At 48.9% G+C, this 137,310-nt stretch overlaps 11 protein-coding genes across 11 annotated transcripts; all 11 read left to right on the top strand.

Annotated features, from left to right (window-relative positions):
* The first annotated feature begins 5,497 nt into the window (after positions 1-5,497).
* KRT36 (keratin 36) lies at positions 5,498-8,926 on the top strand. Its single transcript, XM_041000983.1, has 7 exons — positions 5,498-5,935; positions 6,558-6,640; positions 6,879-7,035; positions 7,516-7,677; positions 7,781-7,906; positions 8,044-8,264; positions 8,580-8,926. The coding sequence occupies exons 1-7, from the start codon at positions 5,498-5,500 to the stop codon at positions 8,752-8,754; spliced, it is 1,362 nt and encodes a 453-aa protein (XP_040856917.1). The 3' UTR covers positions 8,755-8,926.
* Positions 8,927-13,842: 4,916 nt separating this feature from the next.
* On the top strand, positions 13,843-16,918 carry LOC121170083 (keratin, type I cuticular Ha5). The gene is made up of 7 exons (XM_041000982.1): positions 13,843-14,329; positions 14,770-14,852; positions 15,026-15,182; positions 15,264-15,425; positions 15,674-15,799; positions 16,259-16,479; positions 16,758-16,918. Exons 1-7 carry the CDS (start codon positions 13,859-13,861, stop codon positions 16,903-16,905), a joined length of 1,368 nt encoding a protein of 455 aa, XP_040856916.1. The 5' UTR covers positions 13,843-13,858; the 3' UTR covers positions 16,906-16,918.
* Positions 16,919-22,626: 5,708 nt separating this feature from the next.
* LOC121170382 (keratin, type I cuticular Ha2-like) lies at positions 22,627-27,492 on the top strand. The gene is made up of 6 exons (XM_041001522.1): positions 22,627-23,097; positions 24,047-24,129; positions 24,279-24,435; positions 25,962-26,123; positions 26,202-26,327; positions 27,274-27,492. The coding sequence occupies exons 1-6, from the start codon at positions 22,627-22,629 to the stop codon at positions 27,490-27,492; spliced, it is 1,218 nt and encodes a 405-aa protein (XP_040857456.1).
* Positions 27,493-41,469: 13,977 nt separating this feature from the next.
* On the top strand, positions 41,470-45,179 carry LOC121170381 (keratin, type I cuticular Ha8-like). The gene is made up of 7 exons (XM_041001521.1): positions 41,470-41,958; positions 42,193-42,275; positions 43,020-43,176; positions 43,478-43,639; positions 43,717-43,842; positions 44,325-44,545; positions 45,047-45,179. Exons 1-7 carry the CDS (start codon positions 41,470-41,472, stop codon positions 45,177-45,179), a joined length of 1,371 nt encoding a protein of 456 aa, XP_040857455.1.
* A 7,144-nt stretch (positions 45,180-52,323) lies between these two features.
* LOC121170380 (keratin, type I cuticular Ha8-like) lies at positions 52,324-55,971 on the top strand. The gene is made up of 7 exons (XM_041001520.1): positions 52,324-52,812; positions 53,044-53,126; positions 53,940-54,096; positions 54,402-54,563; positions 54,652-54,777; positions 55,261-55,481; positions 55,857-55,971. The coding sequence occupies exons 1-7, from the start codon at positions 52,324-52,326 to the stop codon at positions 55,969-55,971; spliced, it is 1,353 nt and encodes a 450-aa protein (XP_040857454.1).
* An 8,052-nt stretch (positions 55,972-64,023) lies between these two features.
* LOC121170379 (keratin, type I cuticular Ha8-like) lies at positions 64,024-68,846 on the top strand. The gene is made up of 7 exons (XM_041001518.1): positions 64,024-64,452; positions 65,544-65,626; positions 66,581-66,737; positions 67,049-67,210; positions 67,288-67,413; positions 67,776-67,996; positions 68,720-68,846. Exons 1-7 carry the CDS (start codon positions 64,024-64,026, stop codon positions 68,844-68,846), a joined length of 1,305 nt encoding a protein of 434 aa, XP_040857452.1.
* Positions 68,847-79,949: 11,103 nt separating this feature from the next.
* LOC121169761 (keratin, type I cuticular Ha1) lies at positions 79,950-83,362 on the top strand. Its single transcript, XM_041000440.1, has 7 exons — positions 79,950-80,309; positions 80,493-80,575; positions 80,900-81,056; positions 81,838-81,999; positions 82,087-82,212; positions 82,350-82,570; positions 83,209-83,362. The coding sequence occupies exons 1-7, from the start codon at positions 79,962-79,964 to the stop codon at positions 83,360-83,362; spliced, it is 1,251 nt and encodes a 416-aa protein (XP_040856374.1). The 5' UTR covers positions 79,950-79,961.
* Positions 83,363-91,366: 8,004 nt separating this feature from the next.
* On the top strand, positions 91,367-94,905 carry LOC121169779 (keratin, type I cuticular Ha4). Its single transcript, XM_041000475.1, has 7 exons — positions 91,367-91,813; positions 91,904-91,986; positions 92,801-92,957; positions 93,671-93,832; positions 93,920-94,045; positions 94,183-94,403; positions 94,821-94,905. Exons 1-7 carry the CDS (start codon positions 91,466-91,468, stop codon positions 94,903-94,905), a joined length of 1,182 nt encoding a protein of 393 aa, XP_040856409.1. The 5' UTR covers positions 91,367-91,465.
* Positions 94,906-103,107: 8,202 nt separating this feature from the next.
* On the top strand, positions 103,108-108,371 carry LOC121169678 (keratin, type I cuticular Ha3-I). The gene is made up of 7 exons (XM_041000281.1): positions 103,108-103,499; positions 104,835-104,917; positions 105,812-105,968; positions 106,839-107,000; positions 107,088-107,213; positions 107,351-107,571; positions 108,254-108,371. Exons 1-7 carry the CDS (start codon positions 103,152-103,154, stop codon positions 108,369-108,371), a joined length of 1,215 nt encoding a protein of 404 aa, XP_040856215.1. The 5' UTR covers positions 103,108-103,151.
* Positions 108,372-115,694: 7,323 nt separating this feature from the next.
* On the top strand, positions 115,695-120,139 carry LOC121169679 (keratin, type I cuticular Ha3-I-like). Its single transcript, XM_041000282.1, has 7 exons — positions 115,695-116,066; positions 117,010-117,092; positions 117,531-117,687; positions 118,851-119,012; positions 119,100-119,225; positions 119,363-119,583; positions 119,784-120,139. The coding sequence occupies exons 1-7, from the start codon at positions 115,719-115,721 to the stop codon at positions 119,899-119,901; spliced, it is 1,215 nt and encodes a 404-aa protein (XP_040856216.1). The 5' UTR covers positions 115,695-115,718; the 3' UTR covers positions 119,902-120,139.
* A 14,870-nt stretch (positions 120,140-135,009) lies between these two features.
* Positions 135,010-135,342, top strand: LOC121169877 (keratin-associated protein 17-1). The gene has a single exon (XM_041000672.1). It carries the CDS (start codon positions 135,010-135,012, stop codon positions 135,340-135,342), a length of 333 nt encoding a protein of 110 aa, XP_040856606.1.
* Positions 135,343-137,310: the final 1,968 nt, after the last annotated feature.

Here is a 137,310-nt window from a genome sequence, read left to right as displayed (position 1 = left end):
CCAGAGGGACGCTGTTGTTCAGTGCAGGAGGAGCTGGCCCCTGGGTGAGAAGCTGGTGGCCCAGCATGGGGATGTGGAGGCAGAGCTGGGCAGCAAAATTGGAGAGGTATGGCTTCTGGGTGGGGGCTGGGGACTGGGGGTTTGCTGGGCATCTCCTGTGGTGATAACTGTTGGTGGTAGATGCCCAATGCTTGTGGGCAGCTGCCACGACTGCACCTTGTCAGGGAGAGAGAAGACTTTGCTGTTTTGGGGAGATGAGCTTTTTGGCAAGTTCTGGGCCTGGTCAGGTGGGAGTTTCTGGCCTAATCAGGATAAGCTCTAGGTCAGATGGGGTTGCAGGACCCATGGCAAGGCACAGTGTGCCAGGGAGCTGGCCACCCCTGAGCCTTGTGGGCCCTCAAGGAAAGAGCTGCTATTCAGGGGGTTTTGGTCTGACTCATGACTCTCCAGCAGTCCCCTGGAAGACTTCCTTGGTTGTCCCTAGCCTGGTGAGGCACACAGGAGGAAGTTTGGGGCTTAGGCTGGGGTGTTGGGAAGTAGAACAGGAAGAGACTTGCCCAGTCTCACCTAAGGAGGTCTGAGTCACTCTGCGGAAGTCCGCTGTGATAGGGGAAAATGGAGGTGGCTGTCACCAAGGGCCAGGACGGGAGGGAGGGCACTTCAGTCCCTGCCTCTTTCCCTGATCACTGATCCTGTGAGAGTGAACTTGGCACAGCTTCTGAGAGCAGGGTCTAAAGGGACTGAAAGGCACAGCATTCAAAGGACAAATGAGGTTCCTGTCCTGTCCTCATGACAGCTAATCATGGTGACAAGGCACAGGGGGACTGGAGTTGGAACAGCATCTGGCTTGGCTGAGGCTCTTAGCCTGACTATAATGCTAAGGCTCTCCAGAGTCTAGCATAGGGAAGCCACCAGCTGGCAATGTAGAGAACTGGTGGATGTTATAGTTAGAAGCTAGGTCTTAGACTGTGCGTGGAGTGTTTTGTTTGTGAATTCTGGCAACTCTGTCCTTATCAGGTCTGTGAACTTGAGTCTGTCACCATCAAAACCCCATCAGTGAGACCCATCATGGATTCTTGGAAAACAGTAAATTGATGATTGGCAATGTCTTACTTGTAAGTCTTTCTCTGCTTCCCTAATGCTTTCTCTCCCCCTGCCCTTCCCTGCCAGATGAACCTGTTACTGTGCATTTTGTACTAGAATCAGATAGAAATTGGAGTTGATTTGGCTCAGGCAATGGCTGTGGTTTCTGGCACTGATTTTATGGTGACAAGGCTTTGCAGGGGAACAGCCAGGAATTTTATAAATTCTGAGGGAAAAGAGGTTGATCAGATGTGAGGTCCCTGGCATTGTGGGTGGGTGCTGAGTGGGGCCTGAAGAGGCTAAGGCAAGTCAATGCAACAAGGCTGGAGCCTGTTGTGTGTGGAGTTTCAGGGTGGAAGAGTAGAGAACAAAATCAGAATGAGGAAGGCTAGGCCAGGAGGCTGCTGCTCTAAGGGACTTGATGATCTTACTCCTGTTGGTGTTCCTTGGTGAGTGGCCTGGATGCCCCACATGCTATGGTCAGGTCTGCTTTGTCCATTGCCTTTGGACTCAATGGTGTTCTCACCAAAGCCCAGAGAAGCATGGGAAGGAGATCCTCCTTGGAGAACTCATTCCTTACTTGGATACATGGCCACAGGCTGTGTCTCTGCCCCCTTCAAGCAAGAGGCTGCTCAGAGCTGGGTGGGGAGAGACGCAGGCTTGGCAGCTTGGGTCTATTTCCACAGGGATCAGGGTTTCTGGATGGAAGCTCTTCTGAGAGTGCAAACTTCTTCTTTTGACCAGCGAAGGAACCACAAGCATGCTGCTTGACCTTGAAGTGGGTGGCGGGCTTGGGAAAAGCCCAGGGGATTATTCTGTTCCTAGAGCAGCATCTCTCATTCTCTTGCCAAGGCTGGTTGCAGGTAAAGCATCCTGTTAGCACTGCAGGTGGGCTGGGGACTTCTGGGAATGGGAGCTTCTAGAATATGGGACAGAGGGCAGACAGGGAACCCTGGTGGAGGGGACCATTGTAGCCCTGGGCAGTCCTATCTTGGTCATTGCCTTTTAGAGCAATATTCCAATAGGTTCAGCCTCCTTATTAGTAATGCATAAATAGCAGGACAGGTGGTTCATACCCCAGAAGTGGTATTTGATTTCAGCACACTTTATGAGCTCTCAGAGCAAATTTGATGTCTTGAACCTGAAACGATTGTCCATTTAGCAAGCATGTGGCCATGGCGTGCTGGCCTTTGTTCTCCTAGGGGGGAAGACTGTGGTAATGTGGGGCTGAGCGCTTTGAACCCAGCTCTGGTTGAGTGTAGGTTCAGAGTCCCTGCCCTGTGGTTTCTATGTCCTGATTTCTGCAAGGCCAAATCTCTTCTGAGTATCCCTGTGCCACTGCACCTTGGGTGGGCCCTGCTGGCAGGGAGGGCTCTGGCTGGAGGAATCTTGCACTCTTGATCGTGTGATGTGTGGGTGCTGTGGGTGAAGGGGCTGCTGGGGAACATGTGTGTCTGGAGAGAACAGAAACCCCCCTCAGTCACGTGCCCGAAACTCCTGCACTCTTTTATTTCATAGATCAGTGAACACTAAGGGACGGGGGCTGTGGGAGGTGGTGGATGAGTCACTTGTACATCCGGGCTCCATGGGGCATGTTTGGGTACCTGATCCTACCATGACTGAGCTGGATGGGATTGCAGGACCCTGTCCAAGCCCTTTCTTATTCAGATGGCAGCTCAGAGGCTCAGGATGGACTGAGTTCTGCTGGGATTTGGGGTTGAGCTGGGTCTGGAGTTTGGATGCCCGGCTGGTAGCCCTGTACACTTAGGATTGCTGTCAGGGAGAAGCCTGGCGAATGGTGCCCTGGTCTGCCAGTTCTGAGTGCTGGGTGGCCCCCAGAGAGGAACTGCTGTGGGGCTGGGTTCTCATCTCTGAGATAGGCTGGTGTTTGTCCTGGTGGTATGCACTCAACCCTGTGATGCCAGGATGGGAGAGGGAAGTGAATTCCTTCCCTTGATCTCTTCCATACTTCCCTCAGCGGTAGCTGTGCCATCTACAATATAGGCTAAGGCAAGGGACTGAGGGCTGCTGGGAAAGCTTCTCCCTTGGCCAGCTTGGCACCTGTTCTATGAGAGCTCCCCTCCCTCCCCCTGGAACCACCTTCTGGCCCTCCTGATGCCAGGTGACAGTGACAAGAACATGATGGGCACAGCAGACACCTGCTGACTTGGGAGTCCTGGGAAACCTAGGAATTGGCTCCTCTGAACCCTAGTGCGGATCTTACAGTGCAAGAATAAAAAACAAACAAGCCTGGGATATGAAAACTTCCGAGGCCCACAAGCCAGAGACCCCAAGCAAAGGCAGGCTATGCAGAGGGCTTGGAAAAGGCTGCCTGGGAGGTCCGTTTGGCACTCAGTATTCCCAAGAGGGTAAGCTGAGACCTGGGTGGGTGACAGATTTGCCCTAGTGGAGAAACAAAGTGGGGGCTGCTTATGGGAAGGAGTTGTCTCTTTCCTGCATTGGTTCTCAGTGGGGGAGCGGTGGTCCTGCCCCTGGCCCCCACTGCACCCTCCCGCAGGGACATTTGGCCATGTCTGTACACATTTTTGGTTGTCACAACTGAGCCATTGCTGTGGCATTGGGTGACAGAGACTGGGGTCATCGCCGAGTGGTTCACAAGTGCATAGGACAGTCCCTCCCTTGGCCAAAGAATGCCTTGGCCCTCTGCGTCCCCAGTGCCAAGGACCGTGTGATGGCCTCATCCTAGCTCCTGCCGGGAGAATGGAGGGGAAGGATGGGATAGCTGGAGATGTGAAGGGCAGATGCCCCCACTGCCTCTCCCAGGAGGGTCTCCACGGGGTTGGGTTCCTAGGAAGACCATCACCCCTTGTTCTTGGGCATATTATTGAGATGTCTGCTGCCTGGAGCCAGGTGTGTTCACTGCCATCACTCTTGCATGAGTAATTCTGGGGAGAAGCTTATAAAGTGTTTTAAGAGGTGGGTAAATTGCGACTCAAGAGGCACATAAAAACTTCCATAAATACCAGCCTTGCAGACCAAAGCCATGTGGGAGAGGGGCGAGTGGGGTTTTCTATCCTGGAGAAAGTCTTCTTTTCCAGGCAGTAGGTCCTGGCTTGTCTTTGGTCCTGAATTTTCAGCTTTTTCTGTATGTGGCATTGTTCAGTTTTGTCCCATTCGTTCCTTCTGTGTCCAAGGAACCTGCCATTGTCTACGCCTCTGAGTTACTCAGGGGTGAAGATGGTCTGAGTGGGTTGGCTCAGGGCCCTGATCTCACCTCCTGGTATCAAAAAGCAGAAACCATCAAGGAAGTGTCTGACCCCACTCAGGGATCCAAATATGTGGATTCCATGTGGCAGGAGATTCGTGCTGTTGCTGCTGATGGGGGTCAGTGACCTTCTGAGGGTTGATGATTGGTACCCTCTTATCCTCCAGGGCCAGAGTGCCATGCTGGGACAAACCTCATCTCCAGCAATCACACCTGAGTGTTCAGAGCTGGGAAAGTTTGCTGGCCACAGCTGTGAACCATCACCATAGGGTGTCCTCTTAGTTGACCAGCTTCTCCAGTTTTCAGAACACGTTGACTTCTGCTCTCATCTGCATCCCTGGAGCTGGTAGCACAGGGTGGTGATCCACATGGCTATACCGAGGATTCAGGGGATCCCAGGGAGAAAGGGATTCAGTCAGCCTCACAGGAACCAACAGCAAATCCAGTTCCCTCCTGGTCTCTTACATGGGTACAGGGTCCTAAGGCTTTGGGCCATCCTCTGCTGCTTTCCCAGGTCATAATCAGGGAGCTGGATGGAAAGTGGAGCAGCTGGGACATGAACCAGCACCCATGTAGGATCCCAGCCCTTGCAAGGTATCAATTTAGCCATTAAGCCATCGTGCTGGGTCCATTTTTGCTTTTTTCTTTTTAGAACTCATTCTGAGTCTCAGTTTCCACACTATTGAAACAGCAACTTCAGCCATATCCAAGGATTGTTGTGAAGTACAGCAGCTGCCAGCTGGGCACAGAACAGATGCTCCACAGTGGCCATGAGGAGTAGGGAGTGGCACTGGAGGACATATCAGGCTCCCTGGGGGAGGGCAGAGAGGCAGGACCTAGATGTCATCTGTAGGGCCACTCCTAACTTTTGGGATCTGGCGCACGGATGCTTTGAAGTGGCAATAAAATGCAATGTACTGCTACATGTGACAGCAGCTGACAGTACTGACTTAGCAAACTAAATTCAACATTTTTTTTTTTTTTTTAACAAGGCCAAGCTTTCTGGATGGGTAGGAAAAATCCCATTCTAAGGAGATTAACTCTCTGGGATAGCAACAGGCTTTCTCAAGAGCCAAAGACGCAAGATGTGACAACACCCCACGGAGTGTGTATATAAACACCCGGGGAGGCCTTGAGAAGCTAGAGTTTGAGCTCCTGGCTAAGCTGTAAGCCTCCTCTACTAGTGTCATGGCCACCCAGTGCTGCGCCTCAGCCTTCTCCACTGGCTCCATGACGGGCCTCTCTCAGGTGTCCCCCATGCGATCTGTGGGCTCCTGTAGGGTCTCATGTCTGGCTGGTGCCTCCGGGTCCCCGACTCCCTCTCGGATAGGCCTCTCTGGCTTAGGGAATTGCTTTCCTGACTCCTGCCTGGCTGCTGGGCACCAGTCCTCAGGCTTTGCTGGGTCAGGAGGCTGGTTCTGCGAGGGCTCCTTCACTGGCAATGAGAAGGAGACCATGCAGTCCCTGAACAACCGCCTGGCCAACTACCTGCAGAAGGTGCGGCAACTGGAATGCGACAACGCGGAGCTGGAGAGCCGCATCCGCGAGTGGTGTGAGACTCAGATCCCTTACACCTGCCCTGACTACCAGTCGTACTTCAAGACAGTTGAGGAGCTCCAGCAGAAGGTGATGGGGACCCAGCTTCTCTCCAGAGGGGCAGCCCAGAGTCTGAGGGGTGGGGATGGGGGTGCACCTGTCTTATCCCAAGCCCTTCCCAGAAGGAACTATGGCTTTAGGGCATTCCCCTGGCAGGACAAGCTTCTCTCTCTAGGCCTTGATTTTCCCCAGTCCTGGGCTATTCTTCACTTCCTCTTGTTGTCTCAGTTCTAGAAAGGGAAGGGGCATTGGGGCAAGACCTTGCTGCATATAGCACTGTGCCCAGTGCTCTCCTACCTACTGGCTTATTTATTCTTCATCTTGGGGAGATGGGTAGTACTGTACTGGTTTCGTTGAACAGATGGGTAAGCTGACTTCTCAGCAGCTTGTCAGTGATCACATAGGCAGACTGAGGAATTCAGCCTTTCCAGGGCCACCGTGCAGGCTCTGGATACCAGCACAGTTGGCTGTGGGTGGCGTCCTTGGGGTGCTCCCGCCATACCTCCTGCGGGGAGAGTCTTTGTTATGGGCTGGAAACTTAGCTGCTATTCTGTCTTAGAAATGTGGCCTCTGTGATCTGGGCGTCCCTACCCACTGACCCCCTGCACTCTTAGAGCCTTCCCCAGCTCACACAAGGCCTCTTTTTCCTTAGATCTTGCTGGCCAAGTCCGAGAATGCCAGGCTGGTCCTACAAATTGACAATGCCAAGCTGGCAACTGATGACTTCCGGACCAAGTGAGTGGGCTTGCCCAGAGATGGGTCCTTGCCTTGGGTACAGGGGAGGTGAGCATAAGGCCAGAGAGTGGCTGTCAGTGCAAAAAAGGGGCCCAGACTCGGGATCCCTCTAGGATCACAGCGGAGACCTACCTTGCCTTGGATCATGGGTCAGCTCCTGTCACTACCTGTGGGGTGAGGAGCCCTGTCTGTGCCTGGCTTTCTTTGTGGCAGACTTGGCAGTGTTATGTACCTGCAGGTATGAGACGGAGTTGTCGCTGCGGCAGCTGGTGGAGGCCGACATCAACGGGCTGCGCAGGATCTTGGATGAGCTGACCCTGTGCAAGGCTGACCTGGAGGGGCAGGTGGAGTCGCTGAAGGAGGAGCTGCTTTGCCTCAAGAAGAACCACGAGGAGGTGAGACTGGTTGATCAGTGGCTGGTTGAACTCTCTACGCGGCTTAGGAAGCCACTGCTGGACCTTGAGCTCCCTGTGTACTGGAAACTCTGGAGACATTTGCGTCTCATGTTCCCTTTATTCCATCCTCCCCAAACCCCAGGCCATATAGTCTACTGTAAACTCCATTCTACAGATGAGAAAACTGAAGTAGAAAAAGAGTCCACCTTCCAGCCATTGAAGCCACATTTCCTTTTGGGCTGGAGAGCATGGATTATCATAGCTCTATTTACCTGGTGTTCATAGATCTCGCTTAAGTCTCCCCAGTTCCTGAGAGATGGTTGGTAAATGCTCATGAGCAGTTTGAGGCTTGGAGAGGTCACACATCCTAAATTGTGTTGCTCAGCTGGCAACTGGGGGAGGAGGCTCACATGCAGGGCAGCTAGACCCTAGTCCAACATCCTTTTCCCAGTCTTATGGCATTTGGCATCTTCATTGCAGGATGTCAGTGTGCTCCGCAGCCAACTTGGGGACCGACTGAATGTGGAGGTGAACGCTGCACCTCCTGTGGACCTCAATAGGGTCCTAGAAGAGATGCGATGCCAGTATGAGGCCCTGGTGGAGAACAACTGCAGAGACTTGGAGACCTGGTTCAACACCCAGGTGGGGCTAGGACAGCCCAAGCCTCTGGGCTCCTGGAGAGGGGCTGCCCTTCACAGTGCCTTCCCTGGCTCTGACTATGCTCTGCATGTACTCCATGTTGCAGACGAAGGAGCTGAACCAGCAGGTGGTGTCCAGCTCGGAGCAGCTGCAATCTTGCCAGACAGAAATCACTGAGCTGAGACGCACAGTCAGTGCCCTGGAGATCGAGCTGCAGACCCAGCACAGCACGGTGTGTGGCTCCCTGAGCTGCCAGTCTCAGCACACAGCTCTCACGAGGCCCCTTCACAAGTGATGCTCAAGGCTGTGGGTGTCTAGGGAGAATTGAAATTGCTTCCCGTCGGCAGCTCCTCCTTTTTCCCCTTGCAGCGAAGTTCTCTGGAGTCTACTTTGGAGGAGACTAAGGCCTGCTACAGTGGCCAGCTGACCCAGATGCAATGCATGATCGGCAATGTGGAGTCCCAGCTGGCTGAGATCCGCTGTGATCTGGAGCGGCAGAACCAGGAGTACCAGGTGCTGCTGGATGTCAAGGCCCGGCTGGAGTGTGAGATTAACACATACCGTGGCCTGCTGGAGAGCGAGGACTGCAAGTGAGTGGGGGATCCTGGGATCTGATTGCTGTCCAGGTGAAGTGGCGGGGGTGGGGGGGGAACCAAAGCCACTTGGAGGACTCCTATCTGCTGGCTTTGGTTAGAGCTAGATGCAAGCTCCTCCCACATCCAGCTGGGTGGGGAGTTCCTGGTCTCCATGTACATCCAGTGGCTCCACCCTCCCCACCTTGGCATGGACCAAGGCTACTTGTTGCCGGCCTCCAGCTGCCTTGCTTGCCCTGCTCAATCAATTCAGTATGTCTCAGCCAAATGCCCAGGTGCCCATGGCAATCTGTGTGATGTCATGTTCTCCAGGCTTCCTGCCCATCCTTGTGCCACAGAATGCAAGCCTGCCATCAAAGCCCCTCATGTCTCCTCTGCACCATGCACCCCGAGTGCCCAGGTCAGCACCCAGGTCTGCAGCATCACCGAGCAGATGCAAGATGCCAAAGCCATTTCTAGGGAGCAGCTGCCGTACCGCCCATCGTGACCTATGACCTGTGACCTATGAACTCCTGTGGCTCCTTTCTCTGGAGAGACCCTGTGTCTTCCCCAACTTCATTTCCTCTCCTCTCCTCCTCCCTTATGCTTGGTTGTCTTTGCTGATAAAAATCCTCATGTCATGTTTCTGGACCTGGGAGTGCCTTCCTGCCATGCAAACCAGACTTACCCAATAAAGTGCATTCTCTTGGCATAGCAACCTCCACTTTGGCTGGCTGTTGATTTTCATATGATGTGTTAGTGGGGGCATCTGGTCAGCAGTTGCTGTACATAGTAGGGTTTGGTTTCTGAGAAAATCTGGACCCTGCCCCATGTACCAGGTACTTGACACTACTCATGAATATTCAACTACCTGCCTGACAAGCCAGAGAATCAGCAAGCACACCTCAGAACTTGAGGGGAAGACACACGCAGGCAGAACTGAAATGTCTTGCTGTGTGTCCAGTCACATGGTATGACCTCTCTGATCTCAGCAGGCTCTTCTATGAAATCGGGCTATCATAAAGCTCTGAATGGAACATGCACATTCAGTACCCCAAGAATGGCAGTTGCCTGGAGTTAGAAGCGAGGACTGAGCTCTTGGCTCAGCACAGGGCAGGATGCTGGTGTGGGGGTGTGAAGTGCACCTCTCTTGAAGCATCCTGAGACCTGGGTGATGGACCCGCAAGCCTCAACTTGAGAGTCCACTCAGCCCTGGACAGGAGCATCAATGTGCTTGGTTCTCACCCCTGCCTTGCTCTGGGGGCCCTTTCCACTCCCCTCCTTCTCTAGAGTCTATGACTTTGGCCTGGGGCTCAGGATTGGGATGGGTGGTGCGGGGCATGCATGGAGAGTGTCATGCTCCTGCGAGGGCACAGGCAGGGTTCAGGGACTGGCTCGAGTCTTCTGTCAACTTGAGCTGCCTAGCTGCTGCATCAGGTCATAAGAGGACAGCTTGAGGAAGCCCCTCTTGTTCAAGACAGCGTCCTCTGTAGGGTCCATGGACTCTCAAGTACTCTTTGCACAATATGGTATCCCTGAGTGCTGGCGATTTTGCATCTGCATTAGGTGAGGAGCCCATTGTGCCCCCATTTGTTCCCTGAACCATGTCCCGGCAGACAGCTGTAACTGAGGGGCAGACTGAGGTCAACCATGTCATGGAATCATCATGGACTGACTAGCCAGGGACATCTTCCCATGTCTTTTGACCTCTGCTTTGTCGCTCTTTCCATGATATTGAGACAGATGATGTAAGACAGGCCATTTGGTAAAGTGCCCTTACTACTGGCTGTCAGGGTTGTGCCTTCTTGTGTTTTCCAGATGTGAGAACAGGCTGTCTTCCCTTTTACATTTGTGCACATATCACAGAATCAGTTAAGGGGCAGTGTACTACACACACTATACCCAGCAAACCAAGACCTAACTATCTGACAACTACTAACTGACACCCCTCACCCAGCAAACCCAGCACTAATGCTGGGGCTCAGTGTGCTGGGCAAGAGCAAGTGTGGAGGATATGGCTAGAGGCAAAGTGGGTGACAGGCACAGTTCCCCAAGCAGCTGCTGTCTTGGTGTGGAGACCCTTCCCCTTGCCTTCCCCTATCTCCCAGCAGGAGCTGCACCAGGGAGGCTGGAGTGGGGCTAGGGACAGGGGTTCAGGCTCAGGGGAAGGCAGGGAGGTCATGTGGGGCACTGTGAAGTGTGTCTACATTGTGCTCTGGGGTCAGCACATGCTGCGTCCGAACAGAGTGCAAAGATCCTGGGAGAAAGGTTATTGGGAGGTCCCGCAAACAGCATTAGCTGAGGCCCATCAGGGAGTTCCAGGAAATTATTTTACTCTTTTAAAAAGAAAGCTGAGAAAGAACGGAGACAGACCATGGCAATGTACAGGATGTTTGCATGTTCTAAAAGCTTCACTTTTACCAAATTATCTAACAAAATCTTGCCCAGAGGCGTTCATCTGCACCCCTGGCACTGGATTGGACCCGTCTCATGGGGCAGGTGGCTTTGGACCAGGGCCCACTCTGTTCTCTGCTTAGGGGTTTGGCTTGGGTATGGCTGTTCACCTGCACAGGACCCTGGGCCCATCTCCATCACTGAGTCCTGAGGGTAGGGAAAGGAGGTGGGGCTGACATTGCAGGGGGTTTCCCTCTCCTTCCATCCTTCTTTCCTATCCTTTTGCATTGTCTCTCCCCTCCATGGGCAATTACTTCATCCGTTCACTTATTCAAAAACTTCCAGATGTCCAGCACTCTGATTGACACTATGCAAGTTTCCAAAGAAGGGTGAAGTCAATTCCTGACCTCATGTTTATTGGGGGAAATAGGGCTTGGAGCTTTATCCAGGTCTCCCATACAGGTAGCAGGGGTCTGAGCACTGGGCCATCTTCTGCTGCTTTTTCAGCTCTATTAGTAGAAAGCTGGAGTGCAAATGGAGCAGCCAGGACTTGACCTGGTATGCCATTCAGGATGCTGGCTCACAGGGGCTGCATCACAACACAGGACCCACAGGTCTGGTCTTCGGTTTCCTTGTGAAGGTCAGGTGGGACCATAGGTTAGGAGTTTACCAGTCTGACTGTGGGAACCTCCTGTGGGAGTGGATGCCTATCTGCGTGGGCTGATAGGGCTGTACAAACACTAGTTTTGCACTCTCTGTGTGAGTAAGGTTCTTGGTAGGTTTCCAAAACTTTGCAAACCTCAGTTCACCCACCTATTAAATGGAACTATAAGAGACACTTGCCTTGTGAGGTTGTGGGGAGGACTGATAGGAGAGTGCTTGGAGAGAGATCAGCAAGGTGCTGAAAGCTCAGTTTCTCTCTGGTCACAAGGCTGAGGGAGGAGAGCATTCAAGGTTGAGCAGCACTGGGATCCCCTCTGGCTAGCCCAGGTGCAGGGGTCTTGCCAGGAGACCAACCCACTCCATCTCTGGAGCTCTGCAAGCAGCATGACACTTTTCCAGCTTTTGAGCTGTGTTTTCTCTGGGTTCCCGTGGCTCCAGGTGACCCTTGCTGAGCTCAGAGCACAGCCTGCAGCTTGCAGCCAGGTTCTCAGCTTGGCTGGGTCCTTGGCCCTGAGGCTCAGCTGTCCAAGAAGCAGAGGCAGAGGCAGTTATGGGGACCCTAGGTTAGTGCTTGGCAGGTGTGGGTCATCCTAGGTCCCTGAGCATGGGAAAGGCACAGTGTGACTCATGAAGTTGTATCTGTGAGGGCCCCAAACATGCCCACCTGGCCCTGGGGGGATGGTAGCCTGCATACTCAGAGCCCGTCCATACTCCGCAGTGACAGCTGCTCAGCACTGCCAGTTTCAGCACAGCAAACAAGACTCCACTTGTGTGAGACTGACAGTCACAACAGTTGCTGTTCTGAATGCTTCAAACGCATATCACGCTCCCTACAGCCTCAGGCAATGAGTATCTGATGTTCTTTCCATTTATAGAAAAGGAGAGAGAGAGAGGGAGGGAAGAAGAGAGGGAAAGAATATGAGGTTAAGTCACAATGGTTGGAGTGGCAGAGCTAGGGTCTGAACTCCCAAGTTTACGTGTGCTGCTTCTGTGTTGTCCCACACACCAGGGACTGTGGATCCCTACACCCCAACCTTGTACCCTGGTGACAGTGAGCAGTTCAGGACCAGCTTCCAGAGCATGGTGGAAGACAGGATTGTTTTGTTACTAGGTGGGTGTTGAGCCAGCTCTTGCCATCTCTGAGTCCCGTCAGTGTCAGCTTCTGGGAGACACTGAGCCTCTCAGGCTCACAGAGGCATGCTGTGGCTTAGTGGGACCTGGCATGGGAGGACATGAGCACTGTGACTGGTTCTCCACTTGGGCCCAGCCTGGGGTCACTCTCCTCATAAAAGGACGTAGGAACCTAAGCGATGGGACAGACAGGAAGTCCCCCGATGCTCACCTGCGACTCTCTTCCCACTCAGCTCCCTGCCTCTCTCCTCCAGCCCTCCCTGGTTTGCCAGATGAGACTTGCCTTGTGTCTTGATAAGCTTTTAGGCATCGTCTTTGCTGTTGGCTTCAGCAGAGATCAATCTGTGAAGGTCTGGCTCTCATGCTCCCAGGGACATCCGTGAATTAAGAACTCAAGGCAAGAGTGACAAAAGAAGTGTGTGTGAGATATTCCTTAAATGGCTGCAGTGGCTAGGTGGGCACCAGGCTGAAGCCAGGAGGCTGAAACTTCACCCAGGTCTTCCCAGTGGGTGCAGGGGTTCGTCTTCTGTTGTTTCCCTAGGTGTTAGATTGGAAGAGGAGTAGCTGGGACTCGGTCCAGTGCTCTGACGTGGGCCAGTTTAACCAACTGTAGCACAACATTGGTTGTCTCCCCACTTCACCATCTGTGTAGCTAGAAGGAAAGCTTTCTCCATCTTTTACCCAGGACTGGAAGACAAGCCTATCTAGACACAGGGAGCTTGGGTCTGCCGCAGGAAGGTTCCCGACAAATAAGCCTCACACCTAGCTAGATTTCATGGCAAGGAGGGAGAAGGCCAGGTTGTATCTAAGGGGACCAGCTGTCACAGCCTTTCCAGGACGGAGGGTTCTCCAGCCAATGGAACTTCTGGCTCTGGAACCGGAACAAGCCTGGGGAAAGCAGGAGAGCTGGTCACCCGGCCATAGTCAGAGCCTTCTGTGTTTCCTCTGTCACAGGAACCTCTTCACTCTACATCAGACCTTGCTCCCCATCCTCTGGCAGACAACCTAGCAGTCTTGTCTGCTCCTACAAGAGAGGATTGTGATGCAGAGAGTTAAGGGCTTGGGGTTTGGGGACTGGGCTCCCATGCCTGCTTCCCAAGGCGGTTGAAACCAGGCCCTTGTGACAGGCTCCTTTGAAGGGCTCACGGACATATGATCTGTTCCCAGTTGCATGTGGTCCATGCTGGGAGTTGCCACTCGGCCTCCCAACCAGCGGGGCTCCTGTTTTTATGAGGCCGGGAAATGTTCACGGGAAAACTAAACCACAGCTTAATGAGGGGTTCTGATGGAAAGTGGTATTAGCTTTTAACGAGGAGAAAGCTCCTTGTGAAGGTCAGCCCACGCCCACTGGGGCAGAATATAAATCCTGCTGTGTGGGCCACTGCCCTCCGAGATCAGTCTCTTGTGTCTGGGTGGCGGTGGCCATGGCTTCCAAGTGCCTCAAAGCCAGCTTCTCAGCGGGGTCTCTTAAGAGCCCGGGCAGGCCCAGCGGGGGCTCTCCTCGCATGTCCACGATGTACTCCAGCAGCTCCTGCAAGCTCCCCAGCCTCTCCCGGGGCACACGAAGCTTCTCAGCATTTTCTGCAGGGCTGGGTAGAAACAGTTACAGGGTGGCTAGCTGCCTCCCTGCCCTCTGCCTGCCCGCTGGAGGCTTCGCCATCAGCTATGGCGGGGGTGGAGGCTGGTTTGGGGAGGGCATGCTCACGGGCAGTGAGAAGGAGACCATGCAGTCCTTGAATGACCGCTTGGCCAGCTACCTGGAGAAGGTGCGTCAGCTGGAGCGGGACAATGCCAGCCTGGAGAGCCGTATCCGTGAGTGGTGCGAGCAGCAGGTGCCTTACATGTGCCCTGACTACCAGTCCTATTTCCAGACCATCGAGGAGCTCCAGAAGAAGGTAAGGGGGGCAGGGTGGCTTTGGCTGCCTGGGAACCTGGTGTCATTGGCCTTGAAGTCAGAACATGGGACCCTTTGGAAGCCACAAAGCATAACTATTTGCATGTGTGGCCTCATGTGTTCCTTCCGAGAATCTAGTAGGGAGATGTCACAGCCCATTGTGCAGATGGGAACACCAGGGCTCAGGCTGGTGCTATGACCCTGATGGCGGTTAGTGGAGCCTGACCCTGAATGCTGGTTTACAGGGTGACTAGTTGGGTGACCTTTGGCGCTACGGTCCCCTTCTCTAGGTTTTAATTCCATCACTGTTTGAAGGTAAGGAGACTGGAATGTAGGTGCAAAGCAGGTTTCTAGAAGCTTCCTCCTACATGCTCATGTGCGGAAACTTTCACCCCCTTCCCCCACCTGGCTTGCCCTGAAGTCCTTTCTCTATGTTCCCAGACCTTGTGCAGCAAGGCAGAGAATGCCAGGCTGGTGGTGCAGATCGACAATGCCAAGCTGGCTGCCGATGACTTCCGGACCAAGTGAGTGGCCTGACTCACCACTTGTGAGTCGCTGGGGAGAGCTGGATGCTGGGGGAGGCTGGGACTCAGGGTTTGAAGGCCAGGGTCAGAACCCCTGGCCAAGTCTGGAGTGGAACCAGACTTAGATGCAAGAGGAGACAGGCAGCTGCAGGTGTCCTGCTCTGTCCCTGCAGGTACGAGACAGAGGTGTCACTGCGGCAGCTGGTGGAGGCCGACATTAATGGGCTGCGCAGGATCCTGGATGATCTGACCCTGTGCAAGGCCGACCTGGAGGCACAGGTGGAGTCGCTGAAGGAGGAGCTGCTTTGTCTCAAGAAGAACCATGAAGAAGTGGGTATGGGGGCGGAGGGGGTAATGGGCATGGGGGAGCAGCCAGCTGGGATGGTCAGTGCTGACCCCATCTGTGCACAGGAGGTGAACTCATTGCGCTGTCAGCTGGGTGACCGGCTCAATGTCGAGGTGGATGCTGCCCCTCCTGTGGACCTGAACCGGGTTCTGGATGAGATGAGGTGCCAGTATGAAACCCTGGTGGAGAACAACCGGCGTGATGCTGAAGATTGGTTCGATACTCAGGTAGATGTGCAAACAGCTTGTGTGACCACAGCACCTAGAAGGTGGCACAGCCATTGTCCTTGGAGCCCTGATTTGGAACTTTGTGTCCCTGTTTGCTTTTGGCCTCACTGTGCAATTGCGGACCAATGGCCATCCTCTGGGGTGCAATGCATGGGTTGGATGTGTACATGTGTGTTGTGGGGAGTGATCTGGAAAGTTCTTCTTGGCAGTGTTCGGACTGGGTTTTGTATGTGTGTTCTGCATTGCAGACGGAGGAGCTCAATCAGCAGGTGGTGTCCAGCTCGGAGCAGCTGCAGTCCTGCCAGGCTGAGCTCATTGAGCTGAGACGCACGGTCAATGCCCTGGAGATTGAGCTGCAGGCCCAGCACAGCATGGTAAGGCCAGAGGAGCTGCTGAACCAGGGCCCGAGGCACAAGGTCCCAGCTCCCATGCGCTGACCATATGTGGGCAGGAGTTAGGGGTCACACTGCTGAACATCAGGGCTTGTCTGTGCAGAGAAGGAAAAAGGGGTGAGCCTTCCCCTACATGCCCCCCTCAAAATTTGGAGCAGCCAACAATCTGGGTGGCAGCTCCTCTGTGTGTGTAGGCAGATGACTCTCCAGTGCTTAGAGATGTCCTTGGTGGGTGGGTATTCTCAGGATCAAGGGCGGCTGCAGGTGTAGCCGGCTCCTCTTCATGGAGATGTCTGATGGTAGCTGTCCTGGCTCCGGGAGGGTCCCCAAGTGACCGTTTTGGATTTTTAGGCCACACTGGGATAGGAGCCCTGTGTTTCTTCCGTTCTCCTTCTCTGACCTCTAACCCTCCTCCTCCTTATGCCATCCCTGCCCACATAGAGGGATGCGCTAGAGTCTACCCTGGCTGAGAGCGAGGCTCGTTATAGCTCCCAGCTGGTCCAGATGCAGTGCATGATCGGCAACGTGGAGTCGCAGCTGGGTGAGATCCGGGCTGACCTCGAGCGGCAGAACCAGGAGTACCAGGTGCTGCTGGATGTGCGGGCTCGACTGGAGTGCGAGATCAACACGTACCGTGGCCTGCTGGAGAGTGAGGACTGCAAGTGAGTTTATGGCTGTCTGCGCCAATCTGACCTTTTCAATGTCATGTGCAAAGTTACAGAAAGAGTCGTGGCCCTGGATTGTACTTCCTGTCTTGTTACAAATGGTGGGGGGGCTCCCTGTTTCCCTGTTTCCTCCCTGGGAAAGTGAGGGCAGGGTGAGTTTGTGTTTTAAAGTCCCTTGATTTCTGCCTTGTCCTGGGAGTTGCACTGAGTTCTTAAAAACAGCAAACAGCATCTGGAAACGCAGTTGACTTTTTTTTTTTTTTGGTTCCTTCCAGGCTCCCCAGCAACCCGTGTGCCCCTGACTACTCTCCCTCCAAGTCCTGCCTCCCCTGTCTTCCTGCGGCCTTGTGTAGTCCAGGGGCCATTCGCGCCACCAGCAGCCCCCGCCCCATTTGTGTGCCCTGTCCAGGGGGCCGGTTCTGAGAGTGGCTGATCCTGTCTCAGTTCCTCCCTAACCCGCTCTACTCTGACCCCTTTCTCTGTGCACAGCCCCTGCCGTGGGTGGGCTGAGCGGGCTCCCGACGAATGTTTGCCCCTTGGTTTCTCTGAACCTCAAGCTCCTCATCATTTCTGTGGGTGCCAGGGTCTCTGCTCTCAGGCTTGCCTCTGGGTGTGTTCCAGCTGGTCCTGAAATGCAATAGTGGGCTTGATTGGCAGGACAATAAAGTGCACCACTCTCGCTTCCCGTGTCTGATGTGTCTGATTGTGGTTTTTCTCTCTGGGGGGCTCAGGGACAGGGGAGGCTCTTGGGCTTGACCTTGTGTGACTCTGGGGATGACAGAGTGACTGTGCTCTTGTCTGGGCATGAACAGAGGCAAGCAGTGAGAGCTCATGCTTGGCTTGCCCCATGAAGATCTTTCTCCACCATTCCAATGTGGTGGCAAGTGTCCCAGCCCTCTCCTACTGCCCCTCTTGGGATGCATAGGAACCTGGACAAGGGGTATAAATCTGAGATGGGTACAATGTGAAGCACAATAGCCACTTAATTAACCCATGTCACTGTCAGAGCAGAACATGGTGCCCCCCCCCACGGGCACTCTCACAGGTGTGTTGGCACCATGAACTCCCCTCCCTTACTATAGCCCTTCTAGTTCAATGTGCCCCTTGACACGATATATCCCACCCCAAGTGGGAGATGAGATGAGATGAGATGAGGAACTTCCACCCATGGTTCAGAGATTTATACGTGTCCTTGTGTGCTCCTGGCACCTGAAGGCTATGGGATCTCCCAGCATCTTGGCCTGAAGTTCTCATTGGGGTCCAGAGTAACTTCTCCTCAACAGATCCAGCAAATATCAAGGTTATCAGTCCCAGTGGGAAAGGGGGAAGGTGAAAGTCAGTTGTCCCTAGATGGTGTTGAGTCACTTACCGGGATGCCAATGCACCTGCTGAGGAGCTAAGAGTGGCCAAGGTGGAGACCACATTGGTGACCAATCCTGGCCAAGGCAGGCCTCATGTGGTCCCTGTAAGTGTGCCTGATGGAGTTCGTTCTGATGTAGTCTGGCCTCTGGATCCCTGTGGCCTGGGCCCTCGGGTTCTCCCAATCCCTGTCCCTGGCTTCCGGCACCATCTCAGTGCATCGTTTCCAGGATGTGCCTTCCAGCTTCAGTGATGGGAGGAATCACGGCATTGGCACAGGGATTACAGAGTGTGGAAGCAGAGTGATGAGGGCCTGAGTATCACCACCCCCCTCTGTGCATGAATGCATCAGCAGTCCGCAGGCCTTTCCCGAGTCCCACTTTCCTTCTGGGTAAAACAGAAAATGTATCACTCATACTGCTAAATTCCCAGTGCTCTGCCAGGCGTATGTTGGGTGCTTGCAAACTGAGCAGTGTGACTTCTGGCTGGGTGCCTGAATTGCCATGAGGGTGAGCGGCTACCTTTTCCTGCCCATGGCTTCATTTCTGAGGTCTCCCTCCAGGCAGAGGAGGCCAGGGTGAATCAGGCCAGTAAGAGGGAATGTGCAGGCACGCGGTTCATGATACGACTTGGACTCTGACTATAGTTGGTGAGGAGGTCACGGTCAGCCGTGGATGTTGCCTTCCCCAAGCACATGGGCTGCAGAAACCTGCTCGGTGCAACTCGTTCTCATCTTCCTTACCATAGTCTTTGTATCTCAAGGCCCTTCCAGACCCATCCTAGTTCCCTCCAAGATGGCACCTCCAGGTGGCGTGTAACCCTGCCTCTCCTGGTAATGGCTTCCTGTATGTGTGCCCTTTCATTATGACAGTGTTACCATGTAGCCAGGGATCCTGGTCTTGCCTGCATGTTGGAACTAGCTGGAGAGCTTTACAGAAACACTCACTTCCGGGGGTAGTGGCACCGATGGGGTACTATGGGCTAAACTACTTGCCAGTTTGAGTCTCAGTGGCTCTGTTTCTGACCCAGCTCCATGCTAACGTGCTTGGGAAAGCAGGAGGAGATATCCTAGGTGTTGGTGTTCCTGCTGACTCTGTGGGAGACCTGGATGGAGCTCCTGGCTCTTGGCTTAGGCCTGGCCCAACTCTGGCTGTTAATGGCATTTGGGAAGTGAACCAGCCAAGTGGAAGGTCACTTTCTCTCTCTGCCATTCTGCCTTTCAAGCATATAAAATAAATCTCTTTTTTTTCAGTAACATACTTTTTTCCTTTAAAGATTTACTTGTTTTTATTGGGAAGTCAGATTTACAAAGACAAGAAGAGACAGAAAAATCTTCCATCTTCTGGTTTACTCCCGAAGTGGCCGCAATGGCCAGAGTGGAGCCAATCTGAAGCCAGGAGCCAGGAGCTTCTCCTGGGTTTCCCACACTGGTACAGGGTCCCAAGGCTTCTGGCTGTCCTCCATTGCTCTCTGAGGCTACAACGAGGGAGATGGATGGGAAGCGGAGCAGCTGGGACATGAACCAGTGCCCATATGGGATCCCTGTGCTTTCAAGACATGGATTTAGCCACTAGGTTTTCACGCCAGGCCTAAATAAAATAAATCTTAAAAAAATTATTTAAGAGAGAGAAAAAGAGAGAACCACTTGCTGGTTCATCCCCTCACTCTCCAAATGCCAACAACAGCTAAGGTTGGGCCAGACTGAGACCAGGAGCTGGGAACTCCATTAAGGTCTCCAAAACAGGTGGCAAGAGCCCAACCTCTTGGATCACCTTCCCCTGCTTTCCTAGATGCATTAGTAGGGAGCTGCGATGCGGGTACCAGAGACCTAGCCACTGAGCCATCACCTGCTTCCTCCAGAGGTCTGCAGTAGCAGTAAATCAAAGTAAGAATGAGCCAGGACGCAAACCCAGATGTTCTGGAACATGGGCATCTCAAACGACCAGCCAAATGCCCACCACTGTCCCTCAGTCTTTTCTCTGGACTTCTTCTGTTTTTCTCCAAGGAGACAGCTCTAATTTTCTGCAGGGAGGGGGAGGAGGAGGAGCTGGACTGGGCCCTAATGTGCACCCCCCACCACCCCTGTGTAACTGGCTCCTTTTTGCTGGATCTGTTTCTTCCTTGTATCCTCTACTTCTCTGTATCATTTCCCCATTTCCCTCTAAATGGATCTACCCCACAGTTTGTTTTGGCATCAGTGGTCACCCATGCCATGTCCCCCCTGTCTCCAAGGCCAGGACCATGGTATTCCATGGACTTGAACATAACTCATACAGCCCTTCCCCTGTGACACTGAATCTATCCCCCAGGAGGGGAGATCCTGCCCCATGCTTGCTTTGAGTGTACTTTACAGACCGTTTGCAGGGGCTCACAAGGCCACATAGTGATGGCCTTCCACTCGCTTCCCAGCTTCGTCTAGTTGCTGCCTCTCTCTCCTCTCCTCCCCACCTTCTGTGACTGCCCCGTGAACTCTGGCATCTCCCCTTCCTCTCTGTGCTGTCCTGCCAGCCAAATTAAAGCACCTAGGATCCTACTGCTTATTCCAGGAGTTTATTTCAAGTATGGATATTCCCCTCCCCTCTTTCCTCACCTCATAACAGCTGGTAGCAGCTATTAAAATGCATGCTCTTTTCTATCTCACAGATTTGCAAAACCACCCAGAGGGCTGAGTCCCTCTCTTGCAGTTTTGGGCTCTGCATGTCTAGGTTGAGTCTGAAAAGAGACCTTTCTTGAACATTCCCAAGAAATGTCAGTGCTGTTAGTTGGGGACTCCACCTGGAGAGCCACAGTCATGCCTGGTTACAGGGACAAAGATCTTACAGCTTTCTGGGCAGAGCCTGGACTGGCTAGACCAATGCGAAGTGCACAGCATTGCATCCGTTCATCAAAAGCTGGCTGTGGTTTGGAGGAATCTTGCCCTGTGTGGAGGTAATGCCATCATTCTTCCCCAACTCTGGCACCACTGTCTACTCTAATCCCCTGGGCCAGGCAGAAGTGCTGGAGCTCACAGCCATGGTGGAGAGTCAAAGGGAGAGATGATTTTCTCTGCTTATTTCTATGCACAAAAGGAAGCCAAGGCCCAGAGAGGCAAAGTGACTTTCTCATAGTCACAGATGACTTAGAACACAGTGTTTCTGGAAGGTGACCTTTTCCCTTTTTGATCCTTTTATCACCAGGTCTGGGAATACAGTAGGTCAATTAGTGTGTGATGATGCTTTGCTGACTGACTGCCCATATAACAAAGGTCCTGTGAGATGACCTTTTTTGGTGACATTTCAGCCAGCTTGGTTTGTGTTAGCATGTGCAATGACAAAGTGGTAGAGTGATATGTTTCTCAGAACTCATCCCTGTGGCTCAGTGAGACTTAGCTGCAGAGAAAAACAAGAATGTATCCCCATAGAAGTCATTTTGGGGAAACGAGGGAATGAGCATATGGCCTCCTAACATAAAGAGTGTGAGCTCCCAGCTTCACAGCCAGGACTGAGCACCCCTGCTCTGCCAGAGCGCTGTTCTTCTTCTTCTTTTTTTTTTTCTCAAATATTTATTTATTTAAAAGTCACAGTTGGGCGCAGAGAGAGAGAGAGAGGATCTTTCACTTTTCAACTTGCTGGTTCACCTCAAATGGCAGCAATGGCTAGAACTGGGTTGGTCCAAAGCTAGGAGCCAGGAACTTCTTCCATGTCTTCTATGTGGGTACAAGGACCCAAGCACCTGGGTCATCCTCTGCTGCTTTCCCTGGGCACATTAACAGGGAGAAGGATTGAAAGTGGAGCAGCCAGGACACAAACTGGTGCATATTTGGGATGCCAGCATCACGAGTACTCTTATGATGTACTCTCTGATTCTGCTGGTCCCTAGCATGTGGCTTTAAGGGAATGCCTGAGCTTCTAGAGCCAGAGGCATCTGCTCCTGGTTTCCTAGCTTAGCTCAATCAATGGCTGCAGGGCATGGCTTCTTGAGGTAATTGACTCCCTACTTCCATTCTCTGAGATCCTGGAGCTAGGCTGCCTGTCCATCACCACAGAGAGCAAGTTAGAGCCTTTTCCAGCTTGTTCGATCTCCATCTATTCACAAGCCAACATCCGACACTTGACATCTCTGGGCAGGATGCAAGGATGATGCCTGAGATGGCGAGGAGAGGGCTGCAATGCTGATCTGCTTCTCCTGGAGCAGGGTCTGCATTTGCTTCCCCACCTTTAGGTGTTCTGTATGGGTCTTGGACAGGAAGGCAATGTGTATCAGGAAACCTTGGAGGTTTCCCCGCCCCCTGGATAATACACGGCTAGTATCAGGGTAGCTCCCATCACCCCCACGCGTCCTTGTTATGGGGCCAAGCCTCTTCCCACAGGGCAGGTTTCATTACAAGGAGCAGTTGCTGCCCTACAGACTTGTGGAGCAGTGGGCAAGGTCTATGGTGGCACAGGGCCAGGCCAATAAGGGTCCTCTGGCTGCCCTACCTTGGTAATGAGTGCCCAGACCTGGAGCTGTCCTTTGAAGCTGTGTCCCCAAGCTCTTCCCTGCTTATCAATGACAGGGGCCCCCGAGTCCTGCTTTAGCTAAATGACAAGTTTGGCCTCTTTTACAAGGGAGGGCACTCCTTATTGGGGAAATGAAATGACAAATTAATTATCAGCTTCCTCCAGGAAGGAGTGTCAACACCTACAGCCCCACTTCCCCTGTGACGACTTTCAAGCATGAGCCCCCTCACTTCAAGGCTATAAAAGAGGCAGGATGACATTGATAGATGTCCGGGCAGCTGCAACACAGGAGAAGTGCCTTGCCAACATGACCACCAGCTGTGTCACCAACAGCTCTGCCAAGAGCTGCCCCAGGCCTGCTTCTGTCTGCTCCAGCAGCATGAGCTGTCGGCCTGATCTGTGCCTGGGTTATGTCTGCCAGCCCATGACCTGCATGTCTTCCATCTGCTTGCCCACCACCTACCAGTCAGCCAGCCGCTTCCCTAAGACCTACTTGCCCAGCTCGTGCCGACCCAGCAGCTGCCGGCCAGCCAGTGGCATCTTTAGCTCTGTGGGCACCTACTGCCGCTATGGCGAGGGCTTCTTCAATGGCAATGAGAGGGAGACCATGCAGTTCCTGAACGACCGCCTGGCCAGCTACCTGGAGAAAGTGCGTCAGCTGGAGCGGGACAATGCGTGGCTGGAGAGCAGGATCCAGGAGACCTTGCAGTCCCAGGCAGTCACCACAGGGCCTGACTACCAGTCATATTTCAGGACCATTGAGGAGCTCCAGCAGAAGGTGAGAATGAATGGTGATTGGATGGGCTGTCATGAATTTCCTAAGCCATGTGAAGGGGGTAAAGAGGTCTTCCCACGGCAATAGAATTGTCTCCCAGCTGGAGCCACAGTTGTTTGTGTGGGAGGAGGTTGGGGAGCTGGCTCCAGGTCTGTGTGGACCCTCGGCACCATCCAGGGAAGTCCCTTCCCCTCCTACAGGCCTCAGTCTTCTCTTCTATAATGTGTTAAGGGTAATGATGGTGCTTAGCCAATCGTCCCGAAAGTAGAGGAAGACTCTACGGGGGATGAGCTTGGAGCAGTGCCTGGTGAATTTTGGGGGAAGTGGGTGACTGTAAGTGTAGGAGACTCCTCCCCTTCCACTCCACTCACTGCATCCAAGATGAGGCATTTGTAAATACTAATGTATACATTTAATTGTTTTTGTTGTTGTTGTTAGAGATAAATGCGGGGGAGGGGAGCGGGGGGAGAGCCAGAGCAAGAGAGAATTCTTATCTGTTGGTTAACTTTAAGTGGCCTCAACAGCCAGGGCTGGGCCAAGATGAAGCCAGGAGCCTGGAACTCCATCCAGGTCTCCCACGTGGATAGCAGGGGTCCAGATACTTGGGCCATCTTCTGCTGCTTTCCCAGGCACATTAGCAGGGAGCTAGATCAGAAATGGGAGCAGCCAGGGTTTGAACAAGTGACCATAGGGGATGCCTGTGTCACAGGCCATTGCTTAACCCACTGCACCACAATGCTGGCCCCAAGATATTTGTATTCAGGAGGGGCTAAATGGTGAGAAAGCAAATCTCCTGCTCTCCAGGGGCTGGCAGTTCCTTCAACATTGCCCAGAGCTCCAGGGAGAGGGGCTCCCCAGTGACAGTGGCTGGGCTCCTGGGCTTGGCTGTCTTTACATCATTTGTTTTCTTTTCCTTTCTTCCCTCCCTTTCCTTGCAAACCTGGGTCCCTAGGTTCTGTACACCAAGGCTGAGAATGCTAGGATGATTGTGCACATTGACAATGCCAAGCTGGCTGCCGACGACTTCAGGACCAAGTGCGTTTAGCCAAGGGAAGGGATTGGGCGTGGGGAGGCACACCCTTGCATTAGCTTTCTAGAGGATTGGAAGGTTCTGGCCATTTAAAGTTTGCCTCGAGTCCTGTGCTTGGTTCCTCCTTCCAAGTGTGGACCTTGTCCTCTCACAGGTATGAGACAGAGGTGTCACTGCGGCAGCTGGTGGAGGCTGACATCAACGGGCTGCGCAGGATCCTGGATGAGCTGACCCTGTGCAAGTCCGACCTGGAAGCACAGGTGGAGTCACTGAAGGAGGAGCTACTTTGCCTCAAGAAGAGCCATGAGGAGGTGAGGCCAGGAATCAGGCCGAGGATGCCCTGGGAAGCAGAGGGGGCAGAATATGGCATTTGGAGCTGAATGCTATGGGTGGAAATTCCCAAGTCTGATGCATATTGCCTTGGTGACTTTGCCTAATTTAGCTTCCTGAGCAAGACAGGGATAACACTTCATTACTATCTTAAAAAAATAATTTATTTGGAAGTCCAACTGACAGAGAGAAAGAGAGAGAGAATTCATTGATTCATTCTCTGAATTCCTGAACAGCCAGGGCTGGGCCAGGCCAAAGCCAGAAGCCAGAAACTCCATCTAGGCCTCCCACATGGGTGGGTTTAACACTCAGGCCATCAGTTATGGCTTTCCCAGATATATCAGTAGGAAGTGGATTGGAAGCAGAGCAGCCAAGTCTTGAACTGTCAGATATCTCAGGAGGCATGTTGATCATCTCCACCCTGACACTAGCCTCAGAGATAACATTTTCCGGTAGGATCATTGTGACGATTGGATGGGGAGGCACAAGTCATGGCTATGGTCCATGTGACGGGGTTGAATCCGCCACCTGCTTGTCAGTGCTTCACGACGTTTGCTGAGCTGATGTTCAGTGCAACATGCTCATCGGTGGTGACTGTATTGGTTTCAGCCATGTCCAGTGGGGCCAAGAGTGGGTTGTAGTCTGGAGCACACATCAAATGCCTCTCTGCTCCCCTCCTGCCTCCGCTGCCGTCTGCCAAGGCAGACTGCTGGATCTCAGCTCCTGTGAAGGAGAGGTGAATGTCTGCCCATGCAGAATGCAATCAGGCTGCAGCGTAGGCAGCCCCCTTCTGTGTGAATGCTCCCCATCTCCCACAGCTGGGCCCCAGAAACTCCCCTGGGCTTGGTGGTTTTCTTCCTTCCCTGGGTTGACTGTCAGCCTGTTGCTTTGGGATCTGGGGGATGAGAGGATCCTGGCTGGTTCTCTGCAGGCTCCAGCGGAAAGCGTGCTTAGTTTCCCCGGAGCACCCTGGGGCGACTGACTAATCCTTGGGATTGGCCCCAAGAAGCTGCTAATGAGGTATCATTATTGCACCCTCCGCCAGCCTCAATGACAACTTTCTCTCATTGGCAGCCAACCCTGGGGAGGTGCCTGCTCCGACTTGGGCCTTGAACCAAGTCAAGCCAGGTTGCTGCACCCCCTCCTTCCCAGATAAACACAAGCTGGGAGGGTGACTGGGAAACTGGGAGGTATGGGTTTCCCGCTGGGACCTGAATAGATCAAACCAATCCTGACACAGCTCCTGGCTTCTGCCGGAAGTGGCGGCAGACGCTGTGAAGGAGGGATGCTGTCGCAGTTGCATCCTGGCATTGGGATGTTTAGATGGAGCCAGGAGGCCTTGAGATACTGCAGGTGCATTGCTTACAGCCCTCCCAGGGCCCCTCTGGCCTGGAGCTCGTTAGCATCTTTTGTTGGCTCTGTTCATGTTTCACCTGAGGAGGTGAGCTAGGATTTGGGTGGTTTTCACACTTGCTTGGTGTGGGCTGGGGCTCTTGTGCCTTTTCAGGAAGTCAGTACCCTCCGAGGCCAGCTTGGGGATCGCCTTAACATCGAGGTGGATGCTGCGCCCCCTGTGGACCTGACCAGGATGCTGGAGGAGATGCGGTGTCAGTACGAGACGGTGGTGCAGACCAACCTCAGGGACGTGGAGGATTGGTTCAACACGCAGGTGGGCCTCTTTCAGGGGATCTTGTGTCTCTGTGTCCCTGGGAGGACACTCCTAACCTTCTCCTTGTCCCCAGTGCAGATGGAAGAGCTTAACCAGCAGGTGACCACCAGCTCCGGGCAGCTTCAGAGCTATCAGTCAGACATCATTGATCTGCGGCGAACAGTTAACACACTGGAGATTGAGCTGCAGGCCCAGCACAGCTTGGTGAGTGCTGCTGGTGAGGGGTGTGGGCAGTGCCTCCACTGCTAATGGTCTGAGTGCGCACCAAGCGAAGAGGAGGCCCAGACGTCAGGTTCCAAGATGCTGAATCAGCTGCCTGTCCTGGAGGAAGGGTCCTCACAGAGTCAGCTCAGCGCCAACAAGGACAGGTGTCATATCAGAGGTGGCTCAGGTGTTGGCTGTGAAGCAGGAGACCCAGGAGGGCTCACTCTGTGGAGCCTGTCCTTAATCCTGTGGTTTTCAATGTCACCCACAGAGATTAGACACCAAGGTGATTCTCTGGACCACTTGAGCCAGAGTCTCCCAAGGTGGAAGTTGGAAGTGGCTCCCATGTGACCCAGGTGCAAACAGTGTTACACATTTTCTTTTTACTTTTTTATTTGAGAGGAAAAGAGAGAGAGAGAGAGAGAGAGAGAGAGAGAGAGAGAGAGAGAGAGAGAGAGAGAATCTCCTTTTTGCCTGGTCACGCCCCAAATGCCCTCAATAGCTGAGATTGGGTTAAGCTGGAGGCAGCAATTTGCAGCTCAGTCCTTGTCTCTGATGTGGGCATGAGGAACTCAACTCCTTGAACCATCACCTGCTGCCTCCTGATTGTACACTGGCAGGCAACTGGACTCAAGCAAGGCTGGCATCTGGCCCCTCTGATACAGGATTTGGATCCCCGAAATGGCATTTAAACCGTGTCAATGCTCTCGCCTGGGCCACTCTTTTAAATGATGCCAGGGGAGGTAGTTGGTGAACCTCAGAGCTGAACAAATCAGAATTAGCAGAAGGAATGTAAAGGATTCATGACTTGGGTTCCAGTCACAGTTTTATCAGGAACCTTGAATGAGTCGCCCTGTTAGTGAGGGAGGGGTTGTTTCCAACACCAAAGAGAGACCTGGTTCTTCTCAGCTTTGCTTCTCATGGTTATGTCTTTCCTCGATGTTAGAGAGACTCCCTGGAAAACACCCTGGCCGAGAGCGAGGCCCGCTACAGCTCCCAGCTGTCACAGATGCAGTGCATGATCAACAATGTGGAGTCCCAGCTGGCTGAGATCCGCTGTGACCTGGAGCGGCAGAACCAGGAGTACCAGATGCTGCTGGATATGCGGGCGCGGCTGGAGTGCGAGATCAACACGTACCGGGGCCTGTTGGAGAGCGAGGCCTGAATGTGAGTGCCCAGCTGAGGCTCTGCAGAGAGGACGACAGGGGCTGCATTTCAGGGGCTGTCAGCTTAGAACCCTGTCAAGATGAAGAAGCCGTTGCTGGGTGGGGGGCAGGCGATGCTGTGGTACAGCACATCAAGCAGGTACCTGTAATGTAGACAGCTCATGAGGGCACCAGTTTGAGCCCTGGCTGCTCTACTTATGATCCAGTTCCCTGCTAATGTGTCTGGGAAAGCAGCAGAAGATGGTCCCAGTGTTTGGGCCCCTGCCAACCCTTGGGTGGAATTCCCAGGCTCTTGATATTATGGTAACCATTTAGGGAATAAACCAGATCTCTTCCAAATACATTAAAAATAGAAGCTGTTGGAAGCAAGCCTGACAGAAGAGACAAGGCCTCCACTGTCAGATTGGTTCTACCTGCTTAAGGGGAGAGAGGCAGGTTGACCTCTGGGGAGAAGTTCTGCAGAGAAGACAGCAGGCAGCTTCACACAACTGAGCCGTGGCGGGCGGGCAGGAAAGGTCATTGGGGGGGGCCCCTTCAGGGAGAACCACAGAGGTCACAGTGGGAGGGCTTCTGATGCCCAGCGGGGGTAGGGGCAGGGGTAGAGGGAAGGCCTTACTCTCATGGGAACAAACAGTGGAATTTGTGTGGCTGCTGGATGGTAGCCACGTGAACAGGCAGCAGCAACAGCATACATTGCCACCCTGTGCACTTAGCACCTAACAGACACACAGGGAACATTCTAGGCCAAGTCAACGAGAGCTTGAAGCCGCTCTGTAGGGAGAAGCAAGTTGAGGGAGGACCAGATGGGGAACATACGGAGGAGGCACTTACCATGCCCGAGGTGAGCCAAGGGGAAGGCCTGCCTACATGTGGGTGCTGGAGGCATCGGCCTCCATCGCTGTGCAGGCAGAGTCAGCAGGACTGGGAGTGGCAGCGGCTGTCTGGAGGAGGTAGGATGCTTCCTGGCGGTGTGCATCTGGGGGACTGATGAGAGCCATGGTGGTTTTTACTCTACACCTAACCTTGCTTCTCTGTCCAGGACAAGCATTTCCAGGTCAAGTGTCAGTGACAGTGGCCAGGTGGGGAAAGCAGGGAGCTGCAGCCTCTTTGCCCTGGAACCGTGTCTACCCTGTGGACCGCAGGGCAGATGGTGCTGGATGTTCTGATGGTGGAAGGGAGGTTGGGAATCTGGGCATTTTTAGATGCTGCATCCTCTTAGTTTTTCAATATTAAAAAAATACATAAAAGTACAATATAATAGAAATTTAGAAATACATCCAAGACTAGCCAAATTGAGCCCAAGTCAGGTGGTTTGGAGGGTTTGGGTGCATGTCTGAGCTATATTTGTTGTCTGACTAATGTCTGGTGTATCTTTGTCAGCCTTCAGCCCATACCTGGCAGTCTATAACAACATCCCCTTTTCCCTTTACTATGTACTTACTCAACAGTCATCTGTTATTTCAGCTAATGAGCACATTCCTTATCAAGTGCCAGCTATGCAGTGTGGGCTTGGCCGCTGACCTAACAGCAGAGAGAGACCCTCCCTCATGGCCACTGTGGAAGGGCACTCACCATACTGCAGAGGGTCCTGACATATAGCAGCGTTCCGATACACAGCAGGGGCTTTCAGGAGGTGGTGGCAGTTGAACTGGGCTTGAGAAGATACCTTTGCTAAAACCCCTAAGGCTGACAGTTTGTAGAGAAGGGGTTTACTCGGGCTTGCAGAGACTGCTAGGTCTTGGTATCTGGCTTTAGGTGAGGGCCAGTTGCTGCTTGTTCCCTTCAGGGTGGAAATGCAGGTGTGTATGGAAAAGGAGGGCAAGGAAAGAGAGGAAATGAGAGCGAGCAGAGGAGAATGGAGCGTGCTTTGGGACCTTCTGCTTTTGCAGTAGCCAACCCACTCTTCCGGGGTCAGTGTGCAAGTGTTTCTCAGGGTGGAGCCTGCTGGAGCTCACGTCTGAATGATCCCATCAGCTCCCATCACTGGGGATCACATTTTGACTTGAGGTTTTGGGTGGGAGGTGGTGGTGGGGAGGGCTGTTCAACTCATATTCAAGCCATAGGAGAGGAAATTGACTCAGGGAGGGAAGAATGTTCCAGAAACAGGAACTGGGGCTGAAGACATGTGGCTTGAGCAGCATGTTCCATGGAGATCTGAGTACCTGGAGCTCAGGGAACCAAGGGCCTGGGGCAAGGCTGGGCTGAGAGGTGGAGTCAGAGCCTGCAGGTCCTGCCCAGGGAGCTGTCCTCTTGCTTAGCACAGTGGGGCATCTACTACACTTTAGGTAGGGGGAGTGGCATGGTGAGTTTGGTGTGTGCAAGAGAGGACACTGGCCTCTAAGTGACTGCCGGTTAGGAGGAGCTGAGGAGGAGACCCAGGCAAGGATGATGGAGGCTGGGATGGGGGACGGTAGGATGGAGAAGACCTAATGGGTGTGTTTGAGGGCATGCTGGGGGCATCTCAGCAGGATTTGCTGCCAAGCTGGGCTCCTCTGCTGATGCCGGCTGCTGTGGCTCTTTCCTACAGAATGTCCTGCAAACCTGCACTGCTTTCTCCAGGCTCCCTGTGTGCATCTCTTCATGTGCCCCTGTGTCATCTGTGTCCCCAGGGTTAGATCCAAAGTCCCTCTGCACTGTGGATCCTGGATGTACCCGCAACCCAGCAGCCTGGTGTCTCTTTAGGCCAAACTTGACCCCATTTTGGTGGTCACTTAAAAGAGCAGGGCCAGCCTGGCCTGGCAACGGAGACCTTAAGTAGGACTGGGAAATGGACTGTCTGCACCATCTTCTGATCCTAAGGGGATGCCTGCGCCTTCCGTGCTTCAAGACTTCCTGGGTCATTTCCATGGGTGATATTTCTGGCTGTCTGTGTGTGTCCGAAGTGTGATGTGTTCTTCGCCAGCTGGCAAATAAAGCTTCATCCTTGCAAACACATCGTTCTGTAGTTCTTACTTGTGCCGCTGTAGCCATGAGCCAGTTCTCCACTGAACTCGCACTTGTGCCCTGACCACTTACCTAGAAACTTGACAGGCGCTTGCCAAAAATTAACTAGTTGGGAGCAAGCAATCAGTCCAGAGCCAGGCAATGAAAGAACAAAGGGGAAAGGAAGATAAGAAAGCCAGGATCTTAGACTGAACTACTGTAATTGAGAATAAAATGGTGATAAGTCCATCCGTACATCTCACTGCAGCTGGCATCATGGGATCATAACTTCGTAACTTCTAAAAGTCTTTGCTGAGTGCCTACTGGGCCAGATGAGCATCCAAGATGCCTTGTTCATAATGCTTTATTTGATCCTTGCAACAGCTTATGGGAAAGGCACTGTGATCTTCTCCACTTTATGAGCAAACAGAGGCCAAATGAGCTTAAGAAAGTTGCCAGGAGTCATGCAGCTAGGAAGTGGTAGACACAGGATTCAAATTTCAGCCTTCTGATTCCATGCTGTTCCATTTGCTCCTGGGCAGCATTTTTAACATTTGCCAATCACAACTGTGTACATTGATCCGTATTAAGGGGGAGCTTGGACTTGAGCATGTATGGTTCCACGCCCTCCTCAACTGGGGCTTTACAGCAGCAGTACTGTGTAGTAACACCATCACCAAGCCTTCAAGTGATGAGTTGAATGTGTCATTGAAATGAACAGAGGCACTTTCCACCAACTCATTGTGTGGCACCGTGTCCATTGCATGCAAGGGAAACAACCACAGGTGGTTGAATCCATGCAAGGGTGAGGATCTGAAAACCAGTCTAGCTACCCAACAGTGCTAGCCATTCTGCTTGCCTGCTGAAGCCCTGCCCAGGGAGCCTGTACTCTAGCAAAGACTGGGATAGTGTATTAGCCTAGGTGATCTCAAGAGGAATCTTGTAGCGAGAGGCCTTGAGTGGGGCTGTGAAGACAGAACAGATGGGCACTGCACAGGACAGGCAGGTGTGGCAGTGTGTGCAGATCTTGAGCGGGTTCCTGCTGGCTGAAGCAGCAGGTTCCTGTGAGAGACTGATGGGAAAAGAGTTTTTTCAAAGGAGAGGAGGGCACTGATCTGTGGGTGGTCTAGGGTGCCCATTCAAGGGCCTGGACTCCGTCTTGCAGGCAATGGGAGGGCGGCTGCAGGAATGCAGCCAAGGATGACGTGACTAGAATGCTGTTTTGGGAGGCTTCCTCACCGAGCACAGATGGGAAACTTGCAGGCAGGGAGAAAGCTGATGGAGAGTCCTTGCAAAAGGCTAGCAGGGTCTTCATGAGGGCAATGCCCATGGCCACGGAAAAGTAAAGGACCCCTCCAGGAGAGGCAGTGGTGAAGGATCAGTCCAGGGAATGGAGAACAACAAGCAGGGAGCATCTTTCTCACCCTCATTCTCCAAACACCTACTTCCTCCTGCTTAACGAGCTGAGAGGAAGTTTCTGTTAAGCATCTGCCCTCTGGCTTGGCCAAGAGATGATAAGAGGGTTGGCTCCTGAAGCTGCCTGCCAGCTCCCTGGACCAACAGGATTCTGCATGCCCTGCTGCTGGGCATGCTGTGGCTCCTGATGGTGGTGGTGGTGGTGGTGTGTGTGTGTATGCATTGAAATGCCAAGGGACAGGGCTTCTGCCTGGTGGGCTGTCCTCATAACTGAGGCAGAGCATGATTCTAGAATAGGCTCAACTTGATTGATACAACAGACTGGACAGCTCAGATCTTTGGCTTGGAGAATCCTAGATCCATCCCATCCAATATGGCGGCCACTCGCTCACTGCCTGATTGTTCCTTCATAAGGTAAAGGCAACTCAGCACAGTTGTGAAAGTCGGTTCCCCAGTTGCGCAAGTGATGCCAGCGGCTGAGTGATGCCAGACAGGACAAGGCGGATTCCAAGTACTTCTAACAGTGCAGGGAACTGCCGAAGGCGCCTTCCGGCCGGTGGGGCCCAGCCCTCACGTGAGCACAGACCTGGAGTCCTAGAGCCCGAGGGGTGGAAAGACGCGCTCACAGGCCCGCAGCCCGCCGACAGGTGGGAACTGGAGCCAAGTGCCTGACGCCAGGCCTCGCAGGGCTCCCAAACTGCTCTCCCAAGCTCCCGAGGTTTATTATTGTTTCAGGCTCATAAATACTTCCCCAGGAGTAGAGACATTGTCTCAGAGAGGCTGAACGTCTTCGCTAGGAAACCTGGGAATCTGCTTAAGTTTCCAGTGTGGGCAGCAGCTAAGAGCTGCTACAGCAGGAACAAACGTCCATGCTCCGTCTCCCTCAGCACGGAGTGTCCTGAGAGCCACACCCGTGGGTCACCCCAACTCGTCAAGACCTGTGTGACCACCGAAAGCCTGTGAAAGCTTTTTATGTGAAACCAAGGCCCCAGAGCCCAGGGCTGGGAGTGCCGCCCCCTGCTGGTGATGGGCAGCTGGCACGTGGTGGAGACCCCTCCTGGCCAGCCCAGCCTTCTTGTGGATGCTGGGGAAGCTGGGAGCACCCACTTTGGGGAGCTCCACTGACTTTTTCTGGAAACTGCAATGTTTGCTCTGTGCACAGGGGTTCTCAGAAGAATGCTCAGAGCGTCGAGGTCTCATTCCCCCTGGTTAACAGGGAAACATGGCAGGCCCACGCCCAGGCAATGAAAGTTTTGCATACTTGATGTTTGGGGGCGGAACAGGGAGGAGGGAAGACGCCCACAGGAGCCCACAGGAACCGCAAGTCTCCCATAGTGGCATCGGGAGAGAAAGCAAGTGCTTCTCAAAGCCACAACTTTCCCCAGGGTCAGGAAGGTGTCTGGGCCTGGCGCTGGCCCTCACTGACTTAGCACAAAGCCTCTCTCTCTCTCTCATTGAGGGTCTGTGGAACAGGACTGCTCTTTGGGGAGACCTGGCTGGAGGGAGCTGAGTTTCGACAGAAAGATCTAGTTGTCAGGTGCAGGGGCTGTGGGATGGGTCAGTTTGTGAGTTAGATGGCACGGAGTGGATCTTCTCTTCCCACTCACTGCATTAGGAAAGCTTGTTATAATACTTGTAAGTGCAAAACAGGAACATGTCTCTTCCAGACTGTAGCCAGGAAAATCACTAATAAGAAAACAATTCTTTCTCTGTGTTGTAATGTTTAATATTTACTTATTTTTACAACAAGTATTTATTTTTGTCTACCTGAAAGGTAGAGCAGTATGGAGGGGAAGTGGTGGGGGGGGGGCGGTCCCTGTGTCTGTCCTTTTGAGCAATTCATCAAAATAATTTTATCTCCAAGTAGCAGCTTCCCTTAGCTGTCACTAGTAAAGCAATACACTAGTGAACATTGGGGATGATGATGAAGAACAGTGGGGATGTAGAGATCAGAGGCTTTGGTGGCAGGAAAGCTGAGCCAGAACCCAGTGTGGGACACACACACTGTGCAATTGCTGCTGATCTCTGGCTCTGCGCACCCCGGCCTCCTGCTTCTGCCACAGGATCCTGCTACCTGCCACACGGGGATGTTACCTTCTGACATCTGTCACCATGCCTGGGTGCTTAAGTGCTGGATACCTTTGGGTCAAAGAGAATCTCCTTGGCAACAGACCTCCCTCTCAATGATGATGGCAGCTGGCTCAGCTTCCTGAGTTCTTCTGGAGCCAGAGGTTGAGTAGCAGCAGGAACAGAGAGCTTGTGGGCAGCTGTGTGCTGGTATCCTTCCAGCGCTGGTTTCAATGGGCTGGTAGTGTGGATTCTGGGGATCCTTCTCCAACCCCAGCTGTCTAACTTCAGAGCAAACTGAAGACTTTCATGGGCTCCAAGTTGGAGGCCCCATGCATTGTGCTTGTAGAGCTGGGGGTTGGCAAATGGCTGCTGTCGGGACCTGTCCAGCTGCTGCAGTGAAGTTTTGATGAGAACATGGCCGTACCTGTTTTGTTCCGTATTGTTTGTGCTTATGGGGCAGAGTTGAGTTGTTGCAGGGTAAGGAGACTGTGGGCTTGGGCATCATGGTGTGGAGGAAGCAGAAAGTGCTGGAGTCACTGACTTGTTTTGTGCCCTTGGAGATGTCATGGCCTCCTCTGGTCTGCGAGGCAAGAGGACAGAGAAGGGGATGGGAATAAGCTGGCCAAGGCCAAGGGACCTTTGGTGTTGACCACTGAGTGCCCTTGTTCTGTTGTGCAGTCATTCCAGGAAGTCCTTCCTGAGACCAGAGACAGCCTGTGCCCAGGGAGCTCGCTCTCTCTTTGTGCACAGAGGGGAAGTGGAGAGGACTGAGGCACCTGACAGCCAATGCCACCCTTACAGAAGTGGGCACACAGAGAACAGAGTGGGACTTCATGGTGGTGTAATTTAGACATTCACAGGATGGGACAGGGTATGGGGAGAGGGAGAGAAAATAGAGAAGGGAAGCATTTGCATGTGGCAGTCATGTGTGTGCGTGCGTGTGCGCGTGTGTGTTCTGGCTGAGTTCAAGAACATGGTCTGTGCTAGAGTTTGTATTTTCTCAGTTGAGGAATCAGTGCAGAGAGCAGCCTGATTGTAATGGACCTCATGACTACTGAGAGGCCCTGCCAGCCTCATCCTTCCTTCCTCTCCCTGAAGGAGACACACAGTGTTAGGAGACTCTCCTGGTTGGGGTGGAGGGTGTGGGATTGGGGAGAAATATTGCCTTCCTGGGTCACTTGCTCTTGAGGGCTGTCCTTAAGTTCCTTGGCTAAGACTGGGGAGTCTTTTCTGATGGTCAAAGGTAGATAAAAAGGACTCCCATTGTTGGGTAGAAAGTTTTGAGGGAACCCAACTCCAGATTAAGAATTCATGGAGGGGACCCCTGGATTGTGAATCTATGGTCTGAGCTAATCTCTTGGTTCTAGGAGCACACAGACTTCACCTGAGATGTTCTCCTTCTATCCCACCTTCCCCTCTGAATGCTAGGCTCCATATCCAGCCCCTGTGCTCCCAGAAGTCCCCTCCCAGACACTGGACTTGTGGGCACCAGGACCCAGGGGAAGCTGAGCCCTCTATATGTTCTTTCCCTCCGAGAAAGGCTGCCCCAGCAGCTGATGAACATGTTAGATGGGCCCTCACCTACCCTGGGGGCGTGGCTCTCCCCTCACATATCCACATTCAGCAGCCAGAGAGATGACCCGTTATGGAGCCCCCATGTTCGGGCTCCCATCCAACCTTCCCGGTAGCTTTGGAGAAGACCTTGTAAGCAAACCTAGGACTCATTCTGTCATGGAGTGTGTGGATTTTCCTGCTAAATGGGACCAAGAAAGACTGCAGAGAAACAGATGAATTATGAGGAAATTGGCTTTCAGAAGCTTTTAATTGAAGAAGTGCAGGTAAGGTCTTAAAGCCTTACCCTGGTTTATTTTATTTTTCAGATTTTTAAAAGATTTATTTATTTTTATTGGGAAGATAGATTTACACAGGGAAAGAGATAAGAGAGAAAGATCTTCCATTTGTCCACAACAGCCGGAGCTGAGCTGATCTGAAGCCAGGAGGCAGGAGCTTCTTTTGAGTTTACTATGTAGCTGCAGAATCCCAAGGCAACAAGCAGGGAGCTGGATGGGAAGCAGGACAGCTGGGACACGAACCAGTGTCCGTATGGGTTCCCAGCATGTACAAGGTGAGGATTTAGCTGCTGAGCTGCTGTGCCGGGCCCCTTACCCTAAAGTGACAACGCTGCTTTGTGGGATGTGAATCAAAGCAAATAACATAAATGAACATGTAAAAAACATGCTCACAAACAGAGTTGGGAAGCGGAGGGGAGCTGGCTCAGACTGGCTCACTAGGGCCAACTTTGTGTGTCTGTTCTCAGCTCCATGTTGGTAACTTGGCTAGTGTGTGCCTATTTGTATTATGGAAACTGGCACCTGCTTCAAACCGGTGTATTTTTGAGACAGAATCGGCCAGCCCTGGTTGTGGTTTATTTTTCCTCATTGCTTAGGAATCTTTGATATTCCTCCAGGAGCTTGATGGATACGGATCTTGGCTTGGTTGTACTGTGCTTCTCAGACCTGCTTCATTAAGCACATGCTGAGCGATTGCTTACTCTGCAACCAGGCCGTGTGCTAGGCCCTCGGGATGTGGAGATAACCAGACCAGTGGTGGGGAGAAGGTGCCAGGCTCCAAGGATGGGCAAAGGAGGGAGGGTCACAATTCTTTGCTTTCCTCTTTTGATTGACTTGGCTATCAAAGACCTTCCAAGTCTCACAGTCCATTTCCTGGGGCCTTTGCCCTTGACTATCTCCCACCAGGGAAGGCCGAGCCTTTTGAGTGAACGTCCCAGCGGATAAGGTTGAGATACCCGGAGCCGCAAATGATGCCACCAGAGGCAAATCGGAGGCTCCCAGGCACCATGCATGTGCCCTATGCCCATGTGCAGAGGTAGAAGTTGACCGCTGTTCTCTCATCAGCAGGAGAATGTGGGGCCTGCTTCCCCAGTTCCATGCCAATACTGTGTGCTTTCATTCAACTTAAAACATCAGATAAAGAGAAAAAGGCATCTTGCCATGCTTACATGTATTGATCACAAATAAACATACATCGATATAGAGATAGAAACTGGCTCAAGTTCAACAAGTCTCAAGAATTGAATGCTTCTAATAAAATGATAAACTCAAATGATAAACTCTCTTCTCTCAAGAGTCCTTTTTTAAAAAAAGATTTAGTTTATTTTTATTGCAAAATCAGATATACAGAGAGGAGGAGAGACAGAGAGGAAGATCTTCCATCCCATGATCCACTCCCCAAGTGACTGCAACGGCTGGTGCTGGCTGATCTGAAGCCAGAAGCCAGGAGCTTCTTCCAGGTCTCCCACACAGGTGCAGGATCCCAAAGCTTTGGGCCGTCCTTGTGGCTTTCCCAGGCCACAAGCATGGAGTTGGATGGGAAGTGGGGCCACCGGGATTAGAACTGGATCCCACATGGGATTCTGGTGTGCTCAAGGTGAGGATTTTAGCTGCTAGGCCACCACGCCAGGCTCCTCTCAAGCATCTTCATGGTTTCCTTGACTTATGGATTTTTGGGGCACCATTTTCAAACACCTGGGAGAGACATGGTAGTACCAAGAGCTACACAAAATTGTCTTTTAAATCTTGGCACCCTCCTTGCCCCTGTGATGTGTCATGGGTACAGTTCCTGGGTGCTCCCACATATCTTCCTGCAGTAGGAGTACTTGGAAGGGGTGAGGCAGGGTTACGGTCTAGGTGCTGGCCTGCAGTCCCACGCCTTCCTCTGCCTCTGGTTGCCAAACACCAATACGCATCAACATTGCATTTGAAAACAGGGTTTCCCCACTCTGGCTGCAGTGGACTAGCTGCCTCTAGCTGTAGACATATGGAGAGTCAGAATCTACACAGAGAACCTGGCATGCACAGGTGAATCAAGGAGGGTTGTAGGCCCCCTTGCACTTCTTGTCCTGGGATTTGTCCAAATTTGGCCACTGGAGGCAATGGGGTTCTTTCTAAAGGATTGGGAAGGAAGGCAGGGCTCTCCAACCCATGTTCACTCCCATTGAGAAAAACACAAATGAGTGGACCCCATCAATTTACAAAGGGACGCGGGAAGCATCAGGATCATTATGCAAAACAGCAGCATAAGCAGAAGCCCAAGCTGGGAACTTTAGCCTAGAGGAGCGTCCCTGGGAAGGACACTGTCTTCAGCCATGAGGCTATAAAGTAATGAGCGTCAGGTGTTCGGAGAGAAATCACGCTTCCAGGCCACGAAGGAGTCCTGCAGGGGTCAGCTGGGAAGATGGGTCCTGATTAGCAAATCAAAAAAGTCTGGTTCGCTGGTTTATGGAGCTTCGTGTTGCTCTGGGATGAGGTGGGAGAGAATCACAAAGGGATGTTTGAAGATGTAACACATGCAAATGTACCCAGGGGCCTCTGAAAGCTGGCACAGGCTGGTGGGAGCTGGCTCCCCGTTGGTCAGCTCTGAGTAAGCCTTCTGTCAGAGCTGACTACTTACCTTTCCTAGGATACCTACGCTGCCCAGAACTCCCTAGTTTTCGCTCTCCTGCTAGAACTTTCATGGATGCAAAATGCTCCCTGGAGAAACATCTGTTCAGCTTCTGTCCAGTGCTCGGAATGCTGGCAGATACACATTGGCTCAGACATCTTGTGATAACCACCTGGGAGGTCTTGTGCCACATCATCCTTTTCTCTGTCTTCAATCTCAACTGAGAGAAAGCTTCCAGGCCCCCAGCTGTGTGAGCTGCCTTGGAGGTGCCAGAGCGACCTGCAGGTGGGATGGACCAGGGTGGTGTAAGCATTTTGGAGACCAGGCTTCCCCTGGGCAGCTCCCACTTAGTCTTTGGAGAAACCTGACCTTTTTACACTTGGTACCTCACACCGAGATAGTAATATAGAACATCTGACTTTTTTTTTAAAGATATATTATTTATTTTTATTGGAAAGTCAGATTAACAGAGAGAAGGAGAGATGGGGATTAAGATCTTTTGCCCACTGACTCTCCCCAAGTGTCTGCAACAATCAGAGCTGAGCTGATCTGAAGCCAGGAGCCAAGAGCTTCTTTCAGGTCTCCCACGTCGATGCAGCATCCCAAGGCTTTGGACTGTCCTCCCCTGCTTTCCCAGGCCACAAGCAGGGAGCTGGACAGAAACTGGAGCAGACGGGACATGAACTGGCACTCATACGGGATACTGGTGTGTTTGCAGGCAGAGGATTAGTGAATTGAGCCATTGCGCCGGCCCCAAGAATGTCAACTTCTTTGCTCTTTAATTTTAACTTCTTGCCTGGTTTTCAGGCCTTTTAATTCTTCCTGGTCCTAAACATGACTCAGCTGTCCTTTTTTAGGGGCAGGGGACATTGTGGGGTCAAGGTAAAGAAGAGACCAAGAACAAGCCTCTGGAGTGGGAAGAAGTTAATACTAAGACTTTGGCATTTGAGGATGAGTTTGAGCTTAGAAAAATGACTGATTGTCATTGACTTGCAATGATGCCTTATTTAATTTTGTAAAATCAGGATAAGAACGCACTCACCACATAGGATGGTATAAGAATTAAACAACAGGCCTAGTGCTGTAGTCTAGTGGTTAAAGTCCTCCCTTGCATGTTCTGGCATCCCATATGGGTGCCAGTTTGTATCCTGGCTGCTTCATTTCCCATCCCGCTCCCTGCTTGTGGCCCAGGAAAGCAGTAGAAGATGGCCCAAAGCCTTGGGACCCTGTACCTCTGCAGGAGACCTGGAAGAAGCTCCTGGTTTCAGATTGGCTTAGCTCTGGTCATTGTGGCCTCTTACGAAGTGAATCAGTGGATGGGAAGATCTTGCTCTCTGTCTCTCCTCTCTGTAAATCTGATTTTCCAATAAAAATAAATAGATCTTAAAAAAAAAAAGAATTAAACAACGCCATCAGTACTCTTAGTGGGTACTCAGCAGCTGAATTCAGAATCAAGGAGGCAAGACTCAAAAAGGATCTACAGCAATGCAAGTCAGTCAGTACCATCTAGGCTCCATGTCTCCTTTCTGTTTTGGGAGTAAAAAATATTTGTTTGGGGCTGGTGTGGTGGCTAATTAACACGCTAATCCTCCAGCTGCTAGCACCAGCATCCCACATGGGTGCTGGTTCATGTCTCAGTTGCCCTACTTCCAATCCAGCTTCCTGCTTGTGGCCTGGGAAAGTGGCAGAGGAGAAGCCCACAGTCTTGGAACCCTGGAGCGATGTGGGAGATCTGGAAGAAGCTCCTGATTTCTGGCTTCAGATTGGCTTAGCTCTGGCTGTTGCAGCCATTTGGGGAATGGACCAATGGATGGAAGATCTTTCTCTCTGTTTCTCCTTCTCTGTAAATCTGCCTTTGCGATGAAAACAAAAACAAACAACAACAAAAAACAAACTTTAAACAATTGGCTGTTCTTTAGGTTTGTTTCAGATTTTTTGAATTCACTCTTATTTTTCTGGATCAATTCTGGTTTTCTTTCTCTTTTTAAAGATTTATTTGCATAAAAGTCAGAAATGTGGATGGACACACACACACACACACACACACAGTGAAGGCAAGAGTGAGAAAAAGAAATATCTCCCAACTTCTGCTTTGCTCCCCAGTTGGCTGCAGTAACCCAAGGCAGGGCCAGGTCAAACTCTGCAACCAGCAGCTTCTTCCAGGTTTCCCAGGTAGGTGGCAGAGGCCTAAGAACTTGGGTCTTCGTTTGTTGTTTTTCCTAGGTCATTAGCAGGGAGCTGGATTAGAAGCAGAACTGTAAACTGATGCCCAAGTGAAGGCTGTTCTTGCAGGCAGAAGATTCACCCACTTCACCATCACACTAGCCTTTTACCTTCGACTCTCCAGCTATAGTTTTTGAACTCAACCTCACACAGATGAGCTCTCAGGTACTCTGTTGGAAACCCCCATGGCTGCCCAGTGTGGTTATTTTCTGTTGGTAGGAATGGATCATGCTTGGTCATCTGTCAGTGAAAAAACAGTGCAGTGCCTGCCCCAGAGGAAGCTATCAGAAATGTGTGGTGAATAAACACAGTTCACTATATCCGATGGATCGGCAAAGTGAGGCAAAAAGGCCAACACGCATGGAGAGAAGCAATGTAGAACTTCTTGGTTAGCAAAGACCATAATACCTACTGATACAAATACTCAGTACCTTCTCTGGGTAGGGAAGGTTAGTGGAGTCTTACCACAAGACAGCACCATGGTCCCAAAAGGGTCTGTCTCTACTGCTCTACCCAAGAGAGCATCCATGTGGGCATGCCAACCAAGAGGCCTACCCCAGGTCAGGGCACAGGCAAGAGGACTGGAATGACTTTGTTCTTAGAAAATAATAAAAAAACCCTTTTGGACCGCCCCCAAAGCTAACTTGATATCAAAGAGGAGGAGGCAGTTCTCATCAGCATGCCTTTCATGACATGAGGTTCCTTTAATGGCAACTCCACAGCTGAGTAACAAGGTGATGCTCATAGTGGCAGATAATCAGGGCCATGAGGCCAACACCCATCTGGGGTGGGTATAAAAGGGCTAGGAGGGGATGAGGTTCTCAGACTCGGTGGCTTGGCCTCCCCAGCTGGTCGGAAAACCCGCGCAGCCTCAGCTCAGCAGCATGACTTCCTGCACCACTCCATCTTACCCTCTGGGCAGCATCAGGTGCCTTGGAGCCAGGAATGTGCCTCCCTCCTGCTCAGACGTCGGGGTCCATTATGGGCCAGAGGGTGACACTGCCCCACTGTGCCTCTCTGCCACTGTGGCCCATGCCAACCGTGTCCGTGTGGGCTCCACACCCCTGGGCCGACCCAGCCTCTGTCTGCCCCAGAGCTGCCGCACGGCCTGTGCCTTGCCAGGGACCTGCCACATTCCTGGCAATGTGGGAATCTGTGGGGCCTATGGTGAGGTGACTCTGAATGGCCACGAGAAGGAGACCATGCAGTTCCTGAATGACCGCTTGGCCAACTACCTGGAGAAGGTGCGTCAGCTGGAGCGGGAGAATGCGGAGCTGGAGACCACCATCCGGGAGACGAGCAAGTGCCATGAGACCAGTGTGTGCCCAGACTACCAGTCGTACTTCCGGACCATTGAGGAGCTCCAGCAGAAGGTGAGGGGTGCCTAGGATGCCTGGGGTGCCTGGGGTGCCTGGGGTGCCTGGGGTGCTTGGGGTGTGTGGGGCAGAGACAACAGCAGGCTTGACAGGCAGAAAACCGCAGAAGGTCCAGATGGCCTTGCGTTTTGGGTTCTCTTGGCATGAATGTGGTTGAGTGTAGACACCACGCATCAATGCAGAGTCCAGAACCTGATGGTCCATGTGAGCTGTCTTGTTGGTTTTTTCCAGATTCTGTGCACCAAGGCTGAGAATGCCAGAATAGTTATCCAGATTGACAATGCCAAGCTGGCTGCTGATGATTTCCGTATCAAGTAAGTGGGGTTGGAGGGCTCTGAGTGACTTCTTCCTTCATCCTCCAGCAAGATATTTGTTGAATGGGAGGCATGCTGTTCTGTTTCTTCCTTCCTAAAATCCAAAAACATTTCAATTGTAAACAAAAGCAATAGGAGGTAAAAAGGAAAACCAAGCTCGTATGTTGGTTGTGTCTCATTTATTCCTCCCGCTGAAAGCAAAGGCAGCTAGAGTTTTATTGAGCAGGAGCAAAATAAGGTGACTTTGAGGATAAACTAGGCAAGTTTCATATGTAAGCTTCATTTGTAAGTTAGGGGAGGCACTTAGACATGTGTCAATTTCCAGATTCACCTGTGGTACCCAAGGCACCAGGAGTTAGCGCTAAACAGAATTGAAGGTTAGATAATCAAACAATGAAGGAGCAGCTACTCAGTGACAAGGCAGCTGGCCACTACTTATTCTTGGCATCAGCCTCAGCCTACACCATGGGCATTTGCACTTTGTGGGCCTCAAGCCACAAGATCCTAGGCAAGGCAGTTTGTCCATCTGAACTCCAGTGGCCTCACATGCATATGGCAAAGATGTACACAGTGCAATGTTCTTTTGTGAAGACATCAGTAGAAAACGGGCTCTTTGAGCAGAGGAACTGTGTGTCTAACTTTACTGTGAGGCCAGAGGCCTTGGAGGGGGTACCTGCTCCAAAGGAGGCAACTGGGAAGGGCTTTCCTTGGCATCTTTGTTGATTTCAATCTCTCCGGGGGAAGGCACGAGAGTGAGCGCTCCCTGCGCCAGCTGGTGGAGGCAGACATGTGTGGGATGCACAAGCTCATGGATGACCTGAGCCTGGCCAAGGCTGACCTGGAAGCCCAGCAGGAGTCCCTGAAGGAGGAGCAGCTCAGCCTCAAGACCAACCATGAGCAGGTGCAGCCCTGGTGCTCAGACTCCCATGGGAGTGGCGGGGTGGGGGAGCTGGGCAGGTGAGGGAGCACCCTGAGCCAAGGCTCAGAGTAGAGCCAGGCTCAGCTGGCATCAGGATGAAGGGGATCCAGATGGTGTGGAAAGTGGCAGCCCTGGCTTGTGAATTGGGAGAGTATGAAGGGACTTTTGCCACTGGGCCCTGGACAAGTTGGCTGTGAGCATGTTTGTGTGACTCCACTTTTGTTCTCTGCATGGTCAGCGGCCCTCTCTCATTCAGGGTGTGTGTCCCCTTCTATCCCTGCAGGAAGTGAACACGCTGCGGTGTCAGCTCGGGGACAAGCTCCGCATTGAGCTGGACACTCAGCCCACCATAGACCTGAGCAGGGTGCTGGAGGAGATGCGGTGCCAGTATGAGGCCATGGTGGAGACCAACCGGCAGGATGTGGAGCAGTGGTTCCAAGCACAGGTGAGGGCATGGCTGCAAGGTGGGCGCTGGGGTGGAGCCTGGGTCTGCTGAGGGGCTATTTAATTGTGTGCTTTCAGTCGGAAGGCATCAACCTGCAGGCCATGTCATGCTCTGAGGAGCTGCAGTGCTGCCAGTCGGAGATCCTGGAGCTGAGGTGCAAGGTGAACGCCCTGGAGGTGGAGCGTGAAGCCCAGCACAACCTGGTAAGTGTCCTCTTTCCCCTTCCCACTCTGTGAATGCCATATGCCATAGCTTGTTGGGAATTTTTTTTGGAGACATTATAACCTTGATTCTAGTGCCTGCATATCTATTAATGGTCTAGTTTCTTTTTGTGACTACTGCCAAAGTTGGATCAGACTGAGAAACAAATTTGAAAATGTCAACCTTTCTTTTTTTAAGAAAAAAAATTAAGGATAGGCATGCATTGCACACGAGCAAACTAAGTTTCAAAATGTTTTAAGCGTTGGATGTGCAGGGATGGATGGTATTCATCTCATTATGCCTTGGAGGCAGCAGCAATTTTGGGAAACTTTGGAGAGCTTGAGGAGGGTCCCCGGATTTGGTTATTTACTGTAAGCAAGCATGTGGCAGTCATTTCAGCCACTGTGATCACACCTGAGATCTGGCACCTGTAGCTGGGTCTCAGAGGGTATGGAGTCTCTGAGCCTCTTATTTCCCACTGCAGAAGGACTGCTTGCAGAACTCCCTGTGCGAGGCTGAGGCTCGCTTTGGCACGGAGCTGGCCCAGATGCAGATCCTCATTAGCAACGTGGAGGAGCAGCTGTCTGAGATCCGGGCTGACCTGGAGCGGCAGAACCAAGAGTACCAGGTGCTGCTGGATGTCAAGGCCCGGCTGGAGTCGGAGATTAACACCTACCGGAGACTTCTGGAGAGTGAGGACTGCAAGTACGTGGATTCAGGGCACTTTCTAGTGAAATCAGTTCCCCATTTTCCCATGAGGTTGGTAGGGTGTCTGAGGGGCTGCCTTGACCCACAAGCTCTCCTCAGCTCCTTCTGGAGGGTTCCGGCCCCGACCTTCACTGCACCTTCTGTGTGGCTGTCAGAGTGTGGAGGGACTGTCTATGTGCTTTATGGAAACTCATTTGCCAGGGCTGTCCTGGGGCTGCTTGCACAGGTCTTGACACATAGGTGCTTCTTGAACAAGGGATGTGCCTGCACCCACAGCAGGTTTTTGGAGTCGCTTTTCCTCAACTTGATTTTCATCTGGAAAACTTTCATTATGGAAGGGATTTGAGAGACCACCTAGTAGAAATCTTGGGTTGGGGATGGCGAGGTACAGCAGGGGTGAATGGCCCATGGTGTTGGATGGGGGACCCTATCCTTGCTCACCAGGCTGCCTGCCATTCCCCTCTCCTAACCGAGCTCCCCTTGTTTTTCTCTCTGCAGACTCCCCTGCAATCCATGCTCCACTCCTCCCACCTACGTGGCTCCTGCCTCTACCCCTCGTCCAAGCTGTGTCCCCCGTGTCCCCTGTGGGTCTGGTTCTGTCTGTGGAGTCAGCACCAGCGGCAGATTCTGAAGACATACAGACCAGCAGGGGCTGGTTAAAGCTAGGGGCTGCTTAAAGCAAAGCACTTGTTACGCATTTAGAAAATCTGGCTTCTAACTCTCGCTGAATTTCTGGACATACCTGCCTATCTGGAAGGATACCAGGGAGATGTGATCTTGAAGCAGAGCCTTCCTTTCCAGTTCCTGCTTTTGCCCAGATGAGCTCCATGCCCCTGTGTGACTTAAGACATGTGTGTAGCATGGGACTTGGCATGAAGAAGTGTCCTGGGCCGTGACTTGATGTTGTACTTGCATTTCAAGGGCATCTATTTCAATTAGAACTGTTTATAGTTTGTGACACATGAAAGGGGGAGTGAATGTCACTGCCTGGAATTATTTACCCTCATTGACTGATGTCTGACACCCGTAGGCCTGGATGAGAACCCCTGGGACGGGGAGACAGAACCTGGCTGTCTAACCATTCCTCTTCCAGTTTCTTTCTGCTTTCTTCCTGTCTTGGAGATCAGCTAAGTGGGAACTGCTCTTATATTCTGCTTTCTCTCCATTCACAGGCCTCTTTTCTTTGGGAAAACCCCAGGCAGGTCTCCTCTAGGGCAGCATAGCTGTTAGTATGGAAAGGGAACTTGCAGGTGCAAAATCATCTTTTTTCCTTTTTCTGTAACCCCTGACTCTCCAGCTATGATCCCTCCTTTCATCTAATCTTACTGTAAAATCTGAATGATGACTTCCACTGTTTCCTAACAGTTTTTCCCTGAACATGGGACTCTGCTGATCTCCTGAGCTGAGAGCCTGGCTGGGCATGACAGTCTAAGGGAATTGGAAAACACCCTCCTGCAGTAGCTTTGGCACCTTTACACTTGCCCTGATCATCTATATCTCTGCTTTCCACACTCTGCCTTCCTCACCACCATCCAGACACACAGGCTTCCTGTTCCTTGGACTCCTCCAGGAGGCCTGTTCTTCCTTCTCCCTGGAATGCCTTCCCAGCTCCTTCCTCTTGCTCAGGTTTCAGCTGCAATGCCAATGCCCCTACAAGCCCCTGATGGACTGTCCACCTGAAGTGCTTAGCCCTGACACCCTCTGTTCCTTTTCTTAGCATCTCTCAACAGCTGAAGTCATGCATTTCCCCTTCGCCTTTGCCACTGAAATGCATCCTTAAGATGAACAATTATTTATTGCTGCATCCCCAGAGTCTAACCTGTTGCTTAGTACACAGTAGATGCTTAATAAATGCTTGTTGTTGAAAAAATGAATCTTCTAGTCCTGATTTTATCTCTGGTTTGTTGTTGGTGGGTGGGTCTTGATGCAAAAGTCTATGAGTTCAGGCCTCGACTTCTTTGTCTTCTAAGACATGATGAGCATGGTGTCATTTTCCAGCTTTTTTCAGGAGTTGACACAGTTCCAAAGTGAGGTAATAGAAATGAAAATGGTCTGAAAAGAAGAAGGCATTCCTCAGTTCCCTCTTCAATCTGGAGGCAAAATACGGAATAGTGATTAGGAGGGCAGGTGCTGAGCCACACTGGCCAGGTTCAATGTCTGCCCATGTCCATGTCTTCCCCTGGGCAGTTACATTGATTTCCTCTAGCAACTCAATCCAATGAGAAACCAACTGGCACACTTGCTTCCCACGACAGACTACATGCTGGTTCCGTCCTTAATCCAAAGAATGAGAAAACTCAACCGAAGAGCACGGTCTTCTTAGCAACTTCCTCCTGTTGAATCTGGCCAAGGAGAGGGGTCCCAGTTTCAGGGTGCCTCATTTTCTTTAGCCCTCTCTGGCAGCTCACTCTGGCAAGGGCCACTACAATGCCTGAGGATCTTCAGACTGGCCACTTCCCTCTGTGGTTCTGATGTTCAACTGTGGCTGTGTGCTCACTGCAGAAGAACTCGTGTTAACCTCACTGCTGGTCCCACCTGTGACTTTGTGAAAGAAAAAGCAGCAATGCGAAATGGACATGTGACCACTGAAGTTGCAGCAGGGCTACAGGGCTGCAGAGCTCTAGCCAATCTTGTCTTCCGACGGAAGGGATGGTGTGGCTGCATTGGGGGTCTTTAGCTCCTGGTGCCAGGCAAGGATTTATAGAGTGGGGAGTCCTGGAAGAGCCTTTTGTGACATCAGGTTGTCATTTTGACTTTGATGGAATTTGGGGTCCCTTCCCCACCCTGCCCATGATCTGAGCCATTGTGATTTGTTTTTTTCTGAGAAAAGAAACAAATGAATGAGGGACCTGCTTTCTGGTGCCTACTCTGAGGATGCTGCCCTTTATCAAAGATGCTGTCTCCTGCTCCAGCCCAGCTCTGTTTCCTGACTCTGTGCTTGGTGTACTTCTTTCCTTATGGCAGACAACAGCATCCAGCCTGCTTCTTCTTTCTCTATCTTTGTTAAAACAAACATGAAATAGAGTTTTGTGTATTAGCAATTTCCTGTTGTTCTGTGTCAGATGTAGTCTCTTATTAAATAATGTGGTCAAGGATAAATATTTAGCAAGCGTGTGAGCTAGGTTTGCAAATCAACTCTCCTTGTTATCATATAATCTGTATAATTTTATTCCTGGTTCCTTAGAGTGAATCTGAGATAAATACATATATATACACACACACATATATACATGTATGTGTGTGTGTGTGTTTTAACTGGGGAGAAAGAAAGAAAGAAACTCCCACTTCCCTCACCTGCTGCTTCACTCCTTACGAATCTGCAGTGCTCCCTAGGCTGAAGCTGAGAGCTGGGCACTTAATCTAGGTCTCCCACAAAGGTGGAAGGGAGCCAACCTGCCCCAACACAGTGCACATTAGCAGGAAGCTGGACTGGGGAGTGCAGCCAAGACTTGAACCTAGGCACTTCAATAAGGGACATAGGAATCCTGATGTGCAATTAAACTGCTAGGCCAGAAGCCCACCCCAAAGCTGTCTTTTAAGGGAGACCCCTGCATTGTGAGTCTCCAATGGTCCTGCTCCTCAGACAGCGTAGCTCAGACACTGACTGATGGAGCTCAGGTCTTACAGAGGACCGTTGGAGAGGTCACTCTTCTGAATCAGCTCCTTTGCTTCCAGCTCATTGCTGTCTAACACCTGCTAAATGCTTTGTGTTGAACATTTCATGGGTGAATGTCAGTGTCTGAGAAGAGGGGATGAGTGATCTAAAGACACTCCTTCACCAAAAAGAGCTACTCTTAATGACATAAACCAGAGCAGTTTCTATGCTGGGAATCACAGAGACTTGCAAGACAAAAACAAGAATCCCTGCTTCCAAGGGGGCCTCTAAAGAAGTCGGCAACACAACATACCACGTAAAGAAAGCATCACATTCAGGACTGAGAAGTCAGGCAAGTGGAGAAGAGTGGCTGATCCAGTGCCCGGAGAGGGTGGAGAAAACTTCTGCTGGGAGGCGACTCCAGAGCTGAGTGTTCAGGGTCAGCCCTGAGCTTCTGGGATAAGGATGCATGACACTGTTGGGTTTATGATGGACAGAATGAAGCAGATTGTCACTATTTCATACTTCTTCTTGGCACAAAATCTGTGAAGTGGGATAAATACTTTCTACATTGACTTACTCAGAATTTGGGATTTTGCTCAATTTTCTAAACCATTCTCTGTGTAATTGGGTGCTACCGTTGCTTGCAAAAATGTCTTGAATGGATGGCATGTCTGTTGATAAAGTCTATATTTACTATATTTCCACATATTCTCAAGTCCCCTCTTATGAACTTAATACCCATAGGAAATGGTCCCTTGAAAGGGTCAGAGGAAGGCCTGGCATGATAGCCTAGTGGCTAAATTCTCTCCTTGCATGCACCAGGATCCCATATGGGCATTGGTTCCACATCTTGGCTGTTCCACTTCCCATCCAGCTTCTTGCTTGAGGCCTGGAAAAGCAGTCGAGGATGGCCCAAAGCCTTGGGACCCTGCACCTTTGCAGGAGACCTGGAAGAAGCTCCTGGCTCCTGGTTTTAGATCAGCTCAGCTCTGGTCATTGTGGCCACTTTGGGAGTGACGCAGCAAAAAGAAGATCCTCCTTTCTGTATCTCCTCCTCTCTGTATATCTGACTTTCCAATAAAAAAAAATCTTTAAAAAATCTGTTGTAAGAAAACAAAGTGATGACTGTTTCCTTTTTTCCCGAAGTCAGTTGAGAAGACTATTGAAGTCACAAAGTTTCTTCAGGGCTTCCTTCCTAGTGCCCTGAGCCATAGCCCAGGGTGTCTGAAAGCCTTGCTGGCTTGGTGATGCTGGGAAGGACCACTTGCTGCAGTCTCAAGCAGTCTTCTTTTTCCTGGGGTATCTTCAGAATGTCCATCCTAACCCTAACCCCAACAGGTGTGAGATGAAACTCAAACTATTTGGTCTGCTCTAACATCTCTTCTCCCTCATCTTTGGTAGATTCTAATACTATGGAACTGAATTTTTCTTTCTGTCTCTCTCTCACACACACTCATGTGTGCCTCTTCTCTGCTGGCTCAATCTTCAAATGCTCACAACAGCTCGGATTAGTTGATGCTGAAATCAGAAGCTGGGAACTCAGTCCGGGTTTCCCACATGCATGGCAGGGACCAAACTACTTGGGCCATTACCTGCTACATTCCCTGATTGGTACTGGGAGCAGATCTGAACATGTGTGCTGTGGGCTCCCCATGGGGTGTTTGACCACAGTTTGACCACTGTGTCAAAATCCTGTCCCAGGAATTCTTGTAAAAGGTGGGGACAGGGGAGCAAGAGGAGGCCATGTGGGGGTGACAAGGCTGTGCTCCTCCCTGCCACAGCTGAGTATGAACTCACATTTCATGGCTTCCACTTAGTGCCAACTTCTTTGAGACAGTGCAAAGTCAGCAGAACCTCTTGCTTTGTAAAGCAGGAGGCAGCAGCAGCGTCATTATGCAAAATGGATCTAGAGTAGCCCATGCCAGGGCCACAGGTCAAGTTTTAGAGAAGAAGAGGGGCGTTAGCCAAGCTTCAGCTACCTTGCTTAAAATGAAACAAGCGTCCTGCATGCCGAGATGGAAATAGCCATGATTTTAACCAATGGGACCCATCCTGCCAGAAAGACAGCATCAAAGATGGATCCTAATTAGCAAATCAAAGGAAGCTATTTGAATGATTGAGTTTTCTGGATTATAGTAAAGCTATATGATGAGGTGGAAGAGAAAAGTGGAGGAAGCTTTGAAGATAGCCCCCATGCAAATGATGCCCGGAGGCCTCTGGAGGCCAGCTGGGCCAGCAAAGGCCTTTCCGTGGATTGACCAGCTGACCCCAGGGCCATTGGCAGAGCCACAGCTGACCTGGAATGGGGTTCCCTTGGGGGAAGTGTCCCAGACCTCCACCCACTACTTCTTAAGCCGGGGTTTCAACAGCAGGCATGTCCGCTCGTGTGGCTTCATGGGGCTCCTCATTTTTAAAGTTTTTTGAGTGTAAAGCTATATTTGCAGTCTTCCAGGGCCTTGTCCCACTGGATCATGCTCAGTCTCTAAGTCTCTTTCCTCCTGCCCCACTACTGAGAGGTCAGCTTCCGGCCTCACAGCCACAGAAGGACCCCTTTTCCCAACTCCAAACCGAAGTCTCCAGGGCCTGAGCGGTGTCGCAAATCCTCATCTCTGACATGCTTTTAGAGAGTCACTTTTCTCTGTGGGTCTTATTGTTCAAGTGTCTCTTGTTATCCAAATATTTTTCTTTGTCAAAACATAAGGCCCTTCAGTAATTTTATTTCTTTTTATTGCCAGTTCAGTCACTAAGCCTGTGACTCTTCAGACCCAGCAACGACGGGGCATGACACCTGTTTTTTTCCTTGAGGGCCACTGGGGAAGTAGAAACAGAATGACATCAAAATATGGGGCACTGAATCAATCCTTCAGCAATTGGGTTACCTCCAGCAGTCAGAAAATGTGTTTTGGGGTGGGTGTTACGGCACAGCATGTTAGAGTGCCACCTGGGAAGCCTACATCCCAAACTGGAGTGCTGATTAGCTTCTGGTCCAGCTTTCTGCTAATGTGCATGGAAGAAGGGGTGATAGCTGAAGATGCAGGGTTCAGACTTGTTAGGGAGGGTGCTCCAGGTATCAGACCTGGCTGGAGTTCTGGGCTCCTGGCCTTAAGCCTGGCCCAGCGTCGGCTGTTGTGGGTTTTAGGGAGGGAGTAGCTGGGAGATTCCTGTTCATCTCTGTCTCTGTTTTTTCTCTATATCTTTACCACTCTGTTTCTCAAAGTGGGTGGAAATAAGAAAGAAATAAACATTTAAAAATATATTCAAGCTTCTCATCTGTACATTGAGCTATGAGCAACTACTGGCACACCACAGACTCAGTAAGCACAAGCCCTTGAATTTTGTTTTGAAACTGGTTGAGTTTAAGGCCCTGTGTTCCTTTCCCTGATCAAATAATGTTCTTCCATTTGCTTGTGTGTCAGTAACTTCTGCCTAGTGACATCAGCAATATAGACCCCAAGTCCTTACCCAGGTCTTGGTCTTTGTTCTCATTCAAGTCTGTGTAAAGCTCCCTGAGATTTTGGTGGCAATGTTTTCTCCTACAGAACAGAAAACAAGCTATGAGTGCGTAGCTGATTCTGACTTATAAGCCCCAATATTGTTGCTTCCTTGCTTTCCAGGAGAGAAGAGAATGTAAAAGATGGAGGAAAGAAAGAATAGAGCCCATCAGTATTCAAGTATTAGTAGGTGCCTAACTTTTATAAACTGGTACCTTCTTTTCAAAAGAAAGGCTGGTTGAGTCTTCCTTGGGGGAGAGAGAGACATGCTGGTTCATGGCCTCTGAGTCTCTCCTACAACCAAGTCATTGATGGAGAGATTTGCCACATTTACAGAGAGACAAGACCCATTCAGAGAGAGCAAATATGGAATCTGAATTAATTATTGGTGCTAGCGTAGTTGAAATAGGGTTGTCTGAGTCCCCCCCCCCCCCCAGACCACCTAGTATCAAAGAGAAGGAGGCAGCTGAGCCTCATCAGCATACTTTTCATGACATGAGATTCCTTTAATGGCAACTCCACAGCTGAGTAACAAGGTGATGCTCATAGTGGCAGATAATCAGGGCCATGAGGCCAACACCCATCTGGGATGGGTATAAAAGGGCTAGGAGGGGATGAGGTTCTCAGACTCGGTGGCTTGGCCTCCCCAGCTGGTCGGAAAACCCGCGCAGCCTCAGCTCAGCAGCATGACTTCCTGCACCACTCCATCTTACCCTCTGGGCAGCATCAGGTGCCTTGGAGCCAGGAATGTGCCTCCCTCCTGCTCAGACGTCGGGGTCCACTATGGGCCAGAGGGTGACACTGCCCCGCTGTGCCTCTCTGCCACTGTGGCCCATGCCAACCGTGTCCGTGTGGGCTCCACACCCCTGGGCCGACCCAGCCTCTGTCTGCCCCAGAGCTGCCGCACGGCCTGTGCCTTGCCAGGGACCTGCCACATTCCTGGCAATGTGGGAATCTGTGGGGCCTATGGTGAGGTGACCCTGAATGGCCACGAGAAGGAGACCATGCAGTTCCTGAATGACCGCTTGGCCAACTACCTGGAGAAGGTGCGTCAGCTGGAGCGGGAGAATGCGGAGCTGGAGACCACCATCCGGGAGACGAGCAAGTGCCATGAGACCAGTGTGTGCCCAGACTACCAGTCGTACTTCCGGACCATTGAGGAGCTCCAGCAGAAGGTGAGGGGTGCCCAGGCCTGGGGTGCCTAGGGTGCCTGGGATGCCTGGGGTGCTTGGGGTGTGTGGGGCAGAGACAGCAGCAGGCTTGGCAGGCAGAAAACCGCAGAAGGTCCAGATGGCCTTGCGTTTTGGGTTCTCTTGGCATGAATGTGGTTGAGTGTAGACACCATGTGTCAATGCAGAGTCCAGAACCTGATGGTCCATGTGAGCTGTCTTGTTGGTTTTTTCCAGATTCTGTGCACCAAAGCTGAGAATGTTAGATTGGTTATCCAGATTGACAATGCCAAGCTGGCTGCTGATGACTTCCGTATCAAGTAAGTGGGGATGGATGAGGGCTCTGAGTGACTTCTGTTTCTAAGGGTCTGTCACAGTACTTGGCCCATGGGATGCATTGTTCTAAACAGATTTTTTTTTTTCATTAGAAGAATGAATGAATTGATGAGTGAGCATCCATTTCTTCTATAGACTTTTATTTAACCTTTTGCTAGGAATGATCCTTATAGAAGATGGAAGAGAATAAAAACATTAACTGAAAAAGAGGCTGTGTAGCTTAGACTGGTTGGTTTTCTTGCCACTTTCCATAGAAGGTATAGGGCTTTCTTGTGTAACCATAGCAGGAAGAATCATTGCAAGCATTAATTGCTGGTGCCTGGGTTGTTGACAGATTTACTCATGATATGATAAATTGTCACACCACTCCTTGGTATCAAGACTTGTTGAATGAGAAAGATAGAAAAACAGCGGGAAGCATTTAATCCAAGGGGCAAGGTAGCAAAATGAAAGTTCAGAAATCAATCTACAGTATTTTCCTGGCATACTGGCTCCTATTTCAGGAAAGTAAATACTACATTTTACATTGGAACACTTTGGTGGAATCTCGGAGTTTATTGTCAGTCAGGCACATCAATCAGAATGACCAGTTTATTCATTCTGAGTTTCTCACTTCATCAGTGCTCCCAGTGGTACTGGTCCATCCCAGAGCTCTGTATCTACAAGTTGGAACACAATGAGTGTGCATTAGGTGAATCACTGCCAAGTCCAAGATGGTGAATGGAGGTGGAAACCAGGGGGAAGCAGGAAAGGGCTTTCCTTGGCATCTTTGTTGATTTCAATCTCTCCGGGGGAAGGCACGAGAGTGAGCGCTCCCTGCGCCAGCTGGTGGAGGCAGACATGTGTGGGATGCACAAGCTCATGGATGACCTGAGCCTGGCCAAGGCTGACCTGGAAGCCCAGCAGGAGTCCCTGAAGGAGGAGCAGCTCAGCCTCAAGACCAACCATGAGCAGGTGCAGCCCTGGTGCTCAGACTCTTATGGGAGTGGCGGGGTGGGGGGAGCTGGGCAGGTGAGGGAGCACCCTGAGCCACGGCTCTCAGAGTAGAGCCAGGCTCAGCTGGCATCAGGATGAAGGGGATCCAGATGGTGTGGAAAGTGGCAGCCCTGGCTTGTGAATTGGGAGAGTATGAAGGGACTTTTGCCACTGGGCCCTGGACAAGTTAGCTGTGAGCATGTTTGTGTGACTCCACTTTTGTTCTCTGCATGGTCAGCGGCCCTCTCTCATTCAGGTTGTGTGTCCCCCTTCTATCCCTGCAGGAAGTGAACACACTGCGGTGTCAGCTCGGGGACAAGCTCCGCATTGAGCTGGACACTCAGCCCACCATAGACCTGAGCAGGGTGCTGGAGGAGATGCGGTGCCAGTATGAGGCCATGGTGGAGACCAACCGGCAGGATGTGGAGCAGTGGTTCCAAGCACAGGTGAGGGCATGGCTGCAGGGCGGGAGTTGGGGGAAGACCTTGGGCTCTGCTGAGGGGCCATGGAGCTGACCTTGTGGTTGCCTTTCAGTCGGAAGGCATCAACCTGCAGGCCATGTCATGCTCTGAGGAGCTGCAGTGCTGCCAGTCGGAGATCCTGGAGCTGAGGTGCAAGGTGAACGCCCTGGAGGTGGAGCGTGAAGCCCAGCACAACCTGGTAAGTGTCCTCTTTCCCCTTCCCACTCTGTGAATGCCATATGCCATAGCCTAGTGATTATATTTCTTGAAAATTAGCTAGTCAGTTCCTTCAACACCATGTTGGAGCTCAGTATCTGGGTCTCCCTCTCCTTGGTGGAGATTCGCCTTCCTGACAAGTTTAGTGCGACCACGAGTTATGGTTTCCTTGAAAAGTCAGCTCCACTTCCCTTTGAATGACGTGAATGTCCAGGTTCTCATTCAACAAATCACCTGCTTTAGGTCATTGCTGGGGACATAGGCAGCAGTATGAGAGCTTGCTTTAAGTTATACTAAGTTATACTGCTTAGTGAGCAGTAGATCATCTTGACAGTGCTTTCTCCAGGTCTCAGGGATGGCCCTGTCAGATCTGGGACTTCGTTCCACAACTCGTGGGTTTGGCAGACATTTTGCTGGTTTAATTTTGGAGACATGCAGTCTCTGAGCTCCTTATTTCCCACTGCAGAAGGACTGCCTGCAGAACTCCCTGTGCGAGGCCGAGGCCCGCTTTGGCACGGAGCTGGCCCAGATGCAGATCCTCATTAGCAACGTGGAGGAGCAGCTGTCTGAGATCCGGGCTGACTTGGAGCGGCAGAACCAGGAGTACCAGGTGCTGCTGGATGTCAAGGCTCGGCTGGAGTCGGAGATCAACACCTACCGGAACCTTCTGGAGAGCGAGGACTGCAAGTATGTGGATTTAGAGTTGTTTCTGGCCCAATCACATCCCGGATTATCAGGCAGTTTCTTACTGGCAACTCCAAGTTTGCAGGAAGAGAGTCTCACTGTAACATACTGTCCTGGCCCTGCACACCTTTTTAGTACCTCATTTACCCCTCCCATGTCAGTGGGACGCTTACCTAGATGATAGGCCCACCTCAGGACCCCTGATGTGGCAAGACACAGAAGGGTTTAGAAGCCAACCTGCTGCTGTGTATTCCTGTGGCTGCAAGTCTTGTTGGAGGCAGGCTTGTCCCTCACTCTGATAGCTTTGTCATTGTTCATCAACCCATGAGACAGATTTGATTTCCTGTATCTGACTCTTCCTTTTCTCTCTCCCTGAAGGCTTCCCTGCAATCCCTGTGCTACCTCTGCCTCCTGCACCCTTCATCCTAGCTGTGCCCCGACCGCCTGCCGGCCTCCCTCAGCCACTGCAGCCAGCACTGGAAGCCGATTCTGAAGGTCCATGTTCTGTGCAGGATGTGGCAGCGAGATGTCTTGGAGGCCAGGATACATCATTTTGCTTAATCTTCCTTCCAGAAAGGAGGCATTTTAAATAAATCAGAGAACAGCAAATAATTCTAAGTAGTGGCTTCCTGTTTGTGTCTTAAGCTGTGGTTTTTCAAATGCGATTATCTTCAACTTAAGTGACTGCTTTTATTTATTTATTTTCTTTCCCTTTGTGCCTTTTTTTTTTTTTTTTTGGAATTTTGGTTCTAATCCTAGAATCTCCAAAAATGGAACTGGCTCTTGTATTAAGTGACCAATATACGTCCCTTCTCTATCAAGTGCCATCTTCCTGCTGGTGACTACTGTTGCTGGGATGTCGTCCCACCCTCCAGTCCATGCATCCTTCCTAGCCCTGGCATGTGGTTCTGTGAGCTCTCTGGGGTTGGCAGCGTCTTAGTCCCGTAGTAAAGTTCCTTCTCTGGCATTGCACATGTGCATCCCTGACCCACGGATGCCTAAGAGACTGATGAAAGGAGGTGATGCTGGCTGCCAAGCCTGAATTCCTTCAGAACAGCCCAGAACAAACATGTCCCTGCATCCTTTTGGCACTGTGGGCCTCTGGGTATTTTGTCCAAGAGCAAAATCACGCCTGTTAGGGTTCCAATCTAGTCAAAGAGAGGTCGTGTTGAGAATTGTCTTGGTCAAGGTGCCAAGATTTTTCTCATTCACATTGGCTTGGTCATGCTTGGATGGGGCTCTTGCCCATTCTCCTACATGTGGAGGCCTACCCTGGGCCCTGGGGATAGTTCTTGCTTCCCCAGCTCACTGCAGGCTGCACTATTCTCTAGAGAGAGGCTACCACTGGGTGTGTGTGTGTGCGCCTATGTGTGTGTCTGTGTACATGCATACGTGCACTGCTGATGCCTAGGATTGTGGACAGTGAGGGCTGGGAGAGCTGCAGTCAGCTGCCTTTTTGGCATGGCTCCTGTGTGGATCAGGGAGGCTCAGAGATCCTGGCTTAGGTCTGGCTCAGCCCTAGTCTGGCTTAGGTCTGGCTGTACCAAAGTGCCCACAAATGGGAGACTGTGCTGTCTCTCCCTCTTTCTATGTCACTGCCTTTCAAATAAGTAAATAAGGAGCTCACTTGGTGGCTCAACAGGCTAATTCTCAGCCTTGTAAGTGCTGGTATCCCATAGGGGCACTGGGCATAGTCACAACAGTGCCGAGAGGCCTAGAGGAACATTGCTGTCTACACCAGGGAGGCAAGAACGCGGAGGTGGAGTTCTAGAGTATTTGTGTTTAGATCCAGATATTGGCTGGGGAGGTCCCAGGCCATTTGGGTGTGTTCCACCCTTCCATCGCTTCCCTCAGCATCCTTCCTTCATCTTCCTTCTCAAGAATTGAATCAGCACATCCCTTCTTGTGGTGTTGTCAGAGCTCCGCAAGCTTGGTTTTTTTGGACTATGTTTTAGTGTTGTTGTTTTTCTCCACTGAATTCTGTGTTTCTCAGCCATATCTTCTCACTTCATATCTCCTTTACTGACTTCATATTGTTTTTGACATTTAAAAATAGAAATAATCTATGGGGTGTTTGGCTCAGCAGGTAAGCTGCCACCTGATAACCCTATGGCTCGTCCCAGAAAGCCTGGGTCCAAGTCCCAGCTGTACTCTAAGTTCTGGTTTCCTGCGTATGGGCATCCTGGGAGGCCATGATGAAGGCAGAAGTAGTTGGGTCCCTACCACTTGCATGGGGAAACCTGGACTGAGTTCCCAGCACCAGGATTTGGTTTGGCTCAGCTCCAGCGGTTGCAGGTCTGTGGGTGGATGTATCAAGGGAGCTCCCTGCCTCTTTATAAATAAATAAAAAACACATAAATATCAAAGTCATACATGATGAGAAGACGACTTATTTAGCATACAGGTTATGCTTGTTTTAGTGACACTTTGCTCGTACAACCTCTTTGTGGGTCGCAAATGTAACCTCCTCTTCAGGGCTCACCTGTTGGGAATCAATGTTCCTGTTCAAATAGAAGGCTCTGGACCAAACCCAGCAGAAGTAGTGCACCTTAGTGTCAGAGGAGGGTTCTAGAGAACCACAGCTGCTCCCTCCAGGCCCCAGGCCTCTGTCTCTGACCCCTAGTGGCCAGCTCCATGGAAGCTACACATCACATTCACCATCACCAAAGTACGCTGCTTCTGTCTGGAGCCAGTGCTTTCCTAGGATTTCCCAGTTACCCTCAGCCAAAGATTGTCCCTGGAACCCACAGGTGATCTCAGGGTCACTTTTGGTTCCTTTCTCTCCTTTAACCACTCCTCTCTCAAATGTTGTCACCCACCTGTGTGAAGTTTGCTGGGTTCCATGCGGTGGGTGTGGAAGACAGGAAGGTGTGAAGAGTATTGTTCCATTGGAGGCAGGGGCGCAAGAAATTTCCAGGGTGTGGCAGGGCCCTGCGGATGTCTCTACAACCTCCTGAATGCAGCTCCATCTCCCTTTGCATGGGCACTGGACAACCCCTGCTGAAATTTCTGTGATCTATTTAGCCATTGTCTGCCTCTGCAGAGTTGGTCTTTACTAACAGTGTGAGCTTGGAAGTTGATGTTGCTGACAACGTCTTAGCAAAAGGGCCTTTTACTATTCAGGCTGCCCCCATTGACCATATGCTAACCAAAGGTGTTAAGTCCCTAGGTGTAGCAGGAACCTGTGTTCAGGGTTTTTCTCCCTCATTGACCATATGTTAATCATGGGTGCTAAGTCCCCAGGTATAGTGGGAATCTATTCTTTCCCTCTTTCCTTGATCTTTAGGTCCCTTCTTCTGTGATGCACTTCCTCCCTTAACTGATTCAAGACTAAGTTGTAGAATGAGGATTGTAATAGAATGTGTTACTGATTGATATATGCCATCTATTGAGAACTTCCTGAACACAGGATTAGGACGGCTGATATCCTGCTTCAAGGTGAAACAATTGGCAGAATTATCCTTGGAAACACCCACTTGACCATGACATAAAAATCTGTGCCAGAGCTTGTGACTGTTTCTGTATAAATAAAGGGGACAGCTTTCTTGCATTGTCCATTATGATTTTGAAATTGTAGTGGACCATTTCATTCCTCAAATCCACGCACCCTTTGCGAGTCCCAAACTCAGCTGGAACTGGACTCCAGCAGAAGTTCTCTCATCACCTCTGTCACCCCTGCTTTCCTTTTCATTGGCACTGCTGGTGGCCTGCCAGGATTATTATTTTTCTTATTTTTTATTACAAAGCTTCATTTATTTATTTGAAAGTTACAGTTTTATAGAGAGATGGAGAGAAGAGAGAGGTCTTCTATGTGAGATAACCCCAAAGGGCCACAATAGCCAGGGCTAGGCTGAGCTAAACTCAGAACCCAGCAGCTTAATCCAGTTTTCCAGTGCTTGGGCCATCTGCTGCTGTTTTTCCATCTATTAGCAGGGAGCTGGATCAGAAGTGGAGCAGCTAGGACTTGAACTGGTGCCCATACGGGATGTTGGCACCACAGGTGGTGGCTCTATCTGTAGCATCACAATGCCAATCTCTGTCATGAGTCTTGGAAGAGCCTCCTCCTGCTCCCATCTCTTCTAATACAACCAGACCTGTCCTTGCCTCCCCCTTCTCATGGTCTACTTATTGAGTAGATGTTATGTTCTCTGAGGCTTTGTGTTACATGCTAGAGAGCATACATATTACAGACCCAATGGTGTCACCCCCGGGCACACACTGGGCAGCAGAAACTATTCCTTTAACAATAATATCATTAGTCTGCTCAAACACACGCAGAGGATTCATTTGGTCCCTGGAAGTCTTCTTGGCTCCTTAGACACATGTGCTCCAGAGTTGCTCCTCAGTACCCACTTACTAAGTGCACTGAGTGACTGCTCACTGGAGGGCTGGTCTCTAATGGCCTCCGCTTGGTGCTCAGTTTGATTGCTACTCTCTGGTCCCTGCTGGACTTCCTGAGAAGGCAAACAGAGGGCAGAATGGAGGGTCGGGTAGATCTAGACCAATGTGCTTTCTTCTTACCTTTGTAAGCTCAGACAAGTGACTTCACTTCTCTGGACTATGTTCTTTATTCTACAATGGCATATTCATCACTGCTTGGCAGTGTGGTTAGTTAGGAATTAGAACCTGTTTATGTGCAAAGCACACGGTATGGCATAGAGTAGGCAGGCAACCCTGGCAGTTTGCATCTACTTTGAGTATACAGTCAAGTGCGGGGAGCGGGGGCGGTGGTAGGAGAGAAGAGAGTTAAGAGAAATATTGTCTACTACATGCCAAACCTGATTCCCAGCACAGATAGATGCTAATAAGCATGACTTCACTTGGCCTTCACCTGTCTTCTGCAGACAGTGTTTTACATGGCCCGATTTCTTCCCCACAGTGAGAGCAAACACAGGGAGTAGGTTTCCTTCTTTCCCTTCTCCTTCAATCTGCAGAACTAGGTAAACAAACAAAACTTGTTTATTCAAACTTATTTTAGCTATTTGTTTTCATCTATTTGAAAGGTAGAAGAGAGAGAGACAGAGAGAAAATCTGTTTCTTTACTCATTGGCCTGAACCATGCCAAAGTCAGGAGTCAGGAGCTTCTTTCTAGTCACCCCTGTTTGTGGCAAAGGCCCAGGTTCTTCAGCCATCCCCTGCTGCCTCCCAGGATGGATTAGCAGGAGTTGAATTAGAAGCAGGATAGCTGGGACTTGTAGTGGCAACCTGATATGGGATGGGGTGCCATGAGTGATGGCTTCACCCACCACAGCACAATGCTGCTGATTTTAAATGCAATTTTTCAAATACTGCCTCCTCTTGACCTCATTAAATGCTGCTTTCTCACATGGTGTTTCATTGACATGGACCTTGTGTCTTGCTGTGGAGCATGGTGATGGTCCTGAACTCTGCTTCCCAGACCTGCAGCAGTGTCACCTGGGAACTTGCTAGAAAAGCAGAACTCTGGCCTGACTCAGAACCACTGAGTCAGAAGCTCTGGCATAGATGGAGTCTGGCAATGGGCATTCCTTGACAAACTTCCCAGGAGATTCTGATGGGAGTTAAATTTTGAGAACCACAGAGGGTTCTATTTGCCATAAAAATAGAAGCAGACCACAGTGTTAGCACTGATGAACATAAACTTCGGCTTCTCGGGCTTATGTTTTATTGTCACTTGAGGCAGGCTGGTTGAGGTCGTACCTGGCTCCACCTGAGCCCTGCACACCAGCTCCTGCTGCTGTTGTCTGCTCATGCTCAGTCATGTTGATGATGGTGATTTTTAGAAAATATTTTCTCTTCCTCTCTAGTTCCCAATTCCAACCCATTCCAAGCTCTTGGATGCACCCTCTGTGAACTCTAAGGCCCAGGGACCTCTCCTTCTGTAGAGTCACACGACCCAGCTCTCCTGCTCCAGGCTTACCAAGAAGACCCAATCCCCCCTTATTCATCTCTGTCCCCTGCACAGGCCCTTGAGAATGGTTTTGCTGTAGCAGGAACTCATGAACATCAGACATGTGTAATTGGTCACCGGGGCAAGGTATATGGCATTCAATGTCTGCACCAAAGCAGCTGTGGGGAAGTGCCCTTATGGGTCTCCCTGCTCCTGTAAGGGACTGGCAGCTGGGAAATTAGGGCTGGGTAGCTGGGCAACTCCAGCACAGTTCACACAAGAGTCCTGGGAAAGAGATCTTTCCGGGACACCTGTAGGCCTCCTAACATAAACTCTCTTTCTAGGGCTTCACTTAAGAGTGATAGGAACTAAGCGGAGTGTATCCTGAGGAATCTGCTCAAGGTGGCAAGGGAATGTAGAAGTGTGTTCACCAAAGGACCAGGGGGAACAATTTCAGAACTGTTGCAAAGAACTGAATGAATGTCTGTGATGTAGCAGACTGATCGGATCTATTCCCTATGGCAGCCCTGTGCGAATTGGAAGGCCAACTACAGGGCATCCTCTCTGGATGTATCACCAACCGCCAGCACCAGCAAGTATGTACTATCTGTTAGGTGAATGAAAGGATGGACACAGGTTATCAATTGGAAGACTCGCAGTGTTATAGCTTGGGGTCTACAAAAAGGACTTTATAGCAACCTCCTACACTGAGCCCCTCCAGGCAGAGTTAATTGTTGCTTGTCTCTGGACCTCAGGGTCCAAGGACCAAGTTGACCGGCGAGGGCATGGGCCATGGTGGCAAGCGGCCTATTGGACACCTAGTTTAGGAGAGGGTATCAGAAGGGGTTTTATGTCAAAAGGGACATTGAAAGCCCTTCCAGCTTGGAGGGTCTAGGTTTCAGGGTCCGCACAGGTGCCTGCTACTGCCTCCAGGGCCCTCCTGGTGGATCCATTCATCCTAAGTGATGGGGGCATCTTCCTTCGCATAGACTGGAAGCTGGCTGGCTGCCCTTTTCCAGGGCTGATCGAACAATCCGGCTGCTGGCTTGCTGATTGTTTGACTTCAGAAACAGAGGCGGCTATAAAGCTTCTGAAGCGCTGAGTGTGTCTGAAGATTAAGGAAATTTAAATTTTGTTCTAGAGTCTCTCAAGTCACGGGCTATGAAGGTAGGTGCATTTCAAAGAAATGCAAAAAGCATTTTTTTTTTTTTTTAAGATCAGAGCAAGATCAAAGTGCTCTGGGTGTGTTTTTCATAAGCAAGGTAAGGAGGGACTCTGGTGGGGGCCAGCCAGGAGGAAAGGTGCCTGGACAGGACGGCGGGGCCTGAGAACAGACACCATAAAGGCTGAATCACCTGTGCCCCCTTGCCATCCTGGATTGCAATGCACAGGAACAAACCTTCATTCCTGGGGATCACGCATCACTCAACCTAATTCTTGAGGGTTTTTCCCCCTCACTTTCACAACTGCTTGTTTTAAAACAGCCTAACCAGTGTGATGTATAATATATTTTAATTGGGTGTACAAAATTAAAAAAATTCTCCTTTGATTTCCTCTTTGACTCTCTAGTCATGGAAAAGAGTGTTCATCTTCATACGCCCAGATCAAGTTGGATTTGGGCTGCGTTTTCATTTTTCTAGCTTTGTCTTTCTTCCTACCGTTTATATGAGAACCATCCATTTCTATTCTACTGCTTTTCCATAAAAGGGACCTGCATGTTTATCACTGTTTCCTCACACTTTCGGAGAGCCACTTTCCAGGGGGCATATTCCTGTCTTACTATGAGATGCTCCTGGCATCTAAGACTTCCCAGACCTGGGCAAAGTGCAACTTCCCAGTCCCATATACTTGTCTTTGTTATAGGTAAACCAGACTATTGGCTTCCTCTCAAACAGGATTGAATGTGTTCATTTTGCTTTCTACAAGAGCTAGTCTCCCTCCTCAGTCCCTTGTGGAAAACATCACCTAAAATGCATCTTAAATAAATACCCCCTACTCTATGCTGTCGGTTTCTGGTCCCTTGATGAGCTAATTTAAAAAAAAAAAACCTTAAAAACAACAAAAAAATACTTTCACTATTTGCCTTTGCAATATCAAGGCCATTCACTTTGCTTCTCCTATTAGAATTGAAGCTCCCTTCTTGCTCTCCCAGTAGGCTCAGAGTTCGTTTCACATTGGATCCTCCTTCAGTATCTCCCGAAGCACATGCACTGTAGTGTGCCCTCTTCTTCTGGGTGCCCAGATGGTTAATATTTGAGACTTTACCCAAGGGAAAGAGGTAGGAAAGGAGTTAGGAGGGAGGGAGATGTGGAGGACACCTTAAGGACTCTTGGTCCTTGACTATCTCTCAGCCGTGAAACTGGCAGAGGGAAAGGATTCCTGGACACAGAGGGTGGGCAGTGTGAAGACCTCATTTTCTCTGTGTTTTAGGGCCTGAGAGGCATCTCTTGTGGGTGAAGGCCTTTTATCATGAGCTCATTAACTCTTTATAGGAGGCAAAAATCACTGACTAACAGAGCGATTGTACAACAATCAACATACATATTAATGAGGAAAATGCCAATTCTCTTACCCCAACACCCACAAAAGAACTATATAAGGTTTGCCAGAGAGGACTGGTATTGGCTTTCAGCAGATCCAACCGGGAGCAAAGCAGGAGTCCTGGCCTTTGGCACCATGGCTTCTAACCCCTGCAGCTCCCTCCTAGGTGGGCGGGTGTTGGAGGTGGAGGCCAACCCACTGTGCCTCTCTGCCACTGTGGCCCATGCCAACCGTGTCCGAGTGGGCTCCACACCCCTGGGCCGACCCAGCCTCTGTCTGCCCCAGAGCTGCCGCACGGCCTGTGCCTTGCCAGGGACCTGCCACATTCCTGGCAATGTGGGAATCTGTGGGGCCTATGGTGAGGTGACTCTGAATGGCCACGAGAAGGAGACCATGCAGTTCCTGAATGACCGCTTGGCCAACTACCTGGAGAAGGTGCGTCAGCTGGAGCGGGAGAATGCGGAGCTGGAGACCACCATCCGGGAGACGAGCAAGTGCCATGAGACCAGTGTGTGCCCAGACTACCAGTCGTATTTCCGCAACATTGAGGAGCTCCAGCAGAGGGTGAGGAGTGGTGTGGTATACCAGATCGTGGTAACACACAATTTGTAACACCAGGGCCAAATCTTGCTTCCCATCTGGTTGTGTGAAGTCTGGTGGGTCTATGTTCTGGTTCATGTATCCCCAGGACAGCTTTGTGGGAAGAGACTGTCCTGAGTGAGGGTGAATGGGAATGAGCAAGAGATGGGATGGAAGACTTATTTTTGCTTGATTTGAGAGAGTCTGCTGGTTTCCAACTCAAACACTTGCAGCAGCTGGTGTTGGGCCAGGTGGAAACTAGGAGTCTGAAATTCCATGCTGTCTGCCACCTGGGCTGCAGGGACACAATTACTTAAGCCATTACCTGCTGCCTGCCAGTTGGATGCTTTGAAGCCAGACACTGGGTATCCCAAGCAGTGACTTGGCTGCCATACCTCATGCTTACCCTGGGAGGTAGGATTTGCCTTTCCAGGATTCTGAGTTTCTGCTTAGTTTCTGGACTTATAATTCCTGAATTGTCATTACAAAACCAGTGCTAATTTAAGCAAAACAAATAGCCTCTGGGGTGGTAAAAGTATGAGAGGAGTTTTCTCTAATGCACATGATGAGCAGTGACCATATGCCCAGTAACTTCGGCAGATCTCCTATCTTCTTTGACTATTTAGTCAATGTCTCCTAAGAGCTTCTGTCTTGGTTTTGGAGACAGGAAGACAAAGAATGTCAACATGGGAGCTGCAGAAACCTGGTGAAATTCTGAGAGCGTTGCGATGTTGGGTGACAAAGTGAGGAACTGATCCACCTAAATCTTTCTCAGTTCATTGGTCTGTGGCGTGGAGTCCAGATCTTCTGGTTGACATTGGTTTGTGCATCACACCTGACAAAAGGCAGCCAAATCTTTATTGTCTGTTCACTCTGCTGCTTCCTTCCATTCTCCTGGCTCCTTGACTCTGCACCTTCATCTTTTGCCAAGTTTTACTCTTGCACATCCTCACTCCTGTTGCACTACGTCTCTTAGTTTGTGGTGTCCAAGGAGATACTGTCCTTGGAACCTTTACCAACAGAACTTCCTGTGAGTCAGGAAAACAGGAAATCCCCCACTGATCTTTCTTCCCTAGATTCTGTGTATCAAGTCTGAGAACAACAGGCTGGTGGTACAAGTAGACAACGCCAAATTGGCTGCAGATGACTTCAGGACCAAGTGAGTTGGGGTAGGACAAGGAGAAGGAGGAGTCCAATGATGACTCTGGCTTCTTCTCCCTAGGGATGCAGTTGGTATTGGGATGTAGTTGACCAAGATTCAGTTCAGTAGATGCAGTAGGAGAAAAAAAGGCAGTAAGACCCTAGAACTCAACAAAAGCCCACTCTCCAGTTATGTTGCTTTCATAGTTTACAATATGCTTTAGGATGTATCATCCACTTGGTTGTGGTGTGAGAGCCTTGTGAAGCCGGTAGGGTGGGTGGGGTGGCACACCGTTCACAGTGGGAGCACCAAGGCTCGGAGTGTGAAAACGACTCTCCAAAATCATACAGCTGAGTGTAGGTCAGGGATGTGGCCACCAGTTCCCCACCACATGTTCTCACAGTGAGGCCACAGGAAGGATGCTTCTAAGCGGAGGCCTGACTAGTTTGTGCATGCCAGTCATTCCCAACAGGTATCACACTCCACACAGCCTGGGGTGGAGCCATGTGAAGGCCAAAGGGTTTGCATCTGAGATGAGTCTGCCCCAGGAGCAGGAAGGAGTATGGTGCAGTGTTGTCTTCAGGGCACTGAGGGAGTCCTCTCAAGCTGAAGAAAGCCACTGCCTTCTCTTGTTCTGGCAATTTGACTTCTGCTCAGAGAGAGGATCCAGAGGATTCATTGTATTGCTTGGTTACTGTGTGGTTCCCCTCTTAGGTCAACAGCCTATGTGGGTAGGCATCAGCTGTGGGCCCACCATGCTGCCCTTGGTCACTGCCACATCCATCACAGCTGCTGAGTGATGACTGGGGAAGTGGGGGCCTCCTACTGCTTTTGGGCTGTGAGAATTCCCAGGGGGAAAGCTCACCCACATTTGGATTGCCAAAGGGGAGGCTCCTGGGATTACAAGTGTAAGTCATGTCAAGTGCCACTTCCTGCTTCCCGACTCCAACCCTTATGCCTGCCCCGTTAAAGGTACGAGACAGAGCACTCGCTCCATCAGCTGGTGGAGGCCGACATCTGTGGCCTGCGCAAGCTGCTGGACAACCTCACTCTCGCCAAGTGTGACTTGGAGGCCCAGCTAGAGTCCCTGAAGGAAGAGTTACTCTGCCTCAAAAAGAACCACGAGCAGGTGCGTGGTCTTTTGTATAATGTGTTCACTTTCTGGAGTGACCTCAGGCCCATTATAAGGACAGTAAAAAATGAGGCTTTGTCCTGTTCAGAGGATGGAAGATACAGACCCTGCCTTGTCATTAAACTTCTCAAGCTTTGAAGGGGAGTTCTGGCTTACTGTGAGAAGCTGTGCCTCTTCGCCAGCCCCTGGAAACTTTCAGGCTGGTACAGGCCAGGCCACCTCTTTGGAGAACAGGAAATGGGAAGCCAAGCTTCAGATGGTTGAATGGGCACTCCGTGAATGGTTGCCTGCTTCCTCTGTCCCTGCAGGAAGCCCACACGCTGCGGTGCCAGCTCGGGGACAAGCTCCACATTGAGCTGGACACTCAGCCCACCATAGACCTGAGCAGGGTGCTGGAGGAGATGCGGTGCCAGTACGAGGCCATGGTGGAGACCAACCGGCAGGATGTGGAGCAGTGGTTCCAAGCACAGGTGAGGGCATGGCTGCAAGGTGGGCGCTGGGGTGGAGCTGGGGTCTGCTGAGGGGCTATTTAATTGTGTGCTTTCAGTCGGAAGGCATCAACTTGCAGGCCATGTCATGCTCTGAGGAGCTGCAGTGCTGCCAGTCGGAGATCCTGGAGCTGAGACGGACAGTGAATGCCCTGGAGGTGGAGCTTCAGGCCCAGCACTCTATGGTGAGCTCCTCCACATGCGTATGACAGCTTGTGTGGCTCTGCTGCCTTCGAGCAGTTCCTTGGGCTCAGCTCAGGCCTCACTTAGACAGTGACCAGGGCCACACCTTAACCCATGACTTGGTCTCCTTTGTGGGAACCTTCTCATGGGTGTGCTCACTGTGGGGCTGATCAGGATCCCAGATGGGGAGGTTCTGCAATGTACAAAGGAGGAGCAGTAACTGCATTGGTTCTTGCAGCAGCAGGTGCTACGGGAAGTTATTCCCTGGGCCTGGCAGAGGCTTGTGGCGTCAGTTCTTTCTGAGTAAGTTGAGGAGAAGGTTTCTTGATTTGCACCCTGATTCTCTCTTTTTTTGGTGCCACAGAAGGACTGCCTGCAGAACTCCCTGTGCGAGGCCGAGGCCCGCTTTGGCACGGAGCTGGCCCAGATGCAGATCCTCATTAGCAACGTGGAGGAGCAGCTGTCTGAGATCCGGGCTGACTTGGAGCGGCAGAACCAGGAGTACCAGGTGCTGCTGGATGTCAAGGCTCGGCTGGAGTCGGAGATCAACACCTACCGGAACCTTCTAGAGAATGAGGACTGCAAGTATGTTTCCTGAGGTTGTTTGTGTCTGTGGGTCAATGCCTTGGGACAAAAGCAAAGACTAGTTGTCGGGAATGGCCTAGAAGGAACCATGGGTGTCGTCTTTGGGGAGCAACTTGTACCCCAGCAGGCCTAGTGAGCACACAGCTTTCTGATTAGTTAGGTGGGTGAAGGTGTGCAGGAGCCTTATAGCTCATCCACCTGTTTTGTTGACTGAATTGCCCTCCCAGCTGCTGGTCACTCCCACTGAAGGCTGAAACATTGTTAGCTCAGTGCATGGAGATCTGGCTGAGCCCGCTCTGGGGGAAGCATCATGTGACAAGGATTCTTTAGCTTGGGATGCTTTATGATATTGCTGAGGGCACACACATCTGCCTTTCTGCTAATTCCTCCATCATTCTATTAAAAGGCAAAGGCAGATCGTACCAGTTCCTCTTCTTAAGCACTAAACAACAGTATTAGGGGCTGTTTAAATTGAGCAAGTGGCTGATGTCCAGCCTGCTTCTGGGCCACCAGTTCATGCCCTTCTCTCTGGATGTCCCCTCTACACAGGAGGGAGCTTTGGCCTTGCACACAGGCTCTCTAAGTTCTGGCCTCCACTCCCCTGTAGGATCCAGGCACAGTCCTGTTTCAGCTTTGCAGCGCCCTCTATGGTCTAGTGTTTGAATTTGTCCTTGACCCCTAAAGTGTACATGGACTGTTCACTTCTCTTTCCTCTGTGCACAGACTTCCCTGCCACCCATGTGCAACATCAGCTTCCAGCGCCAGGGGGCCAGCCTCTGCCAACTACACCCCCTGCCCTGTGGGGCCTCCCCAGGCTTCCTGTGGGCCCTGCTTCTCTACTCGATGCTGACACACTCTGTAGGAAACGGGGACCATCCTCTGCTTCAGTGACTTCATTGTCCAGGCCTGCTAGCTGAGGTCTGCCTTCCCCGGGGCCAGCTACAGGAGACTGCAGCGAGTTGGTTCCTTGGGGCACAGGTTGGTGAGTCTGGCCATGCAATCCCAGACCTGAATGTGTGCTGTCTCTCTTTGGGGTGTCTTGAATGACTCCTTTGTTTCTCTCTGACTGCTTCCTGATTTCTTGGAGATAGGACAGTTATGACTCCATTTTGCTAATAAATTTCATGTCTGCAGCATGGTGAGCTGCTCTCTGTGTCTTCATCCCAGGCTGGGAACCTTGCTGGGTGCTCCTGGAGGAGTCTGCTCTCACGGAAGTGGTGGTTGTGGCTTGCTCACCAGACTGATTTTAGGAGATGGCAAAGCAAGTTATAGAACTACCACCCAATCCTCGTACTATCCCTTTCAAAACTTCCAATCAATGGGCTCTAGGCCAAGTTCAAAGAGGATGGGGTTCAAGTCTTGACTCAACCCACCAGCTAAAAATAAGAGCAGCCATCCCCTCTCCTCGGAGTTGTTAGTAGGGCTCTGTGCCACACAGAGAAGGCGTGTACATGGCTCAGAATGGATGGCTCAGAATATGTTAAAATGGGATGGTAGGGACTGATGTTTGGCCAGGCAGTTGAGATTGCCATTTAGGATGCCTCTTTCCCTTGTCAGAATGTCGGGGTTCTCTGTTGGTCTCTGGATCCAGGCTTCCACTTCGTGGTAATATGGAACCTGAGAGCTCAAGTACTTGGGTCCCTGTTGTCCCTGTGGGAGACCTGGGTTGAGCGCTGGCTCAGCTCCAGCTGTGTGAGCACTTTGAGTGTAAACCAGTAGATGAATGATCTCTGTCTCAAATAAGTACATTTAAAATAAGTAAACTTAAAAAAATGGGCCTTTAGTAGGCTGGCAGATGACGTGCTCAGCTCGTGACCTGACCACACCTATTTGGAGCTAGATTCACAGAGGTAGCCTTTAAAACCCAGACGCTGAGTAAAACTGGCATTTCATCTGGATGAAGTCACTTGATGCATGAGCAAAGGAAAGGTTCAAGGCGCCCTACATAAGTTGAGCTTTTGTGATAACACATTCATTCTGAGCCATGTACACGCCTTCTCTGCGTGGCACAGAGCCCTACTAACGACCCCGAGGAGAAGGAATGGCTGCTCTTATCCTCAGCTGGTGGGCTAAGTCAAGACTTGAACCCCATCCTCTTTGAACTTGGCCTAGAGCCCATTGATTGGAAGTTTTGAAAGGGATAGTACGAGGATTGGGTGGTAGTTCTATAAGAGTGATTCTCCAGCCAGTGGCACGAGCGTCACCTGGATAGTTGGTGGAAATGCAGATGACTGAATCTATTTCAGGTTTTCCAAACCAGCACTCTGTTTTATCAAGCCTTCCAGGTGACTTTGATGTGCAGTCAGGTTTGGGAACCCCTGGGCTGTGGGGGGAGGGGCTAGATTTGGGGGGTAGGGGCCTGTGTGGTCAGCCTTGCTCTCCTGATAGGTCCCATGTAGGAGGAATCCCTCCTGTTACTCAGGAAGTGGCTTTTTCCTGCCTATTGGGAAACTGTAAAGGCGCAATGATTTTCACTGTTGCACTTGTTACATGACTAGTCTGCAAAGGTCTAGACAAGCTGGCCCACCCACATTCTCCAATACACTCCACTGCCAGTGCTCCTGGCAGCTGCCTGACTTGGACTTTGTAGGCAATGGACATATGAGGCCAGAAATTCTCTATTTTGACAGCTGAAGCCAAGAACCAGCACATCAGTGTCCTAGCTGAACAACTCAGTGTCATAGCTGGCAACAGGTGGGTGGCAATGAGTTCCCCATCACTGGAGGTGTTTTATCAGAGGATTCAAAAACTTGATGATGGCACTTGGGTATGGGGGTTAAGGGGCAGAGGGTTTGCAAGCCTCTACACTCTGCGACACCTGCTTCTAGGCCTTCTTCATCAGTGAAACCACAGCTGCCAAATAGAGCTGCCAAACTTATTTTAGGAACTGGGTTTTGTTTTCCCTCTCTGTTCTGGGTACTCTGTGAATCGCAGTAGCTTGCTAAAAGATCTGCAAATGTGGCTGTCGCATGTTTAATTCAATCTGCCCTAGCACAGGGCTGTAGTGCAGGAACGACCACAAACTCAAGTCCCAAGGCTGGAGGGAACTAAATGGAAGAATTTGCATCCAGCTGATTTCCAGCCCAGGATCCTACACTTTGGTCATTGTCCTGGCAGACAGAACTGATTTGCTTGGGAGGCAGAAAGACTTCCATCACAGAGGGATTGGGGAAGGCACAGAGGCTGTCATGCCCTGTCTTCCCTTTGTTGTTCCTCTGCTGTTTTTCCCAGTGGTGGAGTGTTTTGGACATAGATGATGACACTCGCGAGACACTTACTCCAGAGTGGGTCTCAATAAGAAAGAAGAATCTTGGTTAGTGTTAATTTTGTGCCTGACCTAACCACACTCACCTCCTCCTTTGTACTTAAATAGCTTCTTTCATTCCAAGTTCAAAGCTGCCTAACCAAATAAACCCACATAATCTTGCACCATGACAGAGTAGCCAAGCATGGTCATTCCCATTTAAGGAGGAGAGAAAAGGTGAATCATTCAGTGGTTGAGGGATTCTTCTGGTGACATCAGATGAGTCAGTGGGGCCCTATGGTGACTGATTTGTGTTTCTGAAGATCACATCCAAGACCATGGCACATTTACAATGAAGAGATCTTTGATGAGTCAGTGTGTGTGTGTGTGTGTGTGTGTGTGTGTGTGTGTGTGTGTGTGTGTACAGGTTTGTGTAAGAAAAGCTTTCCTAGAAACAAAATAGCTTATTGTTGTCATTACCACAATAAGCATCACCACCATCATCACTGTCATCATTGCCATTGAAGCAAACATCTGGTGAGCTCTGTGAGCCAGGAACTTATCTATATCATAGTCATGTTTATAAACATAAACTCCTTTCATCTTAACAACATTCCCACAAAGTCAACACTACTGTTTCTCCAGTTCTCCAAGGCTCAGGGAGGTGAAGTAACATGCTTAAGCTTACACAACTACTGGGTGGTAAAGCCAGAAATCTGGTGCAGGGAGGATACTGCTTCTAACTGTGCTCTGAACTGCCATGCTTTGTGGAGGCCAAGTCTCAGAGGGTCTCAGCAGGCAGACAGAACCATAAACTTCACTGGGTTCTGATGGTTTCCCTTGAAGAAAATGAGAATGCTTGCTAGGGGGAATCATGTCTGAGATTTTATACCTCAAAGTGCAGCGCAAGGAATGGCAGTTCTCCACTACTATCTCAGTGTGACTTGAAGCTGGAGAGCTCTGGTGATTTTAATAATTAGGAATCACTCACTGCTGTTACTAAAACCCCTCTATCTGCTGAGGAAGAGGAGGGCAGGAATACCCCAAATCCCTTACGGATAAGATGTTTGTGGCATATATTGAATGGGGGAAAAGTGGGAGACGTTTTCACAAAGATCTGAGTTCAGACAAGGATGACCACTCTCACCACTGCCATTCAATATCATCCTGGAAGTTCTAGCCAGGTAAGAAATCAAACAGATACAAATTGGAAAGGAGGAAGTCAAGTTATTCCTTTTTGCAGTTGGCATGATCATTATACAGAGGAACCAAAAGACTCCATTGGAATCCATAGGAGAGTTTTATAAAGTTACAGCATGTAAAATGAACATACCAAAATCAACAGCCTTTGTACACACTAATGATTCCATGGTTGAAAAAGAACTTGTAAAATTCAGTCTTATTCACAACGGCTATAAACATTTTAATACCTTAGAATAAACTTAACTAAGGATGTGAAGGATCTCTACATTGAAAATTACAAAGCATTTAAGAAACAAATGGAGGAAGACAACAAAACATGGAAAAACCCTCTATATGTTCATGGATTGGTGAGAAATAATATCAAAATGTCTATAGGAAACAGTTTATAGATTGAATTTGATTCTAGTCTAAATAACTAGGACATTGTTCTCAGATCTAGAAAAAATGATGCTAAAATTCGTATGGATGTAAAAGAGACCCTGAATAGCTAAAGCAACCTTAAAACAACAAAAATAAACCTGGAGGCATCACAATACCAGACTTCAAGATGCTCCATAGAGCAGTTGTTATCAAAAACAACATGGTGCGGGTGTACACACAGACACGAAAATCAATGAAACAGAACAGAAATCCCAGAAATTAATCAATACATTTATAGCTAACTAATTTTTAATAAGTGGACTGAAATCAATCCAGGGAGAAAGAAGAAGAATCTCTTCAACAGTTGATTCTGGGAAAATTAGATCTGTGTGTGCAGTAGTATGAAGCAAAACCCCATACCTTACACCTTTTACAAAAATACACTCTAAAGAGGCCAGGGATCTGGACCAATGCCTTACGCAATCACATCATTAGAGGAAAATATTAATGACACTGTAAGACACAAGCAGAGGCAAAGATTACACGGAAAGGCTTCCAGAAGCACAGACAAACAAAACAAAAATAAACAAATGGGCTTAAAATCAAGCTGAGAGACTTCTGCACCACAGAAGAAAACTGTCAACAAAGTGAAGAGACAGCTAACGGAATGGGAGAAAATATTTGCAACTTATTCAACTAACAGCAGATTAATATCCAGGATCTATAAAGAAGTTATGAAACTCAACAACAAAACAAACAGTCCCGTTAAGAAATGGGCAAAGGACATGAAGAGGTATTTTTCTTATGATGAAATTCAAATGGCCAACAGACACATAAAAAAATTATCAGGTTCACTAGCCATTGAGGAAATGCAAATAAAAACCACAGTGAGGTTTAACCTCACCCTAGTTAGAGTGGTTATCATCTGAAAACCAAAACAAATCAATGCTGGGGAGGATGGGGGATAAAGATGCTCTATTCCAAAGTTGGTGGGAATGAAAACTGTTGCAACCATTATGGAAGACAGTATGAAGAGTGCTCAGCTATCTGTGATTAGATATGCTATAAGACTGGAAATCTATCCAAATGAAATGAAATCAGCGTATGAGAGAGTTATCTGTACCCCCATGTTTATAGCAGTTCATTACACAATAACTTAGATGTGGCATCAACCCATTTGCCCATCAATGGATGACTGGATCAAGAAAATGTGACATATATACATACATGCACATACATTCATATATATATACACACACATACATATATAATGGAATACTACTGAACCATAAAAAATGAAAATTTTGTCTTTTGTAACTAAATAAATGCAATTGGAATCTATTATGCTTAAGAAATAATCAGGTCAGTCCCCAAAAGACAATGATGCTTTCCCCTGATCTGTCATAATTAATACACAGAGTACAAAAATGTAATCCATAGTGTGAGAGTGAGATTCTTGGAGTTGATTATTGTGTACTGTCTTTGTTTACATGACCAAGAAGCAGTTTAGCTTTGTTATGGTTCGTTTTCGTTTTTTGTTATTATTTTCTACTTGCCAGATTTATCTTTACCTAATGGAGTGCTAAACTTGCGATTGCAAAATGAGATGAAAGTATGCTATTGTAAAAAATAAGGAAGGGAGATGGTTGGGAAATATGGGCAGGAGCATGGCAGGGTAGGGTGGGAAGCACTAATAAGCTCCTAAATCTGTATTGCAAAAAATGTGAAATTTATTCAGTTTATATAAAAAATAAAATTTAAAAATGTTTGTTGCTTTACTGCTTACACACGTTCATCATGTGCTAATTTGACCTCATAAACAGCCTTGAGAGAGGCAGAACAGGTGTCATAGTTCCTGCTGTGCGGTTGGTATTCCTCCATCGTCTCCCAGCAGGTGAGAGGTGGTGCCTGGCACTCAAGCCCATCTTTTCTTTTCTGGTCCATTGTGTTTTCCTTGCACTTGAATGGAGGGAAAGCTAGATAAAATCCTGCACCGAACCACTCTAAAATGCTGGAATGGACTTGATAAGGAGAGTCCACTCTGGGGGTCCAGAATGTCCCTGTGGATGACGTTCCTGGTGCTATCACAGGCTACACCATCCTCTCTTCCTGAGCGCCATGTTTTAGATGGCATCTCCAGCCTCTGGCTGATTCCTGGCCTTCTCCTGTTGCCAAGTTTTTGTGTCCAAATTCCCCTTTCCTTTGTTGCCCCATCTTCCTGCTGGTTCCCTGGCATCCCCCACAGAGAACCTCAGCACGGCCTCCCAAGAGCTCTCTCTGGTCTCCAGGGGGCAGAGTTGTGCCTGCTCACTAGCAGGTCCACATGCTGCCTCTGTTTCTCCGGGCTGGCCTTCTTTCCTATCCTCTGTCAAGTGTGCTTGCTTTACCATTTCTTCCTCTGCCCCACACCACATTCCTGGAATGGTCTTTCACCTTGCACCTGCCAAAGCCTCTTTCTCTCCATCTCTCTCATTTTTTTCCCCCTCCCACTGGGACTGCCATGGCTGAAGTGATGTCTGTCATCAACACCCATTTTGTGGTTTCCAAAGCAGCAAGAGTATCCAAATACCCAAATGCCAGGCAATTACCAGGCAAAATGACGGGGGATTCTTAACAGATTAGGATTCCAAAGAGATCAGTTCTTGGAATCCTCTTTACGAGTTACCTAGGGTTGGCGGCACACGTCAGTCTCCTCTGGGGCACAGGTAAAAAACCTAAAATTACTCTGTCCCTTCACTTTGTGTCTGAGAATCATAAACTGAGGGTTGAAATGACTGGAGACTGGGGCAGAAGCAGGAGTGGGGAGAAGTGGGGACGTGTGGAAGAAGGGGGACTTCGTGGGTGAAGGACCAGATGCACCATGATGGTTGTGGACCTGTGTGATTAGTAGGAGTGGAAGCCCTAGAAGACAGAGGCGCAGCTTCCCTCATCCCAACCTTGTCCCCTGTCTCTGGGAACTGTGCTGGACACACGGTAGTAGATGGTCAACAAGTGCTGGCCACCATTAATATTACACATGTAGTTCTCTATTTATATTAAATACAAATCCATTTCTATATGCATCTCACACCTTTTCTTATGGTAATTTATCATATCCTTATCTTCTGGCTATTTCTCATACATTTTTTTGGGGGGTGGACAAATACCGTTCATAGAAAGAAAATCCTTTATCAGAGCTGTGGTCTTCTGTTAATCCTGGGCCCAGCATGGAGAAGCCACTTCCTTAAGCAGTTTTGAACTAAATGAGATGCAATCAAGAATGTGGGCATGACAATCCACTGAGTGCTTTATTTCTTTCTAAATAAATAAAATTTGCAAGTATTCCCACTAGAAAATCTAAAGAGTACACAAAGCCTACTCCCAATATACACAAGGTCATGGGGCTCTTACGAACCTGGGGTCCCATTACCTCTCAATAATTCAAAACACAAGCCTACCCCAAACTGTTGGTTCTTTGATAGTGCTGGCAGAAAGAAGCTTGGTTACAGGGGATGGCAGATCTGGATTTACTCACCAGTCAGTCTGTGCTCTACCCTGGATCCTCAGGCCATTTCACCTTCTTCAGGGCAGCCAGCCGGGGTGGCAGGGGGAAGCAATCGCTAGGCATAATCAGCAAGTAACAGAGGTAACCTGTTCTTTCCTGCATCTTCAGTGTGGCTGCAAATTGGCCATTTCCAGAAGCCACAGAAGGTCTGATGATCCCTGGTCTCTTTTCCCTTCCTCTTCCTGCACGTTGCTTATCCATAACATTGTTCCTCTTTAACTTTCTGCATGGGTGCAGCCAACTGTGGATTCCTTAGCCACCAGCCAATCTCAGACTGGATGGAAGAGGCGACTGATGCTGTGCAGTGGACACCTTGGAGCAAAGCTGTGGTCGTGTGCCTGGGGCTCTTCTATGAGTCACCTGCATTGATGTCTTGCGGGACATGCGGCCAGATGGGCTTCTCTGTTGTGCATCAGTTTAGTTTGGCTGCTGCTCAGCTCTCCTTCTTCAGGTTAGCCCATTTGAAGACGGGCTAGCTTTGCCTGATTCACATTACCCTGGATTGATCTGACGATTCCTTCCAGTCTTCCCTCCTGTTTCTTTGCCTTTTCTCTCTTACCAAGCACAACTCTCCTTGTTTTCATCTTGCTCCATCTTTCTGACCTCTCTGCCTGGTATGGATTTTTTTCCCTACTTTTTTGTTGTCCCAGTTCTTGAATCTTCTCCTGCTGACAATGTGGGCGTTCTTCTTTGTTGAATGCATCCATGTGATCATGTTGACCCATTAGTAGAGTAGAGCAAAAAGCTTGGAGATTGCTGCTGGCTTTCAGTCTGTATGCAAGGTAAAACCTTCCCGGATGGGGAAGAAGGAAGCTGGAAAACCAGAGTTTTGGACAGGCTGGTATGAGCAGGGTGGCAGGAGGCCAGTGTTGCTCCCCCACAAATGAGTGACCATCAGGTGGCTGCCTTAGTTTTTCCATTCATCCCAGTCCCAGAGGAGGTGAGACTGCCACTGCTGGCCAGGCCCATGTGCTTTTTCCTGCTTTAATTGTCTTGGAAGGAAACAAAGAAAATGTGATGTTATTGCAAGTCTGGGATTTCTTTGTAGTGCTGTGAGCTTTTCATCTGAATGGCATTTTAATAAGCCGTGATCATGGTCTTGGGAAGCATAGCTGAGGGGCCTTTTATCTGAGACGTAAGCGGGGGCACCACATGAAGACTCATGAGTGCTACATGGGGGAAGGACTCCAACAAGTATTCAATAAAACGGCAGCTCTGGCTGGCAGCCAGCTAGAGCCCTGGGGGAAGTCAGGGTATCGCCTCCTGAAAGGCAGGTGGTATCTGGTGGTGCTTTTAATTAGACAACTTACAAAAAAGATTATTTATTTAAAAGGGAGAGAGGAGAGAGAATCTTTTATCCATACCCTGGTTCGTTTGTGCCAAGCCAAGCCAGAGCTAGGAACTCTATCCTGGTCTATTTACTGATTGCAGTGGTATACACACTTGCGTCGTTTTTCAATGACTTTCCACGTACATTGACAGAAATCTGGATTGGAAACAGAGTAGCAGAGACTCATCCCAGTGCTCCTAAAGGAGATACTGGAGTTGCAAGTTTTCTGTTGAGCTACACACCAGCCCCAAGGCAAGTCTCATATATTCAGAACTTTGGCCACTTCTTCTTCAGACTCCCTGGCACCTTTCTTCAGCTCCCATGACAATGCCAAATGACTCCAGGCTGGTTGGCAAATCCCTTTCCATTTCCTTCCTGGCACCTGGATCCTTTAGAGTCAATTACATAACCACGGAACCCGCTTTTGGCACTTTCATACCTTTGGAAGCTTTAAAAATATTCATTTATTTATTTGAAAGGTAGAGATGTATGTGTGTGTGTCTGAGTGCGCGCGCGCGTGTGTGTGTGTGTGTGTGTGTGTGAGAGAGAGAGAGAGAGAGAGAGAGAGAGAGAGAGATTGACCACCTGTTGTTTTGCTCCTTCAATGCCCCCAGCAGCAGAAGCTAGTCCGGGCTGAAGCTAGGAGCCTTAGTCAGGCTCTCCTAACTGGGGGCAGGATCAACTACATGAGACATCACCTACCACCGTTCAGAGTGTGTACGAGCAGAAAGCTGAAATAATAAGCAGAGTTGGGCTTGAACCCAGACTCTCTAATATGAGGTATGGGTTACCCAAGAGGCTCTTAACCACTATACAAAAGGGTTACCCTGATACCTTTGATTTTTAAAGCAGCTTGTATGTAAACCTGTAGGGTTGGAGTTGGGAAACACAGGGCAGAACATGGAGCATTTTCCTGCTATATTCATTGCACTTGGAGGACTGGGCAAAAAGTCTGAAAAGTTTAAAGATTAGTTTACTATTTCTATTGGGAAGGTAGATCAGATTTTATGGAGAGGAGAGACAGAGAAGAAGATCTTCCATCCATTGGTTCACTCCCCAAATGGCTGCAATGGCTGAAGCTGAGCTGATAAAGAGCCAGGAGCTTCTTCTGGGTCCCCCATGTAAGTGCAGGGTCCTAAGGCTTTGGGCCATCCTCTACTGCTTTCCCAGGCCACAAGCAGGAGGCTGGATGGGAAGTGGAGCAGTCCAGGTATGAACCAGTGCCAATATGGGATCCTGGTGCTTTCAAGATTGAAGTAAATGCAATTTTGATGTAAATACCAATTGAGACATTGTGCTAGGCCTTTAACTAGAAATTTAAGATTTATTTTTTTAAATGTTCAAGCTAAAGTAGATAAATTACAAAGTTATTCATGTGATGTTTTAGGATCAACTTCAAGTGATTTCTTGTCTGTGGACTTTCCCCAGTTTTCCTGATGTACCCACACTCTATGGCAAGCTTGTACCACACTTCCTTATTGCTGTCTTACTCACTCTTCCAGACACTTTCCTTGGACAGTTGAAATGCACTGATGTGGATCTCTCAGCTTGTATTTTTCAGCCCTCTTTCAATGATTTTTCTAGAAAGTTTCCCTGTTCTCAAATGGTCAAAACCCTTACCTCTAGAATCTCCCTTTCTACAATTCTCTTTCATGACAAGGTATGGGAGAGGGAGAGCATTATGTGATCCCTTATAGCACTAACAGGTGTCTAACCTCCACAACCATGACCCAATTCAACTTGAATCATATCCCTCAGGATTTCCATGTTGGGAGTGCTGTAACATTTGAAGACTCTTTCATTAAAGTGAAGGATAGGAGTCTGCTGCTATAGGAGACCACTTCTTCCTCCACACCAGTCTGTGCTTCTCCCTGGAGATGTTGGGTGGGATGGGATCTGAGATGTAGCTGCACTTGTAGCACCACGTGATGCAGAAGAATGTCATTGCAGAGACTGACTCCTAGTTAATGGCTTCTTTGAAGGTCTACCACAATGCTCGGATTGCATGGGTGGACTGTCCCAGCTGGAGCCCTGACTTAGCAAGAAGCTCAAGTAAAGAATTTTATGGGAGAAGGGACTCTGGTGAGGAAGGCAAATAACAGACTGAAGAGAAGGGCGTTTGAAAACCAGTGAGGAAATAAAAAGAAAAAAGTCATCGCCTACCACGTCCACACCCTCCGTGGGGCAGGTATAAAGGTGCCCCAGAGGAAGCCGACCCACAGCTCTGTGACTTGCAGAACTTGGACTCAGGCTCCAGCTAGGCACCTCACTCTCTCTCAGTGCCATGCGGTACAACTGTTGCCTATCCAACATGAGCTGCCGCTCCACCTGCTCCTCCAGGCCCTGCGTGGCCCCCAGCTGCCACAGCTGCACCCTGCCCGGGGCCTGCAACATCCCCGCCAATGTGGGCAACTGCAACTGGTTCTGTGAGGGCTCCTTCAATGGTAGCGAGAAGGAGACCATGCAGTTTCTGAACGATCGCCTGGCCAGCTACCTGGAGAAGGTGCGTCAGCTGGAGCGGGAGAATGCGGAGCTGGAGAGCCTGATCCAGGAGCGGTGCCAGCCCCAGGAGCCCCTGCTGTGCCCCAGCTACCAGTCGTACTTCAGGACCATTGAGGAGCTGCAGCAGAAGGTGAGGGGTGGGAAGTGTCATGTCCAGGCTCGGAGAGTTTGCTCTAATTCCCAACCTGTGCTGTTTTGTCTCTGTGCTGTCATGGTTCTTGTTATGGTTTTTGCCTTTAAGAAATGTGTAAGAATTTGATGGCTTCACATCCATTGTCCATCCTCACTTAAACAATCCCTCCCCGCTCCCCAGATCCTATGCACCAAGTCCGAGAATGCCAGGCTGGTGGTGCAGATTGACAACGCCAAACTGGCTGCGGACGACTTCAGGACCAAGTGAGTTGCTTGGAATCTACACTATTGCCTGTCCCTTTTGTTTAACCTCTCATTTAAATAAAGAGATTTCCATAGCTTTTCCAACGAACAGAGTAATTCATTGGTTATGTAGGATGCTATAGAGCACTGGGGGGAGCCCAGCCAAGAAAGCACACAAATAAATGAGTTCGGGGTTTCTTACTGAGCTTTGACCAAGTCTGTGTGCTGGGTCTACTCACTGCCCAGGGTGGGGTGTGATGGGTGTGGCACAGAGCCAAGCAGGTTGTCACAGATTGCTCTCAAGAGCCATGAAGACCTGCTAACTATGTCCCTGTGCTTGCACAGGTATGAAACGGAGCTGTCGCTGCGGCAGCTGGTGGAGTCTGACATCAACGGGCTGCGCAGGATCCTGGATGAGCTGACCCTGTGCAAGTCCGACCTGGAGGCACAGGTGGAGTCGCTGAAGGAGGAGCTGCTTTGCCTCAAGAGGAACCATGAGGAGGTGAGGCCAGGAAGTAGAACTGAGGCAATGAGACTGGTTCTGGGGTTGAGGGACACTTCAGAGGGTTGGAGATGCAGAATGATGATGGTGAGCAGTGGGTGAGCCTGTCTTCACTCATGTACCCTGAAGGCACCACAACTCAGAGATGAGGAATCAGAGACACGAACCCTGCCTATGTCCCCACATTCACTCAAAATGAGGGCAGTGCTTGCATTTCCAGAGCTGTTTGCTCAGTCTGTCCTTGTCACTGGGTTGTAGAAAGATCCTAGCACTGCTGTATTTGAGTTTGACACAGCTTGTTTCCTGTCTCAAACTCCCCCAAATCAGCCTGATGAATGTGGGTTACCACTGTTTCAGTCTTACAGAAGGACTGGGGGCTGCTGCTCTCTCTTCTGGGAGTCACTGAGACAAGATCTTATTTCTTTCTTGCTAGCAAGAGTTGTTTGATATACAGCCCCAAATTGAGTACCCAGTTGTCTGCACTGTAAGGTTCTAACAGCCAGTCTACAAGCCTGGAGAGTTGCAGGGCAGTTAGTTCAACCTGCGTTGGTGTCTGAGTGGATCCTCAGGTTGCCTTTTTGAAGCCAGTGCTTTTGCCAAGCCATGGTGAGGAAATAGTTGTGATTTGCAGTGCAGACTCCTTTCTACGGACTGTCACAGATGGCTCCACTCACGGCTTCTTCTTTGAGAAGTAGGCCAACAGGGCATCAGCAAATGATACCACTTCTGGCAGTCCATTTTTCGTTGAGGGTGGTAACTCTTGTCTACTCTCCATGCACAGGAAGTCAACACCCTGCGCTGCCAGATTGGAGACCGCCTCAACGTGGAGGTGGACGCTGCCCCCACCGTGGACCTCAACCGCGTGCTCAATGAGACCAGGTGCCAGTATGAAGCCTTGGTGGAGACCAACCGCAGAGAAGTGGAAGAATGGTTCACCACACAGGTGGGCATCTAATCACCTGAGCTCCCACAATGCTCCTGGGGCTCTTAGACAGGGACTGATCCTGTCTTCTCTCCTTGGGTGTTGCAGACGGAGGAGCTGAACAAGCAGGTGGTGTCCAGCTCAGAGCAGCTGCAGTCCTACCAGGCTGAGATCATTGAGCTGAGACGCACGGTCAACGCCCTGGAGATCGAGCTGCAGGCCCAGCACAACCTGGTGGGTTCCTCTCACACCTGCTGCTGTGCGCAGCAAAGGCTGGGAGGCAGAGTCACTGGGGTGCCACCTCTGCAAGCCTGTGGAGGAACCCTTGTGGGTGGCAGCAGCCTTGTGACCCGTATTCTGTCCCCCCACAGAGGAACTCCCTGGAGAACACGCTGACAGAGAGCGAGGCCCGCTACAGCTCCCAGCTGTCGCAGGTGCAGTGCATGATCACCAACGTGGAGTCGCAGCTGGGTGAGATTCGGGCTGACCTGGAGCGGCAGAACCAGGAGTACCAGGTGCTGCTGGATGTGCGTGCCCGGCTGGAGTGCGAGATCAACACGTACCGGGGCCTGTTGGAGAGCGAGGACTGCAAGTGAGTTTTTGGCTGGGGTTGTTTGGCTGCGTTAGTAGGCATACTTCTCGTGATCTCTGGGCAGAAACCATACATCTTTGCACTAGGCATGCCAAAACAGATCCCAGAAAATGTGGTCTGGAGATGTTTCAAAACCTGGAGAGGTTGGGTAGCAAGAATTGTTTGATATACCGGCTGAAACTGTACAGCCAAATGCATTCTACTAGGATTATAGTGCATCATAGTTGGCCTCTGAATATTTGTAGGATCAGTGACATGCCTTACTATTTACAACACTGTGCTGTGTATGGTCCATCTGCCTGTGCTGCCTTATCTGAGCTTGCAGTTACAACCAGCCAGGCTATCCAGGTTGTTCTTCCCATTCTATAGGAGAGGCTGGGGCTTGGAGAAGGTCACGGGTATCAGCTAAGAAAGGACAGACAAAAGAGGGAAAAATTCAAGTTTCTGAGTTTCTGTAGTTCTTTTGGGACTCTATGGTATAGAGGCAATTAGCATTTTTTTTTCCCCCAACAGGTAAGCCTGTGGCCATTCTCTTTTCAAAACCCAGGCTTGTCAGGATGCTGGGTTTTGGGATTGCTTTGATATTTTATTCTGACTCTTCCTCAACTCACCTTTGCTTCTCATTTTTTTTCTTCCAGGCTGCCCCCTAACCCCTGTGCTACGACCAACGCATGCAGCAAGCCCATTGGGCCCTGTGTCTCCAATCCCTGTGCCCCCTGTGCTCCCCCAACCCCCTGCACACCCTGTGCCCCACGGCCTCGTTGTGGGCCCTGCAACTCCTTTGTGCGCTAGAAGCCAGGGCTTTGGGGAGCAGCCGGGATGCAGGGTCTAAGGCTCCAGAGGTTTAACTCACTCTGGTTCATTCCACAAGAGCCTGAAAGCAAATGACCAGAGCAATCCTGGTGAGGAGCTCCCAGCTGCCCGGACCTCCTGACCACTGCCTGCCACCTTCTCCTTCTTCAGCGTCAATCCTTCTTTTGCATGCCTGGAGGACTCTCCTAGGGGCCAGAGGCCCTCCCTTGTAATCTAATAAACATGACTTTCTTGGCAAGACAGATCTCATTGGTATTCATTTGGTTCAATGCATTCATCATGGAGTACTCCATTAAAAAAACCACTTGAAAGCCAGAAAATATAATGTCCTGACTCTCAGATGCCAGGGCTATTCTATGCCTTGGGGCAGACGACTGGTCCTGGTGTGCTGGGCCAATGGGTGAGGCAGGCAGGCCAGCCAGGAAGACGGCATGACAGTGGCAGTGCTGTGGCATGGGCCTCCTTGTGACCATTCTAGAATATTTATTTCTCTTGACTTGGGCAGCTCCCTGAGTTGCTTTTATCCAAATCTTAACTGGGGAGGCATGAGCTAGGGACTGAAGACAGACCCAGAAAACTGAGCTTTTCGCAATAGGAGGCTTCTTATTTTTCTTAAATTTATTTTTTAATTTTATTCGAAAGACAGAGATACACAGAGGGGAAGAGACAGAGAGACAGATGGCAGCTTCTGCCATCTGGTTCATGCTCCAAATACTTCCAAGATCCAAACCTGGTTTAGGCCAAAATCAGAAGCCTGGAACTTCATCCAGGTCTCTCATGGATTTGGAGGGGGATCCAAGAACTTGAGCTGCCACTTGCAGCTTCCTTGGGTGTGCATTAGCAGGTGGATTAAAAGTGGAGTCACTGGGAAATGAAGTGGGCACTCTGATGTGGGATGTGGGTGCTCTAAAAGGCATGTTAACTGCTGCATCAAATGCCTGTACAGTTTCTTACTTTTAAAACTCAGATTCCAGAATTCATCCTTGTTACCCATGTGGCAAGCTTGAATATAGAGCTCCTGGTTTCTGTTTTGGCCTGACCCAGCTTTGGCTGTTGCAGCCATTTGGGGAGTGAATCTGTGGATGCAAGGTCTCTTTTGGTTTCTCTTTATCTCCATTCCTGTGTTTTTCAAATAGGTCAATAAATCTTGAAAATTTTAAGAAACTCAGAGCACAAGGAACATATCCAGGTCAATGACCTTTTTAAAAGTTGTCCCGTACATGCAAATCCAGTGCACTTCTGGCAATTCTTTTCAGGATTCAGCTTGAGGCTCAGTTAGGAGCCATGATCATATGGATTTTTGTAAGAGATCTAAGTTGATTATCTGTTATTTAAAAGTAGTTCATTTCTCTTCAATAGGCTTAAGAAAGGAGAAGGTCCATTCCCAAAGGACACAGACTTTAAAAGATACATTGACTAAGCAACAAGTTCTAAACACATTTTGGAAAGAAAGAGCACTCTGGAAGGAAGGCTAATTCTGGTTGGGGAAACAAATTCCAGATTTGTAAATCTTACTATTTTCAGAAACAAAAACCCTAACTTATGTATCTATATCTTAATTAAACAAACAATCCAAATAAAAATGGTTCCTTATTCTTTTAAACCCTTTCAGGCAGCTCTTTTTCCAGGTGGTCTGTCGCTGTCATCCAGCACAGAGCAAAACAGTGCCTTTCAACCCTGGTCATGCTCTGGAATCCCTCCCTGCAATGGTGTCTGCAGACTGCTCTCAGAGCATCTGATTGTGTTGGCCTGGTGTTTAGCCTGGCTGCTCCCAAGGGTGTTGTAGAAGCTCCGCAAGTCATGAGACTCTGATGAGTCAGGTTGAGACCCAAGTTCTAGGACCTGGCTTCCAACACTGATCTACCCACTCTCTTCCCAACCCTCGGTTCCCAGCCAGGGCATGTGGCTTCTCTGACCTTTGGTATCCTCAGATGTAAGGGCGGGGGGCGTGTTTAATTATTTGTTTTCTACCTGCTTTATACACTTGCCAGGAGGAGGGTGGAAACATCGTGTTTATGGGTTCATCTGGTAAACGAGAGATGTCTATCAGGATTATTGATAACTTTATCATCAACTCAAAATAATAGCTGAGCTTCTTGAAAGTAGCAAAATATGGTTATTCTCCCCTCTCCTGCCTTTTACAGTTAACACTGGAATTTCTGTCTTACTGGCTTTCATCCCACTATTTCTTTCTTCTTAAAATCTAGCTCTGCTTCAAGAGTGTGTGGTTTATGCAGTATCAATTGTCACTCTTTGGTCCCCAAGCCCATTGTCTCATAAATGTCCCAGTTGGATATGTTACATGGCATGGCTTGTTTTATTGGCTTCTAGGCTTCCCTGGGCTCAACTCCTAGCCAGCTACAGCTATTACTCTCAGACACTTATATTAAATTTTAATATTAACAAGGTGGGGGAATTATAACTCTCAGACTTATTCCGAGGTTCACCTGCTGAATTATTTTATCCTTATTTTCCATTTTACGATTTTGTGGGTATAGGGCATCCTCCCTCTCCTCTAGACCTCTCTTCTCCCTCATTGTCCCCTGTCTTTTGTAGTAAAATAGTTTACCAGTTGTAGTCTTGACTCAAACTTTCTGCTCTTTACATGGGTCATGATACTGTTGGTGTAGGCAATGATAGAGTTTCATATTTTGTTGTTTAGGTATATTTAGATGTTTCACCAGGAGCCTACTTTTATTCAGTAGTAGAGATGAATTCTGTTAATTTTGTTTGATTCCTAATACTCTGGTTTTCATTAGATCCTTCATCTGTGAGATTACAAGTGGGTGCTTGTTTACCTTTAATTTCTGTTTTGCATTTTTGCTGGATGTTGACTTTTATTAGGGCAAACATATTATATTTGTCCTTTTGGGATTAGCTCACTTCACTGAGCATAATGATCTCCAACTGGAACTGCATGGTTGCAAATTGTAAAATTTCATTCTTTTTAATAGCTGAATAGTATTCCATAGAGTAGATATACCACAATTTCTTTATCCAGTCCTTTTTCAGTGAGCATCTAGGTTGTTTCCATGTTGAAGATGACATGATTTATACATAGGAGAACTAACTGACTTAATAGAAAATTGCAAGAACTTAAAATAGAGTTTGGTAATGTGGATGGGTACAAAATAAATGAATGCAAATCAGTGCCCCCAGTATACACAAACAACTCCAGAGCTGAAAAGGAACTAGTCAGTTTGGTCCCTTTTAAAACAACAGAGAATACTATAAAAAATAACAGAGGAGACACTTAAATATCTTGGATAAGCCTAACTAAAGATGTGGAAGATCACTATGGGGAAAATTACAAAACATTGAACAAAGAAATAGAAGACATTTAAAGAATGGAGAGATGGACCATGTTACTGGATGGGCAGAGACAACACTATCAAAATGTCCATACTGCCAAAAGTAATATATAGAATGCTACCCCAATCAAAATCCCAAGAACATTCTTCCCAGAAAAGAAAAGATGATACAAAAATTCATTTGGAAATACAACAGACCATGAATAGCCAAAACTATCTTGAAGAATAAGAATCTTGCTAGAGGGATCACAATTCCATACCTTCGGACATATTATAGGAATATAGGAATCAAAATAGCCTGGTACTGGTACAGAAAGAGAGGAAGATCAAGGAGAAAGAATAGAAACACCAGAAAAGAGCCCACACAAGTGCAATCATCTAATGTTCAACAAGAGAATAAAAAAACAACCCAGAGAAAAAAGTTGGTCTCTTCAACAAATGCTGTTGGGGCAATTAGATAGCAGCCTACAGAAATAAAGAACAAGACCCTCACCTTTCACCATAAACAAATCTTTGCATGTCACACAACAAATAAGGAGCTAATATCCAGGATACACAAAGAATTCCAGAAACACAATAACAACAAAACAAACAAAACAAGAGATAGGTGAAGGAGATGAGCAGACGTTTTTCAAAGAAACAAACAGAAATGACTAACAGACATATGAAAAAATGCTCAAGCTCCCTAGCAATAAGAAAAATTCAAATATAAACCACACTGACGTTCCACTTAACTCCAGTGAGAATGGCCTACATACAGAAAACTGCCAACAACATCTGCTAGTGACGATGTGGGGAAAAAAGGTGCCTTACTCCACTGCTCATGGTTTGCAGGCTGGTGCAGTCACTATGGAAGTTGGTATGGACAATATCCAGACAACTGAAAATTTACCTACCATATAACCCAGCAATCCCACTCCTGGGAATATATATGAAAGAACTGATAAACACACATGGAAAAGCAACCTGCACTCCTGTATTCACGGTAGCACAATCACCCGCTGAATATTTTTGCTGATTTTTCCCTTCTGTTTCCCTGAATATTTTATGTTTGCTACGAAACAAAGTTAACACACTGTTCTCCATGCCTGTATCTGAGGTCAAAGCCATCATTTGTGTTTTTGGAGGTTGAGGCTTTACTTAGCACCCAGAGCAGACAAGCGGGGCAGTTCAGGAAAACCCTATCCTTATACTTCTAGGCGTCACAGTTTCTGACAAGCCTGAGGGACCGGGCACTTTATTATTCCCAGCTTATTGAGGAGTAAAGCCACGTTCAGGAAGCCTAGGTGTGGTTTCTTAGCTCTATACTCAGAATTGCATTGGAATCCAGGACCTCGCTGTGTGTTTTCTCCCAGTTCTTCTATTTCATTGCGCTAATTCACACAGGTATGATGAGCCAGTCAGACTTGCATCTACTTACTCATGTCATTTTGGACAAATCAAGTTTTCCCTGCCCCACCAATACCTCAGATTCTCCATCTCTGACACAAGGAGACAGTAATGGAACCTGAGCACCCAGATGTCATTACCCCTGGGCTCACATGGGCGATGTGTCCAGGTGCATGCTTATTAAAATAGACTCTTCACAAAATGAAAAGGAGGATGGAATTTATAGAAATCATTGTCGTCATCATCCCCTTGCTTGACCTACCATGCTCACACACACAGACTCTCACTCAGCTCCGTGATAAACTGTGAGACAGGCAGCATTGATATCACTTCAGTTTAAGAGAGAACAAAAACAAGAGGCCACTGAACTTATCTGGACAATAAGATGCTGGACTTTATGCTAGGTATATGCTTGCAATGAAGGAATCTCAACTGAACTTGAACTGAGGTTATGCAGCAAGGTGGAGGAATCCACTATGAGGGGAGGGGTGTGGGAGGGGTGGGGGGAATCCCCAGTGCCTATAAAACTGTATCACATAATACAATGTTAATAACAATAAAAAAAAACCAGATTTAGAAGGAAAAAAAAACCCGAGTTTTCTGAACTCATATCATAGATAAGAATATGGATCCACGTTATATAACTTTGAATGTGTGATTTTTTTGAGGGTAGTGATGATGTCAGGAAGCTACCTAAATAGGAAATACTAGGCCCTCCAGGACACAGTAATTCAACAAAAGTGCACAAACTCCCTTTTTGTGAGAAACCCCTAACTAGATTAGGGGGTGTAATAGTCAAGATATAAAGGCACTCGCTTCTGTCTTCTTTGCCTTGAAGTGCTGGTGGAATCCAGCATAGTTTATTATTATTATTATTATTTTAATTTATAAGTGGGAGGAGAGGATTAGAGGAGGAAGAAGTAGAAGGCAGAGAGAGCACTTATTTGTGGTTCACTACCTGCTCCTTACCATTGCAGGATCAGAGTTAAAAGCCAGAAACTCAATTCAGCTTCCCTCCATGGGTGGCAGGAGCTCAATGACTTGACCAATGACCACTGCCTTCCAGGGTTTGACCTGGCAGGAACCTGGAATCAGGAGACAGAGCCAGAAATGGAATACTGATGGTCTTTCCCTTTCAATAATTATTTTAAATGTAAATGAATAAAATTCTCCACTGAAAACACACAGAGTAGTCAAATGGATTAAGAAAAAACAAACGAAGTAAGATTCATGGCAATTGTTTTATCTATGAGAGATTGACTTTAGATTCGAAGGCCCAAATTAAAGGGATAGAATCATACTCTATCCAGTCAATGTACATCATTATTATATGTCAATTAAAAATTGGCAATTAAAAATTATGGAAAGAGGAGAAAGGTAGTACTTAGGTCACATAATACTGACTTTAAGTCAAAAACTGTCACAAGAGACAAACCGCTTTATGTAATAAAAGATTCCCTGGGAACACAGAACAATTATGAATATGTACACAGTCAACAGCAGGGCACCTACATACACAGTAAATATTAACAGAACTAAATGCAGATACAGACAAAACAGAATAGCAGTAGGGGATTTTGATATCCCAACCTCAGTAATTGATAGAATATTCAGATAGAAAATCACTAAAGAAACAATGAACTTGAACAAGGCAAAGAACCAATGGAACTGGCAGACACATGTGCAGAATATTCCACCCGACAGGAGCAGAATACACATTCTTCTCCAGTGTGCACAGAATGTTATCCTGCTGGATTACATATCAGGTCACACAACAAGCCTAAACGTATTTCATAAGATTGAAATCATAGCACATATCTTTTCCTACTGCAATGGAATGTAACTAGTAATTGGTAATTGCAGAAGAACTGGAAAATCCACAAACATGTAAAAGTTAAACAACATATTCTTGAATAACCAATAGGTGAGAGAATAAATCAAATGGAAATTAAAAAGTATCTGTGGTCCATAAAGATGAAAATCCAAATATCAAAACTTGTGGGAGGCAGCAAAAGCAGTACTCAGGGGAAAATTTATAGCAATAAAAACTTATGCTAAAAAACAAAAAGATCTTAATCAACCTAACTTTATACTCCTTGCAGTTGGAAAAAGAGCAAATGAAACTGATAAAGGAAATAATAAAGGTTAAGCAGAGATAAATAAAAATAAAGAACAGAGAAAATCAGTGGAAGTAAGAGTTGGTGTTCATGCCGAACTATGACAGTTTCTAGGAAAAATAGAAGGACAAGGACAAGAATGTGAGGTGTGGATGGTGACACAGTTAAGATTCACACTGGCAAAGGGAGACTCCGCAGGGCATGGCAGCCAGTAGGTGCTTGAGAGGCATGCACTGGCCAGAGACATGGTGTGCTTTCAGGAGTAACAGAGCACATCTTCATGGGTGCTGCGACTTGTCCTGGAAGCACCTCCAGGTGTGTTCAGACTGCCAAGGATGCTAATATCCTCAGAGGATTAAGATTGGGAGTAACGGCAGAGCACTTTCTCTGTCTGTTGTATTTATACAGACTTGCTGCCATGCAGGTGGATAAGTCTTCTTTAAAGGGTAGGAAAGTGAGTCTTTTAGGCTTCGTGGCTCTGTAGTCTTGGTTTGCAATGACTAGACACCACTGAAACGAATGGAGATGGTTGTGTTCTATTAGATGCCACACACACACACACACAAATGCAATAGGTTGAACTTGGCCTGTAGGCCTTAGCTGTCTGATTTCTCTTTTTATGCTATTCCCACTTTGTCAGTCAGTATTCATCTTATGTTCTTATTTCCCAGCCACCAACACACCATTGTTTTCAATCTTTCCATAGATTGGCAATGTGCTTAAGCAGCAACCAACTGTAAAACTCAGGAGCCCTACAGGTAATACAGATGAGACTGTGATCCGAGAACATGGTGAACTGAACATTGATCTGTGAGTATCTTGGAGAAGAAAGGGACACCCGGAAGATCACACACTCACAGTAGGGCATGCAATGGCAGGACCTCATGGGTCAGGAGTCCCAGATTCCCAAACAACTCCACCTGTCTTCCCCTCTGAGTAATGGGGACAGGCTTTTGGGGCTGTGACTATTCTGCCTCCTTTGAAGCCATCTGATGAAACTCTGATTTCATCAACCACTGACAGCCAGGAGGAGCCTGGTGTGACACAAGCTGAATGGAATAATTTTATGGGATTATTATTTTGGAAGCTTCTAACTAGCATATTTTGGTGAAAAATTAGCTGAAGCATTAGAAAAGGAAGTTAAGTTATGTGCCAGTTCTCCACCCACATTTTAGGGTATAAAAGGGTCATGGAGGAAGGAGAGACTCAAATCTCATATCCACCTCCAGCAGCTCACCTGCTCTCCCACTACCCCTCCTCACACCATGCCCTACAACTGTTGCCTGTCCAACATGAGCTGCCGCTCCACCTGCTCCTCCAGGCCCTGCGTGGCCCCCAGCTGCCACAGCTGCACCCTGCCCGGGGCCTGCAACATCCCCGCCAATGTGGGCAACTGCAACTGGTTCTGTGAGGGCTCCTTCAATGGTAGCGAGAAGGAGACCATGCAGTTTCTGAACGACCGCCTGGCTAGCTACCTGGAGAAGGTGCGGAAGCTGGAGCGGGAAAATGCAGAGCTGGAGAGCTTGATCCAGGAGCGGTGCCAGCCCCAGGAGCCCCTGCTGTGTCCCAGCTACCAGTCGTACTTCAGGACCATTGAGGAGCTGCAGCAGAAGGTGAGGGGTGGGGGGTATGGGGATCTCTTGGAACAGTGAAACATTTCAAGTTGAAATGGACTTCACAGTAGGACATTTTTTTTTTTTCAGATTCTGTGTGGCAAGTCTGAGAATGCCAGGCTGGTGGTGCAGGTTGACAATGCCAAGCTGGCCTCTGATGACTTCAGGACCAAGTATGTTAATCCTCTTGGGCCAAAATACTTTTGACTTGCAAAGCCTCCAAGGCTCTTCTATGGTGTATGAGTCTAATATCTAGAAGGGAGGAAGAAGCCACTACTTTCTGTGTATTCTTCCTCTTAGGACTGCTTTTGTCAAATCAGCGTTAAAGAAAGATCAGTCTCATGGACTGATTCTTCAGTTGAAGCAGACTGCGTGTCCCTTATTCCAAAATTCTTGGGGACAGAATGGTTTCAGGACATTTATTATTACAAAGGAGATGGCTTGGCAATGGAATCCAAGTATAAACATGAAATGCATGTATGTTCTCTCTAGCTATACATTCGATATACATGTGGCATATAGGTAAATTTTTAGTGCACCTGTATTTGCCTGTAGTGTGTCATCTTAGATTGGGCGTGGAAATTTTGCACTTGTGGTCCTTGTCAGTGCTCAGAAAAATCCAGGCTTTTGATTTTTGAATTGGGTATGCACAATGTGTTTTGATATTTTTGGAAGGGCCTCGTAAACCCCACAGGTCAGAACTGAAATGGAATTAAGGTTTTGCTGAAAGATAGGTCGATATGGTGATCTACTCATCAACAAATTCAGAGCCCAGAGAGAGTCTGCATCTGAGAAGTCTCTTGGGTACCTCTTTGCGTTTGGATGAGCCAGGGGCCTCTCTGGCCTCTTCCTTGCATAGCTAGAAACAGGTGGGAGAGCAGGAGCAGCAAACTGTGTTCTCAGTGATCCAGGACAATCCTACTCAAACAATACACAAAAGAGGAAGGTGGGTTTATTTCCTGGCTAATCCTTCCCTCTTGTTGAAAGGTTTCAGACAGAGCAGTCCCTGCGGAAGCTGGTGGAATCTGACATCAACAGCCTGCGCAGGATCCTGGATGAGCTGACCCTTTGCAAGTCTGACCTGGAGGCTCAGGTGGAGTCCCTGAGGGAGGAGCTGCTGTCCCTCAAGAAGAACCATGAGGAGGTAGGAAGAAAAACCTTTAGAATTGGGCATCAGGGGGCAGTTACTGGCAGGATCTCTAGTCTGGGATCTTCTCTAAAGAACTCAAAGTGAGCTCACAATGATGATATCGCATCTTCCTACTAAGGAGTGTATGAGGTCCAGTTGTCAATCAGGTGCATGGCACCGGGACAGCTGCTTGTGATATCCAGGAAGGACATCCACTGAGTTCTGCTCTCTGTTGGTTCCTGGTAGACTTTGAACTTGGTGGAGATGGAAGGAGTAGGAGATTTGAGGCCTGGCTTTTGCATTAAAAGAACTCATAATCTCGGGGACATAGACATAAGGATAGAACATGAGACAGGAAATGAGCATCGTGCAGGATGGGCAAAGAGCATGAGTGAACCCGGGAGGACCTAATGAACTCTTCTCAGATGCAAAGGGGAGGACTGCAATATTTGGAATTGCAACCCAAGGAAGAGGCTGAACAAAGATGCAGAAGTGGATGAGCGCTTCCACATGCCCCAGATTTTGGACTTAGTCTTAAGGAAATGTGAATTTATTTCAGCTTGCTTGGAGAAGGACTTGATGGGGATTTCCTGTTTGGCAGGGATATATGCTTGTCTTTGGGAATGATTAGGGTTTGAATGCTTTTGTGGTGGTATTGTGCTCACATCTACCAAGAAGTTAGCAGGTTCATTTCTGGGGTTAACTCCTTTCCTTTTCTGCACGCACAGGAAGTCAACACCCTGCGCTGCCAGATTGGAGACCGCCTCAACGTGGAGGTGGACGCTGCCCCCACTGTGGACCTCAACCGCGTGCTCAATGAGACCAGGTGCCAGTATGAGGCTTTGGTGGAGACCAACCGCAGGGAAGTGGAGGAATGGTTCGCCACACAGGTGGGCATTTAAACACCTGAACTCCCACAATGCTCCTGGGGCTCTTAGACAGGGACTGATCTTGTCTTTTCTCCTTGGGTATTTCAGAGTGAGGAGCTGAACAAGCAGGTGGTGTCCAGCTCAGAGCAGCTGCAGTCCTACCAGGCTGAGATCATTGAGCTGAGACGCACGGTCAACGCCCTGGAGATCGAGCTGCAGGCCCAGCACAACCTGGTGGGTTCCTCTCACACCTGCTGCTGTGCGCAGCAAAGGCTGGGAGGCAGAGTCACTGGGGTGCCACCTCTGCAAGCCTGTGGAGGAACCCTTGTGGGTGGCAGCAGCCTTGTGACCCATATTCTGTCCCCCCTCAGAGGAACTCCCTGGAGAACACGCTGACAGAGAGCGAGGCCCGCTACAGCTCCCAGCTGTCGCAGGTGCAGTGCATGATCAACAATGTGGAGTCGCAGCTGGGTGAGATTCGGGCTGACCTGGAGCGGCAGAACCAGGAGTACCAGGTGCTGCTGGACGTGCGTGCCCGGCTGGAATGCGAGATCAACACGTACCGGAGCCTGCTGGAGGGCGAGGACTGCAAGTGAGTAGGCAGCAAAAAATTTTGGGGATAATGTGAGTGTTGTGGTTGTAGGACAGTGTGGACTGACTGTCAGCTTGCCAAACAAAATACATTAAGTGAGCGTCTGTAATATATCCTGTCATTGTGATATTGACTCAAATGTGAAATGGCAAAGTGACAGAAACAGCCTGTGCCCTGGAGGCTGCCCATGGTTAGGTGGTAACTGAGAGATGGCCAGGCACAGTGATAACTGCTGGGTAAGGCAGTTGAAGGTACAAGAAAGTATTTGTATTTTCTATTTTTGCTGGAGAGAGGAGAATTTGGAAACAGACTCTGATTCAACCTCTGAGAATCCAGACTGTTTCATTAAGGACAAGGTCTTGTGTGTTCTCCCCACGCCGCTTACCAATCCATTCTGAATCTCCTTGTTCCCCTCAGGCTCCCCTGCAACCCCTGTGCCACCACCAACGCCTGTGGCAGCTCCTGTGGACCATGTGGCAGCTCTCAGAAGTGCTGTAACTGAAAAGCCTGTCTCTCCTGTCAGCTTGTTCCCAGGCAAGATGCTTAGGTCCTGTCTTTATTGGAGCTCAGTTGCCATTGAAAAACATTCCTGTTCCCGGTGCTGTGTTCCCTGTGTCAGAGCACTTTCTGGAGTCAATGAGCCAAACCCATCATCACCATCTTCCCACACCAGGAGAAAGCCTTTGGATGGAGAGCTGAGCCTTGCTGTTCCCGACAGCACTTTGCTCCCCACACCAGGAGCTCCATGATGGCTTTTGGGTGTTTCCTGTGTGCACTGTGTTTCCTGCTCTCCTTTCATATTTGGTTTTCTCTGGAATGTAAGGAGGCTACTCCATTTACTTCCCAATAAACTTTATTTCTCTGGCATAGTAACTGCATTTCTCATTCATATTCATGCCTTATAAATTAATCATCATGACTGTTTCATAAAATTACTGCCACATGAGGAGGATGAGATGCAGGTGGTGGGACTGACCCTGCCCTTTATCCTCCATGGGAAACACGTGTAGAGAGGCAGGGATGTGCTACTGGGATGCTGTCTCCAAGAGCTGATTTGCTGAAAGCATCCATGCCTGTCTTGCCTTGGTTGCAGGGTCTTTGGTACTTCTGTGAATCTTCCCTAATCCTCACTGCTAGTGTCCATTGTCACCCTCATCAGACTAGATTATTCTGCTTCCCTTCCTCCTGAAGACCAGATTCTGTAGAAATGATTCAGAGAGCCACAATCTTGTCCTCTCACCTCACCTGCATTACCTGCACAGAAGCCTGCTCCTCCCTTGAAACGTATCTTCCTTGATTTCTGTAACCTCATATGCTCTGGTCCTCTTCTTATTTCTCTCATCACCTCCTCTCAATAGCTATATCACCTCTTTTCTCCCAAATGGAGTAAGGGCCTAGCTCCTCAGCCCTCAGTCGTTCTTCTTGCTGATGACTCCTAAGCCCTGCTCTGACCTTAGCTTAACTCAAGTTTCAGGTTTTCGGTTTCCCACAGCCCAGTTTTACTTGCTTTCAAGCCATTAAGTTATGTTCAGTTGGAAAAAAACCTTAGGTTGCTTAATTGCTCCATCTTCTTACCTACTTGCTATCTCTGACACGTGGCCTTCTAAAAAGACTGTTAGTGCAGTTAACCCTCTTTCCTTCTCCCCTTCAAGTTTGTTCTTTCCTTGGATCTTTGCTCATGTTTATAATGTTTTTCTAAAGCTTTGTAGTTATTTTATTTTTATAATTCTAAGAAAGGCCACTGTTCACAAAATATCCCTAATAAATAGTAATCCTACTGAACCCCCAACTTACCTCATTTCTGATTTTTTTTGAAAGTAGTCAAGTCTATAATCTCAATTATCCATTCAATTTCTCTGTTTGATTCACACAACTACAGTCAATCGTTTACTGAGTACACCAGATATGATGGGCTTCCCGAGAAACACTTGTAAGTGAACCCCAATCCCAGCTCATAGCATGTTTACAACCTTGAGGACGCAACAACCTGCAACAGCCCTCATAGACAAACATCAGTGTAAACAGGTGCAAACAGAGAATTGGGGATTTCATGGAGAACACTAGGAAGAGGCTCCAAGAAGGATGACGCACTAGGGGCTGGCATTATGGTGCAGTGAGTTACACTGCCATCTACAACATTGGCATTCTATATGAGCACCAGTCTTATGGTCTTGTCCTCTCATGCTGTGTTAGATGTTCCACTTTGACCCAGCTCCTGACTTATGTACCTGGGAGAGCAGAGGAAGATGAGCACATGGGCCTCTGCACCCATGGTGGAAGACCCTGATGAAGTTCCAGCTCTCATCTGGCCTATCTCTGGACATTATGACTACTGGGGGAGTGAACCAACAGGTGGAAAATCTTTCTCCATCTCCTCCCCCTCTTTGTAACTCCGCCTTTCAACTAACTAATCTTTAAAAAGAAGGGTATAACACTCATTAAGATTTTGAAAACAAAAATTTTATGTTTGAATACATTTTGTCTGCTTGTCTTGTTGACTGCATGCACCACAACAAGGGACAATACCATCACCCCATTGAAGACTCTAAGGCACGGAGTTCCATGAGTTAAATAAACAAGCGAGAATAGCACTAATGAGGATACATGAAAAGATTACTAAACCTTTATATACACCCATAGTTTGAACTTCAATCAACTATTAACATGTTAACATTAGCATAATTCTGAAATAAGGTTTGATGGGATCCATTTAAAAAAAATTATATTTGGCAATCTTTACATTGTTAATTAGGGTAAAAAGGTACAAGGGCTATGGGAAAGTGGGTAAGACCACCATTTCCCTGTTGTTCCCTTCATATATCCGAGGCAAAGGGAATATTGAGGGAGAAGCCCCACCTAGTCTCCCACCCACACCAGGTCTCAGATGTAGGGCACGCTCCGAGATCCTTGCTCAAGTGGTTCCAATAGTTCACCAGTCATAAATCACCGCCAATCTCGCCACTCCAAGTACGATGAGGCTGTTGAAGAATACACTGACTGACATAGTCCATCATAGTCTACCCTTGTCCAGTATTTCGCTGCCAACATATAGCTGAAGTGGTTGATTGACCTGCTCCATCTTCCATCTTATCTTAGTTAATGTTTTGAGTCCGCCATTTCGATTGAGGGGATCCCCAAAGAAACTTTGAGGTGTCCCCAGACCAGATTCCTATATGTACTAGCAAGAACAGGACCCACCACAGTCCACCACCCCGAACAGCTGGTGATTGCAACTGCTGGGTTGGTTCTGTTTTCAGCCCCGACCTCCAATGGAACCAATGAGTGTTGCAGTCCATCTTGGCTCTGCCCATCATATACTTGGCCCTCACATAAACCAGCGGGAGCTGCAGCCCAGTCAGAGCGACCCACAATAACCCCCACCAGTCCCGTCCCTACCCTGGTTTGCCAGTATGCGTAGCAGACTAGTCCAGTCTGCCCCATATCGATGGGATCCATTTGAATAGATGACCATGTGCAGACCTGAGAAAAGGGATGTTTTCCAAACACGAACTTTGCCTGGTGAGGAGACAAGAAATCAGGAGGAAGAAGAAAAGGGAGAGGGAGATCTTATCTGTTGATTCATGACCATTATGATTAGAAACTGCACAGTTAATTCCAAGCCTGGAACAGAGAATAAACGTGGTAGTGGAAGAAAAACACTGCGTGATAGTGAGACCAAATGTGAGAGTTCTCTGAATAGTTTTCTGTGGATTTGTCATATAGTATTTGTATTATATATCCGACCTCTCTGCCTGGACTGAGACATTGTGGTTCCCAGAAGTTGGTGGAGCTGCATCAAAGAGAAGGAAGGTTACTAAGGAATCTGATGAATGACAGCAAGATCTGATGTGGATGGAAGAGGATGGGACAGGGAGCAGTGAATTTTGGAGGTGTGGCTTAGGATATGCAAGCTTGATTGGAGGTGGAAGAACTACAGAGAAAGAAGGAAGGAAATTAGTAGGGATTGAGCACTGTACCAAGCAGGGTTCTACAGCGAGATGGAACCCATAGAATAGGGACATATTAGAAAAGGTATATTGTGAGGGATTGGCTCAAAAAATTGTGGAGGCTGGGATGTTTCACAACTTCCACTGCCAAGATGGCCTTGAAAAGCTCTGGGTGTGGTTTCAGTTTCAGCCTAAAGGTGTGAGCATGAGGAGCATCCATGTCATAGGGCAGAAGGCAGATGTCCAAGTTCAATGAAAGAGAGGGGCCAGCACAGTGACTCAACAGACTAATCTGCCTGCAAGCTCTGGCATCCTATATGGGCACCAGTTTGAGTCATGGCTGCTGCACTTCCAATTCAGTTCTATCTTATGGCCTGGGAAAATAGTGGATGAGGAGACCTTGCACCCACGTATGAGGCACCCATAGTAGCCATTTGAATAGTGAACCAGTGAATGAAAGATCTTTCTCTCCGTCTCTCCTGCTGTTTGTAAATTTGCCTTTCCAATCAAAATCAACGGAAGAGAGTGAGAGGTTTCCCTTCCTTTGTGCTTTTTCTCTGTTTGGGTACTCAATAGATTGAATGATGCCAACTCACCTTGGTGAGGTGTTCTTTACATCAGTCGATTGATCCAAATGTTCATCTCTTTTAAGAAATCACTTCTATAAACAACACGTTACTATCTGTCTAGGAATCCCTTAGCCCAGTCAGCTCAAGCTATAAAATTAACTAACATAAGCAACTACCAGAGACCTGAAATTTTTGAGCCTGAGTTGATGACGGAGAGTCTCTAATGGAGAGAGTTCCACGGAAAGACTAGGTTTGAGATGTATTACAGAGTTGCCTAAGTTAAGAGATAGATGGAATTGCCAGAGCCTAGAATAACCTTGAGGACCATTGATAGAAATGATGGAGCTGACATGGGGTGCTCTATAGCCTCTGATGCAAGATTCAGCCCTGATTTCTCCAGGTCTGCAAGGGTAGTGATGGCATCTAGCTCTGTAGTTGAAGAGTGAAATAGAGAAGTGGTGGTAATGATACAAAAGTCAAAAGAAGAGTTTTGATGTGAGAGTGGGTAATGAAATTAAGGAAAAATTTTGAGAATCAGATCTACTGGATATAGAAATGGGGAGATCTCTGGTCAGGAAAAATGACAACAGAATCTATGGTTCACTCAGTCAAGGAAGACATCATTTGGTGGTTCTTTCAAAGCTATCTCAAGTCACCAGCTTGACAGTGAGTTTAATATAAGTTTGAAACAACACTTTCACATTAAGCATGAAGCCCAGATTTCTTTATCCTCTGTGTACTGCTGAAATGTTTTAGCATTTGTCCTTGTCCTGATCTATGGAGAGTTTCCATTCTTTTTATAAATGGTTCCTGAATCCAGCTTCCTCATCAAGGCTAGCACCACCCATTAATGACATTATCCTGGAGTGTTTGACGTTCTTTTCTCTTCTAGACTAGACAAAGCTACAAAAACATAGCACCAATGAGCTTTGTTCCTTATGGCACTGCTTAGTTGTTGGAGACCTCACAGCTCCATTTCCCTTTGGAGTCCAGAACTGAGTGTAAGAGTAGCATAGCCACCCCTGGAGAAAGTTTTTGGAGCTATATCCTCCGAAGCCCAGTTTGAGGTGTTGGTAGCTGTCTTTGCTCAGGCCATCTTTCTACTGACCTGGAATGTTTTCTGTCATTTCTCCTGCTTGTCTGTCATCAGAAGTCCTGTTGAATAGAGAGCTAAATGTGCTTGCTTAGTTTCTGGATTATCATCACAATTTCTCCCTTCGATGTAGGGAGGCTGGGGGTTGGTGCATTAGCCATAGTTGCCTTTATGGACTAGCTGTGGGAGGTTTACATTCTGCTCTTGTAGGCAGTTCTGAGACCAGCCTGGCAGGACAGCTGGCATGGATACAGGATGGAGAGCTCACTAACTTCTCTCTGAGATCCCTGTTTGACACACATCATTCTTTTTGCTCAGTGTGTGCGTGATGATACCACTCATGGACTGTCCTTGCCATTTGTACATATTATAACTCAGTTATTCCGTAAGTGGTCCAATTTATTATTTTGCATTTCTAGAACAGTGTGCTTTCATTTATTACATTTGAAGCAGTAGGACCTGGCCATTAGATAAGATGGTTTGGGGAGGAAGGAGGTGTCTTAATGCCTTTAATGTCAAATCATGGGGCGGCTGGCCTCAGCAGAAGTCTGGCTCAACTCCACCCCATGGTTAAGAGCTTTGGGGGAGGGTGTGTGGCCTCTCCCTAGAAACAGCCTTGGCTTCTGTAATAAAGAATGTCCTTAAATCTCAACTGCAGGTTGCTTACATCTTGGGACCAGAAGCCTCAACCATGGCGTCTGCCTCACAATTACACAAGTAGGTATAAAACCTTCTTGTTAGGATTTGATTTGATCATCATATTTATTGAAGGCCATTGACCAGAGACAGTACCATCACTTAGTTAAAGGTAAGAATTCATAATACATACCAAGTGGATTAAATAAGAAGAAATTATCTTCCTGAATTCTTGGAAAGCTAATTGGCTTTTTTCTTCAATAGACCCACTTACCACTTCTAGCCATCAGTGTTTAATGGCCAGGTAGTTATGCATGATTATATCTACTCAAGATATGGTGCAGTTGTGTTTTCTGAGCTCTGCCATCTAGCTATCAAAGATACAAGGTGCCTTACCTTCAGATGATTGCAGTTTTGTTGAGGTGGAAGATGCCTCATAACTCCATAGATACTGAAAATTGCACTTATTTTTCTGTAACACACTATTCCTTTTTTATTCTTTTGAAAGTGCTATTTCTAGGTTTTCCTCTTTTGAATCTTGGGGCATGGAAGAAAAGGAGGACAGGAGATAATGAAAAACTAATGGGTCTAGCTACTCATTTTATGCTATTTAACATCATCCAATAGGACTTCTTTAATCCTATTTTAATCCCACGCACCTATTCCACATCTCACTGATGGGATTGGCAGAGCATTTTATATGCAGAGATTCAGGCAGAAGGGCACAAAGTTTGCTTTCATACTAAGCATGAAGCCTAGTGTTCTTTATCCTCTGTGTACTGCTGAAAATGTTCATGTTAGGAGATCACACATTCATTCCCAAGAAGCCCTTGGCAACAGCAAGTTTGAAGCTTCTCCTTGCACCTAGGAAAATGCGTGTTATTCTTTTTTAAAAAAAAAAAACAGTCACAATTTGTTTCTGACCCATTAAAGATGTTACTCAACTTGGTTGTTTATCCAACTCAAAAGGCTTGGTTGGTTTCAAGTGGCATTTGGTTGGTTCCAAAAATAAATATACCCTTAAAAGCTGAAGATTTGCCTCTCATGAAGACAATCAAAAGAATGTATCTGGGACTGCAAGACAAGTTTGAAGAGAGGGTGATCTGAGCAAGGACCACAGTGCAGGAATTAGCATGTGGTTTTCAGAAGGCACTACCTTAAGGAGTAACCTTCATGTTTAGAACACTTGGAAATATTTTAGGGCTGTTATAAAACATCCATAGTTCATAGCTTCATTCAGACTAGCACAAGAGCAGAATGTCTGTTTGTCAACACTTCCTATTGGACATGAAACATTGCCTTGGCACCATGGCAGGGGGATCCTTTGAAGAGTGAGGCTCAGGTCAACCAAGAGTTTTGTTTGTTCAAGTCTCAAGAGGGTATTGTGCATTCTTGTTTAGCAAATGTCCATTGTAATAACTTAGGTTCCTTGATAGAGAAGAACAGACTCATTAATTTTTGGCTGATTCTAATATAGAATCAGCATGGACTGAGCTGCGTTGAGATCAGCCCATTTCTGCATTATTGTGTCTCAGTGGTAAGAAGATTAGAAAGGGGAGAGAGGGCAGTGTGCTGGAGAGAGCATGGCCCTTAGGTTTGGAGACATTAGTGCCTGAATCCTGGCTCTATGTAGGAGTTCATTGACCTTGAATGACTTCCTAGAAGTCTAATATTCTCATCTACAAACTTTTGCTGGGTTTCATGAAGATTGAAGGAGATGATGCATATGAAGTGCCTAGCACCATGCCTGGTGTACAGAACACACTTGGTAAGCAGGAGCCATCACAGAAGCATAGTGGTACTAAACCTACACAATGTTTTGTGCATAGCAAATGCTCCAAAATTCTTGGTTCTCTTACTGTCCTTGTTGACAGTGAATAATAGTAAAAATGGAGCCAGGGAGGCTTCCTGAAGCATCTCAGTATGAGCGTAGAGTTGTCTCCACCTGCCAGGTTCAAACAGCGAGGGGGCACATTGAACCAGGCGGATATGTAAGGCCTTCCTGAGAATGGCCTCCAGGTTTTCCTACTGCTACATGGTCTGGTGACCAGATGAGTTCCCTCAGAGGGGTTCTTTTCCAGAGTTCCAGTTGAGCACTGGCTAGGTGATGCCCCAAGTTTTCCTGGTGCCCCTAGCTCTGGAGGTCAGGCCAGAGCTGTCACTCTAACTCAGTGCTCTGTGAACAAATGCGGCTGGTGGCAAGGTTGGTCACTTTGAAGCTAAAGCATGATGCTGTTACTAAACCAGCCAGCATGATTGTGGGGAGTCCTGACATAGCAAGAAGCCAGAGTAAGATGTTTTATGAGGTGGAGGACTCATGTGAGGTGGCTAAATAACACATGGAAAAAATGGGTGAAGAGGGTAAAAAGGGACGAACGCTCTACCTCATCACCACACCCACTGAAGGCTGAATATAAAGCCCTGGACGGGCACAGTGCTTACACCAGACAAGAGGCATCAGCCTTGGAAACTGATCTTCAGAGCTCTGCTCCCTCCTCACACCATGCCCTACAACTGTTGCCTGTCCAACATGAGCTGCCGCTCCACCTGCTCCTCCAGGCCCTGCGTGGCCCCCAGCTGCCACAGCTGCACCCTGCCCGGGGCCTGCAACATCCCCGCCAATGTGGGCAACTGCAACTGGTTCTGTGAGGGCTCCTTCAATGGCAGTGAGAAGGAGACCATGCAGTTTCTGAATGACCGCCTGGCCAGCTACCTGGAGAAGGTGCGGAAGCTGGAGCGGGAGAATGCGGAGCTGGAGAGCCTGATCCAGGAGCGGTGCCAGCCCCAGGAGCCCCTGCTGTGCCCCAGCTACCAGTCGTACTTCAGGACCATTGAGGAGCTGCAACAGAAGGTGAGGGGTGGGCACCACATGCCATTTTAATGAACTGTTCACCCAACCTTCACATACCAATTCTGAAAGGTTCTGAGGTTGTTTTTCATTAATATTGAGAATGATAGAGATAAATAATTATTAACTTAGAATACTGACTTTGGAATAAAGTAGAAAGAGAAGGATATATACAGCATATAGAATAGGGTGTTAGCTCAAAACTAGTAATGGCAATCTTACATTGCTCTTTACCTAACACTAAATATGTGATTTCTTGGGTCTTATGACCTTCTTGGCTTTTTGGGACATTAAGCAATAATGGGTGCCTGAATTATTTCTCTGAAGTAGGAATTTCTGGAGTGAAATCTCAAATACTTAAAGTCTTTCAAAGCTGCTGCAAAAGACAGATTGTCTACAGCAAAGCCAAGGTCACTGACTTCAGAAGCCACCTTCAGGCATACATTCACACACAGCATCTCATCTGGGTGGGCACAAGGCACAAGTTGGGCCTTATAACCAGGATTAGGGAGTGCAACTAAAGACTACATACAGGTGAGATTAATTCTGGCGATGGTTGGGAGTGCTCCACAGAAGAGGCAATATTTGAGGGGGTTTGGAAGATCACCAGGAATATCTAGTCGTGTAGGCCCTTTGTTCGTAGAATTGGCTGTCTTCTGTTTTGTAGTCCTGGCAAAGTGAGTGCCAGAAGGAAACATGCAGCTGAAGTATCATTTATATGTTTACCTGCATTTGACAAACATTAAGCTCCTCTTGCCTAGGTGGATGATAATGAAAAAGCACTCCACAGTAGAAGAGATGGAGGGATGTGGGAGACCATGACCATGGCAAAGGTCTTAAAAGTGCGAACTTCATGCACTTTGAGTGGGTGATGCAAGAGCTGTTGCCAGGTGTGAGGTATCCAAGGGCATCTGAGGTAAAGGGGGAAGCTTCATACAAGAACATGGACAAGGGTACTGTGAGAAATGTGCAGAGAGTCAACAGGACTGGAATGAAGTGACATGAGAGCAGAGTTCACCTGGAGCTTTTCTAATATTAGTATCCCAGGCATCTGCTCAGCTCCAAGCAAACTGATAAGGTTGGCCACACCAGCTTGGGTCCAGCTACCTGGTCAGCTCAGTTCCTGCAGGAAACTGGGGCAGACCCGAGGGGCGTGTGTTACATTTCCCCTCCACTTCTCTGTTTCTGCAATGTTCATTTCTATGAGCGTACTCCCTCTCATTGCTGAGCTGAATTCCTGAAAGCAACTCAACATTGTTGGGAAGCCAGGAGGCTGAAAGCCGTAGCATGGGCATTTCTTTCTAGTGTAACTCACTGCACGGTTAACCTTGTCTCCAGATCCTGTGTGGCAAGTCTGAGAATGCCAGGCTGGTGGTGCGAATTGACAATGCCAAGTTGGCTGCAGATGACTTCAGAACCAAGTAAGATTCTTCTAACCATTAGAGCAGTCTCATGACCCACAGGCTTAATCGCAAGGTGATGGGACCTTGTCCTGGCAACGTGCAGGCAGAAGCTTCTGGATGATGTTGGGAAGATTCTTGCAGTGGGGGTGGGGTGAAGGGCGTCAGTGTGGGTTCAACGTCAAGTCTACTTGCTGAGGGCTGGGATTCTATGTGTTGAGTTTGAAGCAGAATAAGAGGCCACTCATTCTTCTTCTCGACTCAGAAGCTGGGTCAGTTTAAAAGTGGTTTTCACACATATCTCTTATATGTCTGTCACTACCAATTCATCAGAAAGGAGTTCTTCAATCACAGAAACTGGAGGCAAAAACTTATTTCAGGGACCCAGTTGATATTTTTAGGTATGCCCATTGCCCTCACAGGGGTTGTTTGCATTCTATGGGACTTTACAAGGTGGTTTCACTCATATCGTTTTTCATCGTGCAGTGTTCATTTCCAGATGAGGAATCCAAGTCTCTGACAGATTAAGGAATTACTCTGTAGCTACTGAGTGGCAGACTGCAAGGAACTGACTTTTAATTCAGTGCTTTTCTCATTGCTCTGTTTCTCAGGTGGTTAGAGGGGATAGTGGGACAACTGACAGCAAAATTACGAAGCTCAGTGGCTTGTTGAACCAGGGCAAGATGGCAGGGCTCCTCTGGTAGTGCAATTGGTGGAGTTCATGGTAGGTCAGGCTCCACACTGGCAGCCTCCAGACAACATCATGGCTTAATAGAATGGTGTCTTTGCCCCTTTAAGAATATTTAAAAAGGATTTCAAGATACCTTGAAACAGAATGGATGTGGTTAGATCAGACAAGTAACACTCAGGAAGCATTTTTCCCCTCTGACCTTTGGCTTTGGGCTGTGTGTACAGGTATGAGACAGAGCGGTCTCTGCGGCAGCTGGTGGAATCTGACATCAACAGCCTGCGCAGGGTCCTGGATGAGCTGACCCTGTGCAAGTCCGACCTGGAAGCGCAGGTGGAGTCGCTGAAGGAGGAGCTGTTGTCCCTCAAGCAGAACCACGAGCAGGTAAGAGGTCCAGGACTACTAGCCTAATTGTGAGAGCTCTGTGACTTCCCTGAGCACGGTAAGGAAGAATTCGGACTTGTCAAGAACCAGCATTTTGCTGTTGCTCAAGGCATGGTTGGGGTATTGACAGGAAACAAGTCACATGTTTATCTCTTTTACAGAAAGGGTGTGGTTATCTTCCCTATTTCTACTTGGGGTAAGATGGATCCAAATGTTCACACAAAGATCTTTGAAATACATTCTGGTGTTTGATAAGATCTGTTGTCTTCTGTGTAGGTCTGCCAGGTGAAGGGCCAAAACTGGAAAGAGAGCATATAGTCTTAGAAACCTAATTAGCTATAAACCAAACTAGCAAAACAGATGGATGGTTGCAAGGATGAGTGGAGAATTAGGAGAAAGAACTTAAATAATGACTAATGCAGATCTCCTGGTTGAATGTAATACTCAAAACTCCAATGCTTATCTTTTCAATAAGCAGTCTCTGATGGGCAGTGCTTGAAGGCAGAGGACGGGAAATGAATGGAAAGACGTGCATCTTGTTTCTCTACATCTAAGCTGAAAATATTAGATATCAATGGTCATGTCAGGCTTATCACTGAGAAAAGAGAATATAAAGAAGAAAACATACATGCCCAGAGGGGAAAGAAATATTATCACATAACTAAACAGCTTCTTTATGCAGGGAGGAAAAAGCCTTGGAGAGGAGCCTTGGCCACTAGAGGTTTTTTTTTTTTTTTTTTCCATCAGGCTTCAGCTCATGCCTCCTCATTTTCACTGCAATCATCTCCCCATCTCATCAGATTCCCTCGAGGAGAGTTTATCTGTGAACTTCTTACGTGAGTTAATTCCTTTCCTTTTCTGCACACACAGGAAGTCAACACCCTGCGCTGCCAGATCGGAGACCGCCTCAACGTGGAGGTGGACGCTGCCCCCACCGTGGACCTCAACCGCGTGCTCAATGAGACCAGGTGCCAGTACGAGGCTGTGGTGGAGACCAACCGCAGGGAAGTGGAAGAATGGTTTGCCACACAGGTGGGCATCTAATCACCTGAACTCCCACAATGCTCCTGGGGCTCTTAGACAGGGACTGATCCTGTCTTCTCTCCTTGGGTGTTGCAGACGGAGGAGCTGAACAAGCAGGTGGTGTCCAGCTCAGAGCAGCTGCAGTCCTACCAGGCTGAGATCATTGAGCTGAGACGCACGGTCAACGCCCTGGAGATCGAGCTGCAGGCCCAGCACAACCTGGTGGGTTCTTCTCACACCTGCTGCTGTGAGCAGCAGAGGCTGGGAGGCAGAGTCACTGGGGTGCCACCTCTGCAAGCCTGTGGAGAAACCCTTGTGGGTGGCAGCAGCCCTGTGACCCGTATTCTGTCTCCCCACAGAGGAACTCCCTGGAGAACACGCTGACAGAGAGCGAGGCCCGCTACAGCTCCCAGCTGTCACAGGTGCAGTGCATGATCACCAACGTGGAGTCGCAGCTGGGTGAGATTCGGGCTGACCTGGAGCGGCAGAACCAGGAGTACCAGGTGCTGCTGGACGTGCGTGCCCGGCTGGAGTGTGAGATCAACACGTACCGGGGCCTGTTGGAGAGCGAGGACTGCAAGTGAGTTTTTCGCTGGGGTCCTGATGGGGGTTTCAGCACCCCCTCAAGGCACATGCAGGGCTCCACCACAGGACTCCATGTATCGGGGTTTAGAAATGTCTGCCTAGATAAATGTATTTTATTATAGCAGTGGGAAATGTAAGCTACTTGTTGCTATCATTACTTGGGCTAAAGACATTTTCTGTTCCAAAAGAGTCATAAGGATTGGCTACCCTCCCCACTGAATGGTTCTTCAGATACTCCTGGCTGTGTTAGGAAAGGGAAAGCTCTGGGGGTCACCTGAGGAGGGCAGAGATGGACACGTGATAGCATCTTTGACATCTGGGCTTTGATCCTCCAAAGGGCAGATGACTCAGTCCTTAAGAGGGTGCAGTACTTGGCAGCCAAAGAAGTGTTTTGTAAACTCAATCTGGTGGAATTTTCACACCTGTGTGGTTCATTACTGGTGCCCTTTGATGAGCCAGGAGCCTGGGGCTTGGGGCATGAAGGGACTTCTCTATGTCTCTGAGTTATAGAAGGAAAGTTGGGGTTCCACCTCTGTCTCTTTCGGCTCTTCTGCTGCTGTTTCTGCACTTTGCAGTAGGAGTGATCTGAGCCAGGCTTTCCTGCCTGAGACATTGAGCCTCTCCTGTGTTCTGAGTTACTCTCCTCATGCTGATGAGCTGATGTTTCTGTGTCCCAGGCTGCCCAGCAACCCCTGTGCCACCACCAACGCGTGTGAGAAGCCCATTGGTCCTTGTGTCGCCAATCCTTGTGTGTCACGCCCTCGCTGTGGGCCCTGCAGTACCTTTGGATGCTAGATGACCCAGGGGCAGCAGGAGGACGCATGGAGACAGCTCAGCTTTCCATAGACCAGCCCGCCTCTCCTGACTTCTCTTAGCCTCAGGACCCCATCCCAGGCATCATCACAAATCATGGCCTGGACAGAGAACAAATGCTCATCAATGCCACGGTGAGCACAGAGCCCAGGCCGTCAGATGTTCTTCACTCAGGACCGCTCTCTCATGGTCCATCTGTGTTCTTGTGGACCAGGATTCTTGAGCTGTGAAAGTGTCATGGGAGGTGTTGTGTGGTTCCCTCTGCTGCTTCCACCTTCCCTGCAGATCCCCTAATAAACTCTCCTCTTGCAAAGCAGACAGCATTCTCATTGGTATTCATTATTTCCCCAGCATTTACTCTATGTGTGCGTCTTATAAAGCCACTTGAAAGCAGAAAAGGACTTTATAGCTTGGTGTGTCCTCAGAGGTCTTTGGCACGATTCATTAACATTCATTATCCATGATGAGCCCAGCACTCACTCAGGCCTGCTGTAAAACCAGCCAGGGCACCAAGGCAAGAAGAGGCTGTATCTGAATATGACAAACATACTTGTTGGCTAACTGTTACCATTTCTAAGAGGCTCCACATTTTCTTTCTGAATTCCCACATAAAGAGGGCAGAAGCTAACATTTGTGAAACACCTGCCAGATACCTGGAACAATGCTGCTAATTTTCTCTCTTCCTCACCTAGAGAGGAAAGAACACTCTCAGGGCTGGGCATAGGGTTTCCCCTGTGGCCTGATTACACATGAGGTGTGGCTACGAGAGAATAACATCGGCTTCAATCAGGCGCCCAGAGCCTGTACCTGCTCCTGGGGAGACAAGGAGTTGTTAGCACACCAAACATGTCAGAAATCCTCCTTTGTGGGAAATACTGAAGAACTCATGATGGTAAATAGGGCAACTTTGAAATGTTACTAATACTTAAAAATTAAAAAAAAAATATGGTTTCAGGACTGGTGCTGTGGCACAATGGGTTAAGTTGCCCCCTGAAATACCAGAACCCCCATAGGGGCACTGGTTTGAGTTTCAGCTGCTCCATTTGGCCTGGGAAAAGCAGTGGAAGATGGTTCAAGACCTTGGGCTCCTGTTACCCATGTAAGAATCTGGAAGGAGCTTTTGTCTTCCGATTTTGGCCTGGAATAGCCCTGGCCATTGTGGCATTTTGAGGAGCAAACCAGTGGATGGATTATCTCCCTCTGTCTCTCCTCTGTATCTCTACCTTTCAAATAACTAAGTAGATATTTTAAAAATGTTGATTTCTGAGCCCAACATGATGGCTCAATGGCTAAATCCTCACCTTGTAAGCGGTGGGATCCCATGTGGGAGCCAGTTTGTGTCCTGGCTGCTCCACTTCCCATCTGGCTCCCTGTTCATGGCCTGGAAAAGCAGCAGAGGATGACTCAAAGCCCTGGGACTCTGTGCCCATGTGGGAGACCCAGAAAAAGCTCGTGGCTGCTGGCTTTGGTTTGGCTTAGCTTGTGCCCTTGCAGCCGTCTGGGGGAGTGAGCCAGTAGCTGGAAGATCTTTCTGTCTCTCCTTCCCTCGGTAAATCAGATCTGCCTTTCCAATAAAAAGAAGTAAAAATCTTTTTTTAAAAAAATCTTAGTTTGGTTCTAAATAATTTGAGGAAGAGGGGGAGTCTCAAAGTTTAAAATATTTGCACAAGAAGAGGAGCACCCTGGGCACCTGCTGTCGGGGGCATGGAGACTGTGGCAGCGTTTATCTTAGCGGGTAAGGTTAAGACTTCATTTGAGATACCTGCATTCTAAATAAGAGAGCCGGGGGTCAAATCTTGGCTCTGGTTCTGTTCTGATTCTAGTTTCCTGTTGAAGCACACCCTGGGAGTCAGCAGTGGCAGTTCTTGGATCCCTTCCCTGACACACCCATAGGAGACCCTGATGGAGGCCTCAGCTCCTGGCTGCACCCTGGCTCAGCTCCAGTGCATTTCAGGAGTTAACCAGTGGATGAAAGATCTCTTTCTTTCAATCTCTCTCAAACAAATAAAATTTTTTTGAAACTTCCTAAGCACTTGCTCTCTGCCTTGTGAGTGGGGGCTTAGCTGTCTTGCCATGGTAAATACGTTTTATTCTTAATGTTCAAGGATGCAAAACATTAAACTTTGTCCCTATGTTTGGGAGGCCTCATCAGAGAGAAACGTGCCCCCAGGAGAGCATTCTATGTTCCTGTAATAGCATAGTGCTTTCTTGGGTAGAGAGGAGAGGACCAGAGAAATCACCCACTCTCAGGGCAAAGCCAAATTGGTGACCGCTCATACACTCAACAAAGCATACTGATGGTGAAATGCACAGCTCCCTGTTAACGTGTCTGGGAAAGCAGCAGAGGATGGCTCAAAGCCTTTGGACCCATATGGGACACCGGGAAGAAGCTTCTGGCTCTTGGCTTTGGATTATCTTGGCTCTGGACATTTGAGAAGTGAACCTGTAGATGGAAGATCTTCCTCTCTGTAAATCTGCCTTTATGATAAAAATAAATAAATCTTTAAAAAACTGTCCCCATTGAGAAAAGTATCATACTTCACCATTGGTGGGAGGGTAGGCTGCTATAATCACTATGAAAGTTAGTATGGAGAGTGCTAAGAGAACTAAAGGTTGATGTGCTGTATGACCCAGCTATCTCTCTTCTGGGAATATATCCAAAGAAAATGAAATCTACATGTGAGAAAGTGATCTGTAATCCTGCATTTACAATATTGCAGTCTATAATAGTGAAGAAATAGAAACAACTCAGAAGTCTGTTGAAAGAGGGGTGGATAAAGAAAATGTGGTACATCTACTCTGTGAAGTACTACTCAGCCATGAAAAAGAATGCAATTATATTATTTGCAATGAAATGATTCCAACTAGAGACCATTATGCTGGTGAAATAAGCCAATCCTGAAAGGAAATCGATTGATTGATCTAACTATATCTATCTATCTATCTATCTATCTTTCTCTTCTCTTGCATATAAAACTAGGCCTATAGAAGTTTATATGCAATTTTTAAATTTTTGTTTTAAAAATTGTATTTATTTGAGACAGAGAAGAATGAGAAAGAGAAGGAAAGAGATGCTTTTTCTCCTATTTCCTGGTTTACTTCCCAAGTGCCAGCAAGGCCCAGCAAGGATTGGATCAAGGCTGAGGCGAGAGCTAAGAACTCAATCTAGGTCTCTCATGCAGATTGTGGGAACCCTATTACTTGAGCCGTCACTACCACCTCCTAGGACTTTGTTACTAGGGAGTTGAAGTTAGGAGCCAGGAACCAGAGCTGGCATTAAATCCAGGCGTGAATCCAGATGTGCTGATGTGGGTCCTAAATCTTAACCAGCATCTTAACAGGCCAGCTGGGTGCCTGACCCTTAGATTCTTACGCTAAGTTCTATTCAATTTTACGATCCAAATTTGTCCCTTGTTGTTATTATTGTTTAGACTTACCTATATGTTTATTTACAATTTTTTTTTGCACTTTCTTCCTCCTTCCTGGTTTCAATTTCTTCTTTTCTAAAAGATATTCTTTGGTCCTTCTCAAAATATGCAAGTGATAAATTCTTTCAGTAACTGTCTTAGTGGCTACTCTGCAATGGTGGTTTAGTTGCTATAGGATTCTAAGCTCACAATTTTTTTCCAGCAACATTTTGAAGACATGGAACTAGGGTTTGGCATCATGCAGAGTGGGCTAAACCAACCTGCATCCCATGTTTGGAGAACTGGTTCATGTCGTGGCTGCTCTGCTTCTGATCCAGATTCCTGCTAATGTGCCTGGCCCAAATACTTGGGTCTCTGCTATCCATATGAGACACCTGGATGGAGTTCCAGAAGAACAGTAAGGATGACTTTCTTGGAATCTTTGAGGTAACATTTGATTTCTTGGGCAGAAGTGATGCATGTTTTCAAAAAACTCGAAGAGAATGAAGAAGTGTGTGGGAGAAAAGAAGCATTAGCAGCCCTCTGTTGAAGAGCATCTGGTGTCATCACTGAAATGTGCTTCTTTTGATCTTTCCATCATCCTCTGTTAAGAGAATTGCTTAAAATCTTGCTCATGTACCTTTTCTTGAGTAGGGGATTTCTATCCAACGGGGGGCATCTCTCTCTGACCAACTGATGTCCTAAGTTATTCAAAATGGTTGGAATATCATTCTTTATCTGATGAGCTTATGTTGTCTAAAATGACTCTGAATTATTGAGATAAAGTTGGCTCATGACCTTGAAAATAACAGCTGACATCAGGGAAATAACAGAATCATTGATATTTACCAATATTTATTTCATTATTACTAATGATCATATTTGCCCTTCACTCTTCTTTAACAGAGTATTTTTGGATAAGAAGATTTTATTTTCTGTTGTTTTTCCCTCATTGTCTTTGATATCTGCCCCTTCTTTGGCAATGGCAGATCAGATTGGTTGTGTTTCAACCTTCCCATAGCAAGGTGCTGGGTCTAGGAGTTCCAGGTCTTGGTGCATCTGGATTCTGACCACATGAGTGCAAGCAAAACATTTATTCATTCCATGCCCTGATTTCCCTACTGGGGGAATCCTCAAGGGTGGGTCAGGTGGTCATAAAATTCCTTGACATCCCTCTTGTTCCAAGTTTTCTCTTCTGCCTTTGGAGCATTTTGGTTTTTGTGATATATATTAGGAGGTAGAAGGGAGGCACATGAGAGCCAAGGGCCAGAACTGAAGCAGTCTGGACTTTGATCTGTGGCTGTAGTTGTGTGGCTTGGAGTCACCTGGGGAGTGTGTTTCTTTATCTCATCCTTTTACTCTGCTAGCAAGGATTGTAGGAGCCCTCCCAAGGCATGTGGTTCTATCTTCCTTCATTATCTCTCTTTAGGAGTTCAAATAAAGCTCACGTGACAAAGCAGACAAGGTGTCATATGCATAGGCCATTTGAATTTTTTATGCTTCTGGGATAATTGTTCTCGAATCACAAACTATTACGAGTCATCAAGCTCAAACAAGTCTGACACCCAACCTACTTGAAACACTTTGCAATTATTGTATGAGAGTCCATGTCACTAAGACCCAAGCACCTGAGCTTTATAATCAGGTGTGTAAATGGATTGTGGCAGAACTTCTCTAAGCATGAACATTTCCATTCTGGGTGTGTTTGAAGTCTCAGCTGACGCAAGTTCAGTGTGGACCCTGGTTTATCAAAACACATACTGACACAATGGGCCCACTTGTGGGCTCCTCCCCTAGAGGTTCCTGGCAACTTCATGGTTATGCAACCAAGACCCTCTCCATGGTCCTGATCTCATGGGGGTCCAATTGTGGTCATTGGCTATCCTTTCCTTTCTGCCCGTTCACTTGGAATGCCAGACATCATTCTCTTCATTCTTTTTCACCATTTATCCTGTTCTTTTGGCCTTCTCCTAGCTTATGAGTGGAGATCTCTCTAAAGTTTTCTCCTCTGCTACTTGCTGCTTTTTTGTCCACTCCCTTTGGCTCATCTCTCTCTTACCCCTGCACTCAGGGCCTGTCACAATCATTTATGTCTTAAACTGAAGTCCCACAACTCCTTGTAGCCCCTCACTACTGCTTGCTGGGACTGTTGTAATGATCTTCCTTGTGCCCCTGCCATATCCTTTCTAACATTGGCATTTATTTTGGAACATTTCCTACAGCAGTGTCCATTACTCCACACTCAGGATCAAAATGCATATCAGGGGCTAACGTTGTGGCATAGCAATTAAAGTCATCATCTATAATGCTTATATCCCATATAGGTGCTGGATTATGTCCGGGCTACTTACTTCCAACACAGCTCCCTGCCGATGTGCCTGGGAAAGCAGTAGAAGATGGCCCAAATGTTTAGACACCTGTACCATGTGGGAGACCAGAAAGAAGCTTGTGGTTTCTGGCTTTGGATTGACCAGTTTCTATTTTTTACCTCTCTGCTCCTTAAAAGCCTGCCTATCCTGTCTATCCCCCACACAACCATTCAACAGTATCTACTAAGGACTGGATGCCTAGAGCTGGAAATAGAAAAGTAAATTAGCACCTGGTATGGTAACAGTGGCGAAATCTTCACCTTGCATGCACTGGGATCCCATATGGATGCTGGTTCATATCCTGGCTGCTCCATTTCCCTTCCAGGTTCCTGCTTGTGGCCTGGGAAAGCAGTCAAGGATGGCCCAAAGCCTTGGGACCTTGTACCTCTGTGGGAGACCTGGAAGAGGCTCCTACCTCCTGGTTTTGAGTTGACTCAACTTCAGCCATGGTGGCTACTTGGGGAGTGAACCAATGGATGGAAGATCTTTCTCTCTGTCTCTCCTCTCTGTGAATCTAGCTTTTCAATTAGAAATGAATAAATGCATAAATAAAAATAAGAAAAGCAGAAGTCACAGACACATATGGGGAAAGAGAGAGAGTGGAAGAAGACACAACTATTCTGATGATGAGAGTCCAGAGAGGTGGAAGGGCTGGAGAAGTTATAGAAAGGCACAGGACACTTTCATTTAAGCAGTGGGACAGAACAGAGTTTTGTGTTCAACTCTCGGTTTCACGACTTACTTCCCTGTCCCCTGTGCCTCAGTTTGCCTCTCTGTACACTGGGGATGGCATTGCTTACCTTGAAGGGTTATGAGGAGTAAATGGGATCACATTAGAGGATAGTGTCCAACCTCTTCTGTGGGCCCACCTGTGCAGGTCCTCAGCAAGAACTGGCTCCTCCTGAACACTGAACTGGTTCTCTCTTCCCCTCCTCATAGCACCTGGTACCCTGCTCTGGACAATGACCTGTGTGGGTGTCTGTCATGTGGTTCATCGACATGATCATGGCTCACCATGTCAGGAAGCAGGGGCACCAGCAGTCGGGTTATTTCAGAAGGGATCCCTATTCCTCCCTTGGGAGACCATGAGTTTGAGATGGTGCATTTGGACAAGGATCCGTAAACAAGAGCGGTGTGTTTCCACTTCAGCAAGCCAAGGAGTTGGGGCCCTCAAGCTGGGAAGCTGGGCAGTGACACTGTCCCTTAGGCCTGCCACACCCCTTTAATGAAGGTCAAGGCTTTCATGAGTCCAATCCTTTGAACTGCACCACGAAGCTCTTACTTCATGATGTACCCAGCATGGACCAGGAGTCCTGACTTAGCGAGAAGCCCATGTAAAGTCTTTTATGAGGTGAGGGACTCTTCTGGGGAAACACATAACAAACACAGCTTCGACAATCACAAAAAGAGGAACAAAAAGGTTACCTACCATGTCCACACCCTCCGTGGGGCAGGTATAAAGGTGCCCCAGAGGAAGCCGACCCACAGCTCTGTGACTTGCAGAACTTGGACTCAGGCTCCAGCCGAGCATCTTGCTCTCTCCTCCCAGTGCCATGCCCTACAACTTCTGCCTGTCCAACATGAGCTGCCGCTCCACCTGCTCCTCCAGGCCCTGCGTGGCCCCCAGCTGCCACAGCTGCACCCTGCCCGGGGCCTGCAACATCCCCGCCAATGTGGGCAACTGCAACTGGTTCTGTGAGGGCTCCTTCAATGGCAGTGAGAAGGAGACCATGCAGTTTCTGAACGACCGCCTGGCCAGCTACCTGGAGAAGGTGCGTCAGCTGGAGCGGGAGAATGCGGAGCTGGAGAGCCTGATCCAGGAGCGGTGCCAGCCCCAGGAGCCCCTGCTGTGCCCCAGCTACCAGTCGTACTTCAGGACCATTGAGGAGCTGCAGCAGAAGGTGAGGGGTGGGTGCCGTGGGCCTCCAGCTGGAGCTTCTGGGATCTGAGTGCAATTGGGTGGCACTTCTCCTTTGTTTTTCCCCGAAGGCCCATGTCCTTTTAGTCCTTTTAGCTGTGGACTGTTAGACCTGAGGATTTGCATAGTGTTGGTCTCAGTGGAGGCAGAATACTTTGCATAAATATAGTGTAATTAAATGCTGCCTCTTTGCATTTGCAAGTTTAGAAATGATTACCCTGAGGTAAAAGAAAAGGACTGAACCTAAAAAGGGAGCTGAGGAGGTGAGATCTTTCCTACGGAGGGCACCATTGTCTCTCCCCCTTGGCTTCCAACTGCTCTGGTCACTGGTGACCTTCCTGCACTAAATACTCAGCCATCCTGATGGCAATGTCCAGACCTCAGTCCTTCTGGAACTTTCTTGGCACACAGTGGGAACATAAATTGGTTGGCCAAGTCCAGAATGGTGGGGGACGATCAGGAAAGCGGAGTACTAAGTCACTCAGGAAGGTTGGGAGAGTGCGGCTACACCCCCACTCTGCCCTAGCCCCCAACAATTGCTTGGTTCCAGATGTCCTCACTTCACTGACACTTTCAGAGGGCAGAATCCAATACCTGCTTTGTTTTGTATCCTCAGCTCCTAAAAGCAAAGGGGGCACACAGTAGGCATTGGTCCTTCATGTAAATGATTGTTCACAGCCACCCCTCCAGTCATACTCTGTAGGAGATAAAGTGGAGGATTATAGATTTATTCATATTTTCTTTGCTGTCAGGACTTTTCCTTTCAAGTTTAACACTTCCATTCCATATGGAGTGTGTTTAAGGGTCTCAAGAAGATCCTCTGATTTCTTATTTTTTTCCTTCCACATAGGCCTAGTAGTAGGGATTGCCATTGATGGAAATCAGTAAGTCCTTGCTCATTCTGGAATGTTCTGGGGGGCTTCTAGATCCTGTGCGGCAAGTCTGAGAATGCCAGGCTGGTGGTACAGATTGACAATGCCAAGCTGGCTTCAGATGACTTCAGGACCAAGTGAGTAGCCCCGTGGGGTGCAGCTTCTCTGTCCTCTTTCTTACTGATGTCAATGTTGACCATCACTGGCCGAGCTTTCTCTAGATAATCTCCCCAAGATGCCTAGAGCCATGGTCCACTGGAGCCTGAGGTTCTTCCTCAGGCTTTGGATTCTTTCTTCTCCCTGCTTCTCCTCTTTAAGGCCTCAACCCCAGTCCCACTGAGGGTCAGAAGACAGCAGGATCACTTGATACTGTGCACAGAGCTCCGTCATGGCCATGTGGGAAGTATATGGATGGCTTTTTCCCCCACCTAAATCCACTGGCTCTTAAAAAAAAAAAATTAGTGCTAGAAACCTGAATAACTCCAAAACTACCAGCCCAAATTCTTAGTTTTCTGACAGACCCAGCCCAAGGGGAGTCAAGTGCCAGCCTGTCCCTGATCCTCCTGTGATCTCAGGTATGAGACGGAGCGGTCGCTACGGCAGCTGGTGGAGGCCGACATCAACGGGCTGCGCAGGATCCTGGACGAGCTGACCCTGTGCAAGTCTGACCTGGAGGCGCAGGTGGAGTCGCTGAAGGAGGAGCTGCTGTACCTGAAGCAGAACCACGAGCAGGTGAAGTTTTTTGAGAAGCGACAGGATCAGGCTCGCTGGGGCTTGCCTGCTTCTGTGGGCCACAGGTATTGGGAGAGGCTGTCGCTGCAGCTCCCTTAGCCAAGGAAGCTGTTCTCCAAACAGAAAGAGATTTGGAGAGCATGAGTAACCCCCAAAATCCCCTGTCAGGGATTAGGATTCCTCTGGCAGCAGCAGGGATGGAGAGCGAAGAAAGTTGCCAAACCAAGAGGTGAGGGGAGGTCAGCCACCAAATAGTGAGCACATCTTCGGGCAAACTCTGCTATGGGCTCCATCTTCACTCTGCAGTTTGTTGCTGCAGAGGGCAGGATGGCCAAGGGTGACCCAGCAGAGTGGGCTGAACAGGGCGCAAAGGTTACCTCCTTTTTTTTTTTTCCCTTTTCCTGTTACTACTTGGTGACTTGTACATAGAAGACAGGGTGTGCAAGCTTGGCATCCCAGGACAACTAGTGACAGTTAATACTGAGTGCCTGCATGTGTCCAACACCAGGCTGGCTGCTATAGATCCTAGAGGCAATTCCTACACTTGATCTTAGCCAAAAGGCCGAGAAGCAATTCCTAGAGGCAATTGCTATTTTACAATGAAGAAATCAAGCAAGCCTTCAAGAAATTCCCGACGCTCGCTAGTCAGTGGCAGGGATGAGGCTGGGTTCAGCTGTTACACCCATCAAAGTCCTAGGCACTTGCAGTGACAACAGAACATATTTCTTTCCACAAAATTGACAAACCACTAGCAAGCACTGAGTCTATTCTAGGAAGATGGGTTTCAAGCAAACATCCTGTTCTCCCTCTTCAGCAAAATCTACCTTTTCTATAAGCCATGCTGAGAGTCAGACACTAGGAGCTGGGTGGAATTCCACCAAACACATTAAACTGGGGTGTGGTTACTGTGTCTCAGCTTTGAGGTCAAACAACTGCTTCTGCCTTGAGGATGAGTGGTGCACTGAAGGTTATGGCAGACAGGTGTCACGGACTTGAACTCACTTGGCAAAGTGGACACTGATTGGCCAGTGGCTGGCTAACGAGAAGATCAGAGGGAACAGAGCTTGCTGGAGCGTCATGCTGATTAGCAATGGAATTGTGGCATTGTAAGAAGAGCACCTGGACTCTTGGTGTTATTGAAATCATCATCCTTGCTCCTTCAGGAAGTCAACACCTTGCGCTGCCAGATCGGAGACCGCCTCAACGTGGAGGTGGACGCTGCCCCCACCGTGGATCTCAACCGCGTGCTCAATGAGACCAGGTGCCAGTACGAGGCTGTGGTGGAGACCAACCGCAGGGAAGTAGAAGAATGGTTCGCCACACAGGTGGGCATCTAATCACCTGAACTCCCACAATGCTCCTGGGGCTCTTAGACAGGGACTGATCCTGTCTTCTCTCCTTGGGTGTTGCAGACGGAGGAGCTGAACAAGCAGGTGGTGTCCAGCTCAGAGCAGCTGCAGTCCTACCAGGCTGAGATCATTGAGCTGAGACGCACGGTCAACGCCCTGGAGATCGAGCTGCAGGCCCAGCACAACCTGGTGGGTTCCTCTCACACCTGCTGCTGTGCGCAGCAAAGGCTGGGAGGCAGAGTCACTGGGGTGCCACCTCTGCAAGCCTGTGGAAGAACCCTTGTGGGTGGCAGCAGCCTTGTGACCCGTATTCTGTCCCCCCTCAGAGGAACTCCCTGGAGAACACGCTGACAGAGAGCGAGGCCCGCTACAGCTCCCAGCTGTCGCAGGTGCAGTGCATGATCACCAACGTGGAGTCGCAGCTGGGTGAGATTCGGGCTGACCTGGAGCGGCAGAACCAGGAGTACCAGGTGCTGCTGGACGTGCGTGCCCGGCTGGAGTGTGAGATCAACACGTACCGGGGCCTGCTGGAGAGCGAGGACTGCAAGTGAGTTTTTGGCTGGGGTCCTGATGGGGGCACACAAGGGATCTGGCAGGAGGAGCACCTCCTGGTGCAAAGAACCTGTCACTCCAACTTGTGCTGGAAGCAGTGCCAGGGAGAATGATCTTGCCACAGGCAGTGCTCTCAGTGTTCTCCTAACTTCGCTTGTTTTGCTCTGACTTGTTTCCATCTTTCTCTGTCTCCAGGCTCCCTAGCAACCCCTGTGCCACCACCAATGCGTGCGAGAAACCCATTGGGCCCTGTGTCGCCAACCCCTGTGTGCAGCGTGGTCGGTGTGGGCCTTGCAACACCTTCGGGCGGTAGAGGCCCTGCTGCCAGCTGGAGGAGGAGTCTTATGAGCCCTCAGTGTAGCTCCAGCCCAGCTTCTCCAACATGACCACACCCTGTGGCTGGGGAGTAGAGATCCTTCCAAGAGTACCAGCTCCCAGGGACAGCTCTCATAGAGCTCCAACTTCCCTGGCCTTGCCCTTCAGCTCAGACCCTGCAGTCTGTCTTCTGAGTCACACGGAGAAACCCACACCGGGATCAAGTGACATCTTTGTTCACAAGGACATGTTTTCAAATTATGTTGTGTACTAACAAAACTCATCTAAAAGCCTTAAGAAAACTTGTATGATATGTGGTGCAGCTGATGGGCATGCTACAAGGCAGAACGCAACAGGATCCATCTTCCTTGTCATTCTTTTGGTCTATGGAGAGGCGATGAAAATCCTTTATAGAATTCTCCTAATAAATTCAGATGCTGGCACAAAAACTGTAGTTTCTGTCTCATGTATGAAGTCCAAAAGGGTTGCTTTCATAAAATGTGGTGATCAGTGTGTTTCTGTCGGGTGAGGCAGTGGTGGTGGTGGTGGGTTCCTGCAATAAATAATTCACCTTTTTTTTTCAAAAAAAGAGATCCATGGAGGGCACTTGGTACTGTGGGTCAGATGCTGCTTGGGATGCCCACATCCCAGGTTGGAGTGCCTAGTCTCAGTCCTAACTCTGTTTCTTGATCCAGCTTCTTGCTAATGCACACCCTGGGAGGCAGCAGGTGGTGGACTGCTCCTTGGGTCCCTGCTACCCAGGTGGGAGACCTGGATTAAGTTTCAGGCTCCTGGTTTTGGTCTGAGCCCAGTCCTGGCTATTGTGAGCTATTGGGGAGTGACTATGCAGAGAGAAGATCTTTTTCTTTCTGTTTCTTTCTTTTAATAAAATGAAAAACAGTCAATCAAAATTCTCTTCATCCACATGTGTACCCACATATCATGGACATATTTGAGGAAGTTTTGGAGAGATTATGCAAAAATGAAACTAAAAAATAAGGTGGGCTTTCGTGAATCTTTGAAGCCTCTTAGTGCACCTGCCATATGTACAGACACACACACACACACACACACACACACACACACACAGCAGAAAGGTTGTGAGTAGACAATGGGAAGAACGGCCAGGGTAGAGGGATTTGGTGGCAGGGAGGTCTGGCAGGATCTGCTGGGCTGGCAGAGGTGGTGCCTTGGGTGCTTTGTCTCCTGCCCAGCCTTCAAGGATCCTGGAGACTTCCTATCACTGGGAGATGTTGGCCTGGAACTCTGGAACTCTGTGTAGGTGTGTACTTGGTCTGTTGGTTTGTTTTGCTTCAGGCTTGCTCCAGCTGATGAAGAGCTGAGGCTGCTTTGTTCTGTGTTCTGGTCAGCCTGGGGTTGCAGCCCCATCTGCTGTTGTTTTGCTGTCACATTCTCAAGCACTTGGGCTATCCTCCGCTGCTTTCCCAAGTGCATCAACAGGGAGCTGGATGAGAAGCAGAGCAGCTGGAAATTGAACCTGTATTCCCATATGGGATGCCAGCACCTTAAGGCAGTGGTTTAACTTCTTGCGTTTGACATGCTTTTCATCATCTCTAGATTATTTATCAATCCTGTGTCAGTAGTTATTACATGAATGTTACATTACTAAGGGAATCATGGCAAGGAAAAAGGCTGTTCATGTTCAGTACAGTTGTAATTAAGAATATATTGTGTTGGCTCCACGGACCTGGAAGCCACAGTTTGTGGGACTGAGTTGTGGAGGAGAGACTGATCAAATAGCAAGTGACTGGGTTCATCAAGAGGTCATGTCCAGGCTATGACAAGGACCTAGAGCAAAACAGAGCAGGACAGTGGCGTGGTCTGGTGACACCAACTATGATGACAGGCCCCGGTGCTGCTCTCTCCAGTGGGTGACATTAGCACTGATACCTGAAAACAGAGAGAGGGGAATAGGAGGGACAGGGTAGAGACTGAGGCTGGCAGTCCTGCAGGGAGGAGGAGGAGGCCAGGGTGCCTGCTGTGATGGGCAGAGAATGGGCAAGATGGGAATGTATTTTACATACAGATGGAAAACTTGTGAGAGTGGAAAGAGTGGTTCTGCTGGGCACATTCTCATGCATTTGGGCAGCTGAGTGGGAAATGGATCTACTGGAGCCTTGCACATCTTGTTGGGAGGGTTGGACAGTTATAGATCAAGTACATTTATTTCAGAATTGTTGTGACACTTCATAGCCGCCCACGTTCCCCACCCAGGGAAGTCAGACAAGTGCCCACAGGAGCCAGTGCTGTGGAATAAAGTCATCTCTTGTAGTGCCAACATCCATCACGGGTGCTGGTTTGCTCCACTTCCAATTTAGCAACCAATGTGCCTAGGAAGGCAGCGGAGGATGGCTCAAGTCCTTGGACTCCTGCGTCAGCATGGCAGACTCTGAAGAAGCCTTTGACTCCTGGCCTCAGACCGGCCCAGCTCTGAATGTTGCAGCCATTTAGGTAGTAAACCAGTGGATGGATGATCCCTTTCTCATTCTCTCTCCCTCTCAGTGTTGCTTTGACTTTCAAATAAATAAATATTAGGGAAAAAAATGCCAGCAGTCACTCCCGCTGTAGAACAGGTGACTCTGATAGGGCCTGTCTCTGTTATGACAAAATGCATGCCAACAGCTCATCAGGGATGCATGCTGGCACCTGGGCTGGCCTCCTCCGGCTCACGTCTGGGCCCATGGCAGGTGTGTGGAGGTAGTGTTCTCTCACGTGCACGTTGCATTCCTACATGTAGGGACAAGTACAGATCTAGAAAGATTTACAGCCTTTCCCAGCAATGACACACTTACAAGAAAATCCAACATGTGTTCAGCAGCACCCAGGAGATGGCAGTGTGGCCATGAAGCAGCTTTCCTTGGCAGTGTGAGCGGAGATGGTGGTGGCCCTGAGGAACTAGAGCTTGGGCTGTATCACTTGGGTGTGTGAATGTTAGAACTTTTCAAAAATGGTTACTAGGGCCGACATTGTGGTATAGGGGATTAGGTCCCTGCTCCACTGACATCCTATGTCTCAGTGTCTGTTTGAGTCCTGGCTGTTTCACTCGTGGTCTGGATCCCTACTATCCACCTGGTAAGGCAGCAGACGATGATGCATGTACTGGGGCCCCTGTGGGAGGCCTGAATGGAGTTCCTGATTCGTGGCTTCAGCCTGGCCTAGCCCTGGCTATTGTGGCCATTTGGGGAACCAGGGAAAAGAAGATTTTTCTCTCTCTCTAAACAAATGAAAACATCTCTATGTCTAAGAGAAATCTTGGACTTGAGGGTTTTCTATCCCAACTGAAACTTTTATCTGAATGTCAGCCCTCAGTGTGTTCATTGGCTTTTGCAACCCTCAGTTACTTGAGCTGTAAAGTGGGCACAGAAAGAACCACTTCATAGTTCATAAGGAAACAATGAGCTGATGCTAGTAAAGGCACTTATTCCAACAGTGATACACAGGAGGTGTTTAGGAAAGGCAGTTCCTATCCACTCCTCAGGGCCTCTGAGGGAATTGTCTTTCCTGTTTCAAGCCAGGGGACCCACAGCCTTAAGTTCTAAGATCTTGTTTTCTTAGCCCATTCATCCCCAGGAGGAACCCAGCTTCAGGTTGTCTATAGCTAAGGGCAATGCGAGAGGCCACACAAGCATAAGATGGCTGTAGGAGCTGAGCTCTGGTGCTGAGTATGTGAGAGATCCAGTGCACCTGTGTGTGTCTGTATACCTGTGTGTGTGTGTACACGAGGTGTCACAAGCAGGAGGTCCGGTTCTGATCAGGACATAGGCAAGAGTTTGATCATTACCAGGAGAGTTTTCTAACAGGAAGAGGAAAGGCAAGCCCAGGCCTGATGGTATCAAGGTCAGAGATTTCAGTGACTTGTCAGAGCTGATTTGCACTGGGCCTATTTTCTGCAATGAAAGGCAACAATTAAATTTCTCATTAAAGACCTGGTTAACAGTTAATGTATTTTCACTTATTTTCATAATAACTTCCTGCCTGCACAAGCTGACTTTGCAAGTGTACTTGATACTGGCTAAGTGCTGGTCTGGAAGAGATTGTGAGGGGAATGTTGTTACAGCAGCCTGGTCACTGGCACCTGGGGGTCACTGGCACCTGGGGGTCACTGGCACCTGGGAGTCACTGGCACCTGGGAGTCACTGGCACCTGGGAGTCCCAGCGTGAAAGAGTCAGGCAGGGACTGGGGACCAGGCCACCTTGGGAAACACCCCTATATGCTGTGCATGCCGGTGCGTAGTATGCACTCACACAAGTCAAGTCCCCCTGAGAAGGGGGTGTTCCAGGAGCAGAGGGCATGGGGGAGGGGCTTCAAGTTTGTCCTTGACCACTGCTCAGTCATTGGGTCCCCAAGGCAACATCTCATAAACAGCAATGTAAACCTGGAGACTGGCAGGATGGCAGGTGTTCCACAGGCAGAAGCTGGGGAGGGAAGAAATCTCAAAGCTGAGATATGGTGAAGGTCGTTTGGTTGTGGACTCCAAGGACTTTGGAAAACCCAATACTATCTTACTGTGGTGCCCTGGACAGAGGCCTCCTATTCCTGCAGCACTGGAGTAAAGAAAAAACAAAAGAGAGGGAGGAAAGATAGGGAAGGAGAGGAGAGGAGGAGACAGGGCAAGGAGGAAAGAGAGGGACATGAAAAGAGGAAGGGAAGGAGGGAGGAAGTGCAAAGGAAGGAAGGAAGGAAGAAGGAAGACATGAATGCAGGAAGCAAGGAAGCAAAGAAGGAAGGAAAGGAGATAGAAAGGGAGGGAGGAAGGAAGGGAGGGAGGTAGGGAGAGACAGAGGGGAAGAGGGAAGAACACAGGAAGAAGGAAGTTGCCCATGGCAGTGACCTCCATGAATAAACCAGATGCTGCCACGATCTTACCCTTGTCTCCCACTTCCAGGTCCAAGGGGCCCCTTGGCTTTTCAAGCAGCTCCAGTCCTTCTGGATGTGGCCTTTCGTGTCTTTTCATCTTGGCTGCTGTAGAACCCCTCTTCCCCATCATCCAGGTGAGCCATTAGGGGAATTAGAGGAAGGCTCCCTTTATGGGTGGCTGCCACCTGCCTTGGAGCTTAGCTTGGTAAGCAGCACAGAAGCTGATTTCTACCTTGAGACAGCTTTGCAGTTGGCAGTCCTTGACCTTGTACAGCTCTTAAGGACAATTGGGCTGCCTGCTTCACACTTGGCCCCTTCTGGAACTCAGCCTGGGTCCTTGAGTCCAGGTGTTGGGATGGCTCCTCGTGGTGCCCTTTGACAGAGGCCTGGGAGGTACACAACAGGTACCTAGTAAGGCACTAAAAACGTGCCTGGGTGAAAGGAGGAAGCCGAGAGGGTGCTTGAGAAGGTCTTGTGCTGAGTGGTTGTAGTTGTTGGCGGCAGGTGCATGCAGGAAGAGCAGGAAGCAGGAAGGCACAGGTCTATCCGTTCCCAGAAAGAAGGAGCAAGTCCTCCTCGCCTCGTCACTGTGATGGAAACTGTATGTTCCTGTTCTGTGAACAGTTGTACCACTTGCAGGATGCAACGTGAAACGTCATGGAGAGAGAACTATGGGGAGAAGCAGATCTTTAGAATCAAGCCCAGTGGAAACCACAGCTTCAGTGGAGAATTGAAGTGCTTTGGCCACAAACAGGGCAGTTTCTGGTGAGAATCATCTTGGGCTTTCTGGGTACTGCAGTGTGGGCCCAGGGTGTAGCGCCACGTGCACTTGACTCATGCTGCTGCTTGGCCACCTAGCTCTGGCCGACTCCTTGTGTGTCATCTCTGCAGAGGCCTGGGTGTCTCTGGCTTGTATAGAGCTCACCTGGCTTTTGAGGTACAGTTGATCACCTGTACTAATGAACAGTGTACACACTTGCCAGCTTGTCATTGAGCAGGAGTGAATCTGGAGCATGCCCCCACATGCCCACTTCAGTGAGCATTCAGTTAATCTGTGGTTGATGACAAGCAAAGACTTGGTGGGAAAGGATGCCTCTTGCTTGGGCCAAGGTGCTCTCCCAAGCCCATACGCGTTGCATATCTAATTCAGTAGGCTGACTGGAAGGCACCAGATCATGTTGATGCCTAGATTTTAAAGAATCTCTGGCTTGGGCCCTGTGTATTGGTTCAATGGCTAAATCCTTACCTTGCAAGCCCTGGGATCCCATACCTGTCTGTATCCTGGCTGCTCTACTTCCCATCTAGCTCCCTGCTTATGGCCCAAGAAAACAGTGGAGGATGGCCTGGAGCATTGGGTCTCTGCACCCATGTGGGAAACTTGGAAGAAGCTCCTGGCTCCTGGCTTTGGATCTACTTGGGCATGGATGTTGTGGTCATTTGGGGAGTGAACCAGCAGCTGGAAGATCTTTCTTTCTCTCCTTCTCTCCTTTGCAATAAAAATAAATGAATGTATAGAAGAAATCTTGGGTTTGTTTGCACATTTATAAAACCACAGAGTTCTAGAATAATAGGTATGGCAGCATTTATGGTTGTGCTTGTCTCTGGGAAGCAGGGATTGGAATAAGTATGAAAGTCAAGAAATTCTCCACGTTATTTTCCAAGCTGTACCTACTCAATGTTTAAACCCACTTACAGTAGATATTGAACCATATTAATTGCTACCAACCCTGGGGAGGAAGGCACAGATTGCAAAATATACTTTCTCTATTTTTTTCTTTGGGCTTAAAAAAATGTATCATTTTATTGCTATCGAAACAATGGGTGGAAAAGCAAGCTAATCTATGTTTCAGCCAAGGTTGGTTGTGGCAATCCTGGGACTCAGACCTCAAAGTGTGAAGGGCCTGATAGGTTACCTGTGGACCAGGTGATGCCCACAGAGGCTGAGTAACCAGAAGGACAGGGCATCTCATCTTCAGTCCAGGACACTCAGGGTCGTGGCCACAATGTGATGACAGATGACAGATGACATTTGCTCAGATCTTTGATGCAAAGCACCTGTGTAAAGATGCTTGCGTCTTCCACTAAGGACATAGTTTTATGATGGGGCTGGGGATAGGATCTTCTAGACAAATCTCCATCTTGGTCAGTGGGTGGGAGAGTCCCATATAGAATTTTTTTGCTTCCATTCTTCTGAGAGATCATGAAAACTCCACTTCAAGTTTGTCAAGTTTGGCAAATGTCCTTGGGGGAGAAGCAGTTTCAATGTTTAGCCTGTCTTTCTGAGTGTCGGCCTGACTTAGCTCTTTGATCATCAGTGTTTAGCTTGTTCATCCTACTTTGTCAACTCTTCGATAGTCTTAAGAAGATCAAAAAGCATAGTTTGTTTTCACTGTACGAGTTCATCTGAACACCTGTATCACCTGAGGAAGAGCAGGGCTGTGCTGTACAGTACAGAGGCTATCAGGCTCTTGGGGGTATTTCAGGATAAATGAATGAGCATGAAATGCAGTGGTAAGTTTGGTCTCTCCATCACTTGGGCCACATTTCAAGTGCTTAGTGGCTGTCAGCAGCTGGTGGCCACAAGGCTTCCAGTGCAGATACAACTTGTATTATCAGACTGCTGTGTTGCACAGCACTGGTGACCATGACAGGTGTTTGGGGAAGGGTGGCATGCATGTCCTCTCTCTGGCTGCACTGCACTGGGTAGAAGAGGGCATGTCACTTTCATCTGTGATTCCATGAACAAGCGGGTTTTTGGAGTGTGTGCCATGCAATAGCCACTGCATCTAAATGGGTGAACAAAACAGCCCTGGTCTCTGGGTCTCTGTGACTGTGATTCTTGGGATCTCTGGAAGATATTGTGACATGAGAACTTTTCTTAAGACAATCAGGCAATTCCCTGTGGCTCCCGCAGGAAAGTCGGAGCAAGGAGAAAGAAAGGGCGGGGCAGGTTCAAACCCAGTCTCTGGATCTGTTTGTTAAAGTGTTTGACTTCTACTAGCCCCCGTTTCCTCATGCACTGAACAAGGTTATGCTGCATCTAGTTGTCTCCAACATTAACCAAACAAACAGAGAAGCATGTCTAGTGCAGGGCCTGGCACGTGGGGGGAGCTGATAATGTGTCCTCTCCTCTGCCAAAAGAGGACACATGATTGTATCAGTGTCATAAAAATAGGATAAGCTTCTCACAACCAGCCAAGCTTTTGCTGAACTTTGCTGGTGACGCCCACATCTGAGCCACGCCCACGTCCCATGCCTTTCCCTTTAGAGGAACGGTATGCGTCATGTCAGGCAGTGAACACTAGAGGCCGCCAGGACAGAGGGCGCGTCTGAGTGCCGCCCAGGCATCCTGCTCCTGCGCACCACGCACTCAAGTTCCCAAAGGCGGAAAACCGGGATGCTTTTGGAAGGCAGCCTTCTGCCACGCGCCGCAAGTGTGCTTGAAGAAGTCGAGTTGTGAAGACCAGGAGGACAGAAGACGACCAGTGGTCTGATTTGGCTATGGGGAAGGAATCGTGAAGCCTCAAAATGGCATGCTGGAATAGACCTGCCCACCTGGAAAAGGAAACGCTGTGCATAAAAATATCATGGACACAACGGCAAGGAAGTGACTGTTGGGTGCAAGTGTTACAAGTGTCGCAACGTGTTTGAATGACACATAAGAAAGCTAATAAACTTAGCATTAAACAAGTTCTTACAAATGAACTGGGAGGGATGAGGAGCTTAATAGAAAAATCAGTCGGAGATGGCAATTTCCAAAAGAAGAAATAAGATTGGCCTATAAAATAATGCACTAATAAGTAAGGACAAATGAAAACCATGACGAGGCTATAATTGGCCCACTCAGCTGGCAAAGCAGATCTTCGAAAGTAAAGTCACTGGTGCGGATGAAAGTGCTGTGAAATGAATAAGAATGGGGACCATCTTTCTGGAGACAATTTTTTAAAAAGATATTTGTATTGGAAAGGCAGATTTATATTGAGAAGGAGAGACTAAGATCTTTCATCCACTGGTTAACTCCCCAAATGGCTGTAATGGCCAGAGCTGAGCCAATCCGAAGCCAGAAGGAGCTTATTCTGGGTCTCCCACAAAGGAGCAGGGTCCCAAGGCTTTGGGCCACTCTTCACTTCTCTCCCAGGCCATACGCAGGGAGTTGGATGGGAGGTGGAGCAACCGGAACATGAGCCAGCACCCATGTGGAATCCTGGCACTTGCAAGGGGAGGATTGGCCAATGGAGCCTTATTGATGACCTTAAAATGATTAATCTGTCGAACACTTGGTAATCCTGTTTCTAGGAATTCAGAAAGATAAAAGGAGAGATGCTGGAAAACAAATTTAAGGAACTCTATCTCAATGTTTTGCTTTCAATCTGGCAAACCTGGAACCAACATTGACATTCAACGACAGGGAAGGTTTGCATCCACTTGTACGTCTGAGTGATCCCATTTTGTAGGAGATGAGAGAGGCAGAGACTTTTGTCAGGTTAAGAACAACAGGCAGTGTGCACACTGCACCGCCAGACTCAGGCCGTGAAAGCTGTAGGTCAGGAGACTGTGACGTACTCACAGAGCTGCTGTTCCTCTCTAAGTCCTTTCCCTGTCCTCTTTCCTTGGGGCTTGGGCAGGACCCAGGACAGCCTGTGCTCACTGTCCCCTAGAAATGACTCAAGTCCTTGCCACGATCACGTGTTCAGGGAGAAAGTGGGCGGTCTTGGGGCCAGCTCCTTCCAGCCACCTGCTTGGAGTGATGGAGGTTGCACACCTTGTGGGCAAGAGATCAAGGAGGGGTGAAGGGCTGAGGGGAAGAGAGGATCACGTGTGCTCCAGAGGGTGCCTGCTGTGAGCCTGCTGCTGTCTTCCTTAATGCTGTCACACCATCTGTGGCCTTCCCCTCCAACCTAGATACTACTTCTAGGTGAAGGATAGAAGGAGGGGAGAAATCTTGAATGCTTCCTGCCTTTTCTCGCACCCCCCTCCCTGCTAAGCTGGAATGAGGGCTGGAAATAGGTCAATGCAATCTGAGGGGAAAATTAAGTTATAGACAAGGGTATTTGAAAAATCTACAGAAAACGGGATTTAAAGGCAATTTGTTTTGGTGTGTTTGAAATCCATGCATTTTTTTTCATAATATACATTCCCATAAAAATTTTAAAGACACCTTTTATTTAAAAATATACATTTATTTTAGGGCCCGGCATGGTAGCCTAGCGGCTAAAGTCCTCACCCTAAGCGAGCTGGGATCCCATATGGGCATCGGTTCTAATTCTGGCTGCCCCGCTTCTCATTTATCTTCCTGCTTGTGGCCTCGGAAAGCAGTCGAGGATGGCCCAAAGCCTTGGGCCCCTGCACCCATGTGGGAGACCTAGAAGAGGCTCCTGGCTCCTGGCTCCTGGCTTTGGACTGGTGCAGCTCTGGCTGTTGTGGTCACTTGGGGAGTGAATCATCAGATGGAAGATCTTCCTCTCTGTCTCTCCCTTCTCTGCCTTGCAACAAAAATAAATTGCTTGAAAGGCAGGATGACAGAAACAGACACAGAGATAGATTTGTTCATCTAATCGTTCAGTCTTCAGATGTCTGCAGGAACCAGGTCTGGACCAGGTCCAAGCCAGGAGCCCCAAATTTGATTAGCATCTCTCACGCAGGTGGCCGGGATGTACTTCCAGACTGTGTGTTAGCATTCAGGTGGAACCAGAAGCAGAGCTGAGACTGGAACCCAGCACTGAGGTGGGGATGTGAGGGTCCCCAACACCCACCCAGAAACCTCCTATTTTCACAGATCTTGGAATATAAATCCAAAATTTATAATTAGCATATATTTGCAAATGATCATGTGTATATATATGCATGTCAATATTTGTAAGTAAAACTTTAGAACACAAGTAGAATAGCAATGATATTTGCTATTATTTTGGTTATGCTTTTGTTTTCCTTAGGGCTTTTGTAGTTTTCAGAAATTCTATAATAAGCAGGTATGACGCTTACACTTGAAACACATAAATTCAGAAAGACAAATGACAGACTGAAAAATATGACTCATATTACAGACAAAATTTCCATTGTTCATCTCACAAAGGATTTCTATTACTCAAAGGAAAAAAACCCAACTGAACAGAAAAATGGCAATGGTGATGAAAAGATAATTCCCAGAACATAAATAGCATCCAAGCATATGATCTATTGCTTCATTTCATCACAACACTAGAAATGCAAATAGGAGCCCCCCAGGATCCTGTCGTCTATCAGTCTATCAGATTGGCCGGGTCGACCGTTTGATAACATACAGTGTTGCTGAAGAATGAAGAGACACAGTCTCACACATTGCTTCAGGGGAGTGGAGACTGATCCAGCTTTATGAAGGGTAATTTGGCAGGATCCAATCAAGATTACTAATGTAATAAATCACTCATTCAGGAACTTCTATTCTAAGAGTGTATGGCAGCGAGAGGTCAGGATAGGTGTGAAATGCAGTAAGCATGCAGTTGCCCACTGCAATGGGGGGTGTCAGAGCCAAATATCAGAAGCAACTTAAACATGTTTCAGTAGGGAGTTGTGTAACCAAGTTACTGGTGCTGTGCACTACCAGGAAGAACTTCCTCAGCCCTGATGCGGAGTAAATGCTAAAGCACTTTGTGGGGGGAAACGATGCGAGGCCGTCTAATGGGACTTGAGCGCCAGGCCATTTCTGATGTTAGTACATTGCTATAGAGCCATCTGTGCTTGCTGGCTTTGACTGCCATGATTGTGGTGCCTGGCAAGCCCTCTGTGCTCAGTCCTGGAGTGTACAATGGGCCTGTCTTGCTTCATGACCCTTGCTGCTCTTTCAGTTGGGAAGGTGAGCAAGTGGAGTTCCAGGTCCAGCCAAATCCTGTCTTTCAAGTGGGAAAAGGATGGTATTGCCAGGGTAGACCATGCAAACAGTCCCCAGAAACTCCTGAGAAGAAGGTCCTCAAAGTGCTTACATCTTACACCAAAAGACAAAGGTGCTGCCAGGGGCTGGAAAACTTTGCAATTGCAAATGAGGAAACCAAAGGGGCAGACCCTGGCAGGAACAGGTGTGGCCAGTGCAGCATGCGCCTGAGCCTGAAGATACCACCAGCCAACTCAACTGTGTCACCAGGTGGGGCCCACACCACTTTTCTCCCTCTCTTCCTTTCCTAGTTCCTTCCCTAGGTTGGAGAGTCCTCTCTGGGGTGCAGGAAGAAGGTAGAAGAGGTTGAGCCACCTACTCATCTTCTCAGGGATCCAGCCCACCTTGCCCTCACTTGGGATTTGGGACCCTACAACAGTGGTTGTAGAAGATGACACCATCTTCTAGTTAGACTAAGCTCAGGGAGCTCCAGTTCCCTGTTCAGCCACCTAAAACGGGCTGGGGCAGCTCGCCCAAACCTTCCCCTAGCCACACATAGCCCTGTCCCCCTTTTCTCAGATGGGACACAAGTGCTGAGGAGCTGATCCCATGCACTGTCGGTTTCCTGTCCATCCCCATTCTTCAAGCTTCTGGACAGTCATGTCCACTTGTATTCCCTGTTTCTTTCTCAGACATCCATCACAGCCCCTGCGGGCAGTGTTGACGTTCACCCCATTACCTCCCCCTCTTTTGCCTGTACTCCCTTCCGCCAGGACCAGCACCATGAGGAAAGGGGGCTGTGCATGGCAGGCTGGGCTCCTCGCCATCGAGCCCCAGAGTAGGTGGCAAGCTGCAGCCATGTGTGGAGGCAACCCCCGAGTTGCCTGTGACAGGGTTGTGCCCTCCTTTACCTCCTGTTCTGTTGAGGTGGGGGGCCCCACACCTAGATTCCTATATGTATACTTCAATTAGAAAAGTCCTTTTCTGTAAAAAAAAAATAGTGGTGTGTCTGTATGCAACCATTAGTGTAAGGAACACAAATACATCTATACATATCAATCGATACATCCATTTAGCTGATGCCTCTGTAATAGCTAATGTCTATCAAACTGCATGTATATATACCCACTCACAAAATCATTACAGCCCTATGAGATTAGCATTGTTATCATATATGGGAAATTTGGGCACAAAAGGGTTGGTTGTGGGAGCAAAGCGGGGGGTGGGTGGGAGGGAAGAAAGCTGAAGGGCAGGCCTTGAGAAGGTAAGAGCTTTTTGCTGCGTGCTCTTAGTACCGATCCTACTCTTAGTACTGATCATACTAATTCCATTTAGTGAAATGAAATTCTGGCAACTGAGCAACTTTGGAGAGGAAAGAGATTAATTGGACTCATCCTTCTGGAGGTTCAAAGTCATGGCCCCAGCAGGGCTCTGGTGAGGGCCTCATGGCAGGCGACATCACCAACGGCAGGAGAGATGTCGTTGTCAAGGAGGAAGTCACAGAGATTCCTGGGTCAGGCTCAGGTTGTAAAAACAATGCACACCCTGGGAGTTACTCCTGGAGACCAGCATTTCCTTCCTGGGCAGAGGCCCCCGTGACTCAAGGACCGTCCATGAGGCCTCATGCCCTGACGTGAGGCCTTCCACCTCCCAAGATCCTCCGGGGACGATCAAGTCCCCAGAGAGGATATCGCCTGTTACAAAAGCAATCACCAACCTATGCATAAATGAAAGGATGTGTGTTTTGTGGACACACTTAGAGAAGCCATGTGTGGCCGTGGCATTATGGAAGAGACACTAGACCAAGAATGGGAGAATCTGGGATGGGATCAATCTGTTATAATCAAGTCCTCTACAGTCCTGGGTATTGTCTTCTGGGAGACACAGGTGTTTGGGTGATAGTTGGGATGGAACAAAATTCTATAAGCATTCCTCAGTGTACTGGAGAGCTCAAATCCCTCGAGAAACTGGAACACATGGATTCTTCAGGCTCCATGGGCACGTGTTCTAGTTGAAATAGGACGCAGGTTGCAGAATCTGTATTTCTCAAGAGCCTGCACCCGTAGGTAACTATGACATCAACCTGGATTGAGAAAACCTGATCCAGTGATTTTTCAGGAGTTCTTCCCAGCTCTGAGATGCCATATCCTGTGAAGTAAGTCTTGGCTGGCTTGTTAGGTTCAAGTAACATATTTGCCACCTGCAATCCCTTCTTTCTCTTATTCCCAGCCCTTCTAAACCTCCTTAGAGGTTGCCTTATATCCAGGCTCAGCAAAAAAAGGAAAGGGAAGTGAGTCAGGAAGGGCGGGCTCCATCCCTGATCCACTTCTGCACCCCTTTGGCTACTGTATTCCAGGAGGTGGAGCCGGGAGGAGTCCAAGCTATTATTGTCATTTCAGGAGGATTGACAGTCAAGCACAGTCCGACATGGAGATGAAGGGTTGAACCATCTCATGGTTTACACATGGACTTCAGGGATTCTAGATTCTTTCCAAAGGCATTTTACTCCCTGAGGTGCGGACTGTCAAATTCTGCGGGATAGTAACCAAGGCTGGTGCTCATACAACACTGCCGCGCAATGCCAGGTTCTGGCTCCTAGCCATGTCCCTCCCTTCCTCCCTTCGTTCCCCAGGGCTGGGGAAGTGCTCTGCCACTTGTGTCGAGAAACACGTGTGGGCTCATTTCACCACACAGCCTCTTGCAGTTTTATGATGAGTCTCTCTTCGTCTCACAAGTCAGTTATTACTCATGATTGATGCTCGCCTATCAAGCCCAAACAAATGTGCGGCACACTCCACATACCACCCTTCCTCCCACCAAATATTTGCCTTCCTCGCATGGGCGGGGATGAGGACAGCACTTCCCCTGGGAGGAGCCCGGTGAACAATGCCTCCTAAAGCAGTCCAATTCTGGCCTTGGCCATGGCAGAGGGATCCAGGGTGTCCACCATAAACTCTTTGCCCCCCCTTGAGGAATGAAGCCCACGGTCACATGGAGGGGTCTTGCTGCCAGAGGGCTGAGCCTGGAGCTCCCCTCTGGCTCCAGAGCCGGGATTAGTGGCTGACTTCCGCTTCCTCTCTTCCAGCTGGGCTAATGACAGGTCCTCTGGAAGATGCATTTTTCCCCCCCTCTGGACAAACAACAGTTGGGACGAGTGGGGCTCTTTTTACGAGTTGAGGTACTCAAGGCTGGAAAATAAACAGTCAGTTAATGAGATGTTCTTATGGCAACTGGCATAAATAATAACAAAGAACACATCCTGGCTCTGGCGCCCACACCCCCAGGTGAGGGGCTATAAAAGCGGCCGCCCTGGTGGCCACTGTCAGACTTGGGGAACCCCGGCCGCATTCTCGACCTGTGCGACCTGACCATCTGGGACCATGGGGTGCTGCCCAGGGGACTGCTTCAACTGCTGCACCCAGGAACAAGACTGCTGTGAGGAGTGTTGCTGCCAGCAAAACTGCTGTGGCTGCTGTGGCTCGTGCTGCGGTTGCTGCGGCTCGTGCTGTGGCTGCGGGGGCTCCAGCTGCGGGGGCTCCAGCTGCGGCGGTGGCTGCTGTGGATCTGGCTGTGGGGGCTGCGGGGGCTGCGGGGGCTGTGGAGGCGGCTGCTGTGGCTCCAGCTGCTGTGGTGGCTCCGGCTGCTGTGGTGGTGGCTCCGGCTGCTGTGGCCCCGTGTGCTGCCAGCCCACAGCTGTATGCGACACGAAATGAAGACCTTGTCTGCCCAGCCTCGAGGCTATCCCTGTGCAAGCCTCCATGAGCTCCAGATGGTGACAGACTTTGTTTCCAGAACCTTCCAAGCCCATCCCCAGTGTCCTGGCTTCCATGGGATCTGTAGAGGAGGACTGGCTTAAGGCTCTGGAGAACAGGTGCCATGTACTGGCAAGAAGCTAAAACTTGGTCCCAGCAGAGTGATTCCAGAAGCTCCAAGGGTGAATCCCCATGATTTGATTTGCATGAAGTTAACCACGGCGCCTTCGTAGTCAAGGTGTCATTGGACTGAGCCTTCTGCTGTTGTTGAGATTAAAAAAAAAAAAGATTGGTACCCCCTTTCCCCCCCACCGAATAAATTCGAGCATGCCGACATAACCTAAGCTGTTCTCTTGCTTCTTCCTTCAGCCCCTCCTGGAGACACAAGTTAGAACCTTGACCTGGCATCAGTACAAGAGTTTTAGCAATGCAGAATCCACCTCAGGGCTCATTAGAGCTGGAGATTCAGGGGGCATGGGGAGGGGGAAAGCCCACTGATAAACATACTTGAAGTGTACAGACAGAGGTGTGACCTGGGATTCTGTGTTTTGCCAAAGAACCTCACATAATTCTAACGCATGCACTGACGTTTGTGGGCTGGAAGCTGGAACCTGAAGCTCTCATTGGCTGCAGGAGAATCACTTGGCAGTAGGTTGTGGTTCCCGGGTCTCACCTGAGAGAGAGCCTAGGGACCCAGGAGTACACCGGGGCGGAGGGTGGGAGGAGGCTCTCCCAAACTCCTGGGTGGCTGCTGGGGCCCCAGTCAGTCCTGACCCAGGGCCTGACGTGTTTCTGCACTGTCGTCTGCACAGCCAGGGCAGTTGTTGGGTTTGATGAGAGTTCTGGTTGAGTTCTGGTGCAGGTTTTGGTTCTGAGTGGCAGTTCTTGTGCGGCTCAGTAGCTTCTCAGCCTCCTGCTTGGGCTCAGTCTTACTTCCTCAGGCTGAAGCTCCTTGTCCTGGATTCCCCAGGGAGGAGATTGGTGTGGGGAGTGAGCATCTACTGCCTGCATTCCCCCCAAGCCAGGTGTGCAGCTCCAGTGGGAGGCTGATCCTGCCTCTTGTGGGGGAATGCTGTCCAGCACATGTAAGTAAAACTGCTCCTGCCTGGAGGAACACCATTTATTTTATTCCGACAGAGTAATATTTCATTTTGCTGATGAAAGCAGTTCTCCTGAGAATATACTTACCAATGACCTCAGAGAATATGAAAGAAACATGTAGAAATCACAGCCAGTCCCCTTCATGCTCACCATGACTGACATGGCTCCTTCCAGATTCCTTACAAACTCACGTAGTGTGATGCTGCAAATAAATTTTGTCTTTTTAAAAAAGATTTATATATTTCAAAGGCCGAGTTATGTATAGAGAGAGACAGAGAGGGGGAAGCAGAGAGGAGAGAGAGAGTCAGAGAGAGCGTTTTCCCACCAGCTGGTGCATTCCCCAAATGGCTGCAACGATTTTGGCTGAGCCAGGCAGAAGCCAGGAGCCAGGAACTTCTCCCTGGTCTCTGGTGTGGGTACAGGGATCCAAACACTTTGCTTTCCCAGTTCAGTATCGGGGAGCTGGAGTAGAAGTGGAGCAGCTGGAACTCTGGGAAGCCAGAGGTGCAGGTGGTAGCTTACTTTACTGTGCAACATCATTGACCCCAATGTTTTCTTCAGCTTCATTTTTGTAAGTCAACTTTATTGAGATATAATTAACATATATGAAATGCTTTCTGGATTTGAATCTTTAGTTTGGTGAGGATTTATTTTTCTTTCTTTTTTTTTTTTTAAGATTTATTTATTCTTATTGCAAAGTCAGATACACAGAGAAGAGGAAAGACAGTGAGGAAGGTCTTCCATCCAATGATTCAATCCCCAAGTGACCACAATGGCCAGTACTGTGCCAATCCAAAGCCAGGAGCTAGGAACTTCCTCCGGGTCTCC

Source organism: Ochotona curzoniae, unplaced genomic scaffold (genome assembly GCF_017591425.1).
Source record: "Ochotona curzoniae isolate NIBS_2020 unplaced genomic scaffold, NIBS_Ocur_1.0 scaffold_2453, whole genome shotgun sequence".
Classification (NCBI taxonomy): Eukaryota; Metazoa; Chordata; class Mammalia; order Lagomorpha; family Ochotonidae; genus Ochotona; species Ochotona curzoniae.
This window is presented reverse-complemented; position numbering and strand designations above follow the sequence as displayed.

Coding starts and splice junctions, on each gene's coding strand:
- KRT36 (XM_041000983.1), top strand. CDS start 5,498: ATGGCCACCCAGTGCTGCGCCTCAGCCTTCTCCACTGGCTCCATGACG. Junction 6,641..6,878: donor ACTGATGACTTCCGGACCAA/GTGAGTGGGCTT, acceptor ATGTACCTGCAG/GTATGAGACGGAGTTGTCGC. Junction 7,907..8,043: donor TGCAGACCCAGCACAGCACG/GTGTGTGGCTCC, acceptor TTCCCCTTGCAG/CGAAGTTCTCTGGAGTCTAC.
- LOC121170083 (XM_041000982.1), top strand. CDS start 13,859: ATGGCTTCCAAGTGCCTCAAAGCCAGCTTCTCAGCGGGGTCTCTTAAG. Junction 15,183..15,263: donor TCAAGAAGAACCATGAAGAA/GTGGGTATGGGG, acceptor ATCTGTGCACAG/GAGGTGAACTCATTGCGCTG. Junction 15,426..15,673: donor AAGATTGGTTCGATACTCAG/GTAGATGTGCAA, acceptor TCTGCATTGCAG/ACGGAGGAGCTCAATCAGCA.
- LOC121170382 (XM_041001522.1), top strand. CDS start 22,627: ATGACCACCAGCTGTGTCACCAACAGCTCTGCCAAGAGCTGCCCCAGG. Junction 26,124..26,201: donor AGGATTGGTTCAACACGCAG/GTGGGCCTCTTT, acceptor TCCCCAGTGCAG/ATGGAAGAGCTTAACCAGCA. Junction 26,328..27,273: donor TGCAGGCCCAGCACAGCTTG/GTGAGTGCTGCT, acceptor CCTCGATGTTAG/AGAGACTCCCTGGAAAACAC.
- LOC121170381 (XM_041001521.1), top strand. CDS start 41,470: ATGACTTCCTGCACCACTCCATCTTACCCTCTGGGCAGCATCAGGTGC. Junction 43,177..43,477: donor TCAAGACCAACCATGAGCAG/GTGCAGCCCTGG, acceptor CTATCCCTGCAG/GAAGTGAACACGCTGCGGTG. Junction 44,546..45,046: donor CTGGAGAGTGAGGACTGCAA/GTACGTGGATTC, acceptor TTCTCTCTGCAG/ACTCCCCTGCAATCCATGCT.
- LOC121170380 (XM_041001520.1), top strand. CDS start 52,324: ATGACTTCCTGCACCACTCCATCTTACCCTCTGGGCAGCATCAGGTGC. Junction 52,813..53,043: donor TTGAGGAGCTCCAGCAGAAG/GTGAGGGGTGCC, acceptor GGTTTTTTCCAG/ATTCTGTGCACCAAAGCTGA. Junction 54,564..54,651: donor AGCAGTGGTTCCAAGCACAG/GTGAGGGCATGG, acceptor GTTGCCTTTCAG/TCGGAAGGCATCAACCTGCA.
- LOC121170379 (XM_041001518.1), top strand. CDS start 64,024: ATGGCTTCTAACCCCTGCAGCTCCCTCCTAGGTGGGCGGGTGTTGGAG. Junction 64,453..65,543: donor TTGAGGAGCTCCAGCAGAGG/GTGAGGAGTGGT, acceptor TTTCTTCCCTAG/ATTCTGTGTATCAAGTCTGA. Junction 66,738..67,048: donor TCAAAAAGAACCACGAGCAG/GTGCGTGGTCTT, acceptor CTGTCCCTGCAG/GAAGCCCACACGCTGCGGTG.
- LOC121169761 (XM_041000440.1), top strand. CDS start 79,962: ATGCGGTACAACTGTTGCCTATCCAACATGAGCTGCCGCTCCACCTGC. Junction 81,057..81,837: donor TCAAGAGGAACCATGAGGAG/GTGAGGCCAGGA, acceptor CTCCATGCACAG/GAAGTCAACACCCTGCGCTG. Junction 82,571..83,208: donor TTGGAGAGCGAGGACTGCAA/GTGAGTTTTTGG, acceptor TTTTTCTTCCAG/GCTGCCCCCTAACCCCTGTG.
- LOC121169779 (XM_041000475.1), top strand. CDS start 91,466: ATGCCCTACAACTGTTGCCTGTCCAACATGAGCTGCCGCTCCACCTGC. Junction 91,814..91,903: donor TTGAGGAGCTGCAGCAGAAG/GTGAGGGGTGGG, acceptor TTTTTTTTTCAG/ATTCTGTGTGGCAAGTCTGA. Junction 93,833..93,919: donor AGGAATGGTTCGCCACACAG/GTGGGCATTTAA, acceptor TGGGTATTTCAG/AGTGAGGAGCTGAACAAGCA.
- LOC121169678 (XM_041000281.1), top strand. CDS start 103,152: ATGCCCTACAACTGTTGCCTGTCCAACATGAGCTGCCGCTCCACCTGC. Junction 107,001..107,087: donor AAGAATGGTTTGCCACACAG/GTGGGCATCTAA, acceptor TGGGTGTTGCAG/ACGGAGGAGCTGAACAAGCA. Junction 107,214..107,350: donor TGCAGGCCCAGCACAACCTG/GTGGGTTCTTCT, acceptor GTCTCCCCACAG/AGGAACTCCCTGGAGAACAC.
- LOC121169679 (XM_041000282.1), top strand. CDS start 115,719: ATGCCCTACAACTTCTGCCTGTCCAACATGAGCTGCCGCTCCACCTGC. Junction 117,688..118,850: donor TGAAGCAGAACCACGAGCAG/GTGAAGTTTTTT, acceptor TTGCTCCTTCAG/GAAGTCAACACCTTGCGCTG. Junction 119,226..119,362: donor TGCAGGCCCAGCACAACCTG/GTGGGTTCCTCT, acceptor GTCCCCCCTCAG/AGGAACTCCCTGGAGAACAC.
- LOC121169877 (XM_041000672.1), top strand. CDS start 135,010: ATGGGGTGCTGCCCAGGGGACTGCTTCAACTGCTGCACCCAGGAACAA.